Genomic DNA, 139642 nt, shown 5'->3' with positions numbered 1-139642 from the left:
TTTAACTTTCTGGTTAGTGGAAATATATTGTGGAACTAGGTATTGTAAGGGATTAAATTCGTTCGAAATCTAGTCATTATCTTTAAATCCACAAACAAAAATTCGCCACATTTCCTGGAAAATGATAGTTGCTAGGATATGTACCTACTATTTGCAAATATTTTTTTGTGCTGACATTTTTGTCATAGTAATCTGTTTATGTTGATTTTTTTTAAAATGTTTATGCAAGAAATCTGTGACATCAGCGTAGTGTAGCATTGCTGAGAATTAACTACTAATCCTTCGCTGCGCATATTAGCGACGTCATTCCAATCGGGAAAGATTGAAAAACGGGAAGTGGATTCAAAAGAAGCTATTTTGATATCAAGAACTATCTCCAATGTGATTCCAACCATTCCCTTCTTCCAAGTAGAAGTGTCATTAGTTTCTTAGCCAAATTAAGTAAACTTATACCTCTGATTCCTCGAGAATCTGTAGTCAGATCCTGGATTCTCCTGCCAGGCGTGGTGCCTCCCGGAATCAGAGGCATGATGTGCTTCGCGTTTTTGCCGTAATACAGATATTTGCAAATCAAATATGATCTGAACCTTATCCGCTAGGGGTAGGAACCCAACGTTGAAAATTTTCACGAGTGGTGTCCCTGTGTAAAGGATTCACAACTTTTCATGCAAGTTGACGTACTAAGAAACAGTTGCTAAGTTCCTCATAGTACTCTTGGCTGTAATCCAATACCGTCACCTCGACATGAACTCGGCGGACACTACACTTCTAAGCGGAACAGAATTATTTCCACTTTATGGGATTAACCAACTTTAAAGGGCTTAACAGTATAACTCTTTTCCTGCTGTAATGATAAGTGAACATTGGGGTTGTAATCAAATGCAGGAAAATAAAATAGCAATAACTTGTCCTAACTTAATCAGCTACTTGTATGGGGTCAGTCTCGATCTGAACTCGCTTGCACTAAAACCAAGTTAGAAATGTATGGCTTGTAGCGCCCATCAAATGAATGGAATTTTTAAATTTAATTGGAGAAAATAAGTAAGAACTTCACCGAAGCGAAACGAAGAAAGAGTTGTTCCAACTTTAATAGGATTGTAAGGTTCCATTGGCAAAACCTCATACTTGGATTGAGTAACGTACCACTTATCAATATTGTGGGTAAGCGTCGTCTTTTTTGCACCCTTTATGCAAAAATAATTCCTTTCCTTTTTCTCTGCTTGATATGTCTGAAGGATTTCCTGAAAGGAGAGGTTTGAAGATTTTTTCCTTTCCCTTTTGGAAAAATTCTCAAAACACACTAAATAAATGTCTATGTATGTGTATTTGTATTTCGTGTACTGTATTTTTTTTAATAAAATAACATTTGAAATGTAGGCTACTTCAGAATTTACAAATTACTGATGATTTTTTGATAGTGGTGAAGTCCTTCACTGGATGAGAGTTTCTTTTCACATCGGGGTCAAGTCTGGAATAATGAGAAGGGGAAACATTCGCTTATTTGGGGCATATTCGGGGTGCCGATTGTTGTTGGGGGATTTCGATTTCGTTAAAATCTCGATCTACTTAATTTTGTCGCTGGGTCAGCCGTGTTGCGGCGACGGCCCATTATTTTAACTGAAGACCACTTTTTGTGTGCACAAACGTCCTACGCATATGAGATATGCATTACTTCTGATTGAAATTCGAACAGAAATGGTGCAAAGAGCTAAATTTCCCAGCAGTTATGCCAATAAACAGCATTGTGCTCCTATCTCATAGAAATTTACCAAACTTTAAAATGACACCCTATTGATCCACAGCTTGTCTTTACTCGGATGTTTTTTTTTTCGTTTGAGCGCACTCCATCCCTTTGCAGTTTCAATCAAAGCTATAAATAGCACATTCAGAGAGCTTCATTCAGAGAATTACATGCTCTTCAATACGTGCCCCTAATCCATGGTTTCCTTGTAGTTCCTTGCTATTCAATTTCAAGCATACCCTTCTACCGTTGATCGCATGAAATAGAGGCCTTGTGGAGGAGGGTAATTACGCATTTCAGAAAAGTAATTATCTTTTTGACCAGGATGTGATCTCTGTAAAATTCTCCTTGAATGTCAGCTCTAATAAGTCTAGATTTGAAATCAGAACTGATTCATATCCAGAAGCTGTCTAGTTCATATAGAAGTATCTTTTTGTCCCTTATTTTCAAATATTTCTGAGAATAGTTGCTCCTAACTTCTCCCGGGGAGAGGGACTTATGTTGTTCTGAGTGGCTGAGACTCGCAACTGAGATGCAAAGCGGCATCGCCGTCCCAGAAATTCGCGCCGGACAGTGAAAATCCAGTAGAACAGTAGAGAAAAAAAACCGCACCGTTGTGCTTAACTTGATTTGCAACATATCGCCATTTGATTTCATGGTGTTCGAGATCGAATTTCTCGTTCCAGGATGAAAGTTCCGGTCTTACCCATTTTCATCGCACCTACTTCGCAAAAACATAGGTTTACCTCTTCGATTACCTTTGTTTCAACTTTGAAGTCAGCTACCAAATTTCATGTGGTTTAATTCGTAGTCTATTCAAAAATTTACAATCTTCTCGCTGCTTCCTATTCGCCCGTTCATGTTTTTTTCCGACCACTCTACCGTATATGGTCGGGCCGAAACGAAATTAAGCTTGGTGCAGTTGCGTGAGTAGCTGCGCTCGAAGCGTGCAGTGGAGTTAGCGGCTGAGATCGAGGTTAGACCATTGCGATCTGCAACGATGAGTAGTGCTAGCAAGCGTACCTTCTCGATCCTAACCGCTACGCTTCATCGCACGCTTCGAGTTCAGCTGCTTACGCATCTGTAGCGAGCGTGCGGTGGTGAGTGGTGCTAGCTGGGGTCCCTTCTCGTTCTCGATGCCGTTTTGATCAGGCTATTCTTTGTTTTTTTGAGGTGAAATATTGGCTTATAGGCATCACCCCACGAATCTGAAGTGGTACGCATTTCAGGTGGATTATTCGTATACGGCATGGGAGACTATGGAGAGGAGGGTGATTCCGTCCATTTCTTCCAAATTTCCATAAAAAGCGGCTCAGAAAAAACTGCTTCGGGCATCTGGCGCGCTATTTTCTACAAGAAGTTCGATTGGAGCGCGCCAGGCTTCTGCACGCGCCGCATCTTCCGGGCCGTTTTTCAAGGCAATTAGGAAGAAATGGACGCCTTTTAAATCAAATAAGCAAATTGCTGTAGACTGAGGCACTTTACGAATAATTAAAGTTTTTACTTAAAACACTTTGCATTTAGGCATGTTGTTGAGTAGAAAATTAGAACGTCTTTTGGTAAAACACAAATCTTTAAAAATCAGACGAAGTTCTTATTAAAGGGCATTGTTTTTATGGCTTACATATTGACAGCTGTCGGTTCAATTAAAAAATAACCGCATCTCAGCGTACTTTCGGATTATTTCTGTTTACCTGTAGGTATTCCTCTTCACCTCCTTAACAAGAATTGATTCCGCCTTGACGACTAAGTACATATCTTCTACGAAAACTCAAAATTAGCTGCAGAGCAACGTAGGATCCTTTATAGGTACAAAGTTCATCAACGGAGACGAGACGAACAGTGATGCCTCCAAATACTAAACTAATCACTTGTTTATAATGAGATCCATCTTATGATAAACAGTGCTATTTTTAGCAACAATTTGTCGTATGTTGAGGAGTGGCGTAAGTGGGGTTGAGTATGATTAATTTGTGCCCAGGAATATTTCCACACAAAAAAAAAGTTCCTTACAACCATATCTTCGCGAAGATAGCATTGCAATTTCTGTGCTATACTGAGTTTTATGGGGGCGGGTGTGGTGTAGCGGTTAGAGGTTCCGCTTCCTGCACGATCGATCGGAGGTTCGAATCCGGCCCTAGTGCTCACCAAGCCTTTCATCCCTCAGGGGTCGATAAATTGGTACCAGACTTGTCTGGGAGGACGAAAAGCACTGACTTGACACATCGGCTAGCCACCGCAAATCATTGTATAGGCCAGATACACGTTCGTAAACCTCAAACGATTCTGAATTGAAGTGAACGTGGGGGCGCATCCCAAGCGGATTGATTAACGCCAGAAACTTTAACTTTAACTTTTACTGAGTTTTATCAGTTATTTGAAAGCTGGTGGTTATTACGTGTGGATAATATATTAATATGAGGAAGTTCTTCAGAAATCACTGTTCGCGGAAGTTCCTTTGAATGAAATATAGCCTATGGACCACTCATTCACCTCCTTCCGTCCGTTGCTTCTTCCTCCAGATCCTGGCTTAATGGCTTAACTCTAATGACGTATAGCTCAACCTTATGTGTGAACTGCCGCGTTTAATTGCCTGCAAGGAAATGAGAATCTCGAAAGATGGAAAGGGGAAGAGGAGTAAAGAGGTGGGTGGGGGGAAGGGGGAAGGGGAAGAGGAGACAGCATGTATACTCATGCCAGTGCCTTCTAGGATGTGCTACATCTAGGATGAGGTGTCGAGCTCATACGCACCGTATTCAATTGTTTAAAAACTTTTGTTCTTAGCCATTTTTGAATACCTTTGGTAGAAAAGAGATAAGGAAAGGGGGGGGGAAAAGGGGGGGGGGGGGGGGGGGGGGGGGGGGGGGGCTCGAAGTTGTGAAGCCTACGAGGGCGAGAACTGGTCACCCTTCAATCCGTTTTCTCGAGAAGGGGATCAACTTTTTTGCGATTGCGACTGTACATATATCCATCCTCTATTTGTGTCCACTAATGGTCTTCCATGCTTTTTTTTTCGTTTCCGTCTTTTTCTATGTCATCTTAGAGCGAGGGAAACGGTTAGGAATAGCGAGGTGAGCGCTGATTCTTGTTCTTTTTATACATAACCACCCGATTACTTGGGATAATCATCTATTTTTCTATTTCTAACCTTTTTTTTATCAATATCAAACGATTTCTGTAGTGCTCATATGCTTAATGTTTACGACTTTGTGTGGATCGTTCTGTTTCGACAATTAAATGAAAGTAAGTAGAAGCACTTCTACTTAGCTTGACATGTGGACCGCATATGCGCCGCAACAGATGTGTCGGCGGCAAACAAGATTGTCCGCAAACACACAATACGGCAGGTGTTCCTAGTGACAAGCGAATGGTGTTCGTAAACTTTTTTCTTTCTGTTGACAAAAACATCTGGCCGAGTTGTTGTTCAGTTGCTTAGTAGCGTTGTTAAGAACATTCATCGTTAATTTGAAAAATTAAAGCGCTGTTTCAAAAAAAAAACAAAAACGTAGGCGAAAACTTCAAAGAATGCGCTATAATAAGGCGAAACGTGTGGCCACTAAATTCTTTTTGATCTGACCAAAAAATACATATAAAATACCAATTACGGTTCTCCTGCGAGCAGTAAACTTTCCATTTTATTATAGACAACCACATTACTGTAAGCTGTACTGTATGCAGGACCATCTTCAAAAGTAAAACACTGTATTTCACGAATGTGGGAAATTTTGTCCAATGTTACTCGGAAATGAAATGAAGTGAGATTCGATGAAAGTAGGTGAATAAGGTAATGCCTTAGACTTGGGTTATAAGACACCTGATTTGGATGGATCCATAGTTTTCTAATGATAAGTCCTTCTAATTACTTCTATTTATTTATTTTTCACTTTTCACTTTGAAATACTTGTTTCATATTACTTCCATTTAATTTTTTATATTTGATCTGTTTATAGTTGAGAAGCCGAGCGAACGATAGAACGAAAAGCAAAGCTATTACAACTTCAAGCTGAAAAAAAGACAAAAATTTTAAGAATATAGCAGAAATAAATAATAATCTAATAATCTAATAAAATCTAATAAAATAGGTTGAAAAGAACTAAAATAGTGTTGACTTCTACATTTATGATAAGAGAACAAAGGAAGAAATTCCAAAAAAAAAAAAGAAGAAGAAAAAAAAGCAAATTGGTCATCATACCCGAGTCTCAATTTTAATTCCGGCAATGATTCCCTCTCCGATGCAATGCAAGAAGGATACATTACGATATTAAACTTTTTGATGTCTCTGTTTCTCTCCCAGCACGTACCGGGTTGTGAAGGGGTGGGGTATGTCGTGTCTTTGATGACGGCTTCCCTTATTCTTTCTGTTCAATGTATTTCAAAATGTCTTTTAAAAGGCACACGGCAGATACCACCACTAAAAGTCCCTCTCACGTTTTAAATTCACTTTTTCCGAATGCTTTTCCTAAAATAAACAAACGTTAAGCAAAGAAATGCCAATATTTTGTTGGCAACTTATGTTCGCATAGTAATTTAACGTTTACTCTCTAAAACCGAAAACAAATGTTCTTTGTAGTTTACAGTACTATAGGAATTTATTTCTATTGTACTGTAAGCTACGAAGAACATTTGTTTTCAGTTTTAGAGAATAAACGTTAATGTTTAAATATTATGTATATTATAATATTAAATTACTAAAATGTACATACGCATCTTGAAAGAATTAAGGAATATAAATGTCCCTTAATTCTGTCAAGATGCGTATGTACATTTTTGTAATTATCCGTAAGTTACAGCCTCATATTTAATTCGTGTTAGCCCCTCTCTTTTCTGATCAAACTCTCGGCTCCTGGAATATTCCAGGTATAGTTTCGAATATCCTCTGCTCTTTTTTTTTAACCAGAGACGTCTCTCCTCTGTTTCTTTTATCTCTTCTTCTCTTCTATTTAAGTGAAAATTAATTGCTTATGAGGAAATTAACGACTTGCTTGAAATTAAGCTATTTCTCCCTAGTACATAAATTGCTCTATTTCTGCGGAATCAGTGTCTTTTGTTCTCACTCAATGTCGTGAATACTTTACTTATTTTCCGAAGACGTTTTTAATTCTTTGGTGAGAAAAAAAGTCCAGCAGATAATTCTTTCTTGTTCACTAAGGACAAAATTTTTCACAAATCCTTTACATTTTTGGTTTGAGATTGAGGAAGGCAGAAGAGTATGCAATATATCGCATTTATTCTGCAGTATCGCATTTATTCTGCAGAAATTCCCACGTAAGACACTTTTCTTAATTTAAATCCGCAATGCATTAACCATATTAAGAACTTTTTATTCTTGTATCCGTACTTAGGCTTCACTTCTCAGTTTTTTGTGTTAATGAACAATAAATGACAATTTCCATAGGGCAATTGACCGTTATCGAAATCAACTGCTTACATATGGAGCTGGTAGAAGCAGCAGATCCGAGTCGAATTAGAGAAACGAAAATTTTTAAGTGGAAACTGGAAATACGTTCTGAGAATGTCCTTACCGTAATCCTTTCAGATATGAGCAACAGCATACACGCAGCCTCAACTCCAAGACGAATATTTTGTTCGATACAGTCGACAAAGATGCAACATGTGAAAAGAGATGAGCTCTTTAGATATTGTTGGTGAAATAGAAAAATTTACGATCCAGAGAGATTCTGTCCGGTCAAAATTAAAGCTGCGGAGCCCGAAAATCATCTTCAAACGCTCCTTTTCTTCCTTTTGCATTTTAATAAGTTTTTTTTTTCCAGAAAGTTTTTAGTTCAATTGAATAGGACAGCGTTTTTTTCCTCTAATGAAGATCGAGTCTTTTGATCGCATGCTGATTCGTCATTATTTCTTGAGATCTTAATGGCATCGGGGTGTACTTTTGCTTTCGCATGATCGTGGATGAGTTCATTTAATTCGCCTCTCTATAAATATCTCAACGAAGAGCTCATTTATTTCAATTTTATGAGTTTGCGATTGGTGTGACCTATGTGTTGACTTACGTCGTCTGCCAACGTCATCTGAGAAGAGGTGCGCATTCTGTGAACGCTAATGTTTTACCTTTTTATTCAGCAATTTTTTTTCACCAACTGCAGAAATTTCCCAGAAATTCTTTGTCTTTTCCTTCACTTCCATTTCTTCATAAATATTTTATTAAAAAGGTCATGTCTCAACGTCCTCTGAGAAAAGGTGCGCATTCTATGGAACCTACTCTTTCAGCTTTTTATTTAATAATTTTTCCACCGAATTACGGCTAAAAACTGTTTAGGAATTCTTGTGAATAAATGTAAAAAATTATAACTTTCTTAACTTTATAACTATAAAATTATAACTTTCTTAACTTAAAAATTTTAATTCTGATATCCTAACATTGGTTACTGAATTATCAGCCCGTTCCAAATTAGCGCTATCTTTTTCCATGTGTTAGGGTGAGGTACAGATGAGCCCAGATACGGTAATACAAAACTGTAACGAAGGAAATTTTGTTTTCTATGACTAGTAAGACAAGATAAAGAAATTTTTAAAAAATTCACATCCCACTTATCGCAGAATCTTCCTGGTTTTCATAGACAACTTATGTAGCCCTCATCTGGCGCTAATTTATTCAGATGTGGAGCAAGAAATTACGGCTTTTTTTCGTTTGATTCTGCAAAATTTTCTGCATTGGAGTGCTTCTGGGAAGAAGACAGCTTTACATGTTAAATGAAGCTTTCTCAACATTACAGCCATCCTCGTTCTGTTCCTCGTTTGATGACGCGAAGAAAAAAAATAACGGGTGCTAGGAGATTTGACCTATTCGCGCTTAAAAGCGTCGTTCTCTTCGAGTGCTTGCTCATGTATTCTTGAGTGGCCCGTTTCTGATGTCATAGTGCATATTTCGGAATGGATTCGAGAAAAAGAAGGGTAATTGCGTACCCGATCTACTTTTTTTAGCCGACTTTACTTGTTGAACAATCCACTTGTCCTAGCGACTCTTTTTTTCCTTGCCTTCCCTTTTTTCCTGCCAAAATTATAATTTTCTTGTTCAAATGCGGTATGTGGATGGTCCCATAGGTTTCCTTCTACGGATCTTAACACTTTAATCCACACATCAACATGAGTCTTAAGCTAAAAGAATCAATAATCTATCACTCTCAATGGACCAAGACTGCAGACTATTTTGCTTACTATATTGTTGATTGAAATATCTTAGTTACTGAATAAAAAATTTTAAAAATATCAAAAAAAAATTGGAAAGAACGTATGAGACAACCAAGTACATCCAGAACTGTCGAAACGTTATTCACCGAATGCAGCGTAAAAATTCAAAGAATCTGTACTAATGATATTTTTTTTTGCTAAGTGAAAGCTAGAAAAATGTCGTTAAAAGTTTAGGGCATGGGAAAAATAGGAGGGAAAAATAGAAGGGAAAAATCTTGTGGAATGTAGTAATGCAAGAGGTGGTGCCGCAAGAGTTCAAACAGTTAAATATTCTTCTTCTCTTACTTCATCTATTTATTAAAGGCATCACCCCACGAATCTGAGGTGGTGCAGATTTCAGATGGAGTATTCGTATACAGGATGGGAGACTACGGAGATGGGGGTGATTCTGTCCATTTCTTCCTAATTGCCGTAGAAAACGGCCCGAAGATACGGCTTCATTCGTTTTGGCGCACCATTTTGTACAAGAGGTTCGATTGGAGCGCGCAAGTCTTGTGCGGCGCCGCATTTTCCGGGCCGTTTTTTACGGCAATTAGCAAGGAATGGACGGAATCACCTCCTCTCCGTAGTCTCCCATCCCGTATACGAATACTCCACCTGAAATCTGCACCACCTCAGTTTCGTGGGGTGATGCCTTTAAGGTGCGACTTTTTGTTACTATAATACTCATTCAAAACTCATTCGAAACTTCGAATTTTACTTTACCTCTAAAGTTTTTTTTTGCATCTCTTTCTTTAACATTTTCACATTCTCAATTTAACAACAAAAATGTTCGAGTCAGTAATGAGAAGTAATCGGAATAGTTAATTACCTTCGCTCATCTATCTGTTAAGTTGTTGATTTTTTTTCTTTTTCCCCAGAACTCAGACGATTATGAGGTGGAAAGTTGACGTTTGCGCTGACTTCGAGTATGAACTACCTGGATGAAAGGGTGCTTTCACATTTTTGAGTGAGATACATACAATTGATAGAAAAAATCCACTAGAAATAATGATAGCCATCCACGTTACGATGGGCAATTTGTCAGAAAAGAAAAAAAAAATTAAATGCAGCTGTTTTCTTTGCGCCTTCGTGGTTGAACACTAAACAATATGTTTTGTGTTTTACTTATGTGCACGAAATCATCACTTTTTCATTTTATTGGTGTTGAACTGAAATTATAAATGTGAATATAATTGTAGGTGTAAAATGGTTGGAAAAAAGTTCCTCGTTAGATATAGGTCGGGTTAACAATAGGAGGGAAAAATTTTGTGGAATGTAGTAATTTGAAAAGATTTCTTCAAAAACTACATATGTGGCCTAGTATCTACTTGCAGAGCTACTATTTAGTACAACTATTAAATAGTTTAGTGTGTAAAAAAGATGTCTTTATTGTTGAAATTTTTAGGACATGCTTTGAAAAATGTTCCTTCTTGTGCTTCTTAGTAATGTCTTACAAGTATCTTCGGTTTTGATTTTTTTATTTACTACCCAAGGATATCGCTAGAAGCAGGACAGTCAGTTTTGGATGCTCATTAATGTCAAATAATAAAATATAAAAATAATTTCTTCTCGAGGATACCTCAGTGCTGGGAAATTCAATAAAGTAGAACGTCATGAACTTATACTTTTACGAGTCGACGTCAACGTCATTGAAAAAATGTGTGAAAAAAAATCGCCTGAATAATAACTGAAATAAGTCCATTAGTTGATGCGACGATGGCAGTCATTTTCAGAAGATTCAGAGGATCGTAGTGAATGAGGTTACAATCATTGTTTATTTAGTAAATTTCTACGATATAATATTTGATTCTAGTCCTCTAAATAATGAAAGAGTGAATGAGTGGGTGAAGTCGATATTAAGGTCTTGTTTTAGGTTAAACAATAATCAACGTAAATGGTGATAAAAAAAATTAGTGAATTATATGTTTTAGCTAGCATAGTTAAAACCAATTCACTGCAAAGAACTTAAATTTTTTCTAAATTGCGACGTACATAAATTCTACGGATTTTTTCTCGAATTTATTAATTTTTTCACAATTCCAGGTATGATGCGAAGAAAAATATGCTGAACTGAAGCATTCAATATTTAGACCATATTTTTTGAGATTTGTAATTCGGAGAAAAGAAACTTCGTAGGATTTATCTACATCAAATTTTAGCCAAAATTTGAGGTCCCTGCAACACACAGATTAAGGAAAAGAATACAAAACTTTCTTTTATTGCTGATAGTGTAGGTGTACAGAGTTAAACTTGCTGTCCGAAAGAAATTCACCTGCCTTGAGGTGCATCTGAATGTGTGGTTTCAGGATCATTTCCGGAATCTCTCCTTCAAAGATCCTTCGAAGATCAAAATTGAGGTGTAGGGGAACTGGACGCCGTGTGCACCCAAACTCTGATCAATTGCACCATCGTGTTTAATATCCTCAGGTTTTTTCAGGTTCGTTTTTTGAGGAAGTTCTGAAGTTTTGCTCTGGAATGACAGCCAAAGTGATAAGTTGTATTTTATAATAGTAGTTTAGTAATTTCCGTTGGATTTATTAGAGATTGATTCGGCTTTCCCAAAGGAGTTGATGAAAACCGTATATCTCGAGTCGTGCAAAGTTTTTTTTTTTGTCAAAAGTATCTCTTGGTAAAAATAGAGACAGAATTGTAAACGTTTTTGACATTTGACGCATTACGGTTATTGACCTTCGAAAATACGATTCAAAAAAACTACGCCAGAACCTACTGGTACCATTCGATTCTGGCAACTGTTACAGTTTTTCGTGAAAAAAACAGAGCGGCGTTGTTCTCATACGTGTGAACAGGCGCTCAGATATTTTTACGCTGGTCAGTTTGAGGATTATTTTAGAAACACTATTTAAAAAAAAACAAGAAATTTCTCGATAACAAAATTCGTTTCCCCCAAAATTGAAGCAGTCGTTTTTTTGTCAGTTGAAGTTAGTTGTAGGCAATATTGCCATAATATACCAAAACAAATGTAAATGATGTTAAGATAGGTGCTAGGTCTGCGGAATTGGCCTTCTTGGAAGTTCTGGGAAACTGGTAGGTTTTCTAAGACTGTTTCTGTGGATTTATGAATTATATTTATAGAAAAAATGAGAGTAGTTGTTAGTTGTTGCGAGGATGTCAGAACTATCTATTCTAGTTGGTTAATTCATAATTTTTACCTACAGAGAAATACTTCCCTTCCTTCTACATGGATCAAAATAACCAATAACCGGAAGCAATTTGTCTTCTGTTGCCGTCTGTTGTAACGTGCATGCCCAGCGAGCAGTCTCGACTTCTCCATAAAACCAGACGCTTAAGTGGTTTTCATGCACTTTTTTCCCCTGCTAATTTGAGCTTGCAACTCTTGCCGTTGGGCATTTAAGATCCTTAATTGTCTTCATTTGCTCGCAGAGTTTATCTTATCCGCTTTTCAAACGAAAAATTCACCATTCCGAGTGATATCCATTCATTTTTAAAATAAAAAGTTGGGGATACATAGAGCTTTCATTTCATCGTTATCGCCTCACAATTATGTTCGAGGCATAAGAACTTCAATATGATACATGCAGAAGATTTCTCAAGAGAACGATTGTACGATTTATTGCCATAGGGAAAAATCATGCGAAATTTCCATACAGCGCTATTAGAAAGAAAACATGTGTTTAGCTGCGCACATGATGGTATTCAGCGCCCTTGGAGAGTTTTCTGGAAGAAGGATTTATGAGTAGATGATTTTGAGCTTGTGTTCCGACAAGCTGTCTCTCAGCGAACTGAAATGGCATCTCGATTTCTCGGGAACGAACGCATTCCGACGATTTTTCTATGTTCGTTTTCGTCAAAAGTGAAAAGCACTTAACCGTAATCATTTGATTGCTGCTATTTAGTCCACACATTTCTTTTCGTTTCCATTTTTTTCTATTTTATTCGAAATGAACTAAGCGGTTTTTTTTTCATGGTTAGAGCACCACATTTGTTAAGGTATACCCTAGAGACACCGCCGGAACCGCTAAAATTTACGGGTACAGAATTTTTTTGTAAGACAAATGACTATCTTATTTTATCCAACTTGTGGTGCTTTAACCACACCTCCTCTGCGACGCGAATACTGCAGGCTTGCAAGTGCAAATGCACAAAGCAAACTTCATTGCAGAATTTCCGGACTCATACAGCTCTCATGATACTCATTCGTTCTTCGCCTTCTTTTCTATTTTTGATAATTCTTCGCTTCCGACAACGACGTTACGAAAACACATTCTGTACTTTTTTAGCCGCTATGAGCAAATGGTGTTTGTTTTCGCTTACGTTTCTCGTCTGCAAGTGGACTACCATTGCACTTTTTTTTGTTTTTCTTTAAACACTCCTGTTGCTGTTTATATCATTCGTTCGTGCTACTGAGATCTCCGAGAAACTTTGTCAATACTTTATCGATTTTCAGAAAATGTCAATGATTTCGCGACCTTTGAGATAATTCTGCCGGGCACATACATGTGTGCATTTATTTTAGAGAAGAGAGAGAGAGATAAAGATACATACATATGTGAGGATTACTGCATGATGATAGAAAAGAAAATAATTAATGATATTTGACCCCACTATTGAGGGATTTTGATCCGCTGATGTAAAATTTAGAAGACGTTAATGAACTGGGGTTTGTAGAGATGGATATTATTGTCGTTGAGATGAGACAAGCACATACTAAAGGTTATGGTGTCGTTCAAACGTGGATCGTCATTTGTCCGGACGCCTAGCGACGCCAAATTTTCAAAAATCTAATAATTCCACGTTTTTCTTTTGTCCAAACGATTTTCTGCCAGTGTGTGGCGCAGTCGGTTAGAGATCCGTTGTAGCCACACGGTCGAGGATTCGAAACCGCCCTAGTGCAAACCAAGCCTTTCATCCCTCTGGGGTCGATAAATTGTTATTGTCTGGGAGGATAAAAACACTGACTTGATCATCGACTGGCCCCCGCAAGTAATTGTATAGGCCAACACGCGTTCCAAAACCTCAACCGTTACGAATTCCAGTAAAATGCGTTGGAGCATCCCAAACGGATTGATACGCCAATGACTTTATCCTTTATCCTCTTTACTCTTATATATCAGTTTCAGAATGGCTCTGCAGTGTTTAACTACTTCGATCAAGCATTCTCCGTTTGTTTGAACCAATGCTTCCGTCACGAGACTTTTTTCTTCACCGTTTTCCCTCTAAATAGCTCTGCTAGTGCACACAATCTCCCACGCTTATTGTGAATATTTCTTGCAAAGTAGGGATTTCTCAATATCGTCAACGTTCGTCATCGTAATGTGTGGTGATGCCTCATATCTGAGTGCAGCTTACATAGCACCACCCTTTATGTTAGTACGTACCCTCATGACAGTAATATCCTTATATAACACTTAACAGTAATGTGGCAAACATCTTCTCCTCATGGATTTCTTCTTTTGAAAGTATTTGTGGAAAAATTTCAATATCAATCAATATATTTCAATATTTTAATAGAATCCATTACTGAAATTTGTACGATCCTATTTTCAATTTTTATTGAGTCCGATTTTTAAGTTCTAATTCTGTTTTTATTTGGTACGTTAATCCTGATTTTCGGACATCAGCAAATAGGTTCCACAACTCTTATTTTCTTATTTCGGGATATCCCCAGAAAAAAACAACAGAGGCTGGAATCGTTGTCACCGTCATGTGTTTCGCAGCTGTAATCATCCGAGAAGACTTTTTGGTCAAGTTTTGTATTTTTTTCACTCGGGACTTTAAAGTACTTAAAATTTCTTCTCAATCATATATTTTAGCCGCAGTGATTGGAAGATTTCCGCTGAAACTTATTTCTAGCTGTTTGTCGTAGCGAAAAAGTTGAACTGGTGCATCACGGATATGCGTATATGTCTGACTTTATGGGAGACAAGGTTTTCTCAGGTTTTTCGAACATTAATATGGATAACTTCCTCCAAATCTCCAATCAGTTTCAATCCGTTAGTTTACAGGTTTAAAACTTTCAATTTTCACTCAAAAAAGCTGCGAACATACGGTAGGAACGAAGGACTCTAAAAATTTTCCATTAATTCGTAACAACCAATTCATAAATGATTCAAGAGCCCAATCAACACCCGGACTTGTTCAGCGTGTCACAGCTTGACTTCGATCGTAATTTTACCTGAAGTTGTAGTTCGGCACTCTCCTGTTGTCAATAATATGATCGATACTTGAGGTATATCCTTATTTCATAGACTTTACTCCTTTTCTTTCGAATTTTTTTGCAAACCAAGGAAAAGGAACAGTTTCATTGAAATGTTAGTTTTGATCAGTTTTATTGCTTTGAGTTCTAGCAATTGGACGATTGTGTGTGTGTGTGTCACGGGTGCATCACTAGTTTAAAAATATTGCTTCTTTCAAAAAAATATTCAATGAATCATCTGTTCTGCATTTAATCCTTAAACCAGTTAAAACATCTGAAGAATCTCATTGAAATGGTGGTTTTAAACAGCTTTATTGTTTTGAGTTCTAGCTATTGGACGACTGTGTGTGTCACGGGTGCATCACTATCTTGAAAATATTATTTCTTTCAAAAAGTGTGCAATGAATCGTCTGTTCTGCATTTAATCCTTAAACTACTTAAAATAGTGATGAATTGTGTGTTAAAAATCAATGTCAATGTGTTAAAAAGAGTAAATCATTTTTTTTTTCAGAATTATGTCAAATTTATCTTCTTATTAGGTAAAAGATGTGTCTGGTCAACTGTAGAAATTTGCATTATCGTCGAAATGTTAAATTTTTGGAAGCTTTGCAGTTTTGCTGCATTCTGATTATCTATTCCCTTTTGCTGAATTTTATAGTGCCTTGCAAATAGCGCCTTCTATGAATATAAATGGGAATTTTCTGAGGATATTTATATGGAATTTATCATTCCACACGACCTGCATTTCTTCCATGTAATTATCTGGGAGTTCCGTGTACGACCCGTCACTAAGTTTTTTTTTTACTAATTAAGTTTTTTTTTCCAAACATTTGTCTCTTTCTTTTGTTTTTATTATTAGTACCAAATTTTTTGAGGAAAAGTTTCAAAACGTTCATTGCTGAAGTTTGTGATGATGGATTGACTCTATTTTCTTACGCCGCGAAAATTGTTTTTTTATACAGCTCTCAAAAATGTGTTTATTTAAGAAAGTGCATTCAAAATTTGTCACTTTTAGTGTCAACGTTAAATAAGGAAATTGTAATCTATTCATGAGCTTTTTTGAGCTCTTCAGCTACAAAGTATACAATAGGGATGTGGAAACGTTTATAAAAAAGAAAGCAAGCAGAGTTATGTGAGGAATAACATTTAAAAAGTCCCAATGTATAAGTTTGCCTACTGTATACTTCCCTAATGTAGACACGCGACAACGGAACGTGCGAAGGATTGTGACGATTTTTTGCCCGTCTAAGCACATCTCATCCTAGTCATTAATCCATAATGATCCGTTTATTTTCTTTATGAATAAACTCAGCTAGTCATCCGGATGTCCTGCAACTCTTCAGGACAATATTGGAAGATTTGCCGGTTTAGCAACTTTCTTAACGTCAAGAATTTCACCACAAAGGATTTGTGTAGGCATTATTGTTTTTTTTTTCATCCATCAACTTCTTCATTTGATTAATCGAGTAGCTAAAAAGAATGTTTTTAGGGCTAAACTAAAAATGTGTTTTGCAAAGTTCTTGAGTAGATTAAATCTTTAAAATTAAAATAAATCGCTGAAATTAGTTTCCGAATTTTAGTTTTTGTCTTTTCGTTTTTGAAGCTCAATAAAATTTGTTAGAATCCTGCGGAAAACTTGGAAAAAAAGAAAACAGAAAAGGAAGGGAGAGCTTGCTTTTAATGAGTGTTATACCAGCACTTTGTAATCTTCCTACTAAGAAAAAAAACCTTTTCGTAACGCCAACATTTACCTAATAGTCCTCCTTTTTTTCTTCTTTTTTCTTTTTCTGGATCCACTTCCTGAAAAGTATGCAACCATCTGCAAGGCTCATTCTTCTCATCATATGGTAGTTCTTATTTTCAAAAAAGAGAAAAAAATTCGGTCCCAAATGTTTCCAATTATTGGGAGCATACTACTTTAATAAATAAGCCATTCTATTGGACTTGAACCTCATGACGATCATGGTCTCAGTTCTTATCGTCGTTTCTTACGCAATCAGACGAGAACTACCGTAACTACGCTGGCTAATGACGTTCTAATGACGACATATGCAGGTGCTTCTCCTGAAACATCTTCTAGAACGCTAGAATGTACTCTAACGTTCCAGGAGGTGTTCAGGAAAAAATTGAATCAAACTTTTCACCTGCTTCACTTGATTGCGTATTAATGGCTTGAGTAGTGTTGTATATAAGTATATAAGTCAGGATTTCAAGACTCTCTACAATTTTCTCAACCATATTTCGTTTTGATATTCGTTCTTCAGATACTTTTTTCACATCTCACAAATGAATTTACCCTCTTTTGGTGAAAAAAGCCACGAGATGGTCTTCAAAGTTTCCTTGAATCCTTGTCCATTTCTGCCCTATTATACCGTAGTGACTGACGACTATGTCTTTGGAGCAAATTTACTACAGAGAGATGCGAGACCTGTATTTTTTCTCGAACCTGAGAATAACTGCACACTTAGTGAATCCACATATGTGATGATTGGAGCTGGCTCCTCCCTCCGGCTCCTCCCTGTCGCACCTATGAGTGGATCTGTTGATTATTAAAAGGATAAAGGATAAAGTTTCTGGCGTTAGTCGATCCGTTTGGGATGCGCCCCCCAAGTTCACTTCAATTCAGAATCGTTTGAGGTTTACGAACGTGTAACTGGCCTATACAACGACTTGTGGGGGCAGGCCGATGAGTAAAGTCAGTGTTTTTATCCTCCCAGACAAGTCTGGTACCAATTTATCGACCCCGGAGGGATGAAACGCTTAGTGAGCACTAGGGCGGATTCGAACCTCCGATCGATCGTTGTCGTTAAGTTGATAATTATTCAATTCTAAGTGGGCTTTTATTTGTTTCGCTCTCATTCGAGAAGCATTATATTAAATAGATTGATGTCTAGCCACATTTGATCGTGGCAATGGGAAATTTCTTTTTGTCCCAAGCGTCCAGTGCATAGAATATATTGTTCTCCAGTTCTACGAACATCCATGCATCTATAAGTAGTTTGGTGAATATGGATATGAATATAATAGTACTTATTACGTATTAAAGTTCTCTGTTTTTCGTACAGCTTTCACTTAATAAATAGAAATCCGATTCTCTTTGTACGAAACGATCAGCCTCTATTTTGTTCCCCTTTCAATACTGAAGTTCGTTTATTGGATTTTAACAATGCTACGCTGCGCTGTAATTCAATATATATTCAAAATCAGTTCACTATCCATTCAGTTAGTGCTTTCCCTTTTTTTCGCCTTTTTAGCCTTCGATTAGCGTTTTTTCAATAAGTTGTTCTAATTATGTCGACAACATTAGAATCACCACAATTTTGTAATTTTATTGGATGCTGTAATTTACTTAATAATTTTTTTCAATTTCTTGGAGACTACTAATTGAGACGTGAAGTACAGGGCTTTTTGCTATCAATCTTTAAAATGTATTTTTAAAATATCAACTTTTAAATGTCATTTTAATATGGCTGATCCTACTGCTAATGGAGGAGAATCTATATATAAACACCTCTAGTATATTGAAATTTAAACTCTCTACTTCAAATATATTCAAATTTAAATTCTCTACTTCTAATGTATTTAAATTTTCATAAAATACTATCATAATATCCGCGTTCACACGGCTTGAAAACCTAGAGACAGGCAAGACAGTTCATCCAGGCTACTGACGAGTAATGGTTTAACTTTATTTAAATCTATAGAAAAATCTTACTAGGATTTTTTCAATTGAAACCGTTTCTATCACTTTTAAACGAGTCGGATTTTATCATATTTCTAAGGATAATTCAGGTTAGTTGATTCCTTGAAGCATTTAGGAATTTCGTATTGTTTGAAGGTAGCAAAATTCATCGAGGAATTCTTGGAAACCTCGTCGTAATTCCTCTCTTTTACTTTTCTCATGTTTACTTTTAGGCTAATTACAACATGTTATATTACATATCTCTGTCTAAATATATAATTTCATTTATTCATTTTGTTAAATTGTAGTTAATTTATTGTAGTGTTTTATTTTGCCGCATTGGAGAAATTAAACTTTTACGGATGTAAATAAGATATTTCGAAGATTTGACGATAAGATTTACCATAAGAATCCTAATATCCTATCGTTCCTCATAGCTCGAGCTGTAAATTCACCTCAAATTCAAATTACAAATTTTTCAGAGAAATCGAAAATGTGACTTTGACTCTTTTCAATCGAAACAGCCGTTCTTAGGAAAGGGATTCTAGAACGAGTCAATTCGCCCGAATACTGTAGTCGTGAAATTGTCTTGTACTTCTGATTTTTCACGACGATTATCACTAAATTATTACCAGAATATCATGGTACCTACGAATTTTTATCCATATAATAATACTTAATAGTGCAGTGAACACACAGCACATGAAACACGTATTACACGTGAATGCACTAGTGGACAGGTGACTTTCAACTCATTTTTTCTCTTTAGAAGTAAAACTTGTTGTGAATTGAAATTCACTGAATGGATGTATATGAAAGGAATCATACAACCATCTAATTTATTATTTATTGTTCACAGTGAATTCTCATCAATGGTTGGAATTATCCGTGTCAGTCAACGTTACGGCTTCTAAATTCTGCGTCGTCGTACCCAACTACTCCACCACATATATAATTTCTTCTATGCCTATAGCTCGAATAAATAGTCTTCTGTGTGAAATGTGTTTATCTTTATTTAGGGGGAAATAACACTTCTATTAATCGCCTAATTCTTTGTTTGAAGTTCGAGTTCGAAACAGTTGGAAACATTTTCGAGTGAAGAGAGACTCGATTTGATTGGAGATTACTGAACAATGGGTTTGGAATTAAAAGAGTAAAGATTTTTCTTCGAAATAAATATGAGAGACGATAAGTACATAGGATGCGATGAATTTTGAAAGAATCGTCTAATATATCTCGTTTCTGTTCCCTTACCTATAATTTCAGAACGAACCTTTATGGAAAAGCTGTCTAACCTTGTGTTGGTACCACTATCACCCTTAATTCTTGGTAGCTTTTTTTTCTGGTGCATTTATTTTTTTTTACTCTGTGTTTCTACTGCTTTCTATCAATATTTTTGAGTGGAATTTCACAAATAGCTTCTAACGACGCATCTTGCGCGATTCTAGTGCCTTCTCGCGAAGTAACAGAACTTTCCCTCTTTTTGTTCAGAAATTTCCATATTTGAGAAAAGCCTTTCTCATTGTTTTCTTATTAAACTAAGGTGACCTCTATTTCAATGATTTCTGTTAATTTATTCAACAAAAGTTTACCTTTAGAAACAATAGTTTTTTCCCATTTTGTATTTTTTTTTTTCAATGGTTCAGAAATGAGATTTTTCGACACATTTTTTCAAGCACGTGCATGCTCTCATTTGAGTAATTTTTTTTAAAGAAAAAATCTTCCGAATGAAAGCGTTTACATGTTACCGTGCAGCGATGAATAGGAAACGTACGCGTCATTACTGGACGCCCTTAATAATGAGGGTTAGATTAACTCCGCTGTGATTGGCTGGATTATTATGGGTCATTGCGGAGGTACGGAGCCAATGCGTCAGATGCAAAAAATGGGCGAGTTAAAGGTGTTTGAGCACTTCCTCCTTAACACCGGAAATTTCTACGACTGTGAATGGTACGAGGAAAAAAGTACAACTTTTTTTTTGTAACAGATACTTGAATGATACATATAAGGTCACTTGCGTTCCCCAAAAGAGAAGGATTAACCCCTAAAGGAAAATAAACGTTGCCATTGATTACTGTTACAGCATTTAATAGTAGTTTTGACGCTAGATAACATTGGAAAATCGGGTTTCTGGCAACCTGTGGTCAATTAATAACTCTATACTTGTATGTCTATGTGTGGCACATCTACAGTAGGGATTTTCGTTAAAGCCAAAAGCAAAATAAACTCTGTTAACTGCAAACTTACGCCCCCCATACGTCCCCGTGGGTTCCGCATAGAAACGTTGCCTCTTGGTGGAGTTAGGGAGCTCGTAGAAGTGTTCGATTCTGTAGCCGACAAAGAATTTCGGATCTCTTATCAGGAGATCGTCCTCCAGAAGGAACTGATTCTTTGCGATAGGTGCATAGAAGTCGGACCCTCCTCAGATGAAGGTGGTCTAGCTCATGGGGTGCAGCTCAAGTAATGAGGTCCCTTCGCCAACTGTGTAAAACTGAAGGGGTCCCTTTGCCAAGTCAAAAAGTGAGGAGGCTCTTTTCGCCAACCGTCGTTCAAAAGTGAGAAAGTCGGAGCACTGGGTCCAACTATCGCATGTATTCTTGTGGTGTATTTTTCGACGTTTGCAAATTTTGCACTAGCACTGAACAGCTGTGTCCATCTATCAGTATAACGCTTGACCTGTCAGAAACTAAGAACACTTCATGCGTAATCGCTGAAAATAGTAGTTTGAAGTGTAAAGAATATTCCGCAGGCGCTTTTGCAGGTTTTGCATGCGATGACGGTGGTGAGCGATGATCTGGGTGTGCAGAGCATGAATTCAAAAAAAAGAGGAGGAACCAGACACTGCTGTGATTAGCGATTCCATCAAACGATTCTATCCCATTCCAGCAATAATTCATCTGTTTCAGAACCATCAGAGCTTTAAGATGACGGGGTTTCGCCGGATTCAAACTATTTAGCATTTAAAATGTGGCGAATTTAAAACAAATAGAACTGAAAATAAGGTTTATTTAGCGCTGAGGTTTTTTTTTTAGTGAACTATTATTAATCGTGTGAGAGTGAAATTTTCTGAAAGGAGAAAAGTTCTAGTCGGATAATGATACTAGTTTGCGTTTGAGTTATAATATGTCTAAAATAAACCTGGGGGAAAATGTAGCTGTTTGGAGGCTAATGAAGAGGATGGAGGGGGTTCAACCACGGTGCTATTTCTGAAAGTCCTATCTTTCACTATCTTTCATTTTTCTCTTAGTAACTTTAGTTTACATGTCGTAAATTCTCTAAGACTAATCCTTTTATGCTTTTACCGCCCGATTAACTTAGTTATTTTTATTTGTTTACCTCCAGAAATAAGAGTGCAAGAGCGCGGTTGAGTGCACCCCTCCCTCAATTATACTTTACCCTAGAACTGTTCAAGCTAATCTTCTAACACTTGATCGTTGTTTTCAAAAGATCGGCTTGTCTTTAGTTTTAAATAAGTTGCATTTTTACTATTTTTTCCTTCTTTCCTTCAAGATGCGTCCGTTCTTTGTTTCTACGATGGTTGCCACATTTATTATCCTTGTATGCTCTCATTATAATGGTTCTTCGAAGGTATAGCTTTCGAGCATGCACTTCTTGCAGCATTGAACAGTAACAATCTCTTTGTCCGATTGGTAACATACTGTAGTCCTACCGTATCGAGAGTAGTTGACTGTAATTGCTATTCCGTTGATTTTTGCTTTTTTTCTTCGGATTTCGTCGTTTATTATTTCGATTTTTCGCGGATTTCGTCGTTTATTACCGGGACATACGTGATACTTGTGACATTATTCTCTAATTCTTTTTTTTTTACAATTGTAGCAGCAGATGCGCGTTGCTGTATGTGGTTCTACGTGACGATAGGGATTCTTTTCGGATATACTATAGCACTGATTGCGTTCTTCATGGGATGGTGTACGCTTGTACCGACAAGGTAGGATTTCATATACTCGGGAAGGGGTTTTGGGAGATTTCTCGAACTCTTAAAAATTCCCTGCTTTTAGATGTCATCCACGAAAAGAGATACCATTCAGCGCAGTGAAATCGCCACGGCGAAACACGAAATACATTGAAATCGATTCAGTTTCTTCTAGGTGGATCCTTTTTATACGTTTAACTTCCCCGTAGTTCGAGTATTGGTAACATTCTAGTATTTACAGTACATCGCTGGATATGTTCAAACAAGTACCGCGGAAATTTTCCGAAGCACATTCTCATGCGGTTGCGAAGAAAATGTCCTTAAATGTGCCACCAACACCTCATCGATATAACGATTATCTTCATCCAAAGTACTCATTACCGCCTGTAAAAATCGATATCGGTGAAATTAGGGTGAGTGACATTGTCACGCCTTTCAACAGTACATAATACAAAAATGATTAAAAAATGATGATCAAAAAATTAAAATTATTCTTGTATTCTATTCTATTGTATTGTATTCTAAAACTACTATGTAAACTCCCTGTGAAATTATTTTTCTTCTGTTGCTACTCAAGGATCTGCCTATTAACGAGCTTGAAGAGTTCTTAGAGAGAGAAGAAAAGTTTCTCATTGATTTTTCCGAAGGAAATTCTTTGTGAAATTATTTCGTTCTGTTTCTGTTCTCACATCCACCTATAAACAAGGTAGCAGTACACTTGTCAGGCTTGAGAAGTTCTCGAGTTCTTTTTTTAAAATTTGAAGTTTGTAAAACTTTTATAAATGGATTCTTAATACAAACATTATATTTTTACTAAATATTGTGGATTTGCCTTTTAGACTTTATCAGCTTTGATTCATTGGGTAATTTCTTTCTAATTTCCTTTATTTGACAATCATCTACACGAGAGCTACTGGTTTAGGTATTGGAAGAGTAAATTTATTCATTTCTTACGTACTTCTGCTGCTTTTGAAGGGTTCTATATGAAAATAAGTAATTAAGTAGTTAAAGTGAGCACAATATTTAGTAAAGTAATAAATGAAAATCTCAATAACATAGTGGATGCAGCTTAGGGACCAGTTCTCGCTGGAAAAAAAAAGCTTTTTTCAAAAATAATTTAGCGATAATTCAACTTCTGACCTTTTACGTATGATGGTTAATCTGAAAGATCTTCCCAACTTATAGCAGAAGATAACGCGAAAGATGGATATTTTAAAAATAAGAAGAATAAAAAATAACCTTCAAGGAGCTTTATTTTTTTTTACTGTTGTCATTTCCTTTCACAAATATTAACTAAATGGCGAGATCTCTGTGAATGTGCTTATTGAAAAATCAATTCATATGTTTTCAGTGGGAGTACGAGCAACTTCTTCGGACTCCTGGTCGATCAATACGTACAAGTATCAGCCCTAACGGAAAACGAGACGAAGGATCAAGTTCATGTCCACAATTGTAGACGCTTAAGCTCTTGATAACTCAGGGACTTCAAGTGCTTACAAAATCTACGGAACGTTATTGAACTGCTCATTTCAAAGTAGCCGCTTATCGTTACGCGTTTTCTTTCCGAGTTTCTTCCCTCTCAATGGAAAAAATAGGGGTTCTGCAACGGGTTTTCATTATTTTCTCTCTGAAAAAAAATTGTACTTCTCAATGTGCACTTTTTAAGGTTAGAAATTAGATTAGTTAAGGCTTCATCAGATAAGACCATCACATAGTGATCTCTCTTTCATCAGCACTGTGGTCGTAATATTTTTTCTATGCCATAACATCTTATTGTTTCTATGTAATTGTACTGGTTTTTTTTTTTCTGGAACTTTGATTGCGCGTAAACTTTGCGCGATTTTTTCTCATTAGCATTTTTTTAAAATTTAGTTGGTTATTTACTGTATAGATCAATGCTCAATTTATATGTAGCATCAATATATGTTGCCTTTCTGTAAATAAGTATCGAAAAAGTAATAAATATTTTTTTGTTTTTGCGCTACAGTATGCCCCTGTGTATATTTTACTCAGAGGAGAAGTGGTTTGGTCTTACGCTATTTGACTTATAGTGTTCTCTTTGTACTGCACGTTCAGAAAAAAAGATGTTATTTGAATCGTACTTAGCTAATCAGCATCTTTACAGTAACCTTTCAGTTAATCGTAGAATATTTTGTTATTTGTGTTGTTTTGCTACTGGTTAGATTTAGTAATTCTACCTCCGTTTTCTTGTTTTAAGGGAATTAGCCGAGTCGGGCAATCTCAGCGATGTGTATTTGCTATTTCTCCCTCAAGTCCGGGGAATGGACTTATTTGAAATGACGTCTGACACCAAAACATGTTTCCAATGTTCATCTGAAATGTTGCACGAAAGCTGCACTTTTAGAAATCAAGGTGAGCAAGTCTTGGTTTGCATTTTCGATCTCAACTTTGAGAAAAAAAATTAAGAAAAACAAAATTAACCTTAGAGCTTGTATTATTTGGTAGTTGAGACTTCTGTGATGCAAATGACACTCGACGTTATTATTTTATTCCCTAAACAAAAAGTACTCGCCGAAATCTCCGCCTTGGAGTCAAGGTCCCAGCTGCTTTGAGTCAGGATGAAAGACATGCAAATTCTTTGTTATGACGTATTTTATTGAAATTTCTATACGGGAGTCATTATAAGGGAATACTGTCGACTAGTTCGAGAGACTATCGCTGAAATAAATCGGTTTCCGTGTTTGAAATCTTCCAGTTATAACCTTCATTGTCGGCTCAAAGAATCTCTGTACAGATTGAAGGATAAATTTTTGTGCCTGGCGTTAATCAATCTGACAGGGATGCGTCACCGCATTCACCTCAATTCAGAATCGTTTAAGGTTTACGAAGGTGTAACTGGCCTATACAATGACTTTCAAGGGTGAGCCAGAGCGTCAAGTCAGTGTTTTTATCCTTCCGGACAAGTCTGACACCAATTTATCGACCCCCGAGGAGATAAAAGACTTTGCAGATGGGTTGGCTCTGCGTTGCATTGTGCAGATTGCTCCGATAAAGCCAGCGGGTGTAGCGCAGTCGGTTAGAGGTTGCGCTTTGACTGCTTGATCGATGCTTCCCCTTAGCGCCAACCAAACGTTTCAGCTCTCCGGGGTCCATAAATTGGTACCAGACTTGTCCGGGAGGATAAAGTGCTGACTTGATACATTGGTTGGCCCCTTGCGAGTCATTGTGAAGGCCGCATACACTCTCGCATACCTTGGACGAATCTTAATTCAAGTCAATCGCGATGGTGCATCTGAAAAAGGGATTGATATTCCGCTTACCACTTTACACTTCATTTTTATATGCCTAATAGCCCAAAGGCGTACTTGAAACAGCGAAGAACGTTCCAGAAGGTTGTACATTCTGGAATGTTCCTATGTGTTGCTTAAAGGTTACGTTGGGGGCCTGCTTACGTTGTTGGGGTAGTGACGAAACAGGGACAAGGCCTCATGCGAGTGAATGAGGAAGGAACTGGATTTATCTTTTTTCGACTAGTCTCCTCCCACTTTTCACTCATCCCTGATGTTATTTCAAGCGTGTAGTGCGACGTTACACCAAATTTCTACTGCGTAAACTAAGAGACTAAGCTAAATAAAGTGATTATTAAATAATGGAATAAATAATAATGGATAAATCATTGTGAATTTTTAAATTTGGAACTGGAGGATCTAAGGCATAAATTTTCGTGAAAATTCTGTAAAATTGTTGCGAGATGAGATCGAGACAAAGTACAGGTTAGAATCGGCGCCAGCGCTAATCAAGGTTTTCATCCATACGGGATCGATGAACTGGGACCAAGCTTCTTTGGGAAGATGTGCTGACCTCAGCTGCATCAACTCATTGCAAGTCACAAGTCACAGCAAAGCCTACACACGCGTTTACAAACCTCAAACCATTCTGAGGTGAAGTCGAAGGCGCATCCCATAGGGATTGATTAACGCCGTTAGTACACATTATCCTTTATCACTCTACTCCGACGTGGTCTATGTGGTTGACGGCGACCATCACTATTCCGTACAGAATGCAAATGATCCCACCAATATATTGACACGGATGAAATTCACAGATAATGCACGGATTTCGTGCAGAATTCATGGAAAACTCAAATTATATTCCGGTTATGCATACTATTTATATTTTATTCCTGGGATTTAGCTCCTAAAGTAGCACAGATCCTTTTCATAGAAAAAAGTTCTATCCAACGTAAAATGTAGTCTGATTTTATCAGAAATTACGTATCTTAGGTACGCCAGGTTTTGAGAGATAAAAAGAGTGGCCAAGAGTTGACGGTTAGCTCAGCGGGCAAGTTCAGCGGCCAATCTTAATTCTGACTATAATGTACTGTGAATTATTCAGTGGAATTACAATTTTCGTAAGCTATTCAGATGTTGGTTGACGGGTGTGGCGTAGTCGGTTAAAGGTCCGTTGTAGCCACACGGTCGAGGGTTCCAAACCGTCCTAGTGCAAACCAAACCTTTCATCCCTCCAGGGCCGATAAATTGGTACCACCAGACTTGTCTGGGAGGACAAAAACACTGACTTGATCATCGGCTGGCCCCCCTCCCCCCCCAAGTCATTGTATAGGCCAACACGCGTTCCAAAACCTCAACGATTACGAATTCCAAAAACGCCTTGGCGTGCCCCAAGTGGATTGAGACGCCAGTGACTTTATCCTTTGACTTTTATTCAGACGTTGTGGAAGGAATTTCCACTTACAGGAAAGCATTCCTCTATTGTGTCGTCGCTACCGCCTGGTGATCGGAACGCTTAAGTCGGCGACTTCGACGCTACTTACGATAGTAAACACGCCTGACACATCATCTTCACCAATGGTGTCGATCTTGGCACTGGGTGAACCACCAATGTGTTGATCATCAATACGATCAACATGATAATATTCGATGTAGATGCTGCACGTTGAAGGGCGGATTTCAAGGAAGGTACGTTTTCATGGCTATTTTCTGGAAGCTGTTCGACCACCGTCACGAAGTGATCAATGATGTTTCTTTTTTAAACCAGCATTTTCTCCCATTTTCTCCCACTTTATTTTCATAAACCGTTCACTGTTCGTTCCAGGACACCATTTAATGATTGCATTATTGTCGAGCGGAGCGTTCATTCCCAGAAGAGGCGTAGAAAAACAAATCATGGATAGTTTCAGGGTGATAGTACATATACTTAGCAGAAAAGATTCCTGTCCATCCGATACCGCTCCAACGATTTTGCAGTGATGTCGTTACGGTACGTTGCCAAAAACAACAGAGGTTACCAATAGTACTGTATATTGCTTAATGCTCAGTGTTCCTAAAGTGTTTTAGAGGCTAAATAAGATGAATCTGTAAGATTATGAGATTTTAGTGTGAGATGTTTTTTTCTGAAATTCTGGATTATTCCCACTCACTTGCATTCTCACTTCTTCCGCAGATTGATTGGAACGTTGCACTCTTTCTTCCTGGACACTTCTGGAATTTCTGCCCTCTCCCCGTATTATCGAAATGTTCTTGAACTTTTACGTCGCAAGCGTCGTAACTATCTGATTCTCCTGTTTTTTTGATAGGAGAGATTATCTTTGTGATGGAATGATGTTTACTGCAAATGCACTTAAGGTCGGGTGTCCTTACATGAGGCGGTCACTGTGAGCGCTAATTTTCCACGTGTTCACGCACTTTTGGTATCTCATCTGCAATCGGTTCGATAGCATTTAGTTGCCTTTCTCTTTTTCATCGTTATAAGACTTAAATAAGAATTCTCCCAAGAATTCATTCAGAGAAAATTTCGTCTAACTTCATAAAATCCTCAAATTCTCCTCCTCAAATTTTCCCTTATGTTTCTGATCGCTGTAATTGTTAGCCGTTAATGGTTACTTTCCCTTATAAGTTACTCTTCCCCTTGACATGGTCTTTATCTCTTATCTTGAAAATCTTATTACCATTATTATTATTATTATTATTATTATTATTATTATTATTATTATTATCATTATTATTATATTAATTTTATCTTAAAAAGGGTATACATGCGGTTACACACCTCCTCCTCCCTCCCCCTTTTGTAGTCCTGACCGTTGTAATGTGAGTGAAACCAAAGAAATGAACTATGTTATCACTTTTCCTGACCTAAGACACAATTAGTCATAATCACGGAGAAGTACTGTTGTTGATGTTCAACAAACTTTTTTTTGAACTCACTTCAATGTCTTCAACATCAGTTGAAAGTGTAATATTTTTTTTCTCCGCACGTTACAATGTCTCTCGTTCACTGAAATCACAATCAAAGTTCGTTTTAAACGTTCAGCGAATAGGAAAGAATAGTGCATTCGTGAAAGAATGAAATTGCGCATCGATAACCGGTTTAGGTTAATCTCTATGGTATTTTTTTCCCGAAAGACTTTCACTCGCTATAAAAACTGATCACATTGCGTTCATCTGTTTGTTGTATTTTATGAAAATGAAATAAATTATAACGTTTTTCTCTTTTTTTTTTCTCATTCTAATATTGTTTCGCTTCAAAATCAACTTTCTTTGTAAAATTTTCCTTTTATAGTCAAAATATATTTATAATTAGTTTATCAATGTGATTACTATGTAAACAATCATATTATGCATATATAGAAATATACAAATATAATAATATAATAAATAATAATAAAAATGATATATATACAAATATATTAGAGAGAAGACATGGTATGTGAAAGAGACGGCAGTAAACGATTTTTTCTTGAAAATTTTCACCAAATTCCTGATTATTTACGGCCTGTCCACAGTGAACTCTTCATTTCAATGATTTCGATTTCTTCCGATGATTTTTTTTTGATGATTCCTAACACCTTTCTTTCAGGTTCTAATCTTATCAGAAGTTTTATTCATCAATGTTGTGAATCTCCTTTGGTGTGGTTTTTCTTAACTAACCACTCTGGATGTCATCTCTGTCGCCATATTATTTCTTCAAAAAATTGAGGACGTGATAAAATAAAATTTACATGTTGCATATCAATTTTCAATATTGGAAAAGAGAAATTTCTCTGGAAAAATCAAAACTGTAGTTGTGATTGGCCTTCTCTCGTCTTCAGAACGTGTACCTTTTCATCTAAAGAAAAAATCGGAAGAAAAGAGGGAATTACAGTAGATGGGAGGGATCTAAGCATGTTTCAACCGCCAGAATAAAATAAAATAAAAAATAATAAAAAATAAAAGTAAAATTTCAAATATCCTTGGGAATTTCCGTTCTTTTGTCTATGCTTTCCGCCATCAATTCTCTACAGAAAAAATATGTAAATTTCCTTCGCAAGTAAATTCTATTCTAAACCGGAGATTGAAAATTTGTATCTCACATAAATTTATTCTAAAAATATGCAGATTATCTGATTGTACGGAATATTTGCGCCCGATTTGCTCACTGTTCCCGACGATCGATAAGTGATGGATTTATTCCTGGAATGACATGCTGCACGATATCTGGTACGATGCTAGCGTGAACTTTTCTTGAGTAAAATTAAGAAATTAACCAAAATAAATTGAAAAATAATTAATAGAGTGGTTAACTATGAATTAATAACAACAATAATGTTTTTAGATAGACCTGGATAATTTAAGGGATCACCTTCTAAATGAAAATTCTACAGAAATTGTTTCGAGAGGATCGAGAACGGTGTTATAACTTGATTCCCTCACTTATGCATAAAATTCAACATCAAATCCCTTCTCTCCTTCATCTTGTTGCCTTGATCATAAATTTTACTTTTTTTTTCAAATGAGTGGTTTGAATTCTAGTTTTTGCTGCAACTTGTAAATGGAATCTAATCCTGATTTGGAGTTATTCATTTAATTTCATTGAAAATCATTATTTGCTTGTTTATTTATTTATTTATTTATCTATCTATTTACTTGAAAACACCCTCAAGTATTCCATAGAACAGAAACAAGAAAGAACAGATCTCACTAGAAATCTTTGCCTAAGTTCCTTAATGTCTAAGTTCTTTAATTAAAATGTTAATTTTTAATGTGTCTCTAAGGTATGGTGATAATTTCTTAAGTTTCTGTTTTGTGAATTAGTGTTAGATTAATCAATTGTACGTAGGTGCTGATTCAATAAAATAAAAATAAATTAAAATAAAAAATAACAAAAAATTGGAGATAAAATTAAAATAAAAATGCTTTTCTATTTCTTTACATATATTATTTTATGGTCCTGAATCGCTTGATCATGTTAGCTTCATGCTAATGAAAAAAGCTCCACGCCCACGTCAACACACAAAGCCGCCAGAACCCTCCAGTATTAGTCCGTTGCTGCTGTGACGTTATTGATTCTATTCATAATTTTTCTGCCTTTCAAATCATTTTCTCCTCTTCTCTTGTTTTTCTATGCTCTTTCTGATACTTTTCACCATGCTGTCTTAATAACTAAGTGTTAAAAATCCCAAGTCTCATAATTCTATTAGGATTAGAGCCAGTAAATGATCTCTCGGTAATCAGATATATTGCAATTGTGCGTACCGTAGTGAAAAAGAACATTTTATGACGAAAAACGCAAAAACAAGCTGAAAATCTTCGCATCTAGTGTTAGTGAATCCACTTAGACGAATTTTGTGGGAATTTTAGTATTATGTGATGTACTGTAATAATTAATTAATTAAGCACTATGTAATTATGTAATTTAATGTAATGTAATGTAAAAACTTGTAGTTTCTAGTCTTTATTCAAAATTACTTAATTAATTAAAAATTACGTCCAAAAATTTTGTGTTCGCCTGACTGGAGAGTGACGAGACACATTTTTCCGTTTCCAATTTTGTTTATTTATTTTCTGCAAAAACAACTTTAGTCAGGGTAGTGTATTCTTCATATACATAAACAGCTCGTGCACACCGCTCAGAGAGAGAACGGATGATCGTCGGGCGGAACTCAGAGGACAGCAACTCAAATAACGACTCGACCTCGGATTTGAAGTCATGGAGGTTTTTGAATCGTTTTTCCCTGCTCAAGTTGTAGGGAACTCTGAACAAATCATAATCAGGAGCGGCTACGTCAGACGAATAAGCCAAGTTGTTAAGCTCTCCCAAGAGACCGTCTCCAGCTGCTGGTGAAGTGTCGTTGTCACGTGAGTACGGGCTAGCGATGACCCCAGCTGCTTACGCGACTGCACCGCGGCTTCAGATCGTTTTGACTCATGGGGGTTCTCATGGAGGTGAACGATCCGAGTCCGTCATCGCCGTTCTTCCTGGATAGTGTCGACGAGGCGGCGAAGCTGACGCATGTAGACATCGACGTTGATCGTATCCTTGCCGGACAGCAGCGACATAGTACGCCATTGTCATTGTTCAGACTCAAAAGGTCGATCATGGCGATCCTAATTTTTTTTTATTGGCTAACGTTTCGGCAATATCGCTCTCTTAAGAGACTGAAATGGGCGATTCAATCTACAATTTAAACGACCAACCTCTCCACAACTAAACTGAATGCTCACCTTAGATCGGAGACGCCTAACATGGACCGCTGACTGATCGATCACGATGGCGAATGGTTCGAATTTCACATTCGGGTTGGAAGAACCACTACAGCTTATCAAAATCGATACGACATTCAACTATGCCGAGGCTCATTGAAAGTCGAATTTTTCAATCCAATCAATAATTTGGAATGCTTCAAATAGTTTTATTTATCTTATTTCTTCCGCAGCTGATAACTATGCACAGCCGGCAAGTGTCGATCAACACAGCCTCTTTTATTATTTCCTTATGTAAATGTAATCACATTTTTACGCATATAGACTGCGCTTTTTATGTAGAGTATACTGAGATCCAGGAGTGCTCTTTCTAAATCTATGCAACTCATTGCATATACGGTGATTTTCTTGAGATATTAGCCCATTAATATATTAACAGCGACGAGTCTCATGAGTTAGCAGCTTTTTGCACTTTCCTTATACCATAAATAAGTCTTACTTGCATCTTCTCCCTCGTGCTTTGAGGTTGTATTTCTCTTTAAAAAGACACTAATTGCTAGCTTCGATGGGTCAACCAGTAGATTATACTAGGTGATTAGAAGACCCAAACCCCCCTCCCCCCCAAAAAAAAAAAGAAAAGAAATCTGGAAGGAATCGTTAGAACTGATGCAACAATCAACAATGTTGTAGAAGTGCATATGCTCTTTGAAGATAAATTACAAGTTTTTTTCTCTTGAAATTTGTTTGGTTCCTATGAATTGTTTTGAATATTGAAAACAGAAAAGAACACATTTGATGTAAAAAGAAAGGCTATGAATGAGTGTCGAGAAGAGGGCTCTATCTTATCGAAAACGAGTCAGAAAATTGAGGATGAGTCAGAAAAGAATGAGAGAACTCACTGTGACATTTTCAATATTTTTACAACAAAGTGATCGAGTTTTAGCAGAGGGGAATCAGAATGAAAAGAAAACCAGTTGCTTTGATGGTTTTTTTTCCTGGAATTTTAATTTTTTCAGCGGGAATTTTTTTCTCTTACAATACAAGTTTTTATTAAAGAGCAGTGAAAATGTGTCTACACATTCTTTCATTATTCTGTGAAATAGTTTATTTTTTTACAGCTGGTTGAGTGTTATAAAGATACGTGAAGTAGATTTTAGATTGATACAATGAAATTCTAGTAACGATTGATCCCTTTAGTTTCGAGAAAAAAAAACTGAATAAAACTTCTGGTTTCATCCATACGAAAACGTTGATCTAAAGAACAACAGAAATGAAATCAGCATAAAAAAACCAAAAAATAATTTTCCTGTAGAGAAAGGAATGCTGTTTTGAATAACCAGTTACATAATGCTAAGCACTTTTTTTTGTGTGCACGAGTTTTTTTTTAAAACTCTGTTACTAAGACATAAACCTGGGGCGAGCGTCAGTTGTTACCCTCAACGGAAAAAAAAAATCGAAGAAAGAAGAAAATTGAGAAAAAATCGAAGAGAATTAAGTCTGGGAGTAGAAGATTTGCTAAACGTTTGAGAACTATTGTTTTGAAAAAAAAATAAAGAGTTTTTTTTCCAAACAATAAAGTAATAATAACTAACAATAACTAGTTTTAATCTAACTAGATGGATAAGTAGGTAATATAATTCTAATCTAGTTAGTTGGATAGGTAGGTAATCAACGTAGAGGAGAATTTAAGGCAGCTGTAGTATACGAAAAACGTGAATTCTAAGTTGTCAAATGCTAAGATAGGCCTTTAGCTCATGAGACTAAGTCCGAAATAAATAATAAATGGTTCGAAGCTGCCGTAGTGCCAACCAAGCCATTCATCCCGGCGGGGTCGATAAAATGGCAGCACTGGTGTCTGGGAGGATAAAAACACTGACTTGATCATCGGTTGGGCCCCGAAAGTCATTGTATAGCCTAAGACACCTTCCAAAACTTCAAGGAATACGAATTCCAGTTACATGCGTTGGCGCATCCCAAGTAGATTTTGATACGCCGGTGACTTTATCCTTTTATCCTTTTGGAAAATAAATTATATAAATAATAAATAGTATCGAGTTTGATAAGCTGTACACGAGGTTGTTAAATAAATTTATTTGCTAACGTTTCGGTGGTTTTTTTTAGAGTAGATTGAATCGCTTTCTTCAGAGCCTGAAAAGGGCGATTCAATCTACTCTAAAATAATAAATAAATTTTGTCCTGGTCAGACCCCGTCCGGAATCTCTTTTCGACTCCAAAACGAAGCGTGGGTGCCGGCGGCAATTGTGTCGGATGAGACTCGCCACACATGCGCCTCTCATCCGTTTTGCCGCCGCCGACGGCTCCATCTATCGACTGGACACGCCCCGTTTTCATGCAACATTCGCTCATCGTTCATATCTCATGCACCTGTCGTAATCACTCGCGCACACACACGCTCGCCAAGTTATTAGTTCAACGAAGCGTTAAACTCGTGTCGTATTAATTTTAATTACACTTTTTCCTCGGTGCTTTCATTTCCTTTAACTGATTTTCTTCGTATAAAACATTAAACAACCTGTTAAGGATTTAACCCTTTGGAATCAAACTTCTTTCGTTGATTCGAATCAGATTCAGAGCTAGTTATAAACGTTCTAAATAATACTATAGAGGTGATTTTCCTCACCCACTTGACTATTGTTGTCGTAGATCCTCGAATGTGGCTGGCTACGTTCCTTTCAACAAATGCAAGAGTGTTTGTCCTTCATTATCGGCCTTCCACGGTTGTTTTGTGTTATTCAACGCGGCGGAGAGCTGCTCAGCACATTTCGCCTAAGGCGATAAATATCTTTGTATGAAAGCGAGAAAGAGATGAAGATTGCGAGGAAAATAAGAATTTCCTTATTCCTACCTATTCTCATCTTATTCCTCTTCTATTTCTGTTCATTATTTTTATTCTTATTTAGAATCTTCATATGGTCCCTAACCTCAAATCAAGAATTCCTCATTCAAATTCATTCCTGTTACACTATTTTTGCCACTTCGTTTTCTTTCTTTATTTCTTTCTTCTCACTTTTATTTTTGTCATCTTTAAAACTTAAATTCGTGTGGACAGACCGAATAAATGGGCTCGATTGCCCCCTAGAGTATGTAGTTTTTTTTCTTGCTTTTTTTACCATCTATTCATATTTATTTTATTTAATTCCTTCCATATTTATGATCACAACCGTTTCTGCTTAAAAAAAGAAGACAATTTTGGTTCCTGTACTTATATAGGGGTATGAGAGTACTTACCACATTTTTGTATATATATATATATATATATATTGTATTGTAGCATTTTTGGTAATAATTATTCAAACTTCAAGAGAATGATTTGTGATCGGACTTTCATTTAATACTATTATTTTATACACATTATATGTGGATTTGGCCTTAGCAGTTGTGGTAACAGCCAAAAATTTCGCAGAATATTTTCGTTTTGTTTCTGTTCGTCGAAAAATTGAGGATAAAAGAAAAACGTCAAATGTTTTAACATGCTGCCCGGAAATATTGCAGCATCTGCTGGTCTTATGTTGTGTTTACTTGCCCTTTTAAGCTTTGGCTTAAGAAGATGTCATGAAATTTCTCCAAACAGACCAAATAGTGAGCAGATGAAAATCTGCTTACACTGCGAAATTCAGTCGTACACTTTTCTTCTCGTTTTTTTCTCTTTGGAATCTTACTGACTTGTTCAAGAAAGTAAAACAACAACAAGAAAAATGTACTACGTGTTTTTATATTAAGCATACCTAGTTTTTTTCGTTTACAGCTCAATAATGAAGTTTCTGCTTTTTTCCTGTGGGTTTTGCAGAAACCTTGTAAATGTAGGAAGCAGCGCACACTTGACTAGCTGAGAAAAATCTCTAATTTTGTGAACAGCTGTTGCGAAAAAGAAGTGGAATACACTGAAGAAATGAACTTTTGCTGAACTTTTTCTCCAACTAATTAGTACAGTACTTATTACTAGTACTAGTAATACTTAATTTTGTATTAGTGGTCATCTTTGACTTCAGTGTAGATCATACGTTGGGCTGTGAAAAAAATGAGCTTTTAATATCGCAGGTTATTTACTCAGCAGAAATTCACGTACTTACTTATTTATTTTTTAGCAATCATGTAATAAAGAAATTTCTTCGTGGTGCTTTCATTACGTTGTACTATGTATTATTATGTATTGTTATTTTTATTTATTTTTCTACTTTTTTTTTGCAACAACTACTCCCGGCACTGAACGTTGTTTTATTTTTTTCATCAATTCTTTATACTATAATATTACTACATTGCAATTTCTCACGCTGGTACTCTTCTTCCACGCGTTGTTAAAGAGGAATTTAGTCCCAAAGCTTTGCATTTACACAAGATTTTTCCATGAAGCAAAAACTACCGACTTATTTTCCTAGGATCTATAGAAAATTTTACATTTCGATCCTGTATTTTCTCATGTAGTGAATAAATGCGACTTTTCATAGGAGAAGAAGAAAAAACTTTTTTTTTTGCTCTAAAACTTAGGATTTAGGAAAGAAACATCATTTGTACCTTTTGATTTGGAGAATTTAAACTTAATTTTAAGAAATTGTAACTTTTTCAGAGAAATCGAAAATTTTTCACATTAATTTAACGCAATGCGAAACCATTGCGTTAAATCAATTTTGAAAATAATTTTGATGCAAAAAAACAGAGAATTTCAAAAAGTCAGATAAACGTCCAGCTCACAGCTGCTACCATTTAGGTTAGGATATTAGACACTTTCTGTTTGGTCCATGCATATCTTCCTGTATTGACGTCACATTTTCGTTCCCGGAAAAAAAGAGAGATGAAGAAAGCATCCGTTTGTTAAGATGATTTCCTGAACGGAAAAATATTCAGTGTTCCTGGAGGTTTCACCTAATTCTTTAGCAAACATTCATCAGTGTAATAGGTGGGACCTTGAACAGTTCGATTTTGCTCTTAACCGATCCATCGCTGTATTATTATCACACTTCCCAAACGCAACAACAACGCTAAAAAGGTCGGTGTGAATTTCTCATGATTTCTATAAAATGGAACTGATTTTCTGGATTTCACAATGCATTATTCTCTCACATGAATGAATTCCCATTTAAATAATGTCTTTCTTTAAAAAATACAAACAACCTTCTCTTCTGTACGAGTTAGCACCGCTGTTGATCTCCACATCTCAATGGAGGTTAACGTGTTTGTTGGTTTTTTCGTGCAAAGTGGGATTACTGTACATTAGTGCGTACAGCGATTCGATCGGTATTGACTGAATCGCACAATAGAAATCATTTCTTAGTTATTTATTTCTGTTTCTCCCGTCCATTTCTTATGTTTATGACGTATGACACTTTTTTTAGATAATAAACTGATCCACAGTTTAGAAAGAGATCATGAAATGTGGAAAGCATCGTTAGAGTTAGCGATGTCTTTAACCTTCTAAACATAGAATTAACTTTTTACTAACTTAGAGTAATTCCTTCTCGCTGCGAAAAACAACCGGCAGCAACAGTTGCATCAATTCTAACGATACTTGCCAGATTTCCTTTTTTTTAGCGTTGAGATCTTTTAATCACTTGTTCCTAAGGTACAGGTGAACCCATCGAAGACAGGAGTTACTCTTATATAATCCTCCAATTCCGAATTAAAATTGAAAAGTTAATATTTTCGGTATTTTCAAGAGTTTGTTGTTCTTAATAATATCATTTTCCATATTTTTAGGAGTTTCGTTTCTTGCAGTTTTCAATGGTTTGCTGAAATATCATCAAAGAAATGCGTGAAATAATTTTTTTTGATCAGAATATTGTTCTAATTGAGAATCCCCTAAGGATTATTGATTGGACTTTTTTTGGTTGACAAATTTACTCATTGGTTAAGGTAAACAATTCCTTCGTATTTTATTCAGTCAAGGAAAATGAATTCAAAAAAATAAAAGTCGCGAAAAAAAAGCTGTGAAATCCTGGTTCCACTGAAATCGTTTCACGCATTTTGACTCTACATTTTACTCATAAAGAATTCATAAAACTATTTATGGACCCTGAAAAAAACCTTTTCGTTGATAAAGATTCACATTTCTGCCGTCTGGCCACTCTTTTGCAACCTGATTGCCATTATTCCATATCCACAATACTTTCTTTTTTTAAAAAACTTTATTCCGAAGTATTATCCCGTCATTTTGGAGAATTTCATCATTATCAGAATTTTAACTGCTTCTTGTCATTCTACTTTGTTTATTTTCAATCACATACAGTGAAGAAAAAACTACCTATGAAATGAAATCCATATTTCATATTTACAGATGTCAAGCGAACTACGATATGAAGTCGCCTCACGAAAACATGCAGAAGACATTGAAAAATTTATGTTGTCTGAATTTGGAGCGAATGAGCCGATCACACATTCATTGAGTCAGTTTGAAATTCCATATTTGAGCGCTTTGAAAAGGGAAAGATGTGGAAATAGTTTCATAGCTCAGACAAGCTAATGAGTGTAGAAATAATTGTGAAAGAATTTTTGGAAAAAAGAACGCAATAAAGCATCTATTAGGTTACGATCAAGTTTTATACAGTTTTTTTCAGACGCTACCACATCTGATTTATGCGACTTTTTTCATGATTTATCCGAATCTGGATACTCAAATGAAAAATATTCTACTGTGGTTTACGACCAGAACAGGTTTGTAATCACAAAAACAATCGAACCCGCTTCGTGTAATAAAATATTCGCTTATGGACCGCTGGAATTAACTATTTAACTATTCTTTAACTTATTTAACTAACTTACTTGACTATTCTTTAACATAGAAAAATTCTCGTGAAAAATTTCGTCGAAAAAATCTTGAAAAAAAAAACATAGTGACATCCGTAAGTAACTGAGATTACTCCGAGGGAGCCCTGTGTTCAATATGATCCTAGATTTAATCATCCTCAACTATGATTCTTGCGATTCAAAATCAATCAATAAACGTTAGCGACTCGTTCATGAATCTAGTCACTGGTTTTGATTGAAAATTTGAAAAATTAGGTCATTTTTTGTTGGAGCTACATCGGTAGCAGATGAGATGAGATTTTAATATTTCAGACTCGTTGCAATCTGCTTATGTTCCGTCACAAAATACAAAGAAGGAGTAGGATCAATTCATCCTGAAATTGACGCCGAACATCACGATTTTGCCGAAGGTCTGTGAAAAATTTGTAGCGTAAAATTAGAATTCTAACCATAAGTGTTTCAAGTCGTAAGTTTCAGAAATCCTTAAAGGTCCCTACAAGCAACACAAAGCGAACCAGTTAGTCGCTTACGTAAGTGCATTGGAGCATAGGCAACGGCGATTACTTGGAAACACCACTAAAATTCTTAAAATTGATATAATTTGTGTCTTAAGCGAATATAAAGGGTACGTTAATATTTGTAGCTTTAAAAATAATACCGAATAGTAGAAATAGATTTTATAGTCGTGGAATAGGTAAGGAATTAACTCGACGAGCGATAGAGACTGCAAAATCAGAGGGATGTGAATGGGTGGCGACAGCAGCGACAGCAAACGCATCTCAAGCCGTCTTCTCTCGGGTACGTGCTAGATTTTCCAAGTGGACCACTAAATGATACAAATCAAATATTTCAAACACTTTACATTCGGAAAAAGGTATGAATTGCAGTATTTTCTACTTCAGATCGGTTTCGAAGCGCTATACGAAATCCCATATTCTGCTTTCCGAGAGAATGGAAATGAGGTGTTCAGAAATTTACACGACGGTTGCCAAGGTGGAAAATTTATGGCCTTAAAGGTGAATTAATCAAGACTGGGAGAAGACTTTATTGTACATAATACATTACAACCCTAAAGTGTAGTAAATCTAATGAGAAGCTATATTACTGTGATTTCACTTACATGAGTAACAATATCTGGCTTATAATGAGTTGATAACCGATTGTTCCATGGTAACTGTTTTTATCATGTTCACTTCCGTCGGAGAAGACTAGTTATATAGATATTTGTGTATGTATAAAATCTATTGTTTACTATTGCTGAATAAACCATTTAAATGGTGATTTATTTGAGTATATAGTTATATGTCTCTCCATTGTCGGTGTAGTGGTAAGAAGTTCCACAGGGTGTTTACTATCTGGAACCGCCTTAGGGCAACCAACCTTTCCATCCCTCCGGAGTCGATGCCCTGTCGATGTACTAAACTCGTCTGGGAGGATTAAAGTACTGACTTGGTGCACCCGTTGGCTATTGGAACTCTTTATGTGCATTCGTAAATATTGACAGATTCTGAATTTTGGAGTTGGTGCATCCAAAAGGAATTGTTCAACGCCCATCAATTCTTATTATATTCTTGAATGTCTCTAATAGCTCAGTGACTTCCAAGTGGTTAGAAAGGTATTCGAAAAAGTTGCGCTCTATAGGAAGTTCCAATATGATGTTAAAAATTGTTTCAGTGTGTTGTCAGAGGAATATCGGGTAGCGGACAAGCAGTCATACGACTGAATAAAGAAGCGCATTTAACCTCCTTCGACAAGATTCCCCTCACTACTTACTTATCATTGGAGTTACTTCAAGTATTAAGTAGTTTTATCAGATACTTTCCGCGGATCCTTCTCATTAGAGGAATCACAGCAAATTTGTCGCTGAACTATATGGCGCACGTCCAAGTGGTTTAACTAATCGATACCGCAGAAAGCCTGGAATCAAGTGATTGGGAGATGCAATGGAGGTGGTTTGGAGTCCCCACCAACAAATAAAATTCATTCGTACATCCGGGAGAAGATCTCCTACGAAATCTAGGGGTCTACAGGCTTTCTACCTGCCCATGAGTTTTAAAACTATACGCACAACACAGCGATAAGAAAGATTTCTCTGATTGGAAAAAACTAGAACGAGCAACTTTACACACAGCGAATATATTCTTGCTCGAAGGCGGCCATTGAAGATCTTATGATGCAAGCCAGGAACATTAACTATGACGTCATCGGACTGATCGAGACGAGAAGAAGCCGAGAAGCGACACACTGAACGTCGTACATGACCTAAAGAAGAACTGTTCTTGAGAATAATCGACATTAGCGGAGTTGGTGCCCCTGTCAATACGACTATGACCATAAATATTGAAACCGGGATTGGACACTTACCAAGAATCAAAAAATGTGGATCAACACATTTTCATTCATATTCACATTCAACACAGCCTCGACACCCTTGCTCGCTATAACATGATAATGCTACGAAGACGGAGTCAAAGCGCTTTATATGATCCTAGACAAATTTTACATGGAAAGAGCTTCTAATACATTATTGATGCCAATTTCGATGGCCCCCCTAAAATTCTTAAAGAGCTTCACATAAGAACCACCTACAATGGAACGAGCAGGAGAGAGGCTTTCCCCAGTTTATGAGTGTGACCAAAACCATCTGTGGAAACTCGCAATTCCAGGAGCCATGTTTTCCACGCTGGTCATGAAAATCGCTCAGTAGAGGTCACCATAACGAAATAGACCACATCATCGTCAGTAGAGGGTTTTGCCTCCTCTTCGCTACGGTAGCTGGTTTTGGGACGATACCGCAGTGGACAAAGTCAACGAGGAATACGATCGGTTGAAAACCTTCACTACTGCACGAGGAGTGCTGAAATGTCACTCGTCAAAAATTGTTGAACTAATACGCCAGCTTTGAACTTCACAAACTACAGGCAACCAGGAGCTCATGTCCTCGAGCGCGCAAAAGTTTGCAGAGAGAAAGAAGACGCTAAAGAGAAAAGAGCAGCAGTGTTGGCTGCTCTTTTCTCTTTAGCGTCTTCTTAGCGTCTCTTTCTTTAGTTGCAGAGAAGAGAAAAAGCACTCACTATTTCTGCCGAAGACGACTGCTCTCTCTCAACTATCACTGCATAGAGAAGGGGGATGGAGGAATTCATCCAAGACTTCTACTCTGACTTTTTCGACAGCCTTGTCTACTTGCTGAAGACATGGTTGCACCATCTGAAGGATGATGGAATTGTTTCATTCTAGAGGATTTCCTGTTTGAAGCATTACATGACATCATGTCGATAGGAAGTCGTAAAACATCTGAAGAATCTCTCGCCACTTCTTATCAACACTCTGGCAAGATTTTTTATTTCGCTATCTTTCGGAATTCAAAGTTCTCCGTCAGTGGAAGACTAGCAAGACTGTGCTGTTGTATAACAAGAGGGACCCAAAAAGACAACTATCGCTGATCTGCTTACTATTCGTATCCTATCTTTACTAGAGTGATCCTTACCACAATTGAAAAATTATTGGATGAAGGACAGCCAAGCGAGTAGAGGGATCTCGCAAAGGATTCAGAGCGATCGGCCGAATCGCAGTGTTCCAAAACTCTTTGAGAGGTCGCCAGAGTATAAGAAGGCTCTATGTCTCACCTTCGCCGACTAGAAAAAGATCTTTACGCAATTGACGGCTTATCTAAGCGGTTATGTTGACGATGAAATCAAGGGAAACTTAAAATACTTCTCCTTCGTATGTAAGAAGCAAGAAGAAATGAATAGTCCAAATCTAAAGTCCTTCTTCATTTACCAAACAGAAGGTATAGCAGCTAATAAGAGCACGGGCGTGGAATGGATCAAAATTTCAATTGGGATTGGTACAAAGAGCAGTCAATTTTTCTTGCAACAGACGAGGCGGCTCGCGACATGGGTGATGGACTAGTCATTAACGGAATGGTGACGAGCATAGCAAACACATGGAGGGACGACAGAGGTAGGGTGGATTCGGGAATGGTTATTTGTTAAAGGCATCACCCCACGAATCTGAGGTGGTGCAGATTTCAGGTGGAGTATTCGTATACGGGATGGGAGACTACGGAGAGCGAGGTGATTCCGTCCATTTCTTGCCAATTGCCGTAAAAAACGGCCCTGAAGATGCGGCGCCGCACAAGACTGGCGCGCTCCAATCGAACCTCTTGTACAAAATGGTGCGCCAAAACGAATGAAGCTGTATCTTTCGGGCCGTTTTTTACTGCAATTAGGAAGAAATGGACGGAATCACCCCCTCTCCGTAGTCTCCCATCCTGTATACGAGTACTCCACCTGAAATCTGCACCACCTCAGATTCGTGGGGTGATGCCTTTAAACGATGCAGATGGAGACGGCGGAATTAGATCATGAGAACTGGAATAGGTCTTCGGAGTGAAACGTGAGACGAAGAAGTGGCACAGCACCGAGAAAGCGCGTAGAAGCGGCGACATTAGATCATTTTTCCGCGTGGAAAAGACCAGAGTAGACTTCATTGGAGAAACACGAGCGTAGTGTGAAACAACTAACCGCCTAGTGATTTAGGATTTAGTGGTGTGACGTATTGTAACTAAAATAGAACAGACTGGGACATATACTACTCCACGTTGTTGCTCTAAAAGAAAAATGTTTCAATTCCGGAATGATTGACAGTTAAAAATTGGCACTGCAATGATAAGGTATCTGATACGGTTACTTCAAAATATTCATTCTTTCTTTCCGTTTCATCATTTTTACAAATGAACTTCACGACGATGGTCGCACGTACGGGTCCGTTTAGAACCGCAAATCTTCTGATACGAATTCAAGGGGTGCGTTTATCCTTGTGTGAATGATTTTCTGCACGAACCCGTCACGTGGTTTTTATAGGGGGCTCTTGTCAAACAAGTAGTACGTCGCACTATAAGGACTCTAACATCCACACGTGACCCTGAAGGATCCTGTTCGAGAAGATCACAATGTCCATGGGGGAAGGGTTCTTTCCAGCAACGTGATCTACATATGCGTGATCTGTGGCAGAAAATATTTCGTATCCCAAAATCCGTGAGTATTACGGAAACACGCTTGTATAGATAGTTTTGGATATAATGATGGAATTGGATGAAATTCCAGCCGTTAAAACACTGTCGAATTGAAGTCGCCACACAAAAACATGCAGAAGATATCGAAAAGTTTATGTTATCAGAATTTGGGATGAATGAGCCGATCACACAATCGTTAAGTCAGTCCATAATTCTACATTTGAGCACTACTAAAAAGGAATTATCTTTAGAAAATTGTTCTAAAACGTTGACATTTTGTTGAATGCACAAATAATTTCAAAAGAAAACGTTCAAAAAGCACAACAAAGCAAGCAAATCAATCAGGTTCTGTTGATTTTTCCCTTCAGAACCTACAACATCCGACTTATGCAATTTTTTCCATGATTTATCCGAATATGGATACTCAAATGAAAAGTATTCTACGGTGGTGTACAGTCAGGACAGGTTTGTAGGTGTATTTTTTTCCATCCTATATGCGACTACGAAGATTTTTCTCGATCAGACGGTTGATGACAATTGATGGTTGTAGATCATGAGAACTTGTGATATGTACTTCTGTCGGGAGGAAGGATGAAGATGGAGGTCAAAGCAGATTTGCCGCCCCTTCCCCCCATCCGTTTCCTGCAAATTGAAATTATAGCAAAAAATAAAATCAGTAGAACCCTGACCATATTTTTTTCGCGAGTTTATGTAACCCTGACTCCTCTCCCTCCAATGCGTATAACCCTAAATGGTGTTGTAATTGTCCCCTGTTATCCATAACTTCACCTTAGGTGAATATGGACGTGCCACATTTTCAAATTTGTTTCATGAGACTCAAAATTCTCAAGACTTAATAGGCTCCAATAGCCTCACCCAAAGAAATGTATTGGACTCATCCAAGAATATAACTAGTGGATTAGATTGAAGCAGAATTTTTAGGTTCAGATAAAGAATGAGTTTTTTTTTTTTAAATTTCAGACTTATGGCTATATGTTTATGTTCTGTCGCCAACTTGAGAGAAAGTGTTGGTCCAATTGAACCAGAAATTGATGCTGAACACCACGATTTTGCAGAAGGTCTGCGAAAATTTTGTGACGCCGAATTTCTAGCCAAATCACATCCAAATCTTAAATTTTAAAATTTCAGAAATTTGCAAAGGACCTTATAAGCAGCATAAAGCGAACCAGATAATCACTTATATAACCGCTTTAGAGCGTAGACAATGGCGTTTACTTGGAGACAGCGCTAAAGTCTTCAAAATGAACATAATGTGCGTTTTAAAGGAATTTAACGGGTAAGTCTATATTTATAGCAGTGAAAATAATACAGAGTTATAAAAAAAGGTAGATTTTACAGTCGTGGAATAGGTAAGGAATTAACTCGACGAGCGATAGATATGGCAAAATCAGAGGGATGTGAATGGGTGGCGACAGTGGCGACAGCAAGTGCATCTCAAGCAATCTTCTTTCAAGTACGTGACATGACTCCTTTAATAAAGGGAGGATACCACGAATATGACGTGGTGAGGAATCTGCGGGGAAAGCTAGAGATGGGGTTGTGGATTGTTGGATCAGGGTTGGTTCCGCTCCCCCCCCCCCCCCCCCAAATCTTCTTTGAAAAAAAAACGGCGTGGAATTGTTTCAGTGCCTACGAGGAACGTTAGAACGCTCCTCTATGTATACGTTCTGGTCCCCTAAGCAACCTAGGAGAACTCACTGGCTTCCAACCGCTGCGTAGCTGGATGCGGCGCTTGTGCAAGGGTGGCGCGTTGCAACTGAAATCGTCGTGAAAAATGGAGTCTTTGGCGGCGTTTTTTTTAGGACGATTAGGGAGTGATGAGCGGAACCACCCCTGATCCAGCAATATCTACAATCCCATCTTTGGCTTGTCTAACTGTTTCGCTCACTAAGTCAGATTCATGTTATGCTGCCTTTAAACGATACACATCAAACATTTCAAATACTTTACATAAATATTCATTTGAAATAAGTTTTATAGTGATGCATCATATTTCAGCTCGGTTTCAAGGTGTTATATGAAATTCCTTATTGCATTTTCCGGGAAAATGGAAAAGTAGTTTTTCGAAATCTACACGACGGTTGTGACAGTGGCAAATTTATGGCTTTACGGATTAAGTGATAAGAAATGAAGGATGACTTTCCAGAATTTAGGTCGAATATTGTGTCAATAATAAATTGCAGAATTGTAAAACTGAAGTCGTTGTTTGTGGGAACGATCTACTGAGAACATTATGTTATCCTAATCTCAGCATTACATAATTAACGTAAATAACAATATTTTTGGTTCAGAAGGAGTAAAAACGTTGCTTTCATTGTCATTTGTCTCCACACCCTTTCCCTATACAACCTCTATTTTTTTTATTCGAGATTCGATTTATTTTTTTATTAATTATTCACAGAAATTTTGTATAGGAATGAAATTCTGTTGTCTGAAACTCCCGAATAAAGCGTTCAAATGGTAATATGTTTTTGTGCTTACACACCTTTCCAACAACACCCCGAAATAGCTGAGTCCGCTGAAAAAATGGCTAGTCTAAAAATCGTTTCTTTATTCCTGTGTTTTCATGGCGTTCTTCATGAACGTTCATGAAGAACGCTTACTGCGAGGACGGAGGAGTACAACTTGAAGGTTCCCAAACCGTGGAAACTTCGTCATACGTATACCTCGGACGTTCTATGAACATAGAAAACGACTTGAAGGAAGAACTGAATAGAAGAATGAGAGCAGCATGGTCACCATTCGCAGCCGTCGGGGAAGCTACGGACCAACTGACGGACCAAGATCTTCGTGCCCATCTGTTCGACTCGACAGTCCTTCCAGCGCTCTGTTACGCAGCGGAGACGTGGGCAGACACCGCGGCCACGTCTAGGAAGCAACTCACTATCCACAGAGCCCTTGAGAGATGTCTCCTGAAGTTTAGCCGGCGCACACAACACCTTGCCGGTCTTCGTAGCTCCGACTTAAGAGGAATGCCCCGTCTTCGCGACCCAGCGAAATATGTATCGAAAGCAGAACACAGATGGGCCGGTCACATCATGAGAAGAATCGACGATAGATGGACTAAAAGAACGCTAGAGTGGATCCCAAGGGACGCTATACGCCCCCGAGATGTTCGCTGCACGGAAGGACCAGCTGAGAGCTCAGTTGGATACGGCTCAAGGACCTCGTCAACGTCACTCACGAAGCTTGAGAACATTTTGGATGACAATGGCGAGGGAACGAAACGAGTGGAAGAGATGCTGGGAAGACGGGCCATCTAAGTATCTAAGTATTCCTGTCTTTTTTTCGTGATAGTGACACCACAACGTAGAGTACTCATATAACTCAAATTCATAACGGTGAATTTATAATCTATAATTATAATCTGACTTTGACACATCCACTAGCCTCTGCAAGTCATTGCATAGGCTAATTACACGTTCGTAAACTTCAAACGATTCTGAATTAAAGTGAACGTGGGGGCGCATCCCAAGCGGAATGATTGATTAACGCCAGACACTTTATCTTTTCATATCTTAAGTTGCAGCTATTTTCGATGCAAGATTGACGAAATATTGACATAATCAACTGAACTACTTGAAGCTTTGAACGAAAGCAATTGTTGTCGAGCCACAAAACGACCTGAAACTCGTCGTAGCTGTAAGGGCGTCGAGGCGGAGCGGTGGAGAACGGTATCTGTAATCAAGGTGGGACCACCGAGCCATTTACACAATTGCACCGATATTTAAGTTGTTCTGGCCTGCAAATACATCGGCAGCACCATTGAGACCGATCGATATTGATGGAAATACAAGAAACAACAACTAATAAATAAACAAGAATAGGGATGTAGAATGAGTGTGTTGCGAAAACTGAGAAAGAGCGCACAAGCGGCACTGTTGCTGTTGCACCGGCAATTTCACTGCAGTGGAACAGTATGGAGTAGGTTAAGGTTGACTTTGGCGGTAACAGTGAGGAGAGCCATGAGCGTAGGTATAGGGATCTGGTAGTTTGAAGGATAGTAATGAAGTTAGGACAGACTGGAACATGTCCGTCCTGGTTCTTAAACAGATATGTGATAAGGCGACATCAAAATATTCTTTCCGCTTCCATGCTGCATCATTTTTACACATGAACTCGGCAATGGTTGTCCGTAGGGATCCGTTCAGAACCGCAAATTTCTTGATGGGGATCTGTCGGGTGTGTTCCTTTTTTTGCGATTTTTTTTTTGTGATTTTTGAAGCGGACTCTGCAGATGGGCTTTTGTAGGGTATTTTTGGTCAGCAAATAAGATGTCACTTTTCGAAGATAATAAAATCCGCATGCAAAGCTGAAGGACTGTGTATGAGAAGGCCGTGTGGAAACGCTTTCTTCCAGATACGTGGCCTAAAAATACGTGAACTTTGGCAGCAAATAATGCATAAGTTTACATCAGTAAGTGTTAGAAAACGCCGTTATCAGCAATATTGAATACAAGGAGACCTAGGATTTACTTCCAGACGCTGAACCAATATCGAACTGAAGTAGCCACACAGAAACATGCGAATGATATTCACGGATTCATGCTGGCCGAATACGTTGTGAATGAACCTATTGCGAATTCGCTCGGTTGGCCGTTATCATCAGTTATTCTCACACTTAATTATTATATCCGTCTAAACACTGGGCTATTCCAGACGGAAGAAGTTATTTCAGCATTGCACTAATTCCATCAGCTTCACCAGATTGTCTCCATTTATCTTTTGAATATAGATAAGAGACTTTGCTTTGTACGGTGGTTCTTCGTCAACCACTCATGTGGGTCTCTGAATCTGCTCGAATTCAGAAGCTGTCGGGGCTTCCCAATTCCAAGTTGGTAAGATTGCTTTACAGACGACCATTCCATTTGGCAGCGTTGAGAGCTGATGAACATCTTTTCACCTTTTCGCTATACTGTTTAAATAGAGCATACGCTTCCCCAGAGTTAGTCTTCTTTTTTTGCAGTTGACAAAATGACTTTCTTCCTTACGTTTTTGCTATCGCCAGTGCTGAGGCGACACATGCAGAATTATACGTGAATACTGTTTTCACAGATGCAGCTCGAACTTCTTCCCCGGCATTGAAACCGAAACCTTGTGGCGTCCTGAATTCACTTTGTGAAGGAATCTGGACACAAAGCTTCTTTCTTGTCTGTGCTCCATCATGAATATCATGAATAGACAGACGTTGGCACAATTTCGTTCTGTATCCTCATCTTTCGGATTGCCATGTCGCTTTCGGTTGGAATTTCGATCTTCGGTTTCCACTATGGAGTTAGTTGTGTATTGAAGCTGAGAAAAAGTGGACGGTGGTCAGAGTGGAAAGCGACGTCCCAAACAGCTCTAGATTTTCAGATATCCGACTGGGGAATGTTCCTCGTCAGAATGTAGCACCGCTGAAGTTTGAGGGCTCTCATCTTTCGCTTGTGCTACTCTTTACGTATCAAAAGGGTTCGTTCTACGTGAGCTGTCGTAAGGGTCCTCTTGAACGTGATAAATTATATTGAACCCCGGCTGTCCACATAAGGAGGTTAAACAGTTTTCGTTACCCTATGTGCGCTCAACTGGATAATACTATATTTCTAGCATTTCCTAGCATAGTTCCAGTCCAATCTTCGCATTCGCGTCAATTCCGACATGCTGGGTATTTTCAATATCAAAGCGTTGAGTTCTTCATAGAAGGTGTCCTTATCGTTCTTCTCAGCGGTTTCCATGGGTGCATGGGCACCTACGGTACCGAATTAATGCCCCTCTGATCCCGCAGTCGCACAAAGAAGGACACAACTAGACGATGTTGAGCCAAATGCGCTAAATAATAATAAGAAAAAATTTTTTTCTATGAAGTTTTTTTAAGGTGTAACTAGATACGACGTTGAGGATTTGTTTGATGACATGGCTAAAGATGGATACTCAAACGAAAAATTTTCTACTGTTGTTTATGATCAGGACAGGTACTTGTCAGTCCTTTTCCCGCATCCAGTCAGCTAGAACCTATAAAAGGATGAGTGACTAAAGTTTTTGCTCTTTCTTCTCTTGCGCTACCTTTTAAGAATGAATCCGCTTTGTTTATCTTTCCGTGATAAGCTCGCTTCCCGCGACGCAACCGCAATGCAGCCGAACAAAATATTTGATGTATGCGTCCGTCGCTTTCTTAAGTGAATTTTTGAGATTCTGAATAGAAGAGAACCAGGAAATTTTACGATGTCTTGAGGATTGGTTTGGATGGAACAATTATTGACAAGCAACAAACAATAACAACAACATACTATTATTAACATCACATATACGGGAAGACAAACTTTAAACGTGAAACATTGATTTTGAGAGGTAGCGAGTGAGAGATGTTTTACTTTATATAGACTGGTCGCTATATGTTTATGTCGGGTCGAAACATATAAAAACAACGAAGAAACAGTTCAACAAGAAATAGATGTTGACAATCACGATTTTGCTGAAGGTTCGTGAGAAATTTCCGTTCTGCTTCTCATCTTTCAAAGTTCTCCGTGTGATAGGGTATTTTAAAATGTGACTTTTTCACAGAAATTTTCAATGGTCCCTACAGACAGCGGAATGCTAATCAATTATTTACCTTTCTCAAAACATTAGAACACAGAGAAAAGCAACTACTCGGAACCGGTGTCAAAGTGTTTAAGATCAACGCTTTATGCGTTCATTCAAGCTATAGAGGGTTCGGTGAAATAATACATCACATTGGAAACCCGTCAGGGAAATGTTTTTTTTTATTTCTAGCCGAGGTATAGCTAAAGCGCTCACACGCAAAGCGATAGAATTAGCACGATCAGAAGGTTGTGACTGGGTGGCATCAGCAGTAACCTCGTTTCAATCGGAAGAAATTCTCAGGAAAGTAAGTAGTATCGATTTTGCCACTTAACTGTAAGAATAACATAGTAAGGTCGAGAGGAAATGAAGCAGGTACGCAATTGCGTACGCGAGGCGCTTCGGTGGAGCGTGACGGCTGAGAGCGTGGCGAAACCCTTGTTGGCACTACTCATTGCTGCAGTTTGCGACTGCCCCACTCCAACTGCTACCTCCACTGCGCCGTTTCGAGCGCGTTCCCAAATGCACCGCAACTGCACTCCTGATTCATGTTTTGACCCTGCTATATTTCTGTTTTTGCTGTAAGGCTAAAAATTAGTTGTAAACGTGAACGTTAATTGTGTTGCTTTTTGATACACGAGGTTGTTAGTGGATTTTATCGACTAACTTTTCGGGAAATCGCCTTCTTTACAGACTGAAATGGCCAATTCAATTCACAATCTAAGCGGTCAGCTCTCTACAGAACTCCACGTAGAAACTCTAAACCTAGTCTTTCAACAACTAATGTAGCGACTGCACTAAATGATCTTGGAGTGGAGAGGTCTGATATTGATTATTGATATTGACTAATCGACCACCAGGGTGATTGATTCAAATGTCTCAGTTAAATGAGAAATGCCATCCGAGTTCCCGCGTAATCAAGGGACATTCTCCCTTGCCGTTCACCATAGGGGTTTTGGCGTGGAAAGATACCATGGAAAAAATGCTAAAGGCAAAATGCGTCCGGCGATTTTGAAGCCTACATTCTAGATTCGCACATGAAGGTTTGAACCTTAAAGGCATCACCCCACGAATCTGAGGTGGTGCAGATTTCAGGTGGAGCATTCATATACGGGATGGCGGACTATAAAGAGGGAGTCATTCCGTCCATTTCTTCCTAATTGCCGTAAAAAACGGCCCGGAAGATGCGGCGAGACTCAAGGCTGGCGCGCTCCAGTCGAACTCCCTGTGGAAAATAGTGCGCCAGAACGCCTGAAGCCGTATATTCCGGGCAGTTTTTTTACGGCAATTAGGAAGAAATGGATGGAATCACCCCCCCCCCCCTCTCCATAGTCTCCGATCCCGTATACGAGTACTCCACCTGAAATCCGTACCACCTCGTGGAGTGATGCCTTTAATTTGAAAATTGGCTCCATCGTGCTCTGATTTTCTACGGGTGCCTAAGGATGTCGATCCTCTTGACTTGTTATTATTGCGATTCACATGCTCTTTGAAATGAATGTACATAGCGGTCGCGCTGTTTCATCGACTTATTCGTTGCCACAGCTCGCGCAAGAAATCAAGTAGATTACACTGTATTTCATGCAATCTTCTGGTCTACCTATGGAACAAATAAGGATAAAGGATTAAGTTTCTGGCGCTAGTCAATCCGTTTGGGACGGGCCTCCAAGTTCACTTCAATTCAGAATCGTTTGAGATTCACGAACGTGTCACTGGCCCATAAATGACTTCCGCTGGCTAGCCGATGTGTCAAGTTAGTGTTTTTATCCTCCCAGGGAAGTCAGTTTATCCACCCCGGAGGGATGAACGGCTTGGTGAATTCTGGGGCGGATTCCAACCTCCGAGTGTGGCGCAGTCGGTTAGAGGTCCGTCGTAGCCACACGGTCGATGCTTGGAAACCATCCTAGTGCAAACCAACCCTATCGTCCTTTTGGGGTCGATAAAATGGTGCCAAACTTGTCTGGGAGGATAAAAAATGGAACAAATAATACAGTTTTATGTTGCGCAAATGGCATCGTACAAGCTGTTCTGAACCAGTCGAAGTTTTAAATAACTCAGTGGTATTTTCGGAACCGAAACAGAGCTATTTGAGTCTACTATAAACTCTAAAACTTCTTTTTTAGCCATTAACGTAACAACATCGGTTCTGTCTGTACAACAGGGAGAGATTTGACTGTTAAGATTGTGAATTGAATCACCTTAATTAATGGTTCATCGAAAATCGAACATTCTGAAGAACTAATTCTTCGATTTACTTTTGTGGTACTCAGACTAAAAAAAATTCAAATTTTTCTCTCATTTCAGATGCAATTCCAAACGCTCTACGAAATTCCGTTCGAAATATTTCGTGAGTACGGTCAACCAGTGTTCAACCATCTCCCGGATTTCGGCGATAGTGGAAAATTTATGGCATTACGACTAAAGTCTAAAAATTAACGTTTTAATTTTACAACATATTCGATATTCAATACCAATAAATTGTTTGAACATTAAAAACAATAGTATAAAAGATGATATCGCAACTTGTCCTATACAAAGCGGGTAATCCAATAAGCCCCAAAGGAAAAATCGTCGAATTATTCGATTGGTGAGAAAGTATGAGTTAGTCGATGATATTTAAAGGAATAACGAATTTATTCTAATTGGAATAAGGGAAATATTTTGAGAATTTGAATAGCTCGTTATCACCAAATGTAGCTAATTGTCGTATTAAAATGCAGTGAATATAGTTATCTCATCATTTTTGCTCTTAAATCCGAAATTGTTGCTCCTAATCGTCAAAATTATCGTTTATTTTTGTGGAATAGGATTTCAGGATTTTATATATGCGGAAATCAATTGAAAATCATATCAAGAAATATCCGAACAGAAGTTATTCTGCTGTATGGTGTCTTTCCTTTGAAACAATAATTATTTACTCTCTTTTTTAATCTTTTTCACGTGGAGGTGTCTACGTCTCTTGTTTGCGCTTTTCATCAACGGAATGCAGGAGCGGGGCGGAATTCCCGAAATCTACAGCCTTCATAGCGATTATAAAGGAAATTTATTGTTCTACGGCCAGAAATTTATGGAACGGCCAAATTTCGCGAACTCTCGGCGCTGTCTTTGGCGAATTTCGCAGTTTCGCTGATGTCTTGTGGTTTTTTTTTTTCACAAGACCAATTATTTGTCTTTCTCTACTCTTTTCTATACTTTTTATATACATATTAAGTTGTTACTTCAGTGCGAAATACTTCTTATTCCTCACCTGTCATTTTTTTCTGTCTATTTGAAAGTTCCAGAGAAATTGTCACTTAAAAAATTCGACCATATAATTAAAAATAGGCGAGAAAAGATAAAAAGCGAATATGAACTATAGGAGATAGAAAATTTCAAAAACTTGCGGATAAGAAAGTCTGTAAATCAAGGATAATTTCTATCTACGCTGACTTTGTTCAATGATTATGGAAAAACATCATAACAAAAATATTGTATAAAATAAATAAAATAATAAATGAATAAAAATGAATAAATAAATACAGATAAGATTATAAATATTTGCAGTTCGTACAAACACTGGAGAAGATCTCTAGGATAAAATAAAAAAAGAAAGATGAAAGGATAAAATATATCCTCTCATAAATATATAGATAAACATATAATAAAATAAAATAAAATATAATATAATATATAATATATATAGAATGTAAAGAATTGGAGAAAAAGCCCCATGCATTTCATTGTGTTTTACTTCTTTTTTTTTTCTTAAAATTCTTGCTATTATCAGCACTACAATTAAAAATTATGTCCTTAAACTGTAAGCACTTATTATCTTGCCGCTACGTGTATGTGAGTGGTGCTACGGTGTTATCATGTTTTCTTCGTAGGGGGATCATGCCGTTCGTATTTTCAAGCAGTTCTCTTTCGAAGAAACCGCATATGCTCTCTTTTTTTGGCTTGTTCCGTAGTGCAAAAAGACGTTAACGTTGAATTAATGCTTCGTCGACGAGATGTCATTTTCAGCTGTTCGTACGGATTTATTTTCCTGCACATCTCTTTATCCACGGCTATATTCGCGGCTCTCGCTGCCTCTACAAAACTCCGATTTTATGTAGATTTGCTGTTTTAGAAATAAAACTGTCATTTCTTATCATTCCAACTTCAATCGTCGACGTAATAGTATAAAACGCGATTGCGCAATATAATTTAATTTTTTTCTTTTATAAGGATTTTATCAGGATAACTAAAGATTTCGTATGAGAGCAAAACAAGAATTTCTACTAAAAAAAATATAAAAGAGAATTTATGTACAAATTTATCAATTAATATTCAGTGACTATTATCAAGGTGAATAATGATATATATGATCAAGGTGAACTATTATCATATATTATTATTATCAATATTTATTAATTCATACAAAATTTCATTGGGCAATTCTTTTTCAATCTCCAAGTCCTCTCTTCTTGAAACCTCGCCATTGGGAAGTGTATTTACGTTTTCTTGTTTTGCTAACGATGTTTAGGTGAAACTTTATTGTTGGCCTGACGTTTCGACGAACTCATCTTTATCAAAGGCCTGGAAATGATTCGCGGTCTTTGATGCCATGCATATCCCATCAAACTCCTCTCCTCTCCTCGCCAAGCCTCCATATTGTTCGAAGTACACCACGCAAGACCTTCGAAAGGAAAACAAACTGACCAGTCTCACCGACTAGTTGGGTTGGTGAACCACCGCGTTCTTAAAGATTGTCACCAATCCGGATGAAATCTACGCACTGTCCAGTATCCTTAACTACTGATGTCTGGATAGCGTTAAGGAACTGCATGTGGGACAATCTCATAGCTCACAGAGTGTTACAAACGCCAAGAAGTCATTTGTAATTGACAAGCACTCATTTTTGTTATTCATGGCGGATTTCTGACGGAAATCCAGAATGCGTTCTTTAATAAAGCGGTGGTTCACCAACCCGGCTAGTAGATGAGACTGGTCAGTTTGTTCTCCTTCTGAAGGTCTTGCGTACTTCTTAGAACAATATCGAGGCTCAGCAAGGATAGAGGAGGAGTTTTATGGAAGATGCATGGTACCAGAGACCTGGAACCATTTTCAGCCCTTTGATAAAGACGAGTTTGTCGAAACGTCAGGCCAACAATAAAGTTTCACCTAAACCTCATTAGCAAATCAAGAAAAGGTAAATACATACACTTCCCAATGCCGAGGTTTCAAGAAGAGAGGACTTGGAGATTGAAATAGAATTACCCAGTGAAATTTTATATGAATTAGTAAGTATTGATAATAATAATGAATAAAAATAGTTATTGAATATTAATTGAATCCTTGAATAGAAATTTTCTTTTATATTTTTTTAAAAATAAAAATTCTTGTTTTGCTCTCAAACAAAATCTTCAGTTAAAAGATAAAAAAAGTGAAGTCACTGGCGTATCAATCCACTTGGGATGCGCCAACGCGTTTTACTGGAATTCGTTGAGGTTTTGGAACGCATGTTGGCCTATACGATGACTTTGGGGCCACCCGATGATCAAGTCAGCTTTTTTTTTCCTCCCAGACAAGTCTGGTACCAATTTATCGACACCGTAGGGATGAAAGGCTTGGTGAGCATTCGAACCCTCGACCGTGTGGCTGCAACGAACCTCTAACCGACTGCGCCACACCCGCTAATCTTGAGTTATCCTGAGAAAAACCGTGAAAGGACATAAAATAGATTTCCAGCATAAAAATTAATATGTTAATGTACATAATTCTTGCCATGCTTTCGTATGAACCACTTAGTTATTCTTAGAAGATGATTCACAAAATGACATAAAAATAAATTCCTGATTTTCCTCCTTCATTCTTGGAGGAGCTACCACGCTTACCTTTCGCATGAAGGAACACATTGTTCTATTGTCATATGAACCTACAAACCGAACCTATAAATCAGAAAGGGATTCATGCTTGTTTTAAAGGAATAAGCAAGTGTTTCCAATGATTTTTCTTCCTCAGCAATAAAGTATTAATGAGCTGAAATGAAAAATTTCGGCCGCATGGTAACTATATCCTTAATATAAGCGAAGACAAGAAGGAAGGTTAAGACTGTTGGTGAACAAAGGAAAAAGATCGATACACATTCATTTGCACAAGTGCAGATATGTAGTACATGGATGTTTGAGGTGTACTTTGGTGGCGCCAAATTTCTCACGTAACCCTATTGTTTGGCGACAAAAAAAAAACGTTTCCTGGACACACAGACATTTCGCTGCAAGTCACCTGAAAAGGCGTGACCGATGCTCTATTTTGCTTCAAATTATTTTCATTTATTCTAACCTCTCATCTCACTTTCTTTGAAGATCTCATAGTTTATCAATCCACAACTCTGATCTCTCCATGCCTGTAACAAAGAGCTCTACGGTATTTGATCTTCGAAATAAATCTCCAAGGGTTGTGCGAGATAGGGAAGGTCTAAAGTCAGAATAATTTAACGTATTTATTTTCTTTATTTATTTTCTTTAAATGAATATCAAGTCTCTTCTGATGCTTGCATCAAATATCAGCAGAGGTTTACGGTTAGGGTTCGACTCTATCCTTATCCAAAATATTGATAAATTTCAATTTTTAGAAATTTTTGATGGAAAGCAGAAAAAAGAGAAAAGTTTCCTGTTTCATAGATTTTTTTAATGCTTCTTTCGCTTGGTTTCCTTGCCACTATGTTTTTGAATAGTTTCCTCGATTATTGATCATCTATCGATTCATAAACAGAATTTCTAGTACGTAAGGCTATTGAGACCAGAAAAACGCTTTTTAGAGTTCGATATTTGATCCTATTTGTTCTTTTGTATTAGCGTAAGCTGAAAGCCAGAAGATTTTTTTGATTCTGTACCAGAAAAATCAAAATATCCCACTTTTTTTCTGAAAAACATCCTTAAACCGAGTGCGAGTTTTTCCTTGAATCTTGGTAGGTTGCAACTTGTTGATGTCAATTTAAGCAACAGCCAAGATTGTTAACAAAATTTTTAATGTTTATGATGTTAGCGGATATCGGCAACGGGCTACTAAGGTAGGCACAACGATTTGGGCTTTTTTGATTTTTGTTTGGTGTAATATCCTGGGGATGATGACTTGTTCTGGTGAGGCATTTGAGAGGATATATTGCAAATGTTCTTACTTTCCAGGCTCTGACGAAGGCGACAACGCCGAAACGTTAGCGGTAATAAATTTTGTTAACAATCTTGGCTGTTGCTTAAATTCGACTATCAACAAATCACTTAAACGTTTTGATTGGTAGTGTTCCACTTCTGTTTCGCGCTCATAAGGGAAAAAGAAGCATTCAACAATGTCAATCGGAAATTTCTCCAGCAAATTGGTTGCCTTTTTCAGGGAAAGTCAACGGCGTCTAGCAGTGCACGGATAGTATTTGATTTGAACGTTTTGAATTGTTTACTATCGGTATTTGCGCTAAGATGATGCGCGCAGTAGTCAGGATACTCGCTCCGTTATTTAAACTTTGTAGAAACGTCGTCTCGTCTCTGTACGTACCTAACTATTTTGTATTTGACAAAAAAATATTTGAATATCGTTTTTTTTCCAGAATAATTATTTTTGCTCGTATTGTCATTCGTTCCCTTCCGCGCTCTTTTTTCTACTCTGTTTTTTTTTTCAAGGAGACTTTCCAGGTACTACCTAGAAAAGTCCAAAAAAACATATGTAACAACTCTTTTATTCTTTAGCTTGGTAAAATCGCTAATTTTTTTAAATAGTAATAAAAATCTACTTTAGTAGTATATACTAGATAAAAGAAATAAATGTTTCAGTTCATTTTTCAATCGGTAGGTCAAAGGTCAGTGGATCTGGTTCCCTTCTTTCGTAGAGATAAACGATCAATCGCATTTATTTGCAGTTTGAGAGACAAAATATATTTTTTGTTCTGTCTTCTCCCTAATTTTTCTTAAGACCTTCTTTCGTATTCATTATTATTATTATTATTATTATTATTATTATTATTATTATTATTATTATTATTATTATTATTATTATTATTATTATTATTATTATTATTATTATTATTATTATTATTATTATTATTATTATTATTATTATTATTATTATCATTATTATTATTATTATTATTATTATTATTATTATTATTATTATTATTACCATATCAGTGCGGTATTATTATCCTTATGGAGTTTTTCACGTCAATTGTAAAATCGAATCTCAACCGTTTCGGAGTTTTCTAAAAGCACCAGAAACATGCTTTTAAAGGTATTTGCTAAATTTTTGGGATTTCTTTAAGAAAAGGAGACATACACGTGAAATTTTTCTATTTCTTTTTCAACCTTAATAGAAGTCAAAACGTTGACGTTGCTGATACGTTGTCGATCAATATATATTCGGTAAATTCAGTTCATCGTAAGTTAGGCATGGGCTCTTATTTCTGACAACTAATTAGTGGATCTGTGAAAATTGTAGGTAACGTCTCTTAAGAAACTAAATATTCTTCATATCTTACATATTTTTTCAATACACGGGACAATTTCAAATTAAATTACTTTCATTTAAGTAATTAGTCATTATTTGAGTTATTTCACCTTTATGTCACCGTATTTTTTATCATAATAGCTACTTTTTATTATTGTAACTTTTTAAATTAATTAATCAGTTAATTAATCAATAATTACCATTTAAATTTACATTTATCGCATTCTACATGCATTCCGCCACATTTTATTGAATATTTTCTCAACGCATATGTGAGATGAGCAATAAATAATGCAGTTACCAGGATGATATGCCAATTTCTCTTTTATTGTACTTGTGTGTACTTTTCACAATCGCCATTTCAAACGATCGATTTGATTTTATTACTCGAAAATCATATCTTTCCCATTCAGAAGCGAATCGAATAATCTTGTACCTTTCGATCGCCTTTTAAACGTTGCAATGAGTACAGAATAGAAAAAATAACAAAAACCCAAGAATTTCCAGGAGAATTTTTACGGGGAACTTCATTTTGAACCATTAACAACCGACTATTCTCTGGAAACTCTCTGATGGTCGAAGAAGATCGTCCACGACGATGTTCGTTGTTCACATTCATGATTTTTCTTTGTTGTACGATGTTTACGTGCCGCCTTTCACAGTGAAACTTGTTCTTTTGAAACGGCGACATGCACAAAATCATTGTCACATTTTTTCCGCTATCCCATTATCGTTGACAATTTTCGTTCAACTGCAATTTTTGTTATGTGTATTTAAGAATTGAAAGCAGAAATTGAAAAGAAAACCCTACAATTTGGAACTCTGATTTCATTCAAAATTCTGTTCCGATGAAGAAACTTTTGTTTTTTTTAGATGCACTTTTTTCTTCAAATTGGTTTGTAAACCTCTGGAAAATTAGGAATTAAATCGTTCGGCCATAATTTATTTCGATCTCATGATCTTCCGCGAAAATTTTCCTCGTGATCTCATCATGTCTGACCTCTCATATTGATTTAGTGCCGCGCATTTCAGTCAGAGAAATAGGATTCTGCTGTCGGTTCCTGGAAGAACCGGAAGGAACATAGTTTTTGAAAGCAAATATTTAGTTTGTAACTGGTTTAGTAAATTACGTTCAGGAGAGTTTCGGTGAATGAACAACCTTTTAGTTTTCGATTCCTATGTCGACAAAAATCAAAAACAACAAAATGGGAGACAAAGTACATATATACGTGCTTTTAGTCCCTCGTTAAAGGCAACACTCCACGAATCGGAGGTGGTACGGATTTTAGGTGGAGAATTCGTATACGGGATCGTAGATTATGGAGAGGGGGGTGATTCCGTCCATTTCTTCCTAATTCTCGTAAAAAACGGCCCGGAAGATATCGTTCATCGGGCGTTCCGGGGCACTATTTTCTACAAGGAGTTCGATTGGAGCGCGCCAGCCTTGTGCACGCATCTTCCGAGCCGTTTTTTTTACGGCAATTAGGAAGAAATGGACGGAATCACCCTCCTCTTCATAATCTACTATCCCTCATAAGAATACTCCACCTCAAATCTGCACCGCCTCAGATTTGTGGGATGATGCCTTTAACTCTGCCTTTGACCTTGATCTAGCAACAGTTCACTGTACAAAACAGTTCTCGTGCGCTTATTTATCATTAATATCGGCAACTTCGTTCATCACCGCTCCCGCCTTCGAGACGATACCGGATCTTAACATAAATTTCTTGAATTTATCTCAAATAAATGTTCTCTGTCAGAACACCTAGGAAATTCTTATTGAAGAAACCTCTCCACTCATTTGACTACTCCAGAAAATTCGGATCATTCATCAAAAGTTCCTTTTTATTTGGCATGAAAAAAAGAATGAATGTGTCTCATAGTTAAACCATGCTCTCGTGGTTTTGTCATAGTAAAGGGTTAAACACGAAGAAATTTTTTTATGTGTTAAAATGTGAAGAAATTTCTTTTTTTCATGTGTTTCCTCTATCTGGAAGAACGGTCCTATAACGGACAGACAATACGCGACAAAAATAACTCCATATTTCAAAGGGGGATTGAAGAAGATACAGTATGAGATCTCACGAAAAACTTTTCATTCACCAAATTTAGATATGGAACTTTTTTCACTTTACTTTTTAAAAATTATAACGTTCACGAGGTGCTCTTTTGAGCCGTCTTTTAATGTTTTTCATCACTCTCACTAGCATTTCGGGCGAAATCACTTTAATTTATTCTTGAATATGGACTTCTTTGGTTGGTACAGAGGTACGAGGATAAAAAAGTTTGAAAGTGCGAAATTCCTCTCATAGTTTTTTTTGTTGAAACGTGAAGAGCTGAGGCATGTTTTCGTGTTGAACGCGATGGAAACAACTCGGTTGAAGCTCTCACTGCAGCGATATTTTCGGGTGTTCTCACATTTTTGGTACGTCCGGGCGGTATCCTTTTCAGTGTACATAGATCCTGTGCCCATGTGGCCGCAACTCTTTGAACCGTTAGCAAAATCGTTTTCTGGTCTGGAATACTTTCACGAGCACGCAACCCGAAACGCGTGCGAAAAGGCCCCGTCGTCCTCGTAACCTCAGATTCCTCATTTTTTTTCGAAGAAAGCCTTCACAACAAGTCTCAATGACCATAATTTACGGGAGGATGTTGTTAAAATAAGAATCTTTTCAATTTTTAACGCCTCATGGCCCACAATTTCTATCTGTGTCACGTCCATCTGGTCGTTGATTGGGTTTCCAGGCTTCGTCTTTAGCTTTCAATGCAGTTTTTTTTTGTCACTATACTTTTTTCAATATAACATAAGTTATAGTATAATATTATAATATTATCATGTACGTGAAACGTTTTACTTATCTGATACTAAATTTGCTAGAGAAATTAGCTACAGAATATGTTCTTCAATACAAATTCGAGAAAATGTAAGAATATAAGAGCAGAAAAAAGCTATTTGAGCTTTTATTCATGCTGTGTTTCTTTTATTTTTTCTCTTTCACTTCATTTATCCCATCCCTTATCCTTATTCATCCCCTTTATCCTTTATCTCACTTAGATTTCTACTACCTGACATAATCATGACCATATCTTTTTCCATTATCTTTTTCCCTGCTTCTGGAATTATCTCATGCGTTTCCCAAAGCATTGCCAGCACATTTTTTTTCTTAGAGTCAAAACCAGATAGATAACTTTAATAAAGGGCATGTTAATTCTAAAAAATAGTTGTAAAGAAAGCTTTAATTTTGTAGTTGATAAAGCGATGCTCTACATACATCATTCACAGCTTGCTCAATGTGAAGAAATCTCGTAAATAAACAAAAGACTGTGTTTAGATGAACCTGTAACCATAACGTGGCAGATTCACTGTAATTTTCAAAAACCACCTCAATCTCTGGAAAAATGAGATCTCTCCGCACCACATTTATCCTTTTTTCTAGATGACAACTAAGCTGACCTTCGAGATCGCTACACGGAAGCATGCGGATGATATTGAGAGGTTTTTAACCTCGGAATTCGGTACAACCGAGCCAATGGCACATGCGTTAAGTTGGTCTTAACCATTAAGTATTCCGAAGGATGTATTACTCGGTAATTCCTTAGAGGATTTAGTAGGAAGTCAGGTTTTTATAGGGCCAACAAATGAAGACGTAGTCGATTTGTTTCACAAGGTTTCTGAAGACGGATGCTCTCATGAAAAATACTCTACGGTCGTATACGACGATAAGCGGTTCGTTGTAATTTCTGTCACTTTATAAAGATGATAGTTTTACTAGTACGCAATTGAAATTTCGTATTTTTTTTGGATTATTGTTTTATACTGCCATGTATTGTGGAGTAAGAAGTTCGGCTGCTATACCACTGTCCATTGTTTGGTATCGCCCTAGCTCAGGTTTTCACCTTAAAATTGGTTGTGGCTGTCTCACTTCAAAAATTATCCTACGAGTCAGCATACCACGAATCTGACGTGGTGAGGGAATCCCCGGAAAAAGCTGGAGGTAGGGTTGTAGACTCCGAGATCCGGAGAAGACATCATCTTCGACCGATCTCCCTTGGACACGGGGTGGTTCCGCTAATCTCTCGCTAACCGTCGGATGAAAAACGGCGTGGGAACCGTAATAGTCTCTACGAGATACATTAGAACACTCCTCTATGTATACGTTCCGGTCCTCTCAGAAGTCTATTCATTGGATTCATTCGAAGAGGTTGATGAGAAGACATCATGGATCTTCGACCGATCTCTCTTGGACACGGCGCACAGAGGTGTCGCTTTGCAACTGAACTTTTTACTCGTCGCAAAAAAAGTGTCGTGTTTTTTTACGCTTTTTTACGACTATTAGGGAGAGTTGAGCAAAACCACCCCTGATCTCGCAGTCGACAAGCCAGCTTAAACTTCCCCCGGATTCCTTCACCACGTCAGATTCGTGGTATGCTGCCTTTAATAATCTTGAGCTGATGTTAAGAGAGTAAAAAGTAAAAAGATACATATTTGGTAGTCTAAATTACAAAAAGGTCGTCCTTCGTAGGACCTTGAAAAAAAAGTAAAGAACAGTAAAAGATTGAAAACATCCTTGAAGGCATCACCCCACGGATCTGAGGTGGTGCAGATTTGAGGTGGAGTATTCGTATACGGGAGAGGAGACTATAAAGAAGGAGTTTGTTTTTCATGAAAAAGGAAGAGGGGGGCCACCGGACTCTTGAGAGATAGTGGAAAGGACGGATGATTCCGTATATGTATCGAAAGCAAAACATAATGGGCCGAATCATGAGAAAAAACGGTCCGAAAGATGCGGTGACCGCCAACAAGATGGGTGACGTGTGCGCACGGCTGACCAACCGAGAGCTCAGCTTGATAGGCTAAGGAAATCGTCAACGTCGCTCACGAAGCTTGAGAACATCTTGGATGACAATGGCGGAACGAAATGAGTGGAAGAGATGCTGCCGGTGAGACGGCCATTTAAGTACGGCCATTAGAAAGAAATGGACGGAATCACCTCCCTCTCCTTAATCTACGATCCCGTATACGAATACTCCACCTGAAATCCATGCCACCTCAGATTCGTGGGGTGATGCCTTTGAAAAAAGGATAAAAGGAAAAAGCTTCTGGCGTATGAACTCACTTCGGATGCGCCAACGCGTTTCACTGCATTTCGTAACCGTTGGATTTTTGAACGTGTGTTCGCCTATACAATGACTAGCGGGGACCAGCCGATGTATTAAGTCAAAGTTTTTATCCTCGCAGATAAGAGAACCTGTAAACCTCAATATATTTCATTTCTATTCTATACAAGCAGTGTTTAGGCAATGCCAAAGGCAGAAGAACACGCAATTCACATTTTAATAATTGATTTTAGGTTAGTCGCCATATGTTTATGCTCAATCAAGAAGCCTGAAACTGTCATCGCACCACTCCCTGCAGAAATTGACGTTGAGCATCATGACTTTGCCGAAGGTTGGAGATTAGCCATTTTCTATCGTTTGTAATAGAGCGCTTAGGTGTTGTTAACCGATATTATGCCTCATCGGTGAGCCGCACATTTTTATTATTATTTTTCATAATTTTACTTTTCATTATTATAATTATAGCTAATTAATTATAGTTTTTATTGTTGTTTTTCATAATTCATTTATTTTTCGGAGATTTTTTGTTCTTGATGAGTTCACTATTACTTATTCTTATTACTTCCGTTTTCAAATATAGGTAGGAAAAGTCAATTAGAGCCAGATACACAAAAAAGCAGTTATCATCTAAAGGTCAAAAGATAAATTGTTTAAAAGTGGCATCTCACGACATAAACGCAGCTTGGATTCTCTCCACGAATAGATAAAAGTAAAAATGAGTGGTTCCATGAGTTTGCTCATGTTCACTTCTATTTAATCATCCAAAGAAAGGCGTGGGAAACAGCCTTGGTTGCATCCGTGCCTCCTACGATGCAATTTGTTACACAATAAAACGCAGGGAATTTCGGAGTGTTCGTCGGATGTTCATAATTCAACGTACGTAGTTTGTATAAGAAACAGAAGTAGCACAATAGCAGGTTCATCGTGAATTGCTCGAACCATTCTACTACCGGTAGGGTAATTGCATTTCTTTTCCGATTTTTGAACAAAAAAATTGAATTTTTCAAAATTTTATCAGTACAAATCAGGAATCAGCTGTGTAATTTCTGCCATTACCAGCAACATCACACGATAAGTTGCATCATTGCCGATACCTGTGCATCCAAAGCTATTTCACACCCCTTCCCTGGATTTCTATAAGGGAATTGCGCGTGATAACCCTAATATTCGTGAACCACACCCGTACGCTCGCTCTATTCGCTTAGAGACCCCAACATCGTCATTTTTTGTCCATCTTTGAACTCCATTTAAGTTTTTTTCAGACATTCTCAAAGGACCCTTTAAACAGCACAAAGCAAATCAAATTATCACCTTTGTGAGCACATTGGAGCATCGGCAAAAGCGATTACTTGGAACGAACAGTAAAGTGTTCAAACTCGACATATTATGTGTTCATAGAGAGTACAGAGGGTATGTTCTTACACTTACGTCTCAAAATTTTCATCGAAAAAAAATTCAACTGTGCATGTAACAGAAAGAAAATATTTACAGACGTGGATTAGGTAAAGAACTCACGAAAAGAGCGATTGAAACTGCCCGAGCTGCCGGTTGTGATTGGGTGGCAACAGCGGCCACCGCGTGTGCATCGCAGGGAATTTTCTCCGGAGTAAGTCCTTATCTGATCGAATTCCCAGAGCAGATATTTCCAGAAATCCATGAAAATCCGTCAGCCGAGCACATTTTTAGATGGGCTTTCAAGTGTACTACGAAATCCCATATTCTACATTCCGTGAGAATGGAAATATCCTATTCCATGATCTTCACGATGGCTGTCAGAGTGGGAAATTTATGGCGTTACGGCTGAACAGTTGATGAATTTAATCCTTCTACTGCTCGTGTTTTTACAAATTCTCCTTAGAAACTTCTATTTATTTTAACATGAGAGTCTTAGGGTATTTAATGTTAAATTATCACCTTTGTGAGCACATCGAAGCATATTGCTATTAGCATTCGCATATTAACATATTTGGGAAAAACCAAATTTTTTCTTGATAATCCGATTTTTTCTATTCGGATGGAAATGATGTCGAAGAAATGAGGCCCATCAAAAAATATATTTAACACAGTGTACAGATTTTAACAATGATTTCTATCACTTTTTAATTTTACCGTAGGAAATATCCTACATTTTCTTGCACTAAATAAATTTACCATATAGTTAGGGATAATCAAAAGTAAATCGTATTTTATTAAGTATACAAACTTACCTTAGAGAGTGTAATCGAGCAAATTGAAGTATCGAATAGTAAAAAAATAAAAAATAGTATCGAATTGAAAATCAAAGCAAAAAAGATGAGAAAAGAAGTGTTGGACCGTAACGATAAGTTCTTGCTCTAAATGATTTATCGACTTTTTTTCTGGCTATACACAAAGTGATTTGTGGGATGGTGGTTATCTACAACTGGTGATCGATAACTTAAAAAAAAATATTCGGGAATTCTATAATCGCTAAAGTTTCTAACTTCAACGTGTAACTGTAATGATCAGTGAGTACTGTAATACTGTAATAAAGTAGAAGAAACTGTGGTGATAGTAGTTTGTGTACAGTTTATATTGTGTAGTAGTAGTTCATCGAATTCATTGCACTATCGATACGATTTTTGTGTTGTGACTTTGTCTTATTTTTGTTAAATAAAGTTTTTTTTACAGTTTTTTTTTTGGAGTTGGGAAAATCGATTATTGTAAATTCTTCTTTTGATTAAAAAAACAAAACTGTTCTAACCGGGTTTCTTTTTGAACATTGATCCTTAGGTTTATAGGTTCATTGTTGCCCTGCTCAACGAACCATGAAATTATCGCTGATATGATTTGCGTTGGTGTGTGATCACGGTTTTAAAGTATGTGAACCACCTGACATCATTTGCATCACATTCCATTTATAGACATCAACAAATTCATTTACTTTTTCCAGAAATTTTATGACCCCAGCATACTGTACTTTCATTTAGTGTTCGGCAGCATTTGGTGGGGGACATTATGTACATCTCGTTCCTGACATAGAAAGGATTTATTAAGATCTTTATTTAGATCTTTTTTAATGGCTGTTATACTTGTGTAATTTATTTTTTGAAACATATCACAAAAAATGTTTAAAAATTAATCAAAATGTAAAAAAAACCCATTGGAATGTTTTTTCTAAATGTAAAAATCTGTTGTTGTATGCTTCTTCTCCATCTGCTCACATCAGTAGTGATACAGTTCCCGTCCATATTTCTCCAAACGGCGATACGAACGAGTCTCTTCATCTTGCTTTTGATCGGCAAAGTTGTCGCTTCGAAATCCATAGTCGCCATTCAGTTATCATCTTCGTCCATCGGCTGTCTTTTGCAGCACACATTTTTCTGGCTCACGTCCACTTTCTTTGAATTGCTCTTGCTCTGATGTCTGGGAGTTTTGCAGTTTTTTTTTCCAACTGCACTTTTTTTCTTCTCATTATTTGCCGTCGAGCTGAGGTGGGTGTACTGTAGCGGTTAGAGGTTCCGCTGCCTGCACGATCGAGGTTCGAATCCGCCCTAGTGCTCACCAAGCGTTTCATCCCTCCGGGGTCGATAAATTGGTACCAGACTTGTCTGGGAGGATAAAAACACTGACTTGACACATCGGCCAGCCACCGCAAGTCATTGTATAGGCCAGTTACACGTTCGTGAACCTCAAAGGATTCTCAATTGAAGTGAACGTGGTGGCGCATCCCAAGCGGATTGATTAACGCCGGAAGCTTTATCCTTTATCCTTTATTTGCCGTTGAGTTATCTGTAAAGCTTTGAGATCGTTGCTTCAGTCCAAGTCTCACAGCCATAAATGAAGGAAGGTTCCACATATTCTGTATCAAATAGACGTTTGAACTTAACGGAAAATCTTCTTTCAGCGAAGTGTGCACGGAATCAGTTAAACCGAGGTTCATCTATTCATCTGTCTCTTTATTTGTATATTTATCTGTCAAATTTCTATCAAAAGATATGCATTGAGCGAGATAAGTTGTTCCAGTAATATATAGGAGATTCATCGATGAAGATAGGAATTTCTTCAGAATTGTCATTACAACTCTTTCAAAGAAATTCGTTCTGGGTTCTACAATTTCGCTTTTTTGGTCGTTTCATGAAGCATTGAACGGAGTTCCGCGGTTTATACGCGAAGAGAACAGCATCCTGAGCATGTATAAGATTACTTGAATGGGGCCGTTAAAAATTCCAAAGATTTTGTTTATGTTTCTGAATAGATTATGTTGTTTCTTCCATCTTCCATATGTTAAAGTTTTCTGTTTTATGTTGAAGTTAAAGGTTTCCAGAACGGCAGCGAAAAGAGCAGGAGATGTAGGTTCTCCTTGTGGAACGCTTGGTATACCGTTAAAGGCATCACCCCACAAATTTAAAGTGGTACGGATTTCAGGTGGAATATTCGTATGCGGCATAATAGATTAGGAAGTGATTCTGTCCATTTCTTCCTAATTCCCGTAAAGAATGGCGCGGAAGATGCGGTGTGTGCCCACTGCTGGTGCGCTCCAATCAAACTCGTTGTAGAAAGTAGCGCGCCGGAAGCCGTATCTTCCGGGCCGTTTTTCACGGCAATTAGGAAGAAATGGACGGAATCACCCTCTCCCCACCCCACCTCTCCATAATCTACTATGCCGTATACGATTACTCCACCTGAAATCTTTACCACCTCAGATTCGTGGGGTGATGCCTTTAACAGCATCTTGGTGGCCACATATGTTTTTATGTTACAGCAACAGAAGTGTAGGTATTCGACACCTAGGCGAAATATTCTCGGGTGGGCTCATTGTTGATGTAGTGATGTCCAGATCATTTCATGATCCACAGTATCAAACTCTTTGAAGTAGTCAACGAAAGCTGTGTACAGTAAAGAATTATACCCAGGACTCTTCTCTATCACCTGGTTAATGACGTGAATGTGATTCATGGTCGAGAAGCCGGTTTGTTTAGCGGGTTGGTTGATTTCTAGCGAAGTCATCATTCTTTGGTATAATGGAACTAAATGGTCTATATACGACGGACAATAGTGCAATTGGGCTGCAATTATTGATATCCTGTGGTTGCTTTTTTTTTTAACAACATTGGTATTGAAGAGCCGACAAGCAAAGTAGAAATGTTTTCTTTCTCAAGACAATCGTTCAAAGATTTCGTCAAAGAATCGTTGGACAAGTCATATCCAGTTGCTAGCAATTCGGCATGTTGATTTTATTGATCTAATCTGGACCAGCCTCTTTTCCTTGCTTTAATTAGCAGGAAATCTGGCTAATGAACAAACTATTTTGTTTGGTTGTGCTAATGTTCTTGTGAAGATTTGCTTTGTCTGCAGAGGTCTTCGAAGGCTAGCACTTCTAGAGGTTGCTTAATGTAATCAAATGTTTCTGCTCAATGTCTCTTTTCAAAGTAAGTCGCATTGGTTTACTGGCAGTTGAAAATTCTCCAATGTTTCTGGCAGAGTGTTTATTTGAAAATCATTGTTAGATTCTTTAAAGCCTTCTTGTCACATCGGAAATATGGGGAATACCATTTTCTTCCTTTAGATGTGACAGAAATAGCGGCTAGCTTTACTGTTGTTTTCAGTCACTGATGATAACTTAAATCATAGTTGCGGGTTATTTCGAAGGAGAATGGAAAAACGACTTAGTCGAAACCGTCTTGCACTTGGAATTTTTTGGAAAGTAGCGGAATTGAGATGAGAGAAGGAGTTTTGCTGTGACAAGCCGATGATCACTTTCAGACTTGGATCGGTCGTTGATATTTACATCAAAGAAAATGGAGAGGTTTCAGGATAAAAAAAAAGGATCTATGGCACGTTCGATCTTCACATTTTGAGATATCCATGTCCAATTTTGAAAAGCTTCCTAGAAAAGCAGTTATTCATCAGATAAATCTTAAGATGCAATAGACGACGAAGGAGATCCATCTTTGGTTGCACGTTCTTGGACCATGTGGTCCTATAAGTTTCTCCACATCCGGCTCCGGGTATTAACATCTGCAACGACAAATTTATACGTGGAACATCTAACTTTGTGGAAAACTGGAGGTTCTTCAGAAACACTTCGAAGGAAATCGGGATATTTGTTACCATTACATATGGTTAGTCAATGGCGCGTATACTTAAACTATACGAGAGCGGCTAGTGTTTGTGACGATGTCGATGCAAGAGATTCTGTCGCAAATGTGGTGACAAGATCAGTAATTTATCGTCTTCTTATTGATCTGAGGAACCTTGAATCGGAAAAGATCGTATGGCGGCATAGCTGAAGGTATAGAACTCCATCCTATCTTCTTTATGTACTGCATAATCTGACAATATCAAAATCGGGACGAGTGTAGCGCAGCGGTTAAAGGTTCCGCTGCCTGCACGATCGATCGGAGGTTCGAATCCGCCCTAGTGCTCACCAAGCCTTCCATCCTTCAGGGGTCGATAATTTGGTACCAGATTTGTCTGGGAGAATAAAAACACTGACTTGGTACATCGGGTAGGCACCGCAAGTCATTGTATAGGCCAGTTACACGTTCGTGAACCTCAAATGATTCTGAGTTGAAGTGAACGTGGTGGCGCAACCCAAGCGGATTGATTAACAACTGACACTTTACATTACACTTCATCTTAAAAATGTATCCTTTTCTGTTGTGGCTTCTTCAAACGCAGCAATTTTCGTCCTCCACTGGACAATGCGACAACTAATGTTGCAAATTTGGAGATACAGTATGACAGACCAGTGGTTCAGCACCAGGTTGGCTATGCGACGAATGCGAAGTGGCGTGACTGAAAGCGAGGAACTACCGACCGCTTACGAGTGGGGGGGGAGGGGGTGGGAGGGGGGGTAGTTAGAGTGTCTACCTGGGTTTTACTGACATAAAAGGACTAAAAATAATAAAAAAAAGTGAATGGATCAGTACTCAAGTTGAAGTTTTTGTGAAATTTGGCCTACCACCTATCTAGAACTCAGAGCTTCCTGTTGATGAAGTTTCTCATGAAGCAACCGAAGACATCGTATATAAAGTTGATTTTTCTAAACTTGTTCTAGTTTTCGCAGTAGCTGTGTTGAAACATATTGTCACTAACAAAAATTTAGCCTTTTTACATCGTCATAACATTTTTCTTTTCCATCCAGGATATTTTTTGTGGAGAGATTCATCACTTCTAACAAGTGATGAAGATAGAGAACGTCTACCAACACAATGGTACAGGGAATATTGTGGATTTTGCGAAGAAAATAGCTACTGATTATGATTTGCGAGTGAGTAGAAGAAGGTTTTTCTGAAAACATCCTTTCCAAAATAAATATTTTATTTCATTCAGGAAATATCTGAACCTTTTTCAATAGTTGACCTAGACAACGTAAAGCGACAAATGGATTTGTGGAAATTCGCTCTTCCATCGGTCGGGGTTCATAATCAATCCACCATCGATTTCCCATTTTATAAGCAGAACTTAGATGAAAATTTAGCCCTACTATGCTGTAAAATGTAATTCTGACCTGAACATCTTAAAGACATTATCAGCGAATGGCGCGTGCTTTGATTGTGCAAGTGTTGTTGAAATGGACAAGGTATGTATACTGTAGGTACAGTAATTTTGAATTTTTTTTATAATATTTAAAATTTTTTAAATTTTTGTAATTTTCTTTGAAAATATTTCCATATTATATTGTGCATGAGGTCTGGTACATTTCACTCTAAGAAGGTAATCCAACGCTTTTATCATCATGGAACATCCCCTCAATGTCCTTTTCTGGACTTTGAGACCTCCACAGCTCCGGTGGTGTCTTTTTCACGACTAACATTCTCGACTTTTCTTCGCAAGACCCATATGATATTTTCTGGAGGTGGGGGAGGAAAAATTGGAAAGCTAGGGAAAACACATTTTATACACGGCAAATTGTGATTTTTTCCCGAATTCTCGCTAACAGAACTTTTTGGAAAAAATTTTCACTTGTGCTCAGATTATTCTCGCAAACAGTAAAGTCCTTCAGATGGTGACAAATCATAGGTAAATAAGGAGAAATAATATTTAATTTCGTTGAAATCTTGTTTTATTTTAATGAATCAATAAAAAAATAAACGGAAAATCTGTTTTCGAGTTTTTTTGAAACAAGCTTTTTTTTGTAAATTTCTAGCAAATTTCTGCTACAGATCTTGGGAAATGGCTTGGCCAGCGGCGAAGAAATCATATTGGCACACCCTATCAAATCTCGGGAATGTATACGGTATGCGGTGGAGAACGATGTTACAATGATGACTTTCGACAGTATTGAGGAACTGCGAAAGATTGTGAGTATCACAACTAAAGCAAAGTGGGTTATTCAAAGAAAATCCTCCTTTTTTTTCTTTTTTTTTTCTTGCCAAATCTTAATAACTGGAGCAGACTAATAGGCTAGACTTTCCAGGCTAATATTAAGGATAAGAGTGGAAGGATTCGAGGCACTTGTTGATTTGAATAAAAAATTTGGAGCCGATATTGTGACAAGTAAATTAATTTTTCATGAAGCGGCAAAATTAGGAGTGGAAATCCACGGCATCAGGTGAAATTAAAATCCTTCAAATCCGAAATTTCTCCAGAGAAAGACATTCTAATTCAGGACAGTTTTCCTAGTGACTATTTTAGCTTTCACATCGGTTCCGGTGTAGACAATTGTCGACCAATGGCAGGTACATTACAAACGGCAAGAACATTGCTGGACTACGGTAGATTACTTGGTCATCCTGTTCAAATACTGGATATCGGTGGTGGATTTCTTCCAACGAATGATAGAAGTTTCCTGAAGGTACGTACTACTGTAATGAACAAGCCAAAAAAGTCACGATGAAAAAAAATGAAGTATAAACGCACAAATAGAAAGTTCAGACTGGGCATTTCATCGAAAACACATTGAGCACATGTTTCGAAGGGATTACGTTGGCCGTAATTGCAGAACCGGGACGATTCCTCGTCACAAATGCGCAATACGTTGCTACACGTGTGAATCAGGTGATCCTGAAGACGATAAGCGGTGCTGGTCTTTTTTTTCCTTGAAATTGAGAATAATATGAATAATTTTTGATACAATCTTGAAAATCCTTGGATTTCAAAATCTTTTTCCAAGCAATCTGTTTTCATTATCATAATCTTTAAAATCTTAAATAAAATTATTTGACAACGTTTAGAAGACCTACCAACATCCTACAGTATCTATGTGAATGATGGTGTTTACGGCTCGTTTAATTTCGTTCTTACTGAACGACGGAAAGTGAAAGGAATGCCGCTTGTGTTAAGTTTTTTCTCCACTTACTTTATTTACTTTTTTTTCTTTTTCGGTTTTTTTTGCTACAAATTTCTATGTTTAACGATTTTTAGAAAAGAGAAGGCTATATGAGAGCGGATATTTGGGGTCCCACATGCTGCAGTTTCGATATAATTGAGGTATTTAGTGATTTAGGGACTTTTTTATTTAAGCGTTTGAATATTAAGCAAATTTCAAAATGATAAGCGAAAAGGCCGTAAGCTCAGGATAAAGTTTGGACAAAAACTGTGATTTTTGAATAGCATAGAGTAAGTTTTTGTTTTCTGTTTTTTTTTTCGCTCTTTTTCATCCTCAGAAAAAAATGAGGAATTCCGCAAAACACCGAATATAGCTTTTTACGTTCTTTTTTCAGTCTTTTATCCATCAAGAGCTTATTTAAGAAAAATATAAATAAATACATAAAAATTAAAAATAAATGTAAATATAAATAAATAATAAATATGAATAAATGCAAAATAAATACATGTCACAATAAATAAGTACATAAAACAATATAAATAAATAAATAGAAATGAAAAATAAATATAAATATAAATAAATACAAAATAAATACATCTCACAGTTCTCCAGACCGATCGATATCTACCCGCTGTGAGAGAAGGAGACTGGATCCTCTATCCCGGCTGTGGAGCCTATTCCATCTGTTTATCAACACATTTTAATGGTTTCTCCCCACCCAATATCCTCTATGTGGCCTCAAGGAAAAATTGGTGAGCGAGCGAAGAGTTCGAAAAAAAAAGAAATTGATTCTGCATAATTTTCCAGGCGTAACATTGAGGAAAATCTTCGAAATGAACGACATAAAGAAGCTGACGAAGTGCCTCAAAGGACTCTTTCCAAGATTTAAATTTTCTTTTCGTTGTCCACAATGAATGTATATTTTTAAGTTGCATATAGTTTGTAAACACTAACAAATGAGATTTTTCTTAATTTCTGAATTGCCTGGAGCTTGTTATTTATTGGATTCAAATTTCTTTGCCGAATCCCTGGATAAGCTCCAAATAGATAGAGTTAAATACATATTTATCACAGCACCAGTATCAATTCAGGTAGATGGAAAGTTTCATTTCGTTAAGCACCGCGATGGTAGCCACAGGTTACTTTACGGATGCTCGCCGTTCGAAGATTCGTAGAAAAACTGGAGTTGGTTTTTTAGAGGATTATTTTCTGAGGAGGTTAGTCCACTCTTTTCACTTATAACCTTATTAAAGTCAACGTTTCGTTTCGTTTTTTTTTTCAACGCATCGATTCCAAGCTATCCAAATTTTTACAGCAAAAAAAAAATCTAAAAACATTCTTCCTACGAACGAGATAAGCATGCATATATGTAATAAAAGCACAAAAATGCATGATGTATGATTCAAATGTGTCCAGCGGGTGCGTAGCGCAGACGGTAAGAGGTTCTGCTGCGACTACACGATCGATGGTTCGACACCGCCGTAGTGTCAACGAAGTTTTTCATCCCCGCTGAGTCGATAAATTGGTAACAGACTTGTGATTTGGGAGGATAAAAACACTTACTAGAGGCATTTCTTCTCCGGAGGCTATCCTATGGATTCTGAACTGAGGTCGAACTCGTTAAAGGACCCCCTAGGAATCGATCCACTCTGTCCATTCTATTGATTTTTTCTTTTCTCCATCCAGTGTACGATGAAAATGAATATGACTATTAATAATATGATGTAAAAAGAGTTATGAATTTTTCTTTTAAAGTGAAATTGGAGACTACCATCGTTTACGGTTGCTGATAAATTTGATTATTGGGATTCTTTTCTGTTCATCGCTTTATTATCTTGGATGGAAACGATTGAATTTTGCTGATTTTCATTACGTTTATGGTGTAACTTTTAAATGGTTTATGATATTATCGACTGCTTGTGCTTTTACGCTCAGTCCGGTGAGTATAAACGTTGAAAAAAAGTGTACATTCGATAAACACATAGTTTTACTTTTCGTCACTTTTTTTCGATTAGGCACCACACATCATCGATACCTATCAAAAGCGTAGAGACCATCACCAGCGACAAGCACATCTGTAACCTTACGATTAAAGGGAAGAAAATATTAAAAAACCGCTGTTTAGATGTTTCGTTGCGCTTTGCTTTGCGTTTTATTTGGAGCCATGGGAAAAAATGGACAAGGTTAGTCATTCGAACTTCATCTTGTCGTCGGTTGCTCATTAGTTTCTCAGGATGGAAAATTTTTTCTCAATTCAATTTTTTTTCAATTTTTCAGTTCTCAAATTTTTTGTTATGTTCTTAGAATGAGCGTTTGAATTGGTAGTAGATTTTACTCAATCTTCTTTTTGCCGCACTGTAAGATCCTTTTCTAATTCCACTGGGTTGTGTAATTTCACTGGGGATCGACCAGATTAACGGCCATGATCTACCACAGCCGAGTTTCCCGAGCGAATGCTGAGAACATTATTTAAGCCCCTCACACTCCATCTCATTTTGCTCGCTCAGTCTTGTTTCGAATCTTCATTCCACGGAGATTTACTACCCAGATATGCCAATGGCAGGATTAGAGAAGTGAGAGTATAATAATTATCTTTAATTAATTAATAAAGTGTAACAGTATGAAGGTTGGGAAAATTTTACTTGCTTTCAGGCTACAGGCCACAGGCCACACATTTGTCTGAACAAAATTTCTGAAATATATTTGAAATTAGAAGTTTATTTGCTTTCCAATGATATTTTCAAGTTCCAATCTTTCACATTCCCAAGAGTTCTGACGGTTTGTGATGGATTTTGGGACATTAGTCAGTAGCGGTGTTGTATTCTGACCCAAATATGGTTTTCCATTCGTTAACACAGTTGAAAGGAGTAAAAAAAAGAAGAGCAAGAAAAAAGAAACAAGAATCCGTGTCTAAGAGGATGGATCATAGAGATCTGCCTGACCAAGGGATCAATGGACGACTTCAAGCGCTTTACATCGATCGCTTTATTTCTTTCATCGAATCTCATTTTGTTTTTCAGCTCGATTCTTTGGTATTTTTTTCTGGGAAGCTTGTTTTTTTTACATTCACGCGTCTCCTCGTACATCATCTTCTTGCTTCATTGAATTTCGGAATCTTCGCTACAATTCATGCAAAAACTGATAGATCCGCAAAAATTTCCCCTTTTAAGGTGGGGCAACTGAGAACTGAGGAAAAAGTCTATCAATTTTTCGTTTTGTCCCAATCTTGAACTCTTATGATTCTTATTTCTTAATAGTAATTCTTATTAATAGTATTTATAATGGTTCTGCGATAGTTACAGTAATTTTTACCATTTTTCAAGTGATCTGGTCATACACTCTTGGAGATTTCATAAATGGATCGAAAAAAATTAACAATTCAAGCGGGAGATCTTACTGGCTTGAAATATTTTGAATTTTTGCGAAGTCGAAGAATTCTCACAGCTTTTCCAAACTATTTTCTGATTATCTAAGTACTATCTTAGTATTTTACGTACAGATTTTTTTTTACGCGGTCACATTAGATATTATAATTTATAATATTTTATATAAAATTTACAAGTAACTGCGGTCAATTCAAATAATGCGTTACGACAATTATTTGTAACCAGTGAATATAATTATGGAATTAGTAGTAGTAGTAGTGTGTAATTAGATAACGATAATTTGATGCAAGAAAAATGAGAGTCCCATTTGAAGATCTGGATATGGTTTTTGAAAATTCTAAAAGTTCAGGAGAATTTGCAGTTATTTATTATTTATTTGAAAAGAAATATTGGATTGTGAGAGATAGGTTAACACATTTTCATTTTTGTTATTTTCATTTTTGTTGCACATTTTCCTTCTTCGTAGTTTTTTGTACTCAGAAGTGTCATACCTCAGTAAGATCCTAGTTTCTCTACAGTTTGTTTCTTAATCAAGGTCATTTTGCCTGATTAAAGGACTCACATCGTCTTGAATACTCTCAGATGTTTACGGTATATCTATTTCCCTTTAACTATCAAACAATATTCAGCACCACTTTCGCTCTTAATCCTGGATAACCTTAACGATGGACCAATTTCGAATATCGTGAGCAACTATCAGGTTCATGGAAAATTTTACTTTTGAAAAGATCTTTTTCTGCCTATTTTTTTGCTATGAAGTTCGAAAATTGCAGAGAACTGCAGAGATTCTGCTTTGTCATTTGGAATTACAAGCAAAAATTGCTTCGAATCGTGTTTCAATGCTTACTGGTCCTGTTGAAGCTGTACTAGAAAAGCAAATAGGTAAACTCAATGCATTTTTGTGGCCAAAATATGACTTTATTTTTTAGAAGTTGGACTACAAATGTTAAGAGATTTAGTCAAGAAAATACGGAGCATATTAACACCATTTATGGCTGAAATTAAAGCATCTCGAACGAGTGAGGATAAAAAAATGGAGGAACGTGATGATCAACTTAATGTTCGTAAAGTTTCTCTAGATTGAAGTAATCATTGCAGGGTTTTCCTCCTGTATTGTACCGTAGAATATTTTTTCCAGAGCTATGCGCAGAGAAAAGCATTGGATGCACTTATGAAGGATGAACAGGAACCTATTGAACAGAAAAAGAACGACGAACGGGACGCACTTGGAACGTCAAAGGAAAAAGCGGATAAACTATTGAAAACGAAACCTGCTTGGACAGAATTCAAGACATCTGTAGGATACTTCAAAACATAAGTGTGAAAATCATGAAAAATTACATATTCACTCGAAAAATTTCATAATTTTAGCAAGGTCGACAAATTGCTAAGCGAATCTCGAAAAGATGTAACGACGTGTTCATAAAAGGAGTTGACAAATGTCGTGATCTAATGTCATCAGTGAAGGTTTGGCTTCTATTTGTTAAAGGCATCACCTCACGAATCTGAGGTGGTGCAGATTTCAGGTGGATTATTCTTATAAGGGATAGTAGTGGATTATGGAAAGAAAGGTGATTCCGTCCATTTCTTTCTAATTGCCGTAAAAAAACGGCTCGGAAGACGGGGTACCACACAAGACTGGCGCGCTCCAGTCGAAAATTTGTGAAATGAAAAAAAAATGTGGAAAAGAGTGCGCTAGGACGACGCCCGAAGCCGTATCTTTCGGGCCGTTTTTTACGGCAATTAGAAAGAAATGGACGGAATCACCCCCTCTCCATATCCATATCCATATATCTCTATTATCCTGTATACAAATACTCCACCTGAAATCCGTGCTACCTCAGATTCCTGGAGTGATGCCTTTAATTTTACCATGACAATTCACCTTCAAGCGTTCAGTACAATCCCATAATGTTTTAGGACAAATGTTTTGAAGCAATGCCATGGTATTTAATGTATTTTGTGTGTCCTAAACTTAATGCAGAAGAAGCATGTAACGTGAGTTATAGAGATATAGTTATAGAGAAAAATATGTGAGTATGAATGACGCCAAATATTCACAACCAGGTAATCGATAATATCTTTTGAATGTAAAAGAAGAAAAAGTCTCGCTGATCTCATTGTATCGTTTGTACATGTACATGTACATGCCATACATTTGAAAAATCCACATATCAGACAAAATCCACACAAGTGATTCAAATGCGGTGAATTAGGGAAATTTCTTGGGCTTTAGAATGTTGAAGAAGTCTGATAGAATCCTTTATCCAGCGGACCATAGACCTTTCTAAGCGCTTGTCATTTTTTTCTAGAAACTGAAAGTAGTAGAAAAATGTGGGATAGTGACTAGAGAGGGATTTTTCGTTCCAGCACACGAATTTTTCATTCGACGCGACGGCGAGATGATCGCAGTTGGCATCTCCCTGCTAGGGAAGGAGTGGCGCAACCGCTATGAGGTACCGGATGTAGCTACAGCATTATCGACTGACTGCTCGAAACCGCTCTAGTGTAAACTCGCACCAGAGGTTCTTGCTTGCCACCCGGATTTCTGCGCTTCTGTTGACCAACATGGTTTAGATACAGTTTTATCTGAAACTTGGAAAATTAGGCCAAAAGATACAACTTCAATCGAATACAAAGCACAAATAATGAGAAATTGCAAATAAAATCGATACAAGGCACAAATATGAAGGCATTTTTCACATTAATGCCTTTGCGAAAAGTCGCAAAATTGCACCAAAAGGCGATAAAATGGAGAATGACCTTTGCTAACTAAGGTCAGCTTTATTCAGAAGTAAGTGGAAGAGGCTCGACGCTAATGACTACAGATATGCAATCATAAAAAAACATTTACCAGGAAGCAGATGGGAAATGCTACGTGAGCCACTAAGTACAACTTGCCAGACTACCGATAGCACAAAATACAACTTGCCAGAATAACGATTCACAACTAATACCTCTCCTCGAAATTAGAAAAATCGCGTTTTTTGGTGAAATAGTGCCAATCAGTGCCAAAAACTCCAAAGCTTCAACGATTACGAATTGCAGTAAAACGCGTTGAAACATCCCAAGTGAATTTATACGCCAGAGACTTTATCCTTTTTTATTATCTTATTTATTTCATGTATATATATATATATATATATATATATATATATATATGAAATAAATAAGATAATATAGATATAATATAGATAATATATATAATATAATAATAGATAATATAGATAATATATAGATAATAAATAAATATCTTTATTTTATTTTTATATTTTTATTTTATATTTCTATTTTATTTTTTTCTTATATTTTATTTTTTTATCTTTTATCTCTCTACTCTAGCATTCCCATCGCCCGCCAATATGTAAGGGCCGGCACTTAGCGCTCTGGATTCCGGTTCCATTTCACAACCCCGCTACATGTACCTCATTTTGAATGTCACATTAAAAAGGATAAAGGATAAAGGACTGGCGTATCAATCCACTTGGGATGCGCAAACGCGTTTTACTGGAATTCGTAATCGTTGAGGTTTTGGAACGCGTGTTGGCCTATACGATTACTTGCGGGGGCCAGCCGATGATCAAGTCAGTGTTTTTATCCTCCCAGACAAGTCTGGTACCAATTTATCGACCCCGGAGGGATGAAAGGCTTGGTGAGCACTAGGGCGGATTCGAACCCTCGACCGTGTGGCTACGACGGACCTCTAACCGACTGCGCCACACTCGCCCCAATGTCACATTTTGCGCTTTAAATTTGCAATTTTGGAATTAAAGGATTTGGGTGCTGATTGGTCGGCGGAATCAGGAAGAATATCCGAGCCATCTAGAGGCGTAGGAGCCAGTCGAACGCCCTGTAACCACGTATCTATAATTTGTCCGATTTTTAAGAAATCATATATTGCGTTAACGTACTATTCGTATGAATAGTCAAACAATAGCAAATAATTTTCTTCTGCAAAATCAGTCAGACATATGAAAGCTACCGTATGCTTAAGATTATGCAAAGACGACTACAGTCGCTATCAGCTTGTCAGAAACACATGGAAAATGCCCAGATGAGTGGTTCCATGGAAGGAGACGTGAACGATCTTATCAATATCACCGATAGCTTGGATAATGAACTTCAAGCTAATGTGAGCTAGAGATATGCTGATTTATTGATTTATTACGGTATGTCGTGCTTGTTCTTCCAGTTGCACGTACTACTCGTCGAAATGCCGCGATTTGAAAATGTCTTTCAAGTCACTGAATTGAAGATGTTTGTAAGTATTGGAGCAAATTACGTTAAGGTTTGCAAGGATTTTTGTGTAATTTTTCTATGAGGTGACCATTCGTTCGCAGTCGCAAACGTTACAGGTGGTGCTGAAAACTGTTTCCCAGGTAGTGCAAGCACTATTTATTTTTTATGTCTATGAAATTTTTCGTGATTCTGTAAACATGATTGAAAACTATAAAACAGATGTAGATTTCAACAACTGTTTCATCACTAGGTAAGTTTTCTTTCGAATTTAAATTCTCGGGAAAAAGTTGTCAAGATCTCTTGAGGCTTGGTTTTTTGGACTTAGAACTATGTAGTGCACAAGCTGTTCGATTCCAGCATTTTTTGGCAAATCGATCATCATCGAGAGCTATGTGGTCAACAAGCGATTCGATATATCTCTTCAGCAGAAATGAGGAACTGGAAGTTGTTGAAGGTGTTAAGGTGATATCTTTCATATTATCGTGAAGGTCTTCCGACATTCTCTTTCGATTTTCTTTTGGAAACGTTCCGTTGATACGGTAATTATTAGGTGCTTGTTGTTTTTTTTACTAATTGAGAAAGGTACAAAGCAAAAGGTTGTTAACATCTAATATTGTCGTATTTGTTGTAGTTTAGGGCTGATGTAACGCTATCGGTAGGATTTTCTATTGTAGCCGTGCGCGATCGCGACCGGTGGTACGGTCTAATGCCAACCAAACCTTTCATCCTTCCGGGATCGATGAATTGGTGCTCAACCTGTCTGGAAGGATTAAAACACTGACCTTATACATAAGCTAACCCCAGCAACTCTGTGTGGGCTAGACACTCGTTCGTAAACCTCAAACAATTCTGAATTGAAGTGAGGATAGCGGATCATTCCGAGCGGATTGATTAATGCCAGACACTCCACACTCTTTATCCACTTTATTGCAGTGCGAAGACTACTAAAAAGATAAATATCATGGATATTTATATAAGATAAATGTCATAGATATTTATCATGACGGGGCGGGTGTAGCGCAGTCAGTTAGAGGTTCCGCTGCCTGCACGATCGGTCATGGCTCGAATCCTCCTCAGTGATAGAGCAGTGGAAGATCCCAAGCGGATTGATTAACGCAAGACCGTTTATCCTTATTCTTTATTTATCATAACCGAAGTTATAAATGAAATGAGAGGGCAATTAGTGTAAATACTTATGCTCGTCTGGAAAACTGCGGCAAAGAACACGATAGAGAGCGGAGAAAGTGTGCTGCCAGCCAGAAAAGTTAGCGATTCTTAATAGACGTGTTGAAGTCATCCACATGAACGTAAATGCATGTAGTGAATGAGTCAATAACCTTTCTTCGTTAGATCGAATTGATCGGTGAACTATGATTTTTTTGCCTGTTTTGTTATCTGTATGCCCTGTTATCGATCCATAATTCTATTATTCCAGCGCACCAACGAGATCAGAACTTGATCGAGCAAAAGGATCTCTGATAACCTGGTTTGTAGCCACATTCGTAGCAACGCTCCTGGTATTTATGGATTACTACCTTTACGCGTTCCTGAATGCTGTGCGTGACATCATTTTTTTATTTCCTTTTCTTTTAGAAATCTTCTAGTAAATAAGACTGATAATAGTAAAATTAAAATAATATAAAATAAAATGAAGTGAAAAATATAAAACAATATAACATAGTAAATAAAATGATAATAAGACGTATTCTTTATAGGTGGTTTCTGCTTCCCATACTAAAATTGAACAACTCGGCTCGTCCAGCGCTGCTATTGAGGTTTGCTTTTATCACTATGTTTTTTCTTGCATAAAAAATAAACAAAAAGAAACACATCAATAATACTAATAAAATAATTATAATGACATGAACACCTACGGAAAAATGCTCGTCTATTTTGTTGAACTGATTTTAATTATGAAAGAACTTCGATTCATATCAAAGGAAAGCATAGGTCTCGACATTTATCCACGGTGGGGTGATCGAGAAGCGAAGAGTGAGCGCTTTGATTTGCGCTACACAGGAAGGATGCGGTCACGTGGACAAATATAAGTGTTTGTTGTTACAGGTAAAAGGGGATGGAGTAGTGGCGAATTTTGTTCGAGCAATGATTGCTGAAAATCGTACAATCGAAGTGGACAATGTGAGTGGTTCTACTCTTGAAAGATCCCATAATTCTTATCAGGCTTCTGAAACAAACATTTTCAAGAGTATGACAAATGCACACTGCCTCATGCCACCACAAAGACCAAATTTTCAACATATTTTCACATGGATCGCTTTACCGTTGTTTCTCTCACTACTATTACAGGTAAAAGAAAATGGTTTATTTCTTCAGTTAACTGATTTATATAACTAATATGAATGAAGAACTAAGAAAAAAATAAAAATGTGCAGATCGTCAGGATTAGAGTTGATCCGCACGAGAGGATGGTAGCCAGCTGGGCTTGGGTCGGTATCGATGGTTCACCCACCCCGCGGGACTTTAACTTGGAGCCCCTTAGGTTGTGCCATACCTCACTGCACTTTCCTCTTACTCTGGCCTCATGCCAGCACGTACATTGTGTCCCGTCACTTGTGGTACCACTGGCCGCCGCCGTTCGGGCGCCCGGGCTCTTTGAGCCCCGTGGTAAAACACATACATACACTTTACATGTACATACGATTTGCTCAGTCACTCCTTTGTGGCCCCTGTGCACTCGACTGTATACAATGCACAATGAATACTTAGCCTTTATCCCAAACTACGCAAATGCACAACAATACAATGTGTGTGACGGCTTATCCTTTTGTGTGCTCGCCTTTCCTCGGTTGAGGGCTACGCCGGTTTTTAGTCGTTTGCCGTCAGTACGCCACCGCAGGTTAGACCTTGAGATACTGGGGTTTAAACCTTTATCTACGCACTAACAGATAGTTACATTAACGAATAATCAACGACATCAACGAACAAATAAATACCAACAAATAGATGCAAACAAATGAATACAAACAAATGAACTGAATACAGAAATTGGGGGCACACCGCCCCACGTGCACAGGCGAAGAACAATGACAAGTGATTCAAAAAGGATGACGATTGTGGAGTTAACGTCGTTTTCGGTGTACTATCTGTAGTTGCAACCATTACGTCCTCCTCGACGGCAGCAGTAATAATAGCGAATGGTTTCGCTATACAATGTGAAGAGGGCGGGGCCTAACCAGCCGCTCACGGCCCCGGCAAGTACAAATCCCCGGACGTGTGAGCGAAGTACTAGTCGCGGGAGTGTGCTCCTCTCCCTCGGACGACCTCAAGGACGCCGGTTACCTCTATCATGCTGCAGCTCCTCCTCTTCCTTTTGGCTGATGGTATTGCTCTTAAGGTGCGGTTTTGTTCGTACCGATCGCATCCGCTCCCTGAGCCCGTTCTGGCTACCGCTTGCCAGATGACTGGAAGGAATGGAGAATGCGTTTCGAAACACGGAACTACCCCTTTTATAGCGGCGAAAGTGGGCAGAGCGAAAAGGCGCGAAAGCGAGGAGAGCTGGGGGCCTTGTCGCGTCCGCGATACGCGTCCTTTAGAGGTTACGAAAAGGAGTCGCGTGGAATCCGCGCAGTTTCTTTGCAAATCTTCTTCCCCAATTTTAAAAAAGAAGGCCAGATTCTTTTCTTTTATATGTACAAGTCAGGGATCAGCAATGTAAGTACCATCATTATCAGCAACATGTAGCGAAATAAAGGCGGCGTATCACTATTTCTGATTTGGTGCAAAAATCACAGCAAAAGCGTGGAGTTCGGGAAGTTTCGTGGAAGACGCGACTTTTTTTACGACGATTTCAGTTGGAACGCCCCGTTCTTGTGCACGCGCATCAGAGTGCCAGCGGTCGAATGACAGTGATGTCTTCTCACCGGCCTATTTGAGTGAAGCCAATAAATAGGCTGCTGAGGGAACCGCGACGTGTACACAGAGGTGCGTTTTAACGTACCTAGTAGGAACTAAAGCGGTTCCAACGCCATTTTCCGCGATGACTGGGGGAATAATGACCGAAGCAACGAACGAGCGAACGGATTCAGCAATCTACTACACAAACTCTTGGTTTTTGCTGTGATTTCCACAACACTTCGAAATACTGGTGCGCTGCCTTTAATGAGCAAAACCTTAAGTCCTTTGTCCATAAAGAAAGAAACTGCAAAAAGTCGATGAATACGCTCATGAGGTCAACGATGACTCTAAAATTTTCCTTTTATTTTTTTTTTCATTTTTTTGCAGCTTCAGCCCATTAATAAGGAACTGGTAATAGTTGGATTGGACATTATCGTCCAGCTCAGGCCGTCAAGAAATTTCCGAGTCACCTTCGCATGTGAATTCTTATGTACTAATGCAGCAGTGCAGATTTAAGATGTTTTGAGCGTTTATCGCGCAATGCATCGGTCAGCTCGTAAAGTTGCTTCGTCATCCTTAAGCAACTCCTAGAACAGAACATTTTGCGAATCTCAAAATGCATAAGATTAGAAGTGGGGAAAAAGATATGAGAAGGCCCAATATAAGGAATATTCGGGAATATAATAATATATTATTAATATATAATAATATATAATAATATATAACTATTTCTAAACTGACTATTAACTTTTTTGATTATTCTTCTCTCTGAATGAAAAGAATGTAGACCATAAGAGAAAAATTTTATGAGCGCTTTTTGCAAAAGGAGATTCCTAAAACTTCTGTTGCTGAAACCATTGTTGATTTTCTCCTAACGTGGTTGAATTTTCTCACAAATTCACTCACCACACAGTTTCTTTTTGAGCTGTATGTTCTTCAAAAAAAAAGTACCTTTACTGTTCTTCGGTGGCTGAAGAAGAAAAAAACACAAAAAAATCCCCTAACTTTGTGCTGTTTTTCTTCGTTTTGATTCAGTTCCTAGAGAATGGTTCTTGCACGTTTTTTATGAGATGCAAAAGGTCACAAAAAAACCAGTGAATGAGAACGTTACTCATCTCAGGGATTTAGGTTAAATTTACACTTTGGACCTATTTTAAGATATAAAGAAAACTAGTGCGGGAAATAACAAATGCAAGAAATTCTTTGCAATCTCTCAGTTCTTTTGGTGTAGCCTTCAAGAAGTTGTTCAGACTTCAAGGAGAGTATGCTTTTAAAAACTGTAAAAATTGAATAACAGAAATTTTCAGGTGATTTTCTCGTTTGTGGTCAAACGAGTGATCATCAATCATTTTATGCCATTTATGTTTCCACTTAGAGATCGTGTTCGGATAATATATCTTTACAATAAGGTTGTTAACATTATTTCAATCTATTCACACTGTTTCTAGTTGTATTGTAAGAAAAAATTCCTAGGTACTCTTTCTAAGGCTAAAACATCGCCAAGAAGCTAGAGCAAGAATTCGATTTATTGTAGACAGATGGAAAATTAATGAAGAAAATGATGAAGGGTGAGAAAACTCTCGTGCTTTTTTTTTAAAATATCTCTTTTCAAGAAAAAAAAAACTTTTAGAGGTTGGCTATCATATCAATCTTGGTTCAAGTTGAATATTCTTGATCATCTTTTCAATACTGGGCAATGTCTAATGTGTCAGGTGAGTTTTTTTCTTGGGTACCGGAAAGTAACATGAAAATTGAAGAGTGAAATCTACTCCAAGCAGTTAGGTTCTCGTAGTTCCATGGAATTTTTTTCTCCATTTGTTCAAGTTAAAACTATGGTTTCTCTTTCTCCACATTTCTGTCAATTTTGACTTAAGTCTGGAAGCTTATGGAGTCTCACTGGAGGTTCCATCACAAGATAGTTGAAGAAAACCAATGTTCGGAAATTTTCCACATAAAATAGTTAATTTCTTTATTTTCCCTTATTTTTTCTCCTCTAAAACGATCCCTCGAAAGAATTTTCAGAGTAAACACCTTTTTTTTAGCAAAATATGAAACCAGCTCAACTGTACTTTTGCATCGAATGCCCTGCTACATTCTGTAAATACTGTCTAGCTGAAAATGGGAATGAATGTTATGCTTGCCAGGTCTGTAGCTTTATTTTTTTTAGAAATCTTACAGTTTTTATAGCCGTCTTTTCCTCATAAACGTTAGCATAGAATATTCGAGTTGTAAAATTAAATAATAATAAGTAATAAATATTGAAAAAATAATTCGAAATTATAGGTAGAAGAGGGGATTGTTAACACTGAAAGAAGTTTGTCAGCATATCCGGTATGTTTTTGTTTTTATTTTTATTTTTATTTCTTCTGTTTTTGCTTTTATTTTGGTTTTTCATAGATTTCCCCTAAACCATTCAACGTATCTTTCAGGAAAAGAAAAAATCAAACGATCAATTCGTGCGCGGTGGCCGCATCAAACAGGTGAGCTAATCAATTTAGATCAATTTTTTTAAAAATGAATTCCACTTGGAAAAATTAGTTGCGCTAAAAAAATCTCTATTTGAGGTTGGAAACGTTGAATCATTTTAGGCAAGATCATGAAGACGAAGAAAAGAAGTTTCGTTGTTTTTGTTACTATATGTACAAACAAATTAAAAATATTCGCTTAAAAATAAAAGTCATTTGCAATTTTGTGTATTAAATATGATCTACATGTCTGTGGTTGCAGGTGAAAAATGCCCAATTTTGTAGATGAAGTGAGGTTTTATCTTTAAGAATGGGGGTTTATAACTACTAACTGCTATACGTAAACGTTGCTAAGGCTAGAGTTTGAAAATGCAATGTATTATGCGTATTATTATTATTATTATTATTATTATTATTATTATTATTATTATTATTATTATTATTATTATTATTGTCGGGGGCGCGTATACAAGTTTCATTGCCACCTGCACGTGTTATATGTTATTTAAATATTTGAAGACAATTCACCTCGGCAAAGATACGGATGAGCTGCCTTAGGCCATAACTTCCGCTAGGCGTTTAAGTCAATTTAGTCAAGTAAATCAGTATTATTGTCATTGTTATTGCTATTGCTATTAAAGAATAAAGGATAAAGTCACTGGCGTATCAATCCACTTGGGATGCACCAACGCGTTTCACTGGAATTCGTAATCGTTGAGGTTTTGGAACGTTTTTAATAGTGTTGACCTATACAATGACTTCCGGGGGCCAGCCGATGATCAAGTCAGTGTTTTTGTTATTATTTTTTAATTTTTTATTGCTATTATATAACTGAAATTATTATTGTCATGAATGTATATTTCAAAGCGCAAAGTATGTGCTTCAAGGTGAAAGTGGAAAGGGAGTGGGGAGGGCGGGAGTGTGTTAGTGCAGTCGGTAAAGGTCTTCAGTGTTCTATCGTTGGTTTGAAATTGACCTAGTGTGTCAACCAAGCCTTTCACCTCTCCAGGATCGACAAATTGGTACTAGATGGGTTTGGAAAATAAAAACATTGTATTGACACATCGGCTAGCCTCCAGATGTCTTTGAAAGGATGCGCACGAGTTTGTAAACCTCAAACAATTCTGAATTTCTAATGCTGATCGCCTAGGCCCGTCCTGAAAAGTAGAAATTATTCTAACTATCACACACCCCACAATAATAAAATAAAAAAAATTTTTTTTAAAAAAAAAAATTTTTTTTTTCTAAAATAATTTTTTTTTTTTTTTTTATTTTCCCCCCCCCGTGAGAATTCATCAATGCCATGTACTTTGTTCTTTATCCCTTTATTATTGATTATACTCTAATACATGAAATATGTATTCAAGTAGATTTAAATGCTTGAAAAATTGTTCAGTAGTAAGATATGACCAAAGGTGATTTATCTTTTTCTTTTCTTCGTTTCGTATGCATAGAAATGAGCCTCATCGTAACAGTTTGACATTAAAAAAAATTAACGTCTAAAGAAAAATCCACAATTCCATGCATATATAGAGCATTTCGGTCTACCCATTCACCTAACAGTTGTAATAACCGAATTAGTCTTCTAAGGCGACATTCAACCAAGAAATTTTCGAGAATTTTTCAAATTGCTTTTTTTAGAATTTATTTTGTATTATTTGTTGTGTGAGGGCAGGTGTAGCGCAGTCGGTTAGAGGTCCGTTGTAGCCACACAGTCGAGAGTTCGGATCCGCCCTAGTGTTCACCAAGTATTTCATCCCTTCGGGGTCGATAAATTGGTACCAGACTTGTCTGGGAGAATAAAACACTGACTTGATCCTCGGCTGGCCCCCGCAAGTCATTGTATAGGCCAGCACGCGTTCCAAAACCTCAAAGATTACGAATCCCAGTAAAACGCGTTGGCGCATCCCGAATGGATTGATACACCAGTGACTTTATCCTGACTTTACTTTTAATTGTTGTGTATCCTTTAGTTAATTAAGCCAAATTTTTATAATATTGTTCAGTTTGAGATAAAATGGACCCAAGCCATTTCTATGGACAGTACAAGCTGAGGTCAGCGAAGATGTTAACTATTAGACAGTCCCATAAGTTTCCTTCCAGTTTTTTTTTAGCAGTTTTAAATTTTTCATTCTTTTTCAACAGAGATATTTCCACACCAAAGTACTCAATAAATATCGTCTATCGATTGAGTAGGCTGCCATCGTCTTTTGGCACAGAACATAGGCGAATTAGAAATTCACCGCTTAAAAAAAGTAAAAAAAAACCTACAACGTTTATCGCATAATCTAAACAATGTTTAAGTATTACTGTTCTTAACTGCATAAGTGGCGCTTAGGTAGCCATGTAAATTTAGGTCAAGTCTCTATGAATCAAGAAACATTTGCATGAATGGAATTTGCTTTCAAGTATGTATTGGGTATGAGAGCACTACTGTATATGTAATTGACAAAAAACCTTTAATACTTTAAGGTATTCAAGATTTCATCTTCTTTCTTCAGTCAAGCAGTGACGGTAGAAACCAGTCATCAATCCTATTGCTTATTCAAACACCAAGATTTGACATTTTTAAGACATAGGTAGAAGGTAACTTGGAGTCACTCGTATATAAAGGGAGAATAATGTTCACCTAGCTGAGGATGTGTAAGAATACAACAAATTTGACAAATTCGTATATCATTTAATTAATATTATATTTATTGAATCAATATAATAATAATTAATTAATATACGAATATTAATTATTATAAGAACCATAGGTCATAAGTATCGGTACTGGTAATGTTTTTGTTGTTAGCACCTTCCCTAAATATTCATCTTGATCACTTTGAGTCTAGTTGCTTTCCAAATTGATTGAACGGGCAGCAGTAGATTTTTCGATTGTCCAGATCGCGTGCGATAGTCGCTTAGTGGTTTCTCCTCTCGTAAGAGACAAGAAGAGCATCAAATTTTTATTTGACGGGCTCTATGAAGAAATATGACCGCTCTGTCGACTGGCGCCTTGTAGTGCGTTAGAGACCGCGTGAAACTCAGTCGTTTACGGCTCTGATGAAACGCGTCTGAGTTCGTTTAAGCGCCTCACGATCTATTTTGCCGACCTCACTTTGTTTTCCTTGTCAAATGTGGCGTCGTCTCTAATCTTCGATAGCTGACGTAGGGGGAAGACTTCGGATTCCTTCCATCACTTGTGTGAAACGGGATACTCTTGGCGTCACTTTTTCAATTGGACGTTCAATGGCGATAACCGTTTTTTCTTCTTGTTTGCTAAATACTAAGTCTTTACAGCACAGATCGAAGCAGAAAGTACAGTGATGTCAAAGAATTGAGCGCGGAACTGGGTCTTTTTTACATTATACTCAAAGCTCTTACACGGTCCTTGAGTAGTTCGTTTCTTCCAGCCCAGCTCGGGAGTCGGGCCGTTTCTCATGTTCATTTCTTGACTGAGATAAACGTAGCTCATGCGTTCGTATGTCTTCGAACTTGTTCACTTATTTCTTCGTATTCTGCTAGCATTCGTTCCACATGGATGATGCTAGACGTCATCAGAACCCTGTCATCAACCAAGCGCGAATGGTTTAGTTTCTATCATTACCCTTCTCTCCCATGTCGTCCCATCCAGACTTTCGCGTTGTGTTCTAGAACGTGGGCGTAAATATCTTTGCTGAGATTGCACCACTCTTTCGGACCCCTTTCTTCACGTCGGAATTCTGGTCGTGAAGTTACTGTACAACTCTCGAAGTACCAATTTGTACTGACTGAGTAATTACACCTTGGTTATATAACGCTCCTAGGTTTGGCTCCGTCTCAACTAAGTCGAAGGTCTTCTTTAAGTCGATGGGGGTGAGACACAGTGTCTTATACTCTCGCTTAATCTCGATGGGTTTCGAAACAGTGTGAATCCGTTCAGCAGCACTGAACCCTTTTCGAAACTCTCCCTACTCGTGTGGCTGTTCTTCGTCTAGCACTTCTTCAGTTCTCTTAAGGATCACGAGCTTATGGGCGATGGACGGTAACACGTTTGGGCAATAGTCTTTCATGTCATGTAGATCCCTTCCTTATACAACAACATGATGCTAGTGGTCTTCCACTTATTTGGAACTCTGCAATCAGAAAGGTAACGCATAGAAAACCTTGCAGGAGCATTTATGAGGATCGGCGAAAGATTTTTCGGATGATCAGACCTCATCCTGTCGGGAATCTATGCTGTACGATTTCTTTTTGACATGATAGCACGTCGTGCTTTAGGCGGAAAAACCTCTGTAATGACATGTCGGTCTTCCCTCAGACGGTGAGGAGGAAAATGGGAATGGCTGTCGAAGCGATCACAGTAGAAGTCGTATGAACGTGTTCAACGAGCCGATAAAATTCCTCGCAAGTGTGGTCTTCCCAAAAGCCTGCTTGCTTACCGAAGAGTTCTGGGATTTCGCTCTCTGAACTTCGCTGCTTTTTCTTCTTTCCTTGTAAAGAAAAACTTTCCTTAGAGAACGTGATGGTCCGAACCTGTATAAAACATTGAATAAAACATTGGCACAACAGCGACATCCATGGGGCACAACTTCTTAGTGATGATGTGGTCTATTTCGTTATGGTATCCTCCAGCGGATGCCTCCCACGTCCAACGTAGAGGGCTTTTGAAGTTACAAGTTCCCATGGACGGGTTCTGTAGCCATGATGAACTAGGAAAGCCTCTAGTCTAGCTCGTTCCATTCCAGGACGTGTGTCACTGGATGAAACCTTTCAGTGTTCTTCTCAGGAATTTTATCATTGGAATCAGCAACAGCGATCTTGTAGAATGCAGAGTCTTTTCACTGGAACTTCTCTAGGTCTTTATGAAAAGCTTAGACTTCTTCTTCTTTTTAGCTTGATGCTGGAGTGTAAAGGAAGATAGTCAACGCCGACGTTGAACCACATCTTCTCATCCGCCAATCTCCGAGACGTTAATTGTTTGAAGGAGCCGATGTTCGTTGCCGTACTCATGTTGATGCTCCTAAGAACAGTTTTCTCAAACTTCATATGCAATGTTTAGTGCGTAGCGTAGTGTAGTCTTGTCTTGGTCAGTACTGTGAAGTCATACTCGATCTTTTTAGCTTGCTCCATCAGATCTTCAATGCCGCTTAAGATTCACGCATTCACTTGTCGTATGCACATATACGTAGATCATCCTAATCTTCTCCGTTTCGGCAGTTTGGATAACTTCTGCAACATCGTCTTTCTTGACATTGCCGTGCCAAGCCTTCCCCCGGAGTCAGGGCACTCTTCCACGTTACTGTGTCTCTTGTTTCCAAAAGCTATTCATAGTAAGCCAGCCTCTTGTTCCACTGGTTTCGACGTAGCGTCCTCCAAGAGTGAACTGGTGAAGCTTATTTCTGCCTCCTTTTCACCTTCTAGTCACTTGATGGGAGGGTTTCGGTTGGACCGTCGTACAGGATACAGGATTATTACAAGTCAATTCTGGTACAGCAGAAACCGGGACCCCGTCCATCGAATCTACTTGCGTTTCGGATCAAGCATAAGGGCACGCTACTTTGTTCCGCCGTTAGCCCGTTATCCACTATGAGACGCGCCACGTAGCCTCGCGATGATCCCTTTGTAAAGAAAGATCCTGTACACGTAAATTTTATCTGCAGCTTATCATCCTTTTTCAGACAGATGTTCGAAAAGTAATCAATAATTCACCATGCTTTTTTATGAATAGGATCGGCAAAGGATCTGATGATGTCTAAGATTTTATTCGAGACTCAGAGAGTTTTATATTTCAAAATCCCTCCACATGTCCACAATCATTGACTGTTGGATTACTCTTTTTTTCTTCTAGAGAATCAAAGATGGGAAAGTAGATATCTTCCCAGGGCAGAGACTTACTTCCTCTTGGGATATACTTAATGACGTTTATTTTGTCTTTTTTTATCGTATATCATGTCTTTGCCTCATAATTTCTTGCTAAGTCATCATCTTGACAACTCTGCTCTACTCTTAAGATCCTAAAGATTACTCCCTAAAATAAATCCTCCTAGATATTAAAATACCGATAACTCTTGATTTTTACTTTGGAAATTCTAGGCAATAGTAATTTTATCGAAACTAATAATTAAAATAACGAAAAAAAATCGAACTGAGTTGAATGAACTGATAATGATTACATCACAAATACGACAAAATCCAGTTCTGTCCTGTATTTCTTTCTTTCTTGAATTAAAGCCGATAATTCTTGACACTGCCTCCTTAATTCTTTACCGTAAACTTTGTAGTGTCGAGTTTCATCCCTTCAGATTTTTTTTTTCGTAATCCACGTTCTATTAAGTCTGATTTCTGGGATTTTTGGTCGCAATGGAAGTAGATTAAAATGAATACCAGTACTAGTAACAGTAACAGTAAGTAACAGTAGGTTACCAGTAACAGCTCCAAAAAAGGCCAAGATTGACCGTTTGCTGATATATAGCTGCTTCTAGCCTAATATAGAAGAAATATATATTTCCGTTTACTGAGTTTCGGGGATTGTTTATGTTGTTGTTTGTTTTTGTAAGAGTTGTTCATATCAACATTTTCTCTGTACATACTATAGTTTCATTATGCCTAATTTCAAATGTTGTAAGAGTCTAAAATCGAGTCAAGATCTCCTTTGTTTGACTTTGAGGGGATAATTTTTAAGCTTTTTTTTTGAAATATTTTGAACAGCACTGCACACAACTTCCATCTTGAGTGGCTAAAAAATATGAGAAGGGGTGGATCCTATGCACTGAAAAAATGAGTCAAGAAAAAGTGCATATTAGAGCACGAGCCAAAGCGACGTTGCGTTTCCTTTCGAACGTTTTTCCTACGCCCTATTTCAAAACTCAATTTTCAAACTCAAAGTGTGTTATTATTGTATCTTATAGCAGCATTATGTAAGATAACTTCCCTTGTCCTTTTTTTCTTTGAAAACCTGTCAAGTTTGAAGAAGAAGGGATAAAGTTTCTGATGATAAGCAATCCGCTTGGGATGCGCCAACACGTTCGCTTCAACTCTGAATCGTTTGAGGTTCATGAACGCTCGTCTAGTTCAAACAATGACTTGCGGAGGCCAGCTCTCCAGATCTATCAGGGTAGTGTTTTTAGACTCTCTCACTCAGGTCTGGCGCCAATTTATCGACGTCGGAGGGATGAAAAGCTTGATTGGCTCCGAGGCGGTCTCGAGCCATCGATCGATCGCTGAGTCACAGCGGAACCTCTTACCAAGCACGCTATCCTTTGGAGAGGTCTATCATTTTAAATCTAAGTGTTATCGCGCGAGGCTAAACTCTTCAGAATACATCTAACAATAACTGAGCGCGAATATATGTAGAGATAATATTTGAAGAAGTTTCTAGAAATTAAACAAAGGAATAAAATAATTAGTCTACGCTACAGTACACTTTTTGATATTAATAATTGTTACTTACAATAATATCTAATAAGTTAACAATTTTGTTCGCGGCTTCGCATAATTCGTCAAAAAAACGCTACTACTAAATACTATTATCCTAAGCGAATAACTGAAGTCATTACATTTCTTCCTTCTCTGCCCACCATTTTTTTAAATCACTTTTTCTCTGTTCTCAGGTTCTTTTTTGTTGTTACCAAGGAAACCCTTAGGACCGCTAAGAAATTAGGATTAAATTAGGAACAATACACATTAGGCGGGCGGAGGCGGTGCAGTCGCTGCTTTCTTCTTCGGACCGGATATTGCGAGTGTGATAAGCGTACATACAGCGTTGTTCTACAGATAATAATGAGCTTATCGTCGAAGAACAATCAAAAGTGGCGAATTTTCTGCTCCTAACACTTCCTTCTCGTTTTTTTTCTGATAAATTCTTTGCTTGTTAGGATGGAAAAGCAATACAAACGTTTTTCGAGTTTTCTTCTTGAAAGAACGCTCTATTTTACAATTTTCTTGGAGTTTTGCCATTGCAACACAATGATAAAATACTTTGAATTACCCTTGACGATCTAAAAATGGCATCCATGCAGCGGCAGATGTAGAAAACTTGGGTTTCTTAAAACTTTTTTTTCCGGACCTGGTAAATTCCCATTACAGTACTAAAAGTAAAAAAAAATGTTGACGTCCATGATGGGAAAAAGAGTTACGTACGCACATCTACGTACGGTAATACATCGAGACAACAGAGGATTACTGCGAAATAAAAAATAGAATAAAATGGTTAGGAATTTTTTTATGTGTTTAAATTCCACCATTTTAAAGTTGTTCACTTGTACAGATTTTTTTCCTCTTTTCAATGTTTCCAATGCGAATCGATAAGAGATAAAACAATTACTTTCTTCGAGAATTCGAATACCATTCGAATACCATTCGAACAACTTTATCGCAGTCGTCGCCCAAACAAAAAAAAAACGAAAATTTTACCTGAATCGTAATTCTCGTTTCCTCGTTAAAGAAATTAAATTTTTTCGCACAGATAAGTCTTAAATTCTCATGAGGGGAGCACTGGGATATCATAAAAATGGGATCTATCCTAGATGTAAACACAAAGGACAGACAAATGTCTCCATGCACTATTCCATTAATCTAGATACGTTTTCAAATCAAATTTATTAATCATATGCGTGCAGTACGGGAAAATAGGATCTATTCCAGAATTTATCGTAGGCTTTCAATATGCACGTACGATGCTCCTAGTGAGTTCTAATTTCAGATATTTTTACAGATTTTAGACGTTCAGCTTGGATCTGAACATACATACGCGAAACTTCCCCCTCCTCCGGCTAATTTTTTAATCTTTTAGCTATGTCAGGGCATCTCCTCTATTTTTTGATTTTATTTCATATCTATTATTTTTTAAAGGTTTTGTGTTCTTTTCGTTCAGCATTTTTAAGAGATCACAGAAATTCTCTTAAGATAAAGTGTCCACGTGTGGAGAAAATAAAAGTACACTGAACTCGTATATTCCTCAGTGGTGTTCCCAGTTAGTTTTTTACACCGAGAAATGGAACTTTTACACTTTTTACACTTTTTCCGTTGTCTTTTCTCATAAATGAGGTCTGGCCGTAAGAGACTAACCCCGCTGGAACTTTTCCTTTTAATTTCCCCTCATTTTTATTCTTTTTTCTTGATTTTTGATCTATATTGACACAATTTTCTTCTAGATGTTTAACAAATAGGATATAAGCGATATAAAATTTAGGCTACAACATTTCAGTCATTTTTTCATCAACCTTTATTACACGCAAGAATATTATTTATAATTTTTTCTATTATGTTTTGTATTATTTATTGTTTCAACTATTGAATATCAACATATTATTTTTTTTAACTTATGTTCATGATTTCGATCTTTATGGTTTAGGCACATTTTCGATTTATTCGAGATCTAATAAGAGAGTATCTTTTCTTTTCAAAATCTTTTCCCCGAATTTTTCAGAATTCGCAGAGATTCTAGTTACTATTTTAATCTCTTCCTAATTGAATTTCCTTTATAATACTTTTTTTAAATTTTTTTTTATTAACCTTTAAAACAAGACTGGGCAACAATTTCTGACTATTTTCCGGGTGCATTCAATTTTTGACGAGATTTTTTTTAGTTAAACCCTTTAATCTTTTGCTTTTCTTCTGAATGTACTTCCCTCGGTTGCAAAAAGTAGAGGTCAGTCCTCGTGTCTGGCTCCACTCTCGCCTTTCTTTGATGTCCTGGGCGGCACACGCAGATGTTGCGTAAAGCTCTGTTTATCTACGTGGGTTTGCCGCCTTTTTGACGTCATCCCGAAATTAAACAAGTTGTGGAGAAAATTTTACGTCTAGCCTTTGCCACTGTTTTACTCCACTCTTTCATTTCATATGGAGATTCAGTAAAGATTCCACAACTTTTTTTTGTAAATATTTTTTTCTATTGGAAAAATTATCAACCTAGATAGAAGACCTATTGGTCTATGTATTGTATTTCTCTGTTCCGTCACAAATGGTCTTCTTGGCATTTCTGGATTATCTCGAAAAATTCTCATACATTTCTCTCTCGTTTTTGCTCCTCCCAAGCAACATCATATAAAATGAGCAATGGTTATGGTGAAAAGTGGAACGAGAACACATAAAATTTGATGTACACGCATCGGAGAAGAAATATGCAGGTATTTATCAAAATTCAATGGTAGCATACGAGGAAATTAACGACATTGGGATTTTTCCACAAAAAAAAGTGAGAGAAGAAACAGTATGCAGATTATTGATGACATGGCGCAGTCGGTAAGAGTTCCGCCGGCTATGACGGCTACAATCGGTGGTTCCAAACCATTTTAGAGACAATCGGCCATACGAGCTTATTTTGGTACAAGATTTGCGTGAGAAAATAACGGCACTGACTCGTTCCGTTAACCTCATTAGATTTTATTGTGACCTGAAGTTGGTGAGGATCTCGGAATTGCGATTTAGTCATTTTTATGGTTTATAACTCAAATTTTCCATCTCCAAATAGCACGTTTTCGAGGATTTTCTGGCGAAGTCGGAAAATTTTGCTCCTCTTTTGGAGAACGGTTAATAGGTCAACTTCGAGTTGATCTTTCGGGAAAAGTCGGGACCTCCTGCAAAGTAGATAAAGTTCCTGATGATTAACAATCTGCTTGGGATGCGCTAACGCGTTCACTTCAACTCAGAACTCGTTTGAGGTTTGTGAACGCTTGTCTAGTCTAAACCATGACTTGAGGAGGTCAACCGATGTATCAGGTCAGCATCTTCATCCTCCCAGACAATTCTGGCACCAGTTGATCGTACTTGGGAAGGTTGAAAGCCAGGTTGGACGCCACTAGGACGGTTTCGAATCATCGACCGACCGCACAATCGGAGCGGAACCTCCTACCGACTGCGCTACACCCGCCTCTAAATACCCTAAAAATCGTAAAGCTAAGTCCGGTTTTTCAGTTTTGCAGATAGACGCATGTTTTTTTTTGTTATCCCCGCCTTTTTTGTTTGAAAATTATTTCTAAGGAGTTTTTGCTTTCAAATTCCAAACAACAAAACATTATAACAAAGACAACGAAGTTGAACAATTTACTGTGAGCGCTCAGCTTATCAGGTGGAGGTGGTTATCTATGGGATTTCAGGACACTACCTGACCATCATTTTTCTTTTTTGATTTTTTTTCGAAGAAAGAGTATAATATAATACGCGATAGTAATAATAAATAATATTTGTATGTTAGTATTTTTGAGAAGATCCATTTATTCAAAGTCTTTTTTAAGATCCATTGAATCAAAGCACTTATTGAACGGCACAAGAAATTTCGAACGCATGACGGACTACTATGGGGCGCAGAAAATGTTCACGTTATTGAGTCATGCATAAAATAACAGATGTTTCCCATCTAATAGCTCTAAAGGAACACGTGTTTTTGATTAGTTCAATTTTAGAGACTAACGTGTGAGGCTAAATATGTCTATGCGTCATCTAATGATTTATTAAGGATGAAGAAAAAAAAGTGACACTAAACTAACCTGCATCCTCGTTAAAGGCCTCGCCTCACGAATCTGGAACGGATTTTAGGTGGGTTACGCCTATACGAGGTCGTAGATTCAGGTTTCAGGTGGGTTAGGCCTATACGAGGTCGTAGATTGTGGGGAGGAGAATGATTCCGTCCATTTCTTCCTAATTGCCGTAAAAAACGGCCCGCCCGGAAACTGCGGCTTCGAGCGTTCCGGGGCGCTATTTTCCACAACGAGTTTGGTTGGAGCGCGCCGCACCCTTCCGAGCCGCTTTTTTTACGGCAGTTAGGAAGAAATGGACGAAATCACCCACCTCCCCATCATCTACGACGGCGTATGGGCATAACCCACCTGAAACCTGAACCACCCCAAATTCCTGGGATGATGCCTTTGAATGAGAACAGCGAAACACGTGACTAAGTATGTACCACGGGGGGCGGTGATGAAAAACCAGGAATTACTCACAAATGTTATTTTCGTAGCCTTATTTAATCATGTCGATTTTCTCACGAATTGAGGGTTTTTTGTAATGAGACCTGTGAATAAAATCTATTTATCACTTTTCTCGTAATTTGGCCTCTTTATTCAATTTTACAAGTCATTGTATATGCGACCAGGTGTTCATAAATCTGAACGATTCCGAATTGCACTCATCCCAAGCCGATTTATCCCCTGTTCAATATTTTTTTCGGCCACATTGAACCTCCTAAAATTATGTAAATAGCCCTATTAGGTTAAGAAATGATTGGTTTGTTTCCACTGTGAGTTTGTTCCGAGTTTTTCGAGACTCTAGGGAACAGAGGCTTGGTTTATCTTCCTGACAAATCTACTCTTTTTTTTGAGGAGTGAAGGAAAAGTTAGTTTTTTGATCTCTGCTTCATCTCATACTTCTATATACTACCATTTCCAGATAAATTTCTTCAACAGTGAGTTGTATTTTTCTCGTCTTCCTTTTTTTTGTCCTCCTACTACCCTCCTACTGTATTTCTGTCTATTTTTACTATGTTTTACAGGTATTTTTTGGCCAAGTGGCTTTATTTTGACACGGAATTGAGCGGTATAATTGACCAATAAGTAAATAAACAAGCAAATAAATTTAAAAAAATGAATAAATGAATGGGAAACGTAGGTTCTGTAGAAAGAAAGAAAAGGAAAAAGAATAATAAAAAGATGATGTACCTTCTTGCTTAGATCATAACTTAACTTTTTTCTTAACATAATTTTTTCAAATCTACATCGATTTATGCACATTATTTATGTATGTATAGGTAATATAGCGAAAGTGGGTAGTTTTTCTTTGAAGGGTGGATTGGAGAGGGAAATTTCAAGGCTGCCCATTCCACCTGAAATATCTAAAAATTTTCTGCTCGACATGTTATTAAGGACATTTCTCGTGCATTTTTTCGTTTTCGGGATACGGTCATTCATTCCTATGATGTTATTCGAAGAAGAAAAAAACTCTTACACTAAGAAATAGTGCAATATGGCAGAATTATTTGCCTTTCCTCAAACGTTTTAATGGATATTACATTTCAAAATCTTTCTTTCTTCATCGACGCGTTTTCTTGACTGAACTTCATCGCTAGCCGCTCTATGATTTTTCCAGGAAGGCGATGTGCCTTGTCTACGATAATGTCCTATACAGTTTCACATATGTTACTATTTTATTTGTTCTATGGGGCTGGTGCAGTGTAGCGGTTGGAGGTTCCGCTTCCTGCACGATCGATCGGAGGTTCGAATCCGCCCTAGTGCTCACCAAGCCTTTCGATCCCTCCGGGATCGATAAATTGGTACCAGACTTGTCCGGAAGGATAAAAACACTGAAGTGACACATCGGCTAGCCCCCGCAAGTCACTGTGTGGGCCAGTTACACGTTCGTGAACCTCAAATGATTCTGAATTGAAGTGAACGTGGTGGCGCATCCCAAGCAGATTGATTAACGCCAGAGGATTTATCCTTTGTCCTTTAAAGTCTTTAAAGTCCTCCATTTTAAATCGGTTCCGTACTGGTTCCACTTCTAAAGAGAAATGTTTACTTTTCTACTTTACTTATCGTCATTTACATCATTTCCGGCTATTAGGCGCTTTAGTGGAATGGAACGAAACAATGCTTTTTGAATATATGTGCAAAACGTTTAAAGGAATCACCCCACGAATCTGAAGTGGTGCAGATTTCAGATGGACTATTCGTATACGGAATAGGAGACTACGGAGAGGGTGGTGATTCCGTCCATTTCTTCCTAATTGCCGTAAAAAACGGCCCGGAAGATGCGGCGCCGCACACGACTAGCGCGCTCCAATCGAACCTCTTGTACAAATGGTGCGCCAAACGAATGAGCCGTTTTCCGGGCCGTTTTTACGGCAATCAGGAAGAAATGGCGGAATCACCCCCTCCGTAGTCTTCCTCCCGTTACGAATACCCCCTATCTCCCCGTTTTTGGACGAGGACCAGGAATCTATCATTTCTCTGGACAGAACACCCTCCGCAATCTGTTTTTGTTTTCGCATTTCTGCTTTGGAATCACATTTATATCTTATTTTTGTAATGAACTGATTTTTTCTTGCCGAATTTTTTTTAATATAAGGTGGAGACGTGAACGAGAAATGCTCTGAGGTACTGGAGTTAGTGGAATATATGCATGTATGAATACAAAGAAATTTTTCAAAAAATTTCCCTAAAAAAATTGTCGCTCTGTCAATTCTAATAATAATAACTCTATGTGAATTTGCTCTATTTTTCTCCCTGTTAAGGATACATGGGATTTTTAGTTAAATACACATTCATGTGCTTTTCTACTCCTGAAAACGTAACTGATGAACTGAAGAAAAAAACACACGAACCGAAAAAAATACATAAACTGCGGTGGGAGGAGGAATTGATAAAAAAAAGAGCTGCAGTAATTTTCTTAAATTTCTCTCTTTCTTATGGGAATGGCTTTGTGTTTACGATGTAACTAGACAATTCAAACTTATTCACCCATGAAGATAGTAATTTCGCATTGGGACCTATCTCGTGGCCATGTCGTGAAATTTGTTTGCCAATACATTCCACAAACCGGATAGAAATAAATTCTCCGTGAGTAATGTAAATTCGTAAGTAATAAATAAAGTAATATAAGTAAGTAATAAATTCCGTCTACAGAAATAAAAATGAAGAACATTCATTTATTTTTGGCATTTTTGCCAATTTATTCTGCATATTCTATGTATGTATATTATTTGTGCTTTCGTCAACGGATTGATTTAATTATTGTCACATTATTCTGGAATTTTCTAAAACTGAGCAGCCTTTTGTGTCCTTTTTTTTCTCACCAGAATTCAGAATAGCCGATTAGTCGCTGGCTTTTCCGAGCATTCTGTGCTTCTCCCCATTCACTCGTTCCAACGCGTTCTCCTCTTTTTTTTTCATTTTTTCCCAATTTTCTATAATATTATCTGATTAAACAGTCAGATAAGGTATTGAAAAGCTATAAAGTCGAGTCTTAGGATTTTTTTCTCAATTTTCCTCGATTTTTTTCACACACATTAGTGGATTCGCTGCCTTATTGACTGTAGGGAAATAAGCGAAATTCTCGATGACTCGTTGACGTCTCGTCCAAAAATAAAGTTGAGTGAAGTGTCTCTTACCTATATTTCACTGCTGTAAAGTGCATTTTCTTCGACGAAATGCTAATAAAAAAAGAAAGTAAACTTGGCTCAGACGTTATGCTGAGGAAAAAACACGGATAAATTTTGCAAATTTACTTCACTTGCAATCCATTTTCCCACGGTCTATCGGAATTAAAACGGCGCTCGTGTGAACAGATTCCATAAGTGTTGGGTCTAAAATTACTCGATAACCTGAATAAACTTCTTCCGGTTCTTCTTCCTTGACTTTTCTGTATTTCCAACAATGCTACTCTTTATTATCATCTCTTCAACTCTTTTTCTTCTTCCCCTCTTTTTCTTTCTTTTTTCTGTTCGTTTTCGTTTCTTTTTCTTCTTTTTCCTCGTGGGGAAAATCACAGCTGTTTTAGAAGCGAAGAGAACTCGTCGGGGGAAGCTATTGGATAGGGGGGAAAACCGTTTTTAATGTGATTTTTTTTTACATTTTTCAATTTTTCAACCGAAAATTCATAGGGAATCGTTTGTGTTGAACGCAAGAGTTTTCTCTAACTAGAACGTCATGACCTCACATTCAAATTCATATGCTCAGCTGGTTTGAATTAGAGAAATAAGGGCATTTTTCTTATGTATGAGCTATGTACGATCGTGTAGACTTATGGTTAGCTTTTTATTATCCCTTATGACGACTTTAGAGCTCATCCAACGCTAGAGATTTACAAAAATGATCTCAGCGCAGATGTTTACGGTTTCTTATAAGATAGAAGCATGGTTGGTGCTCCTGGATTGTTTCCGATGCCTCCCTCGTCAGTCTAACGATATGAATAGGTGCCGGTGCTTTTTTCGCTGTCTGCATAACTTATTCTGAATCTCTACATTAAATATTAAATATGTATATTCATAATATATTATTCTATGTCGTCATTACATTATTTTGGTATAAAACTAATTAGAAAATATCTTTTTTGTCCGATTTTTTTTAATCTTTTCAGCATTTTTATCCTGCACCTACTGCAATTTGTTTATTTCTATTCTTTTCCTGTTTTTTCACGGCCCTTCTGTCACATCATCAGCATAAAGCACAAGTAAACAAATAGATATTTCATTATTTGTTTATTTATTTGTTTATTTTATATTATTTAATACAAGTAGATAAATTATTTATTTATTTAATTTATTTAATTCAAATAGATAAGTAAATAAATCGGTTAGTAGTCATAATACGAGTAGAAGCTGATAGGAACTGGTTCTTAGTAGAAAATGTTTGCCTCAATAATCTCATCTCAGCAAATTTTCCTTTTTTTCGCTATTATTAGCCATAAAATTGAAGTAATGAAAATTTGAAAAAAAAAAGAAAATGAAAACATTTGAGAATTCGACGACGAAACCAAATTCAAACAAGCAGTGCAACTTATCGTTTCAGGAGGATGCCAGCATTTTATTTTTCTGTTCCATAAATAGAAAAGCGAGTTCATTAACGAGTTCTCATTTCTCTGCTACTCAATTTTTTTTCTTCAACAAAAATTCAACAAAAAAAAACATTTATAGTTCTCTATCACAGTGTGCGACGCTTTGTCTCTTCTTCTTTTGGATTTTGAGAATTTTGATCATCTTCATGATTTGATAATTTATTATAACTAACGAAATAGTTTAAATAATAATTTTTAGTTTAAATAATAAAATAATAAACTGAAATAGTTTAATTGGTTATTTTTAATTAATTAATTAATTAGGTTTATAATTTTAATAGTTAGATAATTAATAAAGACAATTAATTAGTAATGACTGCAAATTGATTGCTCTTTTATTGATATTCCCTAATCTAAAAAACTGTATACGATAACTTCTAAGAGTAAAAATTCTGGAAGGTGTTGCAATTTTATGCGATATATGTTGTGCGTCAGAGATGTCACGTCGTTTGGGTTCATCCAAGATTTCCTCTCCCTGATCGATTTAGGATCGCTTTTGCTTTGTCTTTTACTTTATCCAGGAAGAGCTCACACCACTAGAACCATATAAAAACCCGTGACAAAATATGTATGTTGCGTTTGTATTATATTTGTTTATGATCTACGCAAAGTAATAAACAAAAGAGTTTAAAAGTCGGTTTAAAGGTTTAGAGAAATCTCATTTTATTTTTATAACTGAATTTTTTAGCCCAATTTTACTAATTTAATCCGACAGTATTTTGAAAGCTTGCAGCCAGTTGTTCATTTTCTTTCGCTTTTCCTCCTTAGTCCATATTCAAGCTATTATTCTTTCTTTTTTGAAAGGTTTTTTTTCTATTTTGTTCGTCTATTTTTTCTTTCTTTTTTTTCTTTCATAAATAACTTGTGTGCTTAGGAATACCATTGACATTTATCTCTAGACTCCTTTTTTTCTTTTTTTTTCTCTGAAGAGTCAACAAACGGAGAGAAAAGGTATTTTAATAATTTGCTTACATGGAAGGTGCCCTAACCACTTCTCTCACAAGGGCTTATTTTCTGAAAGGATGAGTCATCGGTAAATAAAGAGCAGCTTATCGTTGTCGACGAGTTGTTGTCCTTGATATGCTCGTTTATACTTTTGAATATCGATCACAATTACGATTGATGCTCACAAAATAGTGATGGGCAAAATAGTCCTCTTAACTGCAACCCGAACCTTCTCTTTTTTTTCATTTCCATCTCTTTTTTTCTTAACAATCCTTGTTGAAGTTGATTTGTTGATATTTTTGCTCCCGATATTCACACACGAGATAATTTTTTTTTATTATTTACAATATTCACATTTATTAGGCATTTGTAACTTTGAATATTATATTTTAAAATTTATTACTATTTGTTGTTATTATTATTATCATTATTATTATTACTATTATTATTATTATTACTAATTAATATTAAAGCCTTTTTAGTTATTGATTCGAATTTTATTTTCAATGAAAGCTCTAGAATTTAGCAGAATTTTCGACAATTCATTACAAAAGCTTCTGTTCATATGACCGAGATTTTCGTGTAAAAAAAATCCTCTGCTCCTTATAATAACTTGACCAGATTTTTTTGTTGTTAGGAATAGTGATTTTATTGCGAATAAATAAAGTATAAGAGAGGAAAGGGAAGCGAGAATAAGCAATAGAAGTGAAGGAAGATAGGATTGAAGGATATTTTGTGTTTAAAGACTGTTTTTTTTCTCGTGGAATTGAGTAGATTCAAGAGATTAGGAACATGCATTTGAATAATTGGATTAAGAGATCCACGTAGTGAACGAGACCACGGCTTTCTTCACATGCTAATCAGATTGGAGGAGACGGGAAGAGAGAATGTGGCCAACATTGACTTCTGCATGTGAAAACATGCGTTTTTTTTTCTAAAGGTTCTGATCCTTACCGTACTGCTTCTCAGCTTATATCAAGCTCTTAGAAATTTAATCCATTCTCATAAGTTCTTCTCTCTTTAAGACCTCTTTTTCCTACTAAGTTCTGTAAGTTCTTCCCAACACTTTTTTTTCTTTTTTGCACATTCTTGATTTCTTGCACTTAAATAGCTAAATTATTTATTTTTTGCTGCACTCATCTGTAACTTGCACTGGATATAATAACTTTGAGAAGTTTTAAGCAAAAAAAAAACGGCAAATAGAAAAATGCACTAGTATTTTGAATATAAATTTAGTAATAAACGATAACAACGAAATCTATAAAAAAAATATCCTTGTCCAAAGAAGAGTAGAAAATAGCGCGCCGGAACGCTCGAAGCCGTATCTTCCAGGCCGTTTTTTTTACGGCAATTAGGAAGAAATAGACGGAATCACAAAGCTCCCCATAATCTACGACCCCGTATGGGGTGGCACTTTTAAGGAGCAATGGGCCCTTTTAGTCTATACGTGGAAGAGCTATCATTCAGGACTAAGAGCTCTCAAATACTTTGATAAAAGTTACTACAATTTTACAAAATTTATTAACTGATTTTGAATCGTATGCACATTTTATCGCTTTTTTTGCCATGCCATAATGATATTTTCTGACACTCGTGGTACGTACTTACCTTGTTCGTGTTTGCCGAAAATAAAAATATTCAGCTCTGGAAGCGCGAAAGTTCGTCCTTCCCTGCATCTTGGCATATAGATTGCAACTTAACTCAAATTGAAGCAAAAGCCAAGATTGTTAACACACTTTATTACGGCTAACGTTTCAGCGTCGTCGCCTTCGTCAGAGCCTGAAAAGTCAGATCATTTGTAACATATCCTCTCAAATGCCTCATCCAGAACAGGTCATCATTCCCTAAGATGCTACATGTCAGCAAAATATTTTATGGACTAAGAGAGCCAATTTTATCGGTTCGCAGCCATCCCCTTTTATCGCTAGCCATCTCCTAGCCAAAACATCTCAACAATAGATGGAAATAAATCCCTGGCTTGCTTTTTTCTCTCACTCTGAACAACGTTTCTCCTTTGTTTGTTCGCTTTTTTTCTTCTATTAAGTCGCTTCTTCATCTAACACCCCATTAATGAAATGCCACGAATACAAACACATACATACTCAAGCAATTGATGTTTTTGCAGGTCATTTAGGCACGCAAGGTTTTTGAATACTATAGTCACTTTTTCTGCTCTTTTACTTCCAAATATTTAACTACAGTAGCCATGGCAATTCTTTGTCGGAAGACCCATATTCGCGTATGTTTTTTCGGAACTGGCGCAAACAAAGCGCAAGAGAAATGAAATTTTATTATAGTTAAATATTTGTAAAGTAGACGTTATTACGAACATTTTGGTACTCAATTCACATGTGTATTCGAGAGTCTCAGGATTTTTATAACCTGGTGGAAGTTCCTCATTTAAAATTGATTAAAACGCCCGTTTTACCGGTTAGAAAGGTTTTAGTGGAGAACTATTTAGATTTTATTGGAGAACTATTTATTTTCGACAACATCTCGACTTCTAATTTTCTTTTTCAAAGAAAGAACGTGGTATTTCAATATCAAATACGCAACCTGGCTCCTTTTCATTATTTTCTTGAATTTTAAGCCGCTGTCAGCGACCTGTGTATGTTAAATCTTTCACTTCAGAGACTAGGCACGTTTTTAGAACTCTCTGTTCTCTCCGATATGCGGCGCAAATGAGCAAGCTATATGAGTTGAAGGTGGATGTCAAAGTGAGGAAATGACCTTGCTGTTCCCAGAAAAATCCGATTTCTACGGCACTTGCAGAACGCCTTCATATTCGAGTTCGAAAAGAATCATGCTATATAATAACGCGCTTAGTCCGTGCGTGTGTGTGTGTGTGTGTGTGTGTGTGTGTGTGTGTGTGTGTGTGTGTGTGTGTGTGTGTGTGTGTGTGTGTGTGTGTGTGTGTGTGTGTGTGTGTGTGTGTGTGTGTGTGTGTGGTGTGTGTGTGGTGTGTGTGTATGTTTGTCTGTGTATCACGAAAATACCGCATAGTGATGGAAAACTCTGCACCGGTGAAGTACCGAACCATCGCTATGCACCTGATAGCACTCCACCTTTTCACCATTGTTCAGATATATGAATACATGTATGTTAAATATGCTAAATAGTAACGGAATTATTTTGTCACGTGTGTGCGTCTGTGTGTGTGTCTCTGTAACGAAATTCCAAAAACAGAAGGAGACGAGTGCCATGGCGAAGGATTGGTGCACGGGAGCTCCAACGCGGTAAAATTGGGTGAGACGGGTCCCATGGCGTTGAATTTGTTTCCCGAAGCGAGATAGTTATAAAATGGGGTGAGACGGGTCCCAAGGCGTCGGATTCATGCCCCGGAGTCAGATAGTTATGAAAAGGATGCGACGAGTCTCACGGCGTTGGAATGGAGAGCCAATGCGAGAAATCTGTGGAGTGGGATGAGACGGGTCCCGCGGCATTGGAGCTCCAACGCAGTAAAATATTGTGAAATGGGTTCACGGCGTCGAATTCGTGCTCCGGAGTCAGGTAGCTATAAAATGGAGTAGAACGGGTCCCACGGCGTCGGAATGGCGCACCGGTGCGAGAAATCTGTATGGTGGGGTGAGATAGCTCCAACCGGATTGGATTGGTGCACGGGAGCCTCGGTAGAATGGGTTTCCATAACTCATTCGCTTATCTATTTCTAAGCATATTTCCCTGAGACTACTAACATCCTTTCTTTTAAAAAAAAAGCTCAAATAAAATAAAAACAATACAATACCAAGCCAGCTAACACACGTTACAAAATAAAATGCAATACAATACCAGCCAACACACGTTCACGTGGTCTGACGTAGAGTGTTATCTTCATCACTACAATGATGATATTCACCTCATTTCATATTAGCACATCATTCTGTGCTAATAGTTGAGAACGGAGGAAACTCTTCTACTACCAAACTACCTCGAATAATGTTTCCAAATTGTGGAGGTTTGAGAGAAACATAGATGTAAAATCAAGTTTGATTGTTCTCCAAATATAGTACTGACACGTTTAGGGAGAAAATCGTGAAATCTCTCGTCTATGCGTAAATTTTTTGAGAAAAAATTGAAGAAATTGTTGATAGGAAGAGCGAACAGTTATAATGTTATAAAGAGTTGCTTATTATTTGTTATTTCTTATTGATCGGTGAAGGCGAGCGAAGCGAGCACTACAAATAGTCTGAAGTCTGGCTTTAGGCCTACGTTCAGACTAGTTTAGCATAAGCTAAAAAAATATAGAAAAATATATAATATATAATATAAATAAATATAAAATATCGTCATCTCGAATCGATGGATGTTCATGTTTCCGTTTGCGTTCTCTTACCAGACCATACATGTAGGTTAGCTTATAAATTCAGACGCGATAGTTTCAAACCATCAAAACCTCAGCAGTGTATAATTTCTATCATAATTCCACATGTTTTCTTTGGATTTTTTTCCATATGTTTTCTTTGGATTTCTTCTCAGATGATGGTAGCGGGAACTTTGCTTTAGAAAGCTCTAGATTTAGGATAGCACTAGCCGAAAGATTGAAGTCTTGCAATTTTAAGGATACAAGTTCTGGATTTACTGCTTTTGCGCATCTGGAAAGAATTACGAAAAGTGATCGAGTGTGAATCCATGAAGTGTGAATAACAAAAACGAGTGCTTATCAATCACTAATGAATTTATCCCCTTCGCAACACTATGTGAGCTATGAGGTTGTCCCACATGCAGTTCCTCAACGCTATCCAGACAATAATAATTAAGTATACTGCACAGTGCGTGGATCTAATTCGCCTAGGATGACGATCTGTAAGAACGCGATGGTTCATCAGCCCCGTTATTAGGTGAGGCCGGTCAATCTGTCTTCCTTTTGGAGTTTAGTGTACTTGGAACGACATAGAGGTTTGGCAGTGATAGAGGAGGAGTTTGTTGGGTATGCATGGCATCAACAACTTCCACCTTTGATAAAGATGAGCTTGTCGAAACGTCACGCCAGTAATAAAGTTCCTCGGACACCTCGTTCGCAAAACAAGAGATCGAGGTTTTATTTAGCATCAAGTATGGGTGAAAAACACAAAGGATGCGTATGAATACAGTTTTATCTGGAATAAGATCCTGTCTTTCTATAGTGCGAACTTTAATTTCCTATAGTAACATATAGTTCTTTATTAAGAGTCATTTTATTTTCGTAGCAGTCTTACTGAGCGCCGTTCATCCCGACTTCTCAGGAATTTTTCGTTGGAAAAAAACAATTTTTGGGGAAAATATAGTTGGCTAGTGGTGCCCTTATTTCTCGACTTTTTTTTTTCGATTTTTCTAACTAACTTTTTCCTCTTAGTAACTTTAGCTTACATGTCATAGATCTTCTGAAACTAATGCTTAGGTCTTAGGGCTCCAATTTATTTAATTATTTACTTCGAGAAACAGGAGCGCCACTAAGTGCTCCCCCCCCTCGACTACAATTCAGCCGAAAGTTTTAAAATGAAATTTTCCTCTATTGCCTAAACGTTTACTCAACCTTTGATCTCAACTTTTGATCCACCAAGATTATTCATCTTCGATCTTTGTGCTTTTGTCTGGGACTTTCTGGGAGAAACACCGCTTTCACAGCGTTAAAGCAGCGCTGCGAATCTGAAAGAATCAACGCTATTAGCGTTTGTCGCTAGAAGATGCTTCGAACCCGTTTTTTTTTGTGCTCATTACCATTTATTCCCTTCATTCTTTATCCTTAAAATTGTCGTGACTTATTTTATTTCCTTATTCTTTTCCTTCAAATTCCCTCGTATCCAATTATCTTATTGCTGCACTTTTATTTCACTTTTCTCACCTTAAAGAACATTTATTAGGGTATGCACTATTTTTTATTCATTTTTCAAACATTCACTTTGTTGATGTTGAATAGAGGTTTTTTTCCGGATCTATTGTGATCTCTTTTGAGATTATCCGCGCCTAATCAAGAAGAAATTAATCTCGTTCGTTTTTCATTATCTGAACATCGCGACTGGGTTTTCTTTCGTGAGAAAAAAATACCACACATGCATTTACAGTAGTTATCATCTTTGTTTGCTTTTAGTGCATTCCTATTTAATCTAATGCTTAAGGTTAAGTCTTTAATGAATTACAGCTCCTCTATTTATCCATTGTTTCCGTGCACTTTTGACGGAAATCTCTCTTCTTCATGGAATTCCAGAAATTGACCCTTTCATCTATTAATCCTTTCCTCCCCCTATATAATACGGATAGGTGGATGGTCGGAACTTACAGTAAATGCTTACGAATCGCTTCTGAACCAAATATTCGTAGCTGTATTATTTTCTTATTTTCTCACGTCGAAATTAACTAATCGATTGGCTTTGCTTCTCCTTATAATTAGTATAATTACTATTAATAACTAATATAATTGGTATTAGCAAAATTAATTGTAATTAAGCAATGAAAGTGACAAGAAAGTTCGCTTTTGATATAAAATACTGTCTCATTTGTGAATCCTCATTTTCACACCCTGCATTTGCGTATTTTTTTACTTTTATTGTTAAATTTATTTAATTCTTCTACTTTTATTTTATTCAGCTCCTCTTATTAAAATATTTGCATATTAAAAACAACATATTCCAGCTGTATGAAAAAAAACGCAGTAAAAAGTCGTGGGAAACTCTGCGAAACCGTTCTGTTATGAAAAATAATACAATTTCCAGTTAAACTTCGCTCTAATATTCCATTTTCGATTTTTAATCCAAACTCTTGAAAAAAACACCATCTACAGAGAATTAACTTATGTTTGGATTTTGCTACTGTTCATAAAAAAAACTTGTACTTCTCTTAATAATCATTCTTTGACTGACCTTAAGGTAATCAGCAGTTATTTCCCCTCAATCTCCATTACGGAATTAAAGCTATGCTATGTTTAACTAGGAACACCCCCTCTTCGATTCTTCCTTCTCATCATTTTTGTTTATATCCTCAAAGAGGACTAGCTCTTGGATTTAATTGAAATACGCTTCTCCTATCACGTTCATCAAGGACTAATTTATTTTATTTCTGAATAGGTTTTCAGGATTAGAAGACCAATACAGGGCACACTAGTGCTGTTTGTGGATTGGAAATCAAATCATTCACATTCGCACAGGAAAGAAAATCATAAAAATTTAGTAATGGAGCACATTCCTTCAATGCTTATTTTTTAATGCTTTTGCAAAGACTAATTAATAAGAGAATTGCTGAAAATCTTGCCCTCTTACCTTTTTTCACTTCTTCTCTTTTTTTTCCAACGACAAATTGTCCTATTTTGATGTCATTATGTTCATCGTCAAGTTAAGAACTAGTTCTGGTATCAAAAAAGCTGGATTTTTCGATTTTCGCATAATCAACTACTTATATTATTCTTGTACTCGATACTCGAGGTGTTTAGTAACGAATTTGGCACATGGCGGGGAGAAAAGGAGGCGTGCAGAGTAACTTCCGATTGGTTGCTGCTCCTTGAGCAGCGCCCATAATGCGCTCTCACTTCGGTCCACTAAACGGATCCGTTCACTCCTCTCACTGTTACAACGTAAAGGACGTTTGTATAAGGATAATACGATTGCAAGGATACTTATTTGGAGGGATGCTTATTTATATACACAGATGCCCGGTCTTAATTAAACGTGCAGGTCCCATCATTTTTCCGGTCGTTTCGTTCCTTCGGCTTCGTTATCCAAGATGTTCCCAACTTTCTTCAGCAACGTTGACAAGGTCTTTGAGCTGTGACCAGCTGAGCTCTTGGCCGCTCTTTCTGCGCAGCGAACACTTCGGATCAAGCCTCAAAGTCTTCTTTCTTTCCAACAATTCCTTGATAGTTTTCGAAAGTCGTTCTAAGCTTTCCGAGCACGGCTTCGAACCACGTTTAAGCCTTCAGTCTTCTGAGCAACAGGGTGTAGTCCACGTTTAAGTCCTTTTCGATACGCCAATCACTTCAGCACAGGAAATCCTCGAGTATGCAAGAATCGTATACGAGTTTCCCTCCTTCTTCGTTGTCGATAGCAGATGGCTGAGTCATTTTTCTCACGAAGGAAAAGGTGATCAAAACCACTTTAAAAGGATAGTACTACTACCGCCACGTCAAGTAGATACCACCTTCACTTGGTGAGTATGTGGTCGACCTGCGCACGAGCTGTGGCATTGGGCGATTTCCATTCCACTGACGATGATCTTTCTTTATTAAAAGAGAATTTCCAAGAGAGTGACTAGTGGCAGAAACAGCTTGAGTTCATTCCAGTCCCTTACCTCAAATCTTTCGACCCTCTATTTCTCTTCAGTGGATTATTCTATTTTTGCGTTGAAGTCTCCGACAGCTATTTCGTAGAAGGACTTCTCGTTCCAGGTCATTCCCTTCATCTCCTCATAAAATATGTAAAATTCGGATTTATCAGCTGCTGATGTCAGTCGGTAGCAGTTAAAGACGCTTGTGGATTTTTGTCCAGAGTTCTGGGGCAAAGAAAGACTAGACAAGGTGGAAGGATGTTGTGAGAATCGACAGGATGGAAGCAGATGGGTGTACAACAAAACCAATCCCGCTTGAACTTCGCAACAACAAAACTTCTCTCCACGAATAACGGGTGTACCGTTATGCCTACCTTTCATCTAGCGTCTATGGACACTGTCCGCCAGAATCAAAGATGTCGTCAGCAACCTGAGATTCAATCGTCTCTCACCGATCACCATACAATCGTTTACTTCTACTACAGGTCGTTGCCAATCTGCATCTGATTGGTCAAAGAGCCACCATGCTGGATTTTGCCGAGACATTGGTGAATGTTAGCAGTGGTTTAGTCTGGAGTAGGCTTTTAGTAGGTTTCCCATCCTGAGAAGTCGGAAAGAGGTGTCGAACTTTTTCTCGCCTTGATAGATCCTACCAGAGGCCGTATCTCTCCTATGCGCCAGAGTTTGGCGCTCAGAGTCATCTCCGTGCCGCTATTAGGCATTGAGCTGTTGTGGAAGAAGGAAATTAAAATGAATAAATATAGCATATGAATAGATGTGGATAATAAGATATAATATTTGAAAAATGAACGAATTTTAATAGCGAAAATAGCCTGAGTTGTTGAAAAATTACAAAGTTTAAAAATTAGTAAAACTTTTGTTTGGTACCAACTTAGCGGAACAGACGTCAGAATTTTAACCACTGAATTATAAGGTGCTATGAAATTAAATAGGTCAGGTGTGACGCAGTCGGTTTTAGGTCCGTTGAAGCTACACTGTCGAGGATTCGAAACCGCCCTCCAAGCCTTTCATCCCTCCTGAATCGATAAATTGGTACCAGACTTGTCCAGGAGGATAAAAACACTGATTTGATCATCGGCTGGCCCCCGGAAGTCATTGTATAGGTCAACACTATTAAAACGTTCCAAAACCTCAACGATTACAAATTCCAGTAAAACGCGTTGGCGCATCCCGAGTGGATTGATACGCCAGTGACTTTATCCTTTTGTAAAGGTAAAGGTTGTAATAAGTCACTCACTCCTCGTTAGATGTCTGTAACCATCACGCTCTTCGATGATTTTGCGGTGCTAAGCACAAGATCAAATGCTGATTAACGCTAGTCGATTGCGCTAGTGATCAGTGGAAACACACAAACACACAAGAGTAAAAGGCAAGGATTTTGGCGCGTCAATCCGCTTGGAATCCCAGGTTTGAATGCAGTTGGGAATCGTTGAGATTTATGAACAAGTGTTGACCCATCGGCGTTTTTTTTTTTGCCCAGACAAGTCTGACACCGATTTATCGAGTCCGGTGGGATGGATTGACTGGCACTACGGCGGTTTCGAACAATCGATCGACCGTCCGGTCACAGCCGAACCTCTTACCGACTGAACTACGCCAGTTTTAATAAATAAATAAACGTAAGTAAATAAGTAAATAAGCAAAACATGGGTACATAGTGGGGAAAAAACACATCTGCCTCGCACACTCTTCCCATGTGTACTTTGTAACTACACGCTTGTTTCGGCCGTGTCCGAACCTAGGGACACATAGCCTATTGGGTATCTAACGCCAAAAAAGAGTTGTCGTTATGTCAATCAACAAAGTTGTGCTGGGAATTTTCGAAGTGTGGAATAATTTCTTCTTCATTCTTTCAGATGCGAGTAATACGACATTACCTATCTTTTCCGTGTCCCATCATCCTTTTGGAAGATGGATGCATCTTTTTTTTCGACAATAAAATTTTCGTTCCCAACTTATCATAAGTTTTTCTGAGCTCCTCTATTAGCTCTGACCTAATGCACTAGTTCCTTTTCTTTTTGGAAGTACTCTAGAAAGTATTTCCGAACATTTTCGAAATTTTGAGGGGACAGGTGGTACCGAATCGCCCTTGCAATTTATTCTAAAGCTGCATACCCGTTCATAAACTTCAAACTACTCTGAATTAGTGTGTACGCTTTTGGTGAATTCAAAGCGAATTAATTAACGCCTGACACTTAATTCCTCATCCTTCTATGAAATTTCAGTCAGTTTCGGTCCTTTCACGATTAATTCGCTGGTGAATTTGTCGATGCCCCGTCATTGCTTCTATTATATATTTGTTTTGATCGTTGTGTTGTTATTGTCACCGTTTCATTGTTACTTATAATGCCGATTACAATTTCATGCAGTGAATCAACCATCTATCCTTGATTCAGGACCGCTAACTATTTATTATTGATCTAGGGAGTTGTTTTGTGAGCGTTTCATATTTTTTACAATTAAAAACGTTAATAGAAACAAAAAATACTGTCATAACGATGTAAACCACACTTGGTTGAAGACTGCTAACTTTTTATTATTGATCTAGGGAGTTATATAGTGAGCGTTTCTTATTTTTTTAAAATTAAAAATGTGTATAGAAACGAAAAATATTGTCATAACGATATAAACCAATTGAGAAAACATTTTGCATTCTATTAAAAAGTAGTATTTTGATTTTTTCCTATTTTCTTTGATTCTAGTTTTTTTTTTCAAGTGATTAAAATAGGCAGTTATGTAATTGGATGAAACGTAGCGTTTTGAGATCTTTAGTGTAGGAAAATTAATCCAGGCGATGAAAATGAGATTAGCATTGTTTGTATGGAGACGAAGCAATTCTTGAATGTATTGTTCCCTTTTTTTTGTCTTCGCGCGTTCAAAATATAAATATTTTGACCTAAATTAAAATTTGATTGTACACCACAATCGATCAATCTTTCGCAGATCGAATGAAAGTTGATTTCTTTTAATTTTTTCTCATAAAAAACAAAATACTGCAAAATAACAAAAAGTGCTTTCTTCATAGTTGGTTTTCTTTTCGTTTCCAACATCTTCGACAAATCTTTATAAGTTTTTTCCAAGCATCACATTATTTTTTATCGTGATTTCTTCTTGGTTGTAACCAGTTTTCTTTCCAAATGTCTCTTGCTCTTTTCAAAGTTCTCGCTGGTTCATTTTATGCTCTCCATGCAAATCACAAATCTCTCAAGTTACTCTGGCGGTTTTAAGACCTCGTAACAAAAACTAGGTGCAGGAAGAGCGGAAACTTTCGAAAACTCTCCGTTCTGTGAACCCGACACTCCATCTCTTGAGTTCTCTCAAACCTCTCGAATTGCTTTAGCGGTTTTGACACCTTTGTAAGAAAAGTTAAGTGGAAATAGAGCAGAAAGTTCGGAAATTCTCCGTTTTCTAAAATTGACACTCGATTTTAATCTGATCTGAATAACAACATTGAATGAAATTTAAAAATTTCATATAAAATAAAAAATAAGTTAGAAGGAAATAAAATAAACAAAAATACGAATATGCATTTTTTGGCATGAGATTTTCATAATATTTGAAATTTCTATCGAATAGTGGGCGACTTCTTTCCAGTGCTTTTTATTCCTATGTATATTCGTAGGTTTGGAAAAAAAACGCTTACGACTTGCTTTTTAACCCAATATTTTGTTATGAATAATTGTTTTCGGCATTTCCTGATCTAAGATTTTTTCGGCGTTGATCCCTTTCATTTTCTCAAGGGCCTCTTTAAAATCAGAATTATCCAGTTCAATTTTACGTGGGAAAATTGCCAACCGGTTTGTTCTCTTCTCGGATTTTTGTGGAAAATTGAAGGAATTTCTGCTATAATTATTATATTCTGTCTGCTTTTTCTGTTTTTTTCCATAGAACTGATATCATTTGTGCATTTTCGGAGTTATTATTAATGTCAAAAAACACATTTGCTTAGATTTTTTGGCTCAGTAATTTCCGCGTTACTCACAATCTTCTTCCTACCACAAAAACTCTTCAGTCTTCAAACATTTACCCGCGTTTATGATTTTCGCTTAAATTGTCGAAGATTTCTGCCTGAATTTGTTTCTTTTTGAGGAAATTTTCCCTGAGGCTCATAGCTCAGTCAAATTATTTCGACTTAGGACATTTTTTTCGCGTTGTTCGAAAAATGTTTGTCCCGAAAATTAGACTTTGTTGTAAAATTGAGTTAGGGGAGAATTTTGCATTTGCAGGATTTCAAATGTATTATATAACAAGTAAAAGTCGGCGTTTTAGTTTAACGAAGTCACAATTCGACTATAAAATTTAATGGTTTATTCATATTCATTAGAAAAACTTTAATTTAGAATGAAAAGGAAATGAATTTATTTCGAAAAAAAAGACGGAAAGAAAGGAAATTCTTATAGCGGTGTCATAGAGAAGAACAAAGCACACTAGAATTCTACATAAACTCCATAGAGCAAAGATTGGCGTGGCAAATTCACCGCGGATTTTTCTGCTAAGAAAACTGAAAAATTCTCACGCGAGATCGTTTTCCCATGTCCATAACGCCATAATGGAACAACGATTACCAGGATCTGTGTGACCAAGTTATTCCAGAACGAATGAGTCTATCAGAGTGCCTGGGCAACCTCCCTGAAGCCCTTTTTTCTCTTTCTATAATGTCACTCTTTTCAACGCTTTAAATTGCCGGACTTGTTTATTTTTTTCTTCCCAGCTTTTTTTCCACTTGCCGGCTACATTAAGCTCAAATTGAAAATGGGCCAAATCTTTAATTGCTGTTTAAAAAGTTGTTTGACTGCATCATTAAAGAAAAAAGGATAAGACGAAAATAACCACTCCATTCATACCAAAATCGTTTGCTTTCCTCTATATTCCAGAGAGAGAGAGAGAGACAAGAGAAAATTTCTTGCTAATTTTTTTTCCTGGAGTTTTTCTTGCACTTATAGTTCTATCAAAAACTGTGCTTGTAATTTTGTAGATAATTTGTCTTCTGTACAAAAATTGGAGAAAACCCATAAATAAATGTGGTCAAAGACTCAAAAACTCGCGAAATTTCAAAAACCAAAAAGAAAACAGCAAAAAAAATTTGTGTTCAGCCATCCACTGACATCGTCGCAATGGTTCAAAAATTCTATTTCGTGTTATGTTAGTTTTTTTTATTCTAAGTTCAATTTTTCACTAACATTTATATTAATTTTACTATTTTATGTTTTACTAGTTTTTTTTGTTCAAATGCCTTCTTTATTCCAAGTCTAACTCTTTGTTAGCATTTGTGTTTATAAATCATGTTTACTAGTTCTTTTTTCTGTTCAAATGTCTTTTTTATCCCAAATTTAATTTTTTATTAACATTTATGTTCATAAATCGTGTTTATTAGTTCTCTTTTTTTGTTCAAATGTATGCGAGAGACGTTGCGTGTTCCGTGTCATTCTCTATCTCACCTTTTCTCTCTCTTTCTTTTTATCTTTCTCTTTTCTCGAAAATTTTCCCAGTCGATTCGATGTGGTTTTTTTTCTTGGGAATTTTACAAGTTATTTTTGATTCTGTCGTTCTTAGTGAGCTAATATCATCATTTATGTGTCGTCACAGGCCTTCCTACACTCGTACGCACGTTAGAAATTATTCATATGGTGCCCACGTCGTATACGCTTCTCACACGGTACTCATCTACTCTCGTAATGCTCTTACGTTATTACGGTCCCCGCCTCAGAAGCCGCTCCCTCTCCTCATCGTTCCCATGCGAATCTACTTTCGGGAACTCTTTTTTTGCTCCGGAAAAAGGGACCAAATCTCGTTTTTTTTTTCGTCGACTTGAGCTACGTTTTTTCACCACATTCCTGCACTTTTGCCAACATCATTAAATGACTGCTATCGTCCTTTTCAGTTTTTTCTTTTATTATCATAATTACAACAGTAGCTGTTTTAATACTATAATTCAATATGCATATAATTATGCTTACTACTAATTATTGCTATTAATTTTAGTATCTATTACTATATCTTAATCAAATTACTGCAATTACGTAGTGTTGCTCGACGGAATCAGGCGTTAGATTTATTTATTTCATTTATTCATTTTTCATCCATTTATTTCTGGAAAAAAATAAAAAAGGGTCTAAATCCCTGATTAATGTGTAGCCCTATTTATTCATATATTAGGCAAAGATTAAATGTAGCAGGTTTTCCTAGTTTGCTGACATTTCACGAAGTTTTTTTTTTCAAATTTATACTTTTATTTTTGTTTCCGCTAGCTCCTAAGATTCTTATCTGATTGACTTTTATTTAATCAATTTTTTTGTTTATTTTGTAGTTACTTAAATTTAATCGTTTTACAGTTATATTTTTTCTCATTTTTACACACATTTATATTTTCCTTCTTCTCATTCACGTTCTGAAAAGTCTTCATCTAGTCTGCTATTTACAAATTCGAACAATATTGGTTTTTTTAAAGTTTTTTTCAAGTTTTTAAAAATAATATTGCATAAATGATGACTATATGAAAACAACGTAAAATGTTGTTGTTCATTTTCTTTTTGACTACAATTTCTCTTTTCACTCATGCATGCGCGCGCTACAAAATTTCATTACGTTGTTCTATATAGCCGAGTAATTGAATTCAAAATTTTCTTTAATGTGAGAATAATTTCTTCAGTTTTCCTTCATTTTATCTAAATATTCAAAAATCCTGGAACTATCTGTATATGTAGTCTCATTCTTTTCTTGAACTAAGTCTTTTATTGTTAAAATTACAATCCATACTCCTTATCAGCCTCCACTCAGCTCTTTACAGTATTGCATTTTACAGTACCAGATACTTCAGGATCAATTTTACAAGTAAAAAAAGGATTTAAAAAAAATGTAATTAGAAAATAAAAGAGTCAATTCAAGCTATTAGATCATAGAAAATAATGGTTTGAAGGTGCTTTGTGTGAAATTATTAATTATTTGAAATTATTTTATAAATCATGTTTAAAGTTAAGGAAGAGTAATCAGCCTCATCTTTCACTTTTCCCCTTCAAATCTTTTGCAGAAAAATTTCGAGGATGTTCTACCAAACTATCACATGTTGCGTCATGGATATCAATCAAGAATTGAAAGTTGTAGACTTTTAAAAAAATCCCGACAAGACTTTCTTATCGATTGAACTTTTTTTCTGACTGCGCCATGTTGATCGGCCTTTTTTCCTCCGTATTTAATTTTCACGTGGATGGCTGACTATGGAAATCGTCGTTCATAATTTTTTTCTCATAAAAACATCCAACCCGACTAATTCACCCAAGTTGCACTGCTCTATTAACGCTTTTGTTTTTTTTTTATTATTTTAATCTACATTATTTCCACAATATAGATTCAAAAGAGTATAAAATCTGCAAGCTTCTTAGAATGCTGATTACAGCATGAAAATTTATAGTTTTTAATGTAGTCTCGAGTTCTTTGCTCTTTAACTGGAATTTAGTAGAGTAACTACATTATAATTACTTAGTAAGTTTATGTATTAACGTAGAAAATAGCTCCATAACGGTTCATAGCTTCACTAATTTCTAGTAATTTAAAAAATTAAACGTCGTATCTTATTTTTACTACATGAAAACTTTGCTTTTCTTTAAAATTCTTCTTTAATAAATAAGAACAAGAGTGCCCCATAGAAACTGAAGATTATGTGTGACAAATCCGTTATTATGTCGAGTTTGTGGAAAATAAATGATGCGAAAATAAGCATTAATCAACAGTATATATAGAAGGTGGTCCACATGAAGTGTGACCCCAAAAAACTACCCGCAACTACGCATCAATCAATACAAATAAATAATTTTTCTTTATTTGATAGTCACAAAATTCTACGTAAAATCTCATAGATCACATTTAAAATTATTGCCTCCGGCTTCAATAAAAACATCCAATCTCCTTCGGGAATTTTTAAGGAGTCGCAGGAGCCTTCTCCATTGCTGCTTTCAGCAAATCCAGTAATTTGTGCTTAAAAGAGCAGGCTTTTTGCTCTGGAATCAGCCAGACAGCAAAATCCAATGGACTAAAATCGGGCGAGTTTGACGGCCAAACATCTTTTGTCCAGAAATTCGAAACATTGGCCTCACCGCCCTCCTTTTGTCTTCTTTGCGTCGTTGGTTACCGCCCAATCTTGCTGTGCAAGGTCCAGTCAATATCCTTAGCGTTTTCTTTGACCCGCAAGAAATCACTGCAACTCTGGATTTTCCATAGCCTGTCACACTTCATTTGGACTACCCTGTATGTAATCTGAAACACAGTGGAGAAATATCAATACCAAATACTTCCAGAATATTTTTTCTTGATTTTTGTTATAAAGAAAAATTTTCTAAATAACCACAAAAAGCACATGTATAAGCCAGCTATAATTTCTGGACCAGTTTTTGTGGGACTCGGCACGTTTTCATTATTATTTATTTATTATTTTTTAAATACTTAAAATAATTTTTACTTTGATATATCTCGCTTCTGCCCTCCTTAAACTTCTCAGTAGGAAAATTTTATTTTACAATATTCATTAGCGTAAAAAGTTACGCATAAAAAGCTACATTATTATTAGTTTTCTTCGGTTTTTGCAAAATTCATTAAAAATTATTACTTGTTGCTATGGACACTACAGGAATGTTTCGTACTGGGTTTGTTTGAGAACAGCAAAAAAAAAGTTCTTGGTTCGCCTGAAAAACGGATTTTAATTATCAGAGATATCGATGAAGAGATTGGAAAATACTGCAAAAGGCAAAAAGAATTGGTAGGAGGGGAAATTTCACGTTTCATCCAATTTTCAGGCAACATTTCGACAAAAAAGAAATCATTGAGGACAATGTATGACCTCATTCAAGTTATTCCTATTCATTACATACAATACCTCTCATTTAGTACATCCAATACTCAAAATTTTGCAGAGCTTATCCCATCTCCTAATCCTGTAACTTAAGTTTGAGTGATAACTAATTTCGTAGAGTAGTATCGTAGGATTTTTTTTTTGAATTTTTGATTTTTTTTTGTTAATGGAGATAAATTGGGGACATAACAAGAAAAAGGAACTTCCTCAACGAACGCTGATGCTTTCGTTTAAATCGTAATTCTGAATCCTTTCGAATGTGGATAAATTTGCATTTACTTTTTTATTGGATCAAAGAGTCTTCGCGAGAAGAACGGATGCATCCTTGCATTCATTTTTCTGACAGTGCTGTGTGAATGAAATTTAAAAACCTCTGATACTTGCTGAGCGTTGGCTAAACGTTGGTCATTTGAAGCTATTTCCGCTGCTTGATCGGACTCAACCATGGAATGTGTTTAGGATTATTGCACGGTTTAAATGAAACAATCTTTCACGCAAAATTGCATGAATTTTGCATGAAAATTGCGTGCATTTTACCAGATGGAAGATCGCCGCGATCGCTATCACCCCTTGTCATAACTGTAACAGTGCTCATAATTCTAGCATACAATATTTATTAATTCTATTACGCTGAATGCCGTCCTAAAAAGGATGTGTTCAAGGATAAAGTACAAAACAAAACTATACAGTAAAACATCGTGAAAAGATTGAAAAAAAAAGACTAAAACCAGCAAGGATTAATTCCGTGTACGATTCCGGCCTTTAATTTGGTGCAATATGTTTGTCCTTAGTAGAATAGTAAAAAGATGGGAATGGAACTAATTTCTTTTTTGAACTATGCCATTATCTAGGGCACAAACTCGACGCAATGGTTCTTCGTTGTGGGACCTACCTTGTTTGAGAGCAGTTACATATACGATTCTAGAATGGATGTATAACTAATTGCAGCCTTTATTCGTGAACAGCTTTTCATTGGACAACAACATATTCTAACCAGTTTCACTTCGAAAGTTTCTGATACGATATGATACGAAGTCAGCATTAACAGTTCTCATATTTTTAGCTTTGGATTTTTGGATTTAATGGACTTTTTCCAGCTGCTGCTTCTTTCATTGACAACTATTTTCTGAATTTTTTCGCTGAAGTTGGTTTCTTCTTTTGAAATAGTTATCCCAAGTTTAATTAGGATATTCACCACGAGAAGGAAGTAGTAGTTTTTCCATAGTTTTCTTCTTCTCCTATGTCCTAATGTACGTAGAGGTAGTTTGGTACATTAGTTATTCACTCTCCAGAATTTCGAGGGATAGGAATTATATGATTTTACATCAAATTATGATTGTGTTTTACATTTCTTTTTCTGGCCTTTTACCGAGCGATTTTCGAATTCCATGAAAAAAGTGTGTAAAATATTAGAAAACAAGAACTCACAAACGTAAAAATTACAAACAGATATTTACGAATTCCTGTTTTGTCAACGAGGTTTCGGTGAAACTTTATTTATGGCCTGACGTTTCGACAATCATATCTTTACCAAAGACCTGAGATTAGGATTAGTTCGAAGTTTTTGATGCTATACATATCCCGTCATCCTTCTCCTCTCTCCTTGCCAAGATATCTCTCTAAGTACACTACGCAGCAATTCCAAACAGGCACACAAACTGACCAAGCTCAACGATTAGCGGGGTTGATGAACCACCGCGTTCTCAGATTCAGATTATCGCTCAATGCGAATGAGATCTACATACTGTGTAGTATCTGTTTGCAGTATCTCGGGGTTCTGTCTCCTGTTATGGGGTTTTCTCCTATGGTCAGTGTACCTGCGCCTACACTACATTTTCATGTACGCTACTTAGATGCTTCCTGCTTCTGGCCTTGGTCCGCCTGTCTTTCATGATTTTTTCATATGGAAATTCATAAGAAAACTACTTAGAAGGGGGAAAAGAAGTACTATGTGGATCATGAAATCTGGCTCTCGCCGCGAGCCACCAAGGCCTATAGCGACGGTGTGGCTCTCCCTGTTACATTGTGGTCCATTCCGATCTCTCTCAGCTTACTGTACTCTTTCTGTACGTGCTATGCACGTGCCTCATATTCTCAATACACAACGTAACACCACTGTGAGCACACGAGGCGGATACAAATATTATATGCCGAGATAACCGAGCCAACTGCATTGCGAAATCGTTAGAGGAAACGAAACAGTCAGAGGCTGTGAAATCGGCATCTTTACGTAGCCTTGGCTCGCGTGGGCGGGGCTTCGCAGGAGATGGCAGCCTATGCGCCAGCTCGCTGGTAAGAGCGCTGTGCATTTAGCTATCGAGCGCGTCATAACAATGATCCTGGGCAACTTTGATCGAGAGGAGCAAGTTGCGACAGTTGCCTTACGTACAGGTGTTTGAATAGTGTTAAGGAACTGTATGTAGGAAAATCTTGTTGTTCACAGAGCATTTCAAGAGATTGTTTGATTTAGTCATAAAATTGCATTGAGTTAAGGTTAGGTAATATATATCTGCTAGCACATATTCTGCTTAGGACAAATACGACACAAATAGATACGAACGCAGGTAGACGTGGTCACTATGACATTGTATTTCATCTATTCATTCTGCTTCATCACTAGGAATTCGGTTTTGGCGTCCGTAATTCCATCTTCCATCTATAATAAAGTTTTTGTTTCACTTTTTACCCGAAAAAAGATTTGATGGTACTGTTTGTATTCATTACTTCACCAGTTTTATCAACATCTTTATTATTTTCTGAGCAACATTCGTGTTCATAATTCTAACGATTACAATTTTAAGAAAAGACAGAAGAAAAGCCTTGCACAATACCAACAGATCTTGACTAATCCTAACTCAGTGCAATTTTATGTTCAAAGTAGTCAGTCTCGTCGTTTTTTTAGTGATCAGATGGAGGATAAAATGAATGAAGGATAAAGTGTCTGATGATAATCAGTCCGCTTAGAAAGCGCCACCTCGCTCACTTAAATTCAGAATCGTTTGAGCTTTACAAACGCGTAACTACCTTGCACAATGACTTGCGGAGGCTAGCCCATGTGTCGAGTCAGTGTTCTTTAACTCCACATGCGAGTATTGTACCAATTTATTGACCGCATAGGGATGAAATACTTGGTTGGCACTAGGGCAGAATCGAACCTCTGGCTGATCATGTAGCTACAGCAGAACCTCTTACCGACTGCCTTCATATTCTTACCTGTCTTCTTATTTTGTTACTGCTTCTACACTGCCCTATCTGATGGAGCAGGAATTCTTAATTTAATGTTAGCTTGGGTTTGTCGTCATAGGAAGTGATTTATTCTCTATCTCCTATATATGAAGAATGGCACCCCGTCAAGCCAGAGTCGGGGGCTTCCAATGTCTACCTATTCTTCATCATACCCTGTTATTTAGAAAGGACATTGACAGCGAAGAGATAAAAATGGATGTCATGTCCAACGTTGTAATAGCGTCATGCAGATCTTCCTTCACGATCTTTGCAAATATGTGTGATTGCGATTATGTGATGAATACAGTAACAAACGCCATCAAATCACAATAATTTTGAATCACGTGACGCAGACAGTGGTCGCTGCTTGACTAGCAATCCCTCCAGCATCTTTCTGCACTCGACTATGATTGCGAAACAATGGATAAAGAAAGAAAGGAGTTGCATGTTTAAAGTGAAAGTTGTTGCATGTTTAAAGTGTTTAAAGTCACTGGCGTCAATCAACGTTTTCGTGGGATGCGCCACAGTGTTCTGTCTGCAATTCGTAATCGTTGAGGTTTTGGTACGCTTATACGATGATTTGCGAGTGCGAGCCGATGATCAGTGTTTTTATAGACTCAGACAAATACGGTAGCAATTTATCGACACTGGAGCGAAGAAAGGCTTGGCTGGCACTAGACCGATTTTGAACCATTGACCATGTGGTCCTCTAATCGACCGACGCCATACCCACTCAGTTGCGTGTTTGGTGATCTCAAAAGTGCAATCTTCTAGCCTGAGTAAGCACAGAAATTTCCGTCATGCGCTTTACTGTTTTCCGCCTACACTCAACGTTAAAAGTGTGCCTAGCCACGCTTCTGTTATCTTATACACTAACTAAGACCTTTATAGCGTAGACTACTTTACTAAATTACTTATCTGCACGAAGTGTGCTGATTTTCCTCGTAGGATCCTCAGCTTACAACTGTGCTACTGATTTTTAGCTTTTGGTTATGTCAAAAGTATTGAGCTCAATGATCTCAAATTTTCATTCCTTCTTTTTCTTTATCATTCTATATTATCTATTCCTGCTTCCTAGTATCTATCTTGTTATATTGAGATTATTTTTCATTTGAAAACAAAGAAACTTAGCAAAATTTTCGCGATACTTTTTTCACAAACACATAACAAACATTGCTGTCATGATCAGAGCCGGTGAAAATTTATGTAAACAAAATATGAATCGGGGACGAATTTCTTGGTCATTACAGGGAAGTAGTCACAATGGGACCCGATGGGACCCAGCTCTCTCCGTAGTGAAATCAGTTCAAATTCCCTTCCAACTCCTTTTTTTTTGGCTTATCCGTCTATATTTCTTCACTCACCATAAAGGATGATGGAATGAGTGCGAAACGAGTTCTCAAAGCTAAATCACTAGCATTTTATCTAACTAATGGCAATATATCGCACGAATTTGTTAAATTTTCATTAAATTTTGTCCACTACATCAGATTCCTTACTCATACTGATTTTAAGTCTTGTCGATAAAGAACATGAACATATTACTGCAATCTATCTTTGAGAATATTGCAATTATCGTCCGCTAAGCTTCTCCCATACCTTTGATATCTACCTAAGCTAGCCGACAAATAGCGTAACGCGCATCGCTCTCTGCTCAGAAAGCACGTTGATAATTGTGAAAGGTGCCAGTGGTGTCTATGGTCCAACTCTGCTGCATTATGCAAACGTCCAAAATCGAATTAAAGGCGGCGTATCACGAATCTGAAGTGGTGAGGAAATCCGCGGGAAAAGCTAGAGAAGGGTTGTAGATTGTGGAATCCGAGATTGGTTTCGCTCATCCTTCCCTAATCGTCGTCATGAACGTCGTGGGAACCGCTTAAGTTCCTACGAAATACATTAGAACGCCCCTTTGTGTGCGTGTTTCGGTCCCCTTTACTCACTGGTTTCACTTGGATAGGATTGTGAGAAGTCATCACTGATCTTCGGCCAATCGCACTTGGATGCGGCGTGTTGCAAGTAAACTCGTCCTAAAAACATTATCTTCCATGCCGTTTCTTACGAAGATCAGGAAACGATGAGCGGAATCACTCCGGATCCAGCAATCCACGACACTAGCCCTAAATTTTCCAGCGGATTTCTTCACCACGCCAGATTCGTGGTATGCTGCCTTTAAACTAGATTTGCGTGACACGTTTTTCCACCCGTTTTCACGTGAACCGAATACATTAGCAGGTGAATTGAATTCCCTATAAATCATATCGCGATTGTTTATTGTTGTGGTCATAAACCCCGTAATTAACTACGATTCGTAGAAAATGACAAAGAAGAAGCGGCTAAAGCTTAATCGTCTTCTAACCAAGGAAGAGAAAAAGAATCGATGGAAACGGTGGTGTTCTGTTGTAAACAGTAGTCGTTCACTTACTTTGAAACCATTAACCAATCACAATGTCAATTTAGCATCCTCTAAGTTTTAAACCGCACAAATACGCCAATTGAGCCTGTCACTGGGGCTAATTCTCTCTTGGAAGTTGTGAGACTAACCTATTTATTCGTCTTAGCTGTGAAATCCCATCGACTATGGCGTGTCAACGTCATAGATCTGTCACGCGAACACAACAAATGCAGAGTGCATGCGTAATCTATATAGGCTCTCATTGCATCTGCGACCATCCTTTAACAGAAAGCTTCGAACGTCTCGAGATGTATAGCGTGTGGCGCCGTGGGGGTAAACTCAGTTTAGCTTAGTCAGAGACTATAGTTAACCCTCACACACATGACTTGATCCACATGTTCTCTAGCTGGAGGTTAACCTGGCTAAACAAGGGGCGGATGTGGCTCAGTCGGTTAGAGGTCCGCTGTGGCCATGAGGTGGATAATAATCAATAGCTAAACATAATCAATAGCTAAAAAACAGTTACGCAGTTATGAGATGAGGATCCTACAAAGAAAATCAACACATTGTATGCAGACAAGTAATTTAGTAAAGTAATCTACGCTATAAAAGTCCTAGTTAGTGTATTAGATAACCGAAATGTGGCTAGGAACACTTTTAACGTTGAGTGGAGGCGGGAAGCAGTAAAGCGCATGACGGAAATTTCTATGCGTAGTCAGGCTAGAAAATTGCTTTTTTTCAGATCACCAAGCACACAGCTGAGTGGGTATGACGTTAGTCAATTAGAGGGCCACACGGTCAATGGTTCGAAACCGTTCTAGTGCCAACCAGGCCTTTCTCCGCTCCAGGGTTGATGAATTGCTACCAAACTTATCTGGGAGGATAAAAACTTGATCATCGGGTGGCCGTTGCAAGTCAATATATACGACAACACGCGTTCCAAAAGTTCAACGAAGTAAAACTCGTTGTCGCATCCCGTGTGGATTGATACGCCAGTGACTTTATCCTTCTATCCTTTTTTCTCTGAACGAGTTTATATCAAAGGATTAAATCGTCAAAACAAGTAGAACTACAATTAATGTGGAAATATGGTTGGGTACTTGTCGGAGGGGACTTGAAGAGCTTTGAAGGAAGAGAGCAAGAGCTTCGGAGGGAGACAGCGAGGTACCCAGAGGCAGACCTCGACCTTGAAAGATGGGCTTTTGCCCGAGCCTCGTTTAAGATTGCCTTTTCGGTTTGTAGCTGGCAAGTTCTGATAACCGTAATATCCCTGCCATTTTGTTTTTCCAATCGAATCGAAACCAAAGATCACGGTGTTTATGAACCAATCATACATCATCCAATACTAGATTAAAATCAATACTAGATAACCTATAACATAACAAGAGAAAAATATGTTTTAACTTATCGAACTTATCGACCTAGCGTGTAGGAGTGAAGTAGGTTTTCCTCGTAACCCCACGCCTTTTCTACCAATTTCTTCCAAAACATGCACTGCAGAGGTGGTCACAGGCTTCCTCTTCCCGGCCGATGCACCAAATACGGAATTTGGTAGAATAAGCAGGCTTTCTCCGGACTTCCTTCTGCTACACGCACTGACCAGTATTGAGTAATGCTTTATATGGCGGCACCTAAAACTTGGGTAATTAAACCGAAAAGAAAGACAATTACAATGGTATAGCATAAAAATACGAGCAACAAACAAAACAAAAAAGCAACAGAATAAACAAATGTTGGGGAAGGGATGAAATAGTAGGCCCGTCTTTCGAATACTGAGAATCTTACGGAATATGGTTCCTGAACAGAAAGAGAATTTAAAGGACGCTACGTCCTTTAAATCTTTAAGGGACGTCACAAGTTCTCTTTTCGCGGAGGTTCCGCGATACATTGCAGAGGTGGTCACGGGCATCCTCTTCCTCAAGAGCCATGAATCCTTGCCATATGGGGTGCAAGTGCTTTTTTGGACCACATCCGATTAACTAACGAAAAAAATCTCTCCTCAAACTAACTCTGCCCACGTATTTCCTCATTTCCTGTGTGATACATGTGGATGTGAGGATAATTAACTCCACTCGTGTAATTCCACTTCTTTCCGGTATCTACTGAACAGATCTTCGTGTGAATCACTCTGGTTGTCGGAGATCAGATTCTTCGAGAGGATGTGTGGACCGGAAATGTATACGTATGGGGAAATTCTTCCCGGATTCACTGAATTGCTGGCCATAAGCAGCGTTGATGTTCGGATTCCGATATGTGTGGCATTGGTAATTCAATGCCTCAGCATGCCCGGTGGCACTTACGACAATGGCGCCGATGGCGCCAATAATTATGTCCCCATTGTTACGGCGAAACATTGTGATTGTTGAATTTCTCGTCACATGAAGTGATTTTATTAAATTGCTCGGAGAAATTAGTGGAGCAATGAGTGAGTAGAAGACTAGGCGTAGCATTCCTGCTCTTGATCTCAATAGTAATTTGCCGAGTGGTCTCCGTTTCAAACATGCTTCCGATTAGATTTCACGGCAATTTTCTCGCAGAAGCCATTCTCACTATACGGAGGGGATTCAAATGGTTCGCACACTCCTGGGAGAATGTGAATAAAAATCGGCTTCATCCAGAAGTCATATGTTTTCACCGATGAAGCAATAATTTTGAACATCTGTCACATGATCAACAAACCTAAAAACGAATCACATAATTTTAATCCTTACTGAATCATAAGCGGATTACTTTTTAATTATTTTCTACGATCCTTTTCAAATAGTATCAAAGATCAGTAGTTCACATTTAAGGATAATCCATTATGTTCACGGGGAACCCTCTCATTCAAGCGTTTTCGGTTTCTTGCTGCGCTGAAAGCGAAGTTTACTCTCCGCTGAGCTACTAAAAATCCTGCTTTTTATTGGTTATCTAATCAATTTTGATGTCAATTTACTATCTGTTCAGTTAATTGTAAAAAAAATAAACAAATGGTAAATACTTTATTTTAAAAATTATATAGCAATAAACTAAAGGTGATATATTAGATGCTAAGTAGTTTCCTCATTAATTCACCCAATACATTATCGGAATAATGAGGAAATAGAGACGAGGAAGTTGTTTAGCGCGAATAATTTGATTATAGCAAAGATCTCTAGTGCTGCTAGGAAGAGTGTTCTTCCGTGCTCTAAATAATAAATAGAAATAATATGCTAAGTAAATAATTGAATAATAATATCCTGCAACGCAAAAACAAATTTTCAATTATCACCTTCGATCACCTTTAATTGTTTGCAGCGTCGTTTTTTCCGCTCAACTCTAAAAAAGTTATGGAATTTTCAATTCCAGGAAAAAAGGAACTGAGCGTTCACGTTCTGTATACAAGTGTTCTTCCTGTGAATGTGAGCGTTTCCAGTTTTCTACATCGGTATAAAAAAAACTCAGAAAATCAATATTCGTTTAGAGTTTTTGCTTATTTTTCGTTTTTGATCATATGATGTTTCTATTATTGTGATATATTATTGTTTTATATCAATATATTACGTGTTATTTTTACTGTATGTATATTATTTTTTCTTTGATTTATCGTATATTTTTGATTATTCGATGACTAATTGGCAACGCTGCATTAGGTCGCTACTTCTTTTAATTAATTTAATTACACTATCGCCTGCGAATATGTTTACATGGATGACCGCGACGCTTCTGCAGGAACTCGGAATCTTTTTAACCGCCGCTCTGCGCCAATCGAGCACGCAAAATTGTCAAAAACATGAACTTAGTTTCCATCATTGAAAATTAGCCTAAATGTAACCATTTGAAATAAGCTAAGGTAATTTTTTACCTTCACAGTGTTTCAAAAACAGAACACCATCAGATTTTCAGGACAATGACTCTGAAATGATGGGCTCATAGGGTTGAATAGTTGCAGGAGAAAAAAATAAAATAGTAGAAGAAAAAAAGAATTGGAGCACTGGAGATATTCCTCCAAATGTTCCAATCCTCTTCTAAACTTTCGGCAGATGGATCGATACAACAAGAAAGTTCGCATGTTTTTTTTCCCCACATTTATCTCCAAAAATGCTGTCTAAAAATTCTTTCAAAAATTGATCACAAATTTTCTTTTCGACATTTTAGACCATAACCTTCGAGTTCACCAAAGAATCCCAAGAACGAAATGAAATTTTTTTTGACGAAAAACACTTGTTATTAATTATATGCAATCAACCACGTAACAACTGTGTAACGACGTAACGAAAACAACAACAGGAAAAAAACCGGCTCCCTCCCATTTCCGACCGGCTCACCTCACTTACCCAGCCGCCTAAGAAGGTAAACGGAACGGTAGCGTTACTCATCTCACTGTATTCTCCTGGATTCATCTACGAAATGTTGGTTTTTAATAATAATGTTAATAATAATAATAGTAATAATAATAAAAATATATAATAATGATAATAATGGTTAGTAATAATAATAATAATAACAGTAATACCAGTTATTAATAATAATAACAATAATAATAATAATAATAATAATAATAATAATAATAATAATAATAATAATAATAATAATAATAATAATAATAATAATAATAATAATAATAATAATAATAATAATAATAATAGTTAATAATAACATCAACAATAATAATGACAATAGTAATGATGATATAATAATGTAATAATTAGGTTAATAAGTTAATTTAAGTCATAAAGTCATAGATATTATAATATTGTAAGCTATAATAGTTAATTAAGTTAGTTAATAATAACTATTATTATAGTGATGAAAATGATAGTAATATAAGTATATAAAATTCTTAGTTTGATATGATATGATGGTATAATAATGATATATATAATATTTAATAATAAATTTAAAATAAAGTCAACTTATAGTATATACTTATAATATATAGATATATAATATTTAATAATAATAATAATAATAATAATAATAATAATAGTAATAATAATATGATCATACTTCTCGTTAGCTTCTCCTGGATCTATCCATAGAATGGTGATCTAAAAGCACTGACACGTGCAGATACAGAAAATCTAAAAGAACTCTTATGTTATTAGGGTTGTTTGCCTGCTACGGTGATCGCGCTAATCCCTATAATTGGATGTGGGCGTGGCTAGGGCTAAGTGTCCCGAGCTTTGTGGGACTGTGACCGACTCCGCCCTACCAGAACACACATTATCAACATCAACACACGTCCTGGGGCTTGCGGTAGCAACTGCGTAGGGGCTTTCGATATCGAAAACGATTCTCAACAATTACGACAACTTCTATAAAATGTTTCATGGACAATGGCAATCAAAAATTCCGGAGGAAGGTATGTGTGGTGTGGATTTTTTTTCTGATCCATGTAATTTTTCATTTTAACTCATTTAGTTTTTTCTCACTGAAATTTTATTACGTTTCTACAACAAGAGCGTCTCAATGAAGTTTTTTTGGAGTTATTATAATTATTGAATATTTAGTATTTTAAAAATTAAATAATCAAATCAATAGTCAATAATAATTAAAGTGACTAAAAATTTGATTCTTTCTGTCTCGTTTAGTTTAATTCACGCATATCTAAGTACATTACAATGGGTCTGTGTTTTTTCTTACAATTTTGATGTCTCGAAAAAAATTCTAGTATCTTTTCATCCACCAAAAAATATTTGAACGTTAAAATTCCCGAATCCCCAACCCTGCGTTTCGGTCCATTCTCTTCATTCAATCCATCTCGAGCACATTCACTCACTTTTTTCTTCGTTCCTCTGTCGCATCCTCCTCGTTTCATAATTCATACTTTTTTCTGATTCAATCAAATATCTTCGTTTTTTTCGATTTAACAAAACGTCTTAAAGCGCACTTTTCTGGCCACGGACTCAGAAAATTAATTTAAAAATTAGAATTTCTTGTGTTCAATTTCTTGTGTTATTCGTTATTTGACAGGTGAAATTAATAATTATTTGTGATTTGATTAAATTTGAATTAGTACTTAATTACAGTATTTGTTTGAAGTATAGAAGAGAACGATGTTCAGAAATGGTGGAAATAATGCTTCAAATTCGAAAAACTGAAAGAAAGAAAAAAGTCAACCTTGTAAAAAAGGTTTTTGTTTCAGTTTTTCACAAATGGAATTTTCTGCCTCACTTTTTCACAAATGGAATTTTCTACTTCACTTTTTCACAAATGGAAATTTTCTGAATGCAAATTCGTGCAACTCCGTGCCGATCCAACTTTGAGAAAATTGCTTCTGGGAAAGAATGAAAACTTTTTAGGAAGTGGAAAGACGCGGATGTGTTGGGTTTGCTTAGCCACGACTAAACTGTATTGGCTAAACATGTTAGAGGTTCCCGGGTAGTTGGTATCGATTAAAAATTACCGTATCTCGTAGGGTACCTGGGTGGTAATTTCTATACGAGATTTCTTGATTACACTTGCCAGGAGCTAATCTCTTAATTTTTCCTATTATTTCCTTATATTTATTCCACTTAAACGATTCAATTCGTCTTTTTTTGGATTTAATCTATTTTATATTATAATTTTAAATTTTTGTACTTTTCTATTTTTTGTATCCAATTGAGCGATTCATCGTTTTTATCGAGGTGAACTTAATGAAGTCGATGAAGTCTTAACTTTTTTTATGGAAAATTGAGGAAATTGAACAATTTTGAGAAACGGGGTGCGGAAATAAAAAACACACTCCATTTCGCTTTTAATTAGTATTTTTTCAATTGATTTTCTCCTTTATTATAACAATATTTCACTCTAAGATCTATTTGTTTTTTAATTGCACTAGTTAAATGAGTAGCTCTATATTTACTATGAAATTGTCGTAATATTGATATAAGATTTTAATTACGCGTGATTAAAATAAGTGATCTAAAAATTACACAATTTTTCTGAAAAAAAAGAAGAAATATGAAGCTCTTCCGGGTGCAACCGGTTTTTGTTTCGCCTCACGATTTCTGCTCACTTGCTCGTCATCCATAAAAGTGCACGACGTTTTGCATTTGCATCTGTCTAATATTTGTGACTAATAGAAGGAATATTGAAATCGTTGCTCAGAATTCCCCAGGCAAAAAAAAACTACTGCACTTTATGGAAAAGTGTCAGTTCCGCTCACCACTGTTATCTTTCTCCGAATAATGAACGCAATTTTAACGAGTTTTTCGAACGATTCAATTTTTTCTCGGGTAGCCATATTTCTCGAGGATATGCGGCAGAGCACAAAATTCCTTCTGCTGATGCCTGATCCTAGCGTCTTATAATCCAGGAATTAGCATTTTTTTTGTGATTTCTTGTACGTTAGAAATCTAAAGATCATACTATCATGATATGATTTACTTATTTACATGCATAAATCAGCATCAATCAATGAATTGAGCGCTAGCTCGATATTTAAAGAAAATTGGTTCTGTTTACAGTAGGTTCATAGAAACACCTCATCCCAGACCTTTAGGATGGTGTTCAAAAATTTCCTAACAAATTAACAGTAATTTGAAAAAAAAATTACTAACAATTGCTTATAAAATTTGAATTTTTTAAAAAGATGGAGAATACGAGTGTTAACTTCTTGGGTGATAGAACCCACTAATTGCATATTTTTTATTTAATCCTACATACATATTTTTAAATATATCTGCATCCTAAATAGCGATTAATTGAATCCGCTCGAATAAAAATTTCAAATTTGATAAGAATAAATCTTCGTATTGCATATTTCAGCTGATCTACTATTTATTGATTGATTGCCGGCATTGAGAGCAGAGGTAAAATTGATCTCAGTGACTCACCCCAACAATCATTATTTGTTTCTCGTTTATTATCGCTGACTTATTTTTTCATTTGTTTGTTTGTTTGTTTGTTTACTCCGGCTAAAGATGCACAAAAAAGCGTATTTGGAGGGTGAAGCAGAATTTAATTAGCAAAACATTCAATGAAGGGGGAAATGAAGGGGGAAAGTAATTAAAAGAACAATTATCGGATAGGATTCAAAAACAATCAACAAAAATCAGTTTTGGGGATCTAGCTTCACAGTTTAATGAAGTTCCCAGTTCTAACAATAACAGTAGATCATTGCTGGATCAATTTCCAACATAACGAAAACAATGCCTTATTCATTTATTTGTTTATTTATGCATTCAGTGTTGTATGTTCTATTTAAAATAACCTCTCACTTAGAACTAGTGTACAAAAGGAATTTTACAGGAAAAAATTGATACAATGTACTCGGGGATATCATCCGTAAAAATGCCACTGAATCCCAAAAAAACACAGAAAAAAAAAGAAAAGAAGAAGTAGATTTTAGAAATAAGGAATGAATCAGAAAGAATACGGTGTTTTTTTTTTGTTATTTCAAGTAAATTTCGTTTCTAGTGAGCAGAAAGTGCTTAGATCCGAGCGTTTTGCGTTTCCTACCATTTTTTTTTCTGTTGTTTTTAATCCTATGTATGCTAGAAACCACATTATTTGAGTATTTCTGACGTCATCTAGATATTCATGCAAAATGTCTAGGATGTCGTGTTGGAAACTCATAGAGGTGCGAGCCTCATATTCCTGGAATGCTCCTCTTGTTAAAATGCAACACTATATTGTTCGCTCCAGAGAAAAAAAAACATGTACATAGTTTGCTTATTTCAGCGAGTAAATCTATCCTGTAATCTATTCTTAACGGTTAATACTAGCTGAAACGATTTAAACTCCTATCCTACTACTTGCTTGCCTCCGTCATTGAGTTATCAACGAATTCGCAACGCGATGCACATAAAGCTCAAAGAGCAAAGAGAGGATCGGAAGCCGACACATCGCCATCGCCAGCGCATTTATCTCTATGCAAATCACGTCGAATCGTATTAGATGAACCTTCGGGGGGGCATCTGGGACTCTCCTCTCACGAGGGAAAGAGTAAATCATACCTTATTCGCATTTCTAAAACCTTTTTAAGAATATTCTATTGAAATCCATTTACATAAATTCTAGTATCGGCTTATATCAATCACCTTATACACGGTTTCTGTACGATTATCCAGTGTTTTCTTCTGGACTCTGAACGTCAGTGGACGACTTAAAAGGTTCAAATCAACTTAGACAAGCTTTAAACCCTGAGAAATCCCTTTAAATCCACCATGGAGCGGGTGTGGGACAGACGGTTAGAGGTCCGTTGTAGCCAACTCGGTCGATCGTTCGAAACCGCGCTGGAGCAAATCAAGCCTTTCATCCCTCCGGGGTCGATCAATTGGTACCAGACTTCTTCGGGAGGATGAAAACCCTGATTTGATAATCGGTTGGCCCCCGCAAGTTAAACAATTTCGAGAAAAGGGATGCGGAGAGAAACAAAAACACTCCATTTCGCTTTTAATTAGTATTTTTCAATTAATTTTATTCTTTATTACCGTCAAGTCAAACCTTTCATACCAACGGGGTCGATACCAGACTTGTTTGGGAGGACAAAAACACTGTCATCATCGAATGGCCCCCGCATATCATTATATAGGCCAACACGAGTTCCAAAATCTCAACGATCACGAATGGCAGTAAAACGCGTCGATGCATCCCAAGTGGATTGATATAGCCTATGACTTTATCCTTTTTTATCTTTTATATGTTCCACCCTACCGTAATTCTTTATTACTTGGTAAGTTTTTTGTTTTTTTTTTCTTAGTGTTTCCATCTGCGTAGAGAACCGACTAGTAGTTTTCTTTCTGAGAGCATAAAGTCTGTTACCTTGAGGGCAAGATCTCATTTATTTTAGATTTTAGTATTTGTTTCTAGCTTAAGCTGGACGCGAGGTTGTTACAATCCTTTATTCGTGGCTAACGTTCCGGCGAAGCCCACTTTTCCAGAGCTTGGAAGAATTAAATCGAACGTGACCAGCCGATCTAACGCCCTACCCGCCCAACTAAGAAAATCCTGAGCCGACAGTTAGGTCCCCTAGTACAAGTGGAAGTATAAGGTTTACCTTAGTGTCGGGAGATTTCTTGCCTCAGCTAGATACCCGTGGTTAGGTGATTAGAAAAATAACAGCCTCAAAGAGGGAGCGAGTTTCCGCGTACTATAGAGGCATTCCTCTTTGCGATTCATATTCGGGCTCCTGGAATGGATCTAAAACGCCTCCAGAACTTGCGTGCGCCAATATCGTGATCTTTACTTCAAAATCTTCTCCGGAGCGATTCCACTATGCGGATATCCGCTAACATCACGGCTACGCGGCTACTGAGGCTCTGACGAAGGCGACACCGCCGAAACGTTAGCCGTAATAAAAGACTGTTAACAATCTTGGCTACTGCTTGACAATATCGATCAAATACTCTCAGTCATTATGCCAGGATTCAAGGAAAGTCAAAGTTTTGCGCTTCTGAAAATCTTCTCCGCTGAAAATCCTCTCCGTTATTACGCCGTACCCTATGACCATCTAATGCCGTGGAGTCATTTAATTTCAAGAATTGTTACGGTGGAAATGTAATCTCCAGGTGATGTAAGGGCGGATATGGCCCACTTGGTAGGAGGCCCGACTGTGATCGCACGGTCGATCGATGGTTCGAAATCGCCCTGGTGCCAGCCGAGGCTCTTTCGTCCGTGCATCCATCCGTAGTCGATAAATTGGTCCCAGATTTTTCTGAGAGGATAAAAACACAAGCTTGACAAACGATTTTCAAATGAAATGAAAGCGTTGGCGAATCCCAAGCAGATTGTCCATTGACAGACAATTAATTCATTATAGGTGATGTATTTCATCATAAAATGCCAGAAGATTAGTCGACAAAGACTAATGCTGTTGTTTTTCCTATAAAGAACCATTGTTCATGCTCAATCCGCGATGTGTTACCGTAGGTTCCTGGCGACAAAGCTCTCTGATCATTTATCGATTTATCGCCTTGATAAGAACGCTACAGAAGATTTTTCCGAATGCTCCCCTTCTTCACAAGCGAGAAATTATGGATTTTTTTACGTGTTCCACATTTTGTAATATTGCAAAGAGAAAACGAGCTTACGTCACGAACAGATACGTAGCGTATGTAGAATTGTAGTATTTATTCTATTATGCACACATGACAAGAAATATGCGGAAAATCCAAGGAGATTTTGTTGTGGAAAAGTTTTTTCCATGTTGTGGAAAAGTTTTTTCCACAACATATACGTCTTTATGGTAGTTATATGTATTAGAATACGAATTTCTTTTGTCGATCTTACTTTGTTCGTTTACTAACGAAATATTGCGCAATCTAAAAGAAAAAATGCTTAGAAAAAAATTACTGAGTAATTAAAAACCAAATGGGTGAGTTGTTGAATAATTTCAGGATCTCAGTATAGTATTGGAGTATACGAAAGGTTTAGAGAAGGACTTCTCGTCATTGACTCGTAGCACCTTTTAATTTCTCTTCAAGATCCATAAATATGAGTAGATCATAACTCGGTCTTCTTAGAAAAATAACTTACAATCCAGTAGTATCTAAAAAAACCCCTACAAAACACGCAAACACAAAAAAAAAAAAAAAAAAAAATAAAAAAAAAAAAAAAAAAAAATACAAGTAATAATATAGTAATATAATACATAATAATACATAGAATATATACAACATAATAATTATAATACAATGCATAATATAGTACATACATAATAAATAATCATCATGATATATAATAACGAGCTTATTCTCCGTGTGTGTGTGAGTGTGTGTGTATTTGTGTGTGTCACGAAATTCGAAAAAGTGGGTGCGACGGGTCCACCCGGCATCGGATTGGCGCGCCGGGGTCAGATGGCTATATATAAAATGGGTTGCGACGGGTTCCGCGGAGTCGGATTTGTGCGCCGGCACCAAATAACTACAAAATGGGCTGCGACGGGTCCTGCGACGTCGAAATGGTGCGCAATAACTTCGTGTAAAAAGATAAATAGTTGCAGCCGTTTAATAGCCGTGGCCACTGGGCGCTTTGCTTTTCACCTTTATGACTCCTCCGCGTGTCTATATTCTTCGCCTCACGTTTGTAGCATACCGTTCTCAGAAAGTGGAAACGTGCATGCAACCGGCTGCTTAAATAGTAGCAAGTTGTTTATGTGATCTGACGTGGAACGTTATCTTTATCTTTCATGTCTTTCACGTCATTTTGTGCCAAAACATCATTCTTTGATAACTGTTGGAGGAAAACAGGAGGAAAACCCATATTTCGAGTTATACTTTTAAATTTAGTCTATAATATATTGATAAGAAG

General features: G+C 37.2%; 9 protein-coding genes across 15 annotated transcripts; 8 read left to right on the top strand and 1 right to left on the bottom strand.

The window, feature by feature from the left end:
- Positions 1-20956: 20956 nt before the first annotated feature.
- RB195_012987 (uncharacterized protein) lies at positions 20957-21253 on the top strand (the record flags this gene model as incomplete). The annotated part of the gene is made up of 1 exon (XM_064202609.1): positions 20957-21253. One exon carries the CDS (start codon positions 20957-20959, stop codon positions 21251-21253), a length of 297 nt encoding a protein of 98 aa, XP_064058490.1.
- Positions 21254-22646: 1393 nt separating this feature from the next.
- Positions 22647-24179, top strand: RB195_012986 (uncharacterized protein; the record flags this gene model as incomplete). The annotated part of the gene is made up of 4 exons (XM_013444793.2): positions 22647-22738; positions 22809-22898; positions 22965-23136; positions 24075-24179. The coding sequence occupies 4 exons, from the start codon at positions 22647-22649 to the stop codon at positions 24177-24179; spliced, it is 459 nt and encodes a 152-aa protein (XP_013300247.2).
- An 826-nt stretch (positions 24180-25005) lies between these two features.
- On the top strand, positions 25006-39950 carry RB195_012985 (uncharacterized protein; the record flags this gene model as incomplete). 2 transcript variants are annotated; one of them, XM_064202608.1, is made up of 9 exons in its annotated part: positions 25006-25096; positions 27442-27477; positions 27906-27964; positions 38456-38564; positions 38736-38832; positions 39238-39335; positions 39403-39550; positions 39609-39723; positions 39828-39950. In XM_064202608.1, 9 exons carry the CDS (start codon positions 25006-25008, stop codon positions 39948-39950), a joined length of 876 nt encoding a protein of 291 aa, XP_064058489.1. The 2 variants fall into 2 exon arrangements, with proteins under 2 accessions (XP_064058489.1, XP_013300246.2); XM_013444792.2 differs by lacking the exons at positions 25006-25096; positions 27442-27477; positions 27906-27964.
- Positions 39951-40960: 1010 nt separating this feature from the next.
- RB195_012984 (uncharacterized protein) lies at positions 40961-41260 on the bottom strand (the record flags this gene model as incomplete). The annotated part of the gene is made up of 1 exon (XM_064202607.1): positions 40961-41260. The coding sequence occupies one exon, from the start codon at positions 41258-41260 to the stop codon at positions 40961-40963; it is 300 nt and encodes a 99-aa protein (XP_064058488.1).
- Positions 41261-43660: 2400 nt separating this feature from the next.
- RB195_012983 (uncharacterized protein) lies at positions 43661-46084 on the top strand (the record flags this gene model as incomplete). The annotated part of the gene is made up of 8 exons (XM_013442339.2): positions 43661-43732; positions 43791-43964; positions 44034-44142; positions 44311-44407; positions 44924-45021; positions 45092-45239; positions 45302-45416; positions 45962-46084. 8 exons carry the CDS (start codon positions 43661-43663, stop codon positions 46082-46084), a joined length of 936 nt encoding a protein of 311 aa, XP_013297793.2.
- A 467-nt stretch (positions 46085-46551) lies between these two features.
- RB195_012982 (uncharacterized protein) lies at positions 46552-47226 on the top strand (the record flags this gene model as incomplete). Its single annotated transcript, XM_064202606.1, has 1 exon — positions 46552-47226. One exon carries the CDS (start codon positions 46552-46554, stop codon positions 47224-47226), a length of 675 nt encoding a protein of 224 aa, XP_064058487.1.
- An 850-nt stretch (positions 47227-48076) lies between these two features.
- On the top strand, positions 48077-65907 carry RB195_012981 (uncharacterized protein; the record flags this gene model as incomplete). Of its 3 annotated transcripts, XM_064202605.1 has the most annotated exons (16): positions 48077-48145; positions 48215-48379; positions 48445-48553; positions 49817-49913; positions 50322-50419; positions 50503-50650; positions 50713-50827; positions 52825-52915; positions 58447-58700; positions 59560-59577; positions 62415-62523; positions 62608-62704; positions 64329-64426; positions 65358-65505; positions 65587-65701; positions 65782-65907. In XM_064202605.1, the coding sequence occupies 16 exons, from the start codon at positions 48077-48079 to the stop codon at positions 65905-65907; spliced, it is 1857 nt and encodes a 618-aa protein (XP_064058485.1). The 3 variants fall into 3 exon arrangements, with proteins under 3 accessions (XP_064058485.1, XP_064058486.1, XP_013297791.2); XM_064202604.1 differs by lacking the exons at positions 58447-58700; positions 59560-59577; positions 62415-62523; ... (3 more) ...; positions 65587-65701; positions 65782-65907 and having other exon boundaries at positions 48089-48145; positions 52825-52956; XM_013442337.2 differs by lacking the exons at positions 48077-48145; positions 48215-48379; positions 48445-48553; ... (5 more) ...; positions 58447-58700; positions 59560-59577.
- Positions 65908-71242: 5335 nt separating this feature from the next.
- Positions 71243-74219, top strand: RB195_012980 (uncharacterized protein; the record flags this gene model as incomplete). 2 transcript variants are annotated; one of them, XM_064202603.1, is made up of 11 exons in its annotated part: positions 71243-71329; positions 71392-71478; positions 71540-71641; positions 72225-72385; positions 72479-72613; positions 72697-72856; positions 72928-73081; positions 73236-73318; positions 73426-73491; positions 73943-74082; positions 74138-74219. In XM_064202603.1, 11 exons carry the CDS (start codon positions 71243-71245, stop codon positions 74217-74219), a joined length of 1257 nt encoding a protein of 418 aa, XP_064058484.1. The 2 variants fall into 2 exon arrangements, with proteins under 2 accessions (XP_064058484.1, XP_064058483.1); XM_064202602.1 differs by lacking the exon at positions 73236-73318 and having other exon boundaries at positions 72491-72613; positions 72937-73059.
- A 206-nt stretch (positions 74220-74425) lies between these two features.
- On the top strand, positions 74426-87410 carry RB195_012979 (uncharacterized protein; the record flags this gene model as incomplete). 3 transcript variants are annotated; one of them, XM_064202599.1, is made up of 24 exons in its annotated part: positions 74426-74547; positions 75086-75269; positions 75456-75513; positions 77346-77416; positions 77490-77598; positions 77646-77776; positions 77855-78013; positions 78088-78183; positions 78637-78714; positions 80711-80848; positions 80909-80977; positions 81072-81205; positions 81313-81417; positions 82391-82511; positions 82671-82730; positions 83020-83094; positions 83161-83262; positions 86118-86219; positions 86284-86378; positions 86441-86522; positions 86853-86954; positions 87094-87141; positions 87240-87290; positions 87399-87410. In XM_064202599.1, the coding sequence occupies 24 exons, from the start codon at positions 74426-74428 to the stop codon at positions 87408-87410; spliced, it is 2304 nt and encodes a 767-aa protein (XP_064058480.1). The 3 variants fall into 3 exon arrangements, with proteins under 3 accessions (XP_064058480.1, XP_064058482.1, XP_064058481.1); XM_064202600.1 differs by having other exon boundaries at positions 80909-81004; XM_064202601.1 differs by lacking the exon at positions 86118-86219 and having other exon boundaries at positions 80909-81004.
- Positions 87411-139642: the final 52232 nt, after the last annotated feature.

The sequence above is a fragment of the Necator americanus genome, chromosome V (assembly GCF_031761385.1).
Source record: "Necator americanus strain Aroian chromosome V, whole genome shotgun sequence".
NCBI classification, from domain to species: Eukaryota; Metazoa; Nematoda; class Chromadorea; order Rhabditida; family Ancylostomatidae; genus Necator; species Necator americanus.
Note: the sequence above shows the minus strand (reverse complement) of the source record. Positions and strands in the feature narration are given on the sequence as shown.